Genomic DNA, 115,217 nt, shown 5'->3' with positions numbered 1-115,217 from the left:
CTGGCCCTGAGCACCATCATAGGCCTCCTGTTTTCCACACTATCGTTTGAAATCTTACCAGGGAGGTATGGAACTCAGAACCAAACTTGACCCATAAAATCTGTGAATGAGACCTCCATCGTTGTTTCAATCAAAGGGCTTGCAGCTGGGTGGGGAAGCAGTACTGAGTTCTAGGGTTGCCATATTTTGAAGAACAAAAAAGAGGACACATTTGCCGACTTCTGCTTTTAACTGTGGGTCGCTATGATGACTCTACCCATGGAAAAGAGGACCTGTCCCAGAAAAAGAGGGCATATTGCAACCCCACACTGCAATTTATATCTCAAATATACACACTCCAAGCTAAGGTTTTCCTTGCAGGGCACAGAGCAGCTTCAGGGAGAAGGGACAATTTAAACTGAGAAAAATGTGCAGTGGGAAAGCTTAAGCCTTCTGTCTGCCTTGCTTCTCCTTTGACTCTATTCCCTCCTTCCTGTGGCTGCTTTGGTTGGTTGGTTGGTTTAGAACAGGCATGGCCAAAATTGGCCCTCCAGCTGTTTTGGGACTACAATTCCCATCATCCCTGACCACTGGTCCTGTTAGCTAGGGATGGTGGGAGTTGTGGTCCCAAAACAGCTGGAGGGCCAAGTTTGGCCATGCCTGGTTTAGAAGAAGCTTCATGATGTCACAAATGTCCCACTTCAACACAGGTCTCTCACTTCAGCTCTAGTTTGGCTCATTAACCACATGGAAATGGCAAGAGCATCACACAGGTCACTGAAGAAGTGCTCCTAATCCCCATGAAACTGTCTTATACAGAGGTCTCCCTAGCTTAAGTACTGTCCACAATGGTGGACAGTGTCAATCCTTACATATTTGGATGCTTAAGTGATGTCATTTGGGACAAAATTTGATTCGCAGTAGACATACATCTACAAGCTTGGAAAACCACATTCTTTGATTTCCCTTTGCTCCCCCAGTCTGGGTTATGTGTGAAGTCTGGGGGCATGAGTGAGCTTTATTGTGAATTTAGGGGTGGGTGGGGTCAGGGAGATGCATCGAATTGACTCCAGCTTCTGCATCCACAGATGGGCATTCACATTCACCAGAGGCTTCCAGCCAGAGCATAACAATGACAAGGGGGACCTGCAGTCAAACGTGCAGCTACTTCAGTACTATTTACCTGAGCAACCCCATGCCTTTTTTTTTTGAGGGGAGGAATGTTTCACCCCCATCCACTTTTTACCTCTGAAAATTCCAGACATCGTCTCCCATTGGACCAAGGAAAATCTATACAGCGTTGTGGTGAACCTTGGAGATTTAAAACAGAGGAGAAAAATAATTAACAGAACAAGTTTTTCTAATTATTGAAAAATTCCAAGGCAGGAAATAAGCGCTGTGCATTGTAATACTGAGATCATTCATAATGGGAGCAAACTACTAAGTGGAATGGTAAATTAACTGTGTCCATAAACTATAAAATTGATTTTCAGCTTTATCTCCCCCCTCAGTATGCTGCAGTCCAAAGGCAAAGTACTATTGCCTCTGCTAGAAGGGATCATTTGAATGCTACCCTCACCCCTATACAGGAGGTCACACCAAGATAATTGGCTTCGTCTGACCTTTAAAATGGATGTGCTCAGCAATTACAGGAACAGGAGAAAATCCAGTATCTTAAAAAAATATAGTGGAGATGGCCATGAACATTCTGAAATGTTTCCAGCTGTGGTGCATTAAATACTAACCTTTTTCAGAAAAGAATTGTTTTAGAAATGATTTTCCCCATTTTTTTTCTTAATGCTCTTTGAGAAAATGCCTTCCCCAAGCAGGTATTGTTGACACAGGGGGCAAGTGCAGAAGGGATTATGAGCCATGTATTTTTCGCATGCTCTGTCTCCTCTTACTTGAAATATAAGCTACCTCCTTGAAACCGAATTAGACATTCGGGGGGAAAGTAACTTGTAGCTTTCATCAAGTAAATTGTTTTGCTGAAATCTGTTTCTGGGCAGGTAACTTTACTTACAGTTGGAGTAAGGAGGAGCTGGCAGTCCTGAGCCTTTCTGGATCCAGTACCATTGTCTCTCAAGACAGACGGATGCCAACAACTTTGTCCAACTGGGGAATGAAAAAGAATCTGGGATGCATCACAGCTGGGCTGCCTAGACTTATCTCCAGTTAAAAATAGCCTTTCATAAAAATGGCAGAACATTCATCATCATCAATCCACCAAGGCCCTATGGCCTCATCCAAATGGAAACTTCCCACACAGTAGGTTGTAGGGAGCAACCAGGAAGACATGGACCATATTTATTTATCTCTTGCAATTATTTATAAATCCTGCCAAGGTGGCTTACATATTACATATTTTAAAAATAGCAACATATGAAAAACACATATACTTTTTTTGGAGGGACAGCTATTTTAGGCCACCAATAGAGCAATCCTAACCATAACTACTCAAAAGTAATTGGCTTTTGAATTCAATGGAGCTTACTCCCAGGCAGGTGCAATTAGGGTTGCTGTAACATTGTGAACAAGGGCAGCCAGTGATGAAGAACAATATGGTTATGAGCTCTGCAGACAAACATATGGAGTGCTTTAGAAGGATGCTAAAATCAAGTCAAACTGCATTCTTGGGCCACAAAATAAGGGCAATCTAGGTAGAACTCAAGGGACGCGGGTGGCGCTGTGGGTTAAACCACAGAGCCTAGGACTTGCCAATCAGAAGGTTGGCAGTTCAAATCCCCGCGACGGGGTGAGCTCCCGTTGCTCGGTCCCTGCTCCTGCCAACCTAGCAGTTAGAAAGCACATCAAAGTGCAAGTAGATAAATAGGTAAGAAGGTAAACGGCATTTCCGTGTGGTGCTCTGTTTCGCCAGAAGCGGCTTAATCATGCTGGCCACATGACCCAGAAGCTGTACGCCGGCTCCCTCAGCCAATAAAGCGAGATTAGCGCCGCAACCCCAGAGTCGGTCACAACTGGACCTAATGGTCAGGGGCCCCTTTACCTTTACCTTAGGTAGAACTCAGGCAGGTTTTTGCTGGTATGGAAGTGACTTCCAGTATGTGATGAGCTGCTCCACAGTGCTATTTCTCTAGAAAAAGAGGTACCAGCACCATGAACATCTCTCTTGTTCTCTTCTAATGGCGATGGCGCCCAACTGAGAGGTGTCAGAACTGAGTTCTGGTGAGTTCCGGCTGGAAAAAAAAAGTCCTGGTGCTCCTTCACATTTACTTTTTGAAATCTAAAGAGATCTTTTGATAGCAGACAAGGATTGAGCACTGGGGCAAAAGGTGATGGAGTCCCAAATGTAAAAAAGAAAGATAGATGTAATACAGTTTCCTTGATGTTCACATTTCACTGCGAAGGACGACATGAAGGAGAGATACCTATCTCTGTTCTCCCCCCACAAAAAATCCACATCTCACAATTGACTTTCCCTTTGTAGTGAATATGTTTTGGGGTTCAATTTTAGAGGGACAACCCTTCAGTAGGAAAGTATGTGAACAATGCCTGATTGCAGGACTGAAGAAACAAAATTCACTGAAAGCTTTGTGCCTTAAGAATCATCACTCTTACAACCTTAGAGATCCTGGAAAACAGTGCAGGAAAGTGTGCATTTAAAAACTCCAAGAATGTTGAAGGAATCTCAAGGGGAAACATTGTTTTTGCATTTCAAGCTCATTTGTTCTCATTTAGCTGTGAGCGTATTAAGCTTGTAGCTTTTACAGAAGGCACATCACATACTTTTCTGCATACTTCCTACTATACACATCATCCTTCATTTACTTTTGCTGTGTTCCTTATCTCAGTAATTAAATTATGCAACTCATTTGAGTGTCTTGGACAACAGACAGTGTGAAAGATGGCATCTAAAGTAGGGGAATATTACTATACTATTGTGGGCACATACGCCCCAGAGTAAATTGCTTATTTGGAACTTTCTGTGTGGGGCTTAATGTCACCCATGTGTTGAGGCCAAGCCTAACTTTATGGGACTGATCCTAGAATTGGTCGTCCTACCATTCTGTGTATGTCACCATGAGGATATGGTGGTGCTATTATTGAAGGAACGGATGCATTTAATGCGGACATGAGACTGGGGGTCCTCCAGACCAGTGAAGATTTTTGCAGGTGTATTTTCTGCAAAAGCAGTGCATTCATGGTGGATTTATACCAGACTGCCCCCTCATCATTCCATTCTATGAGTTGTTCTGTGATGCTCCCCCAATGTTATCACACTGTTGCCATCTTGAAGGGCACTCTTGCACTGTAGAGCAGGGGTCAGCAAGCTTTTTCAGCAGGGGGTCGGTCCACTGTCCCTCAGACCTTGTGGGGGGCCAGACTATATTTTCGGGGGGGGGGATGAACCAATTCCTATGCCCCACAAATAACCCAGAGATGCATTTTAAATAAAAGGACACATTCAACTCATGTAAAAACACACTGATTCCTGGAACGTCCGCGGGCCAGATTTAGAAGGCAATTGGGCCGGATCCAGCCCCCGGGCCTTAGTTTGCCTACCCATGCTGTAGAGCAACAAAAGTGGAGCAAACCATTAAACCTGAACAGTCATGCTATAAAAAGTTGCAAGATTTCAGCAGCAAGCTACATGGCATACACTGATTGGAAAGGAACAGCATAGCCACCCCAAAATGTTTGCAGGCACAAACAGTATTGAAAGCAGCACAAATCATCATGAATGCACAATTAAAGGGACATATTGAGGGGCCCTGGATGTAGCTAAGGTAAAGGAACACCATGATTTTTCCAAAACCATTAACCAGAATTATATTTTATTTATGCAACAGGAGACCTTTTCTGTCTCATAAATGGTCTTAACAACACCAGCTTAACTAACAATGTTGGGCAAACCTCAGGTTTGTTTAGTTTGCTTCAGCTTTATTTAATTTGCTCTGAAACCTTGAGCCAAATTGAATCAGACACTCAGTTTCCACTTCTGTGACAGAGTCAACCAACCACAAGAAGAAAAAGCAAGTTGGATATAAGTAACATCCCTGTAACATCTTATGAATCTGTGGAGAGAATTACCAATAACCAAGTTACAAGTCAGTCGTAATGGCCTCAGTAAGAGACGGTAAGGCATGATTAAATCTCTCTGGCATCCATCTGATAAGTGCATTGAGCTGTGATTTAAATCCCAGTGATTTGGTGCTAAATCTTTTCCTGGATTGCACCAGGTGCTTTTGAAAGTTATGTGGTACTCGGCTTCAGGTCTGAAAGCTACCATTTCAAAAATGGTCGCTAAATTTGGTTTGGTTAGGTTATTGGTTTTCCAACAACAAAGTTGAGCTCAAAGCACGTCACAGCCATAACAAAGCAGGGGGAAATTACATCATGCCCCCATCAATATAACACTATTATTAAGATTTTTGAAATGTAAGGCATCCTAGTGCTGCAGCAATAAAACTGCTAGCACATTTGCAAAGCTAAAATGGGTCAGATATGGTTTCAGATTGGATGAGTGACGGTGTGTTGAAATTCCTGCATTGCAGGGGGCTGGACTAGATAACTTTCAGGGTCTCTTCCAGTTCTACAAGTCTATGATTCTATAATAGTAAAACCTGAAATCATTTCAGATGTCCTCCTTGCTCTGCTCCTGCAGCTCTCAGACACACCTCACGATGACAGTTGTGTCACAGCTCATCCACATTCACGAACAGAAAAGGTCACCTGAATCAAGTCCATGCCTACAAAAGGATATTGTACTGGAGGGGAGGGGAAGAGTACCTCCAACAACCTTGTTTGTAGGGCAGAAAAACTGGAAGCTACCCACCCAAGGTGTTCAGCAGTACTCTGTTTCTGGCCTGGACTGCTAACCCCTCTCTTGGGCCCAGTGCTCACATTGTCCATTATGCCGGCATCACCTAACATTCTGCAGTCTAATATGGCTTTGAACATCAGTTACATTTACTGTTTAGCTTGTTTTCCCTTCTCTCAGCCAAGCAGCTGCAGTACTTCCCATCAAGCTGTGTTCAGGTTGCTGCATTGTCCCGTATTATTCCTTTGTTGTTGATGGCTCTTTGGTGCCAGTATTCTATTTTCTACAATTTAAATTTGTTTTTAACTTTTAATTAACTTCCAAACAGTTCTTTGCTTAATTTTGCCTGTATTCGTTTTCCTAAACCGCCATAGCTTTCAAAATATTTTCACAAAATCCATTCCATTTATAGTTTTGGGATATATTACCATGCAAATATGTGCATTTCATGCTCAGCTCCCTCGATAAAACATAACTTGATTTTCTACTTCCTTGCTAATTTGTTTTCCTGTGCGGACACTATTAACTTTCACGGAGCACAGGAAAACAGCAGGTTTTCTTTCTTAATCTCATAAAACATTGACCTAATAAAAACCACATTTCCTATTATTGTCTGAGCATGTTATTCAGTGCTGTTTCTACGGGGCTGGCAGCCGACTTTATGTTCTTTTTTCAAGACTTGATGCCCGATTACATTTTTATAGTGTTCTGGAACCACTTCAGGAAGCTGGTGAGGAAAAGAAATTACATAAATGCAAACATGAGGTGTCCACCATGGTTGCCATGCACAACCTTGAAGAAAATGGCCGCCCAGAAGTTGTTGCTCCAACTCCCATCAGCCCCAGGCAGAATAGCCAATGGGAAGCGATGATGAGAGCCAGAATCCAATGAAAGTGGAAGAGCCACAGGTTCGTCACCCCTGCTTTAAAGCATTTGGCATGGGGGGGCAGGGAATCTCTGGGATTCAAGACCATTATTGCCAGTTAAAGTACTGAGGTAAATAAATAGTTTGACCTAGTAAAATGCAGCTTCTTGTGTTCCTAAACTCTGTTTAATTCCATTGTGCTCATAATCTCACCTCATCAATTTGTCTCTGTTGCTTATTTGAAACTTGACAAGATATGCCCAAAATAGCTAACTTTAATATTATGAAACTCAACACAAATTAGAGTAAACTCTGCCAAAGCAAAAGGCAAAAGAGATAGGTACAAAGAAACAGATGAAGGGGAAATTATTCCAAGTATATAGGGAAATAATATTAAATTGAACGAATTGATAGCATTTAGGAATCTGCCACCGAAGTGATTCCTGGCTGCTCATTGATAGCCATGCCACAGTGGAACAGGCTGATAGTGCCATTTCATGCTGCTTACTCAGACGTAAGTGCCACTGTGATCAATGGTTCCGACTCCTAGATAAATGGGCTTTAGTTTGCAGACTAAGTGGCTAACAATGTTCTGAACTGCTGTGTAAAGATAGGTATGTAAATGTTATAAAGCTGTTTTTAAAAATCAGTGCTACACACCATATTTCAATTATGCTTACAGTTCTAATCACACTTTAACGCAAGAGGTTCTGTCTTTTCAGATACAGAAATGAGTTAAACAATGTTTTAAAAATTGTCGCTGAATCACTGCAATTCTTTTTTTAAAAAGTGACAATCAACATGCACTCAACACAGACATTTACAGCACATTGGAAGCTACCAGTGGTTTCTTTGTGATGGTAATCGCTGGTCTCAAGTACCATCACATTTTTCTTTTTTCTATTTTTGTTGCCATTGGCAGCCATTTTGTGCTGGGACCCACAGCTCTTTTATCAAGATATGAACCCTATTTGTAAAGCACCTTAATAGGGAACTGTTGCTTTTGCCATGTCTTCATGTCCTGAACCCCTGGCCTACCTGGCAGCAGGTCAGCACACCAATCCAAAGTTCAAGGTCTGCAGGTCACTCCACACAAACAAACTCCAAAGGTCAGTAAACACAGTCTAGGGTTGATCGAAGGAGCCAAGTCCAAAGTCCAGCACTCAGAATACAGCTCAGAGTCTAACCCAAAGCACAGTCCCATAGAGGTTGAGGAGCAGCCAAGCCAAGGTTCATCAGCACAGACAGTTAAACAGACACAGCATTTCAGCTCTGCTTCCCTTTTGTACTTTGTATGCTGATTGCAGCATCTGGGCTTGATGAAACATGTAACCCTCACCTGTCCTCAGCCTACTTCAGCTGAGGAATCACACACCTCCTTCCAGAGCTAGCGAGCCCCACCTGGCCAGCTAGGAAGCTGGGCTGTGGGCCCTTTGCCTGCCTCGGCCTCCTAGAGTGTTCCTCATGCCTCAGAGTCTGCCGTGTTCAGGAAGACAGGGGCTCCTCTGGCTCTGGTGATGGGTCCTGCTGCTCTGGTTCCTGTGCAGTGACCCCCATCCCTTCACTATCCTCTGTTGCCCCATATTTTCTACGCCTCTTGTTCTCCATCCTTAGCTTGCCCCAGTGTGTCCTAGTCCCAGCTACACCCCTCACTCGGATCCTCTTCCTCCTCCCTGTTGTCCTGCCAGTTCATGACACCCCACAATAAATAATGGCTTCGGCAGTGTCAGCCTAAACAGGGCCCAAATGGCACTCCCCTCCTCCACTAACTTCAACACCTTAAACAAGCCTTGCTGTCACCATTTATACACCAATTCCTGCTTTCACCTTTCCTGTTCCACCATCATGGTGTCCCCTGAAGTGGGTTGCTTCACCCTGCTGAACAACCTGACACAGTGTGAAGGCCAGTAAGGAAACTTGAGTTTTAAATATTCCTGGAGGTCAGGGCTATGGATCTAGTGAACATGAAGTGCAACCTCATTCTTAAAACAGCCATCGTGTTGGCATTTGGAAGGAAGGACAAGAATGGCCGCTCCACAGTGGCTAAAGAGAATATCAAAAGAGGGCACAGATTTACAAGTGCTAATTTATATGTATAAATGCATATTTAGAAATACATTTCTATATTTTTACCTCAGAAGACAATGACCACGATGTGTACTCACATAGCTCTCTGTCTAAGGGCTGCCTGTTGATGGGCAACTTTAAGGCCTCTTTGATCTCCCTTCTTTATCTTTAATCTGAACTTGAATGTAGTAGTAGTAGTGGTGGTGGTGGTAGTAGTAGTAGTAGCTGTAGTAGTTATTTAGACTTGTTAGAAGTCTGTTACTCAGTGCTATTTTCCTAGAAAAACAGGTGCTGGAACTCACCATGAACAGCTCCCTCGTTTTCTTAGAATGGCAATGGTGCCCACCTGAGAAGTGCTGGAAGTGAGTTCCAGTGAGTTCTGGTTGGAAAAAAATCCTGACTATACCCTTAAAAAACATACAAAACACCTACCATTCATATAAAATTATAAATGCACGCACACACACAAAACAGCCACAGGAAGCTTTGGCAGAACACTAATTCCAGCAACATCCCCTCAGTCCATCAAGAGCCTACAGGAAAAATGAAGTCTTTACCTGGTGCTGAAAAGATGTCCTTGAAGCCACCAGGTGGACAAAGAGCTTTATGGGTCAGTACATTGAACTGCCAAAAGTTCTATGCAAGAAAAGAAATGCACATTTGACAGCTTCTAATACAAAGGGCACTATGGGGGGTGATGACATTCATTATAAGGATATATCCTCTGCTATAAAACACATACCCAGCATCTTACGTTATTCCTTCAGTCATGAATGCTTCATCTTTCCAAATGTATCCATTACACTTCGTGATATTTGGAAGAATAATATATCCCTTGCTGAGACAGACATACTTCTTGATGTTCATTTGATCCCTATAAATATTGCTCAAGGGGAGCTTTCACGAACCTCCAACCATTTTATTTTGCTATTGGAACTTGCCATTAAAACAGCATGATCTCTTTCTTTTTCTTTCTTGTATTATCTCATTTGTAAGGTATAAGCAAACAGCTCTTTTGTTCTGTTAAAGAAATCTTTCATATTCTTAACATTTTAGGTTAAAATATGCACTCCTTGGGAGATGATTGGACTAAAGACAAGCATATACAGTAGAATAAAAAGAAGTGGAGAGTGAAAAAAATGCCATTATTCTCAATACAAACAAATGCTGAATAGTTGCTTCAGACCAACCAGTAGATGTTGCCTAAATATACATGAATAGTCTACTCTTTCAGAATAGAAGCACACAAATGAATACTTGTTCTTATACTGGAAAAGTAATTTTTCAGGACTCAGATGCTCACAATCCATGGAAATGTTTCCATGAGGTTGAGTTCAGAGAGGCAGATATGCAAGCAGGTAGGGAGGAGTGGATCAAGGAATCTGTTTCCCCAATCAAACTGGTCAGTAAATTGCAGGTTACTTTCAGAAGTGATGCGAATCACACCCATTTCCTTTCAATTTGCACTTTTAGAAATCTGTTCATGTAACATATATTGTGGGAGGCATTGCTTTTAAAGATAAAACGATAGCTTGGAAAATGTGGCCCATGAATTGGTGGATTTTTATTAACTCTGCCCAGGTACCCAGCCCTACCCACCTTTCTTGGTTCAACTGACCAAATTGTGAAAAGATCTAGCATCCATCTGTGGCGCTTGTGTAAACCTCTCGTTTTTCAGTTTTGATCGCTCTGGTGGTTGTTAGGATACCTCTTCTTCCCCATGCAGCACACCTGGAACAAAACAGTGGTATAACCAAGATATCATAGAAGAGGTCAGTATTACACCTTAACAGGAAACCTCCTCAAGCGATGGAGGCGTTGGGCTGTTCACAGAGGTCCTGCCCCCAACATTCAACAGCCTTACCCAACAGATCCCCACATTTCTTGTGTTGAATGGGAAGGCCTGAAGGGAGCTTTTCCTTCAATATGTATGGAAACTTCTGCATGATCAAGGACCATACTTTATCAGGATCCCCAATTATGTGGAGGGTTCTACTTGTATTCAAGCAAACATGAGTAAGCACCCTCTTTAGACCTTCTCCACACATCATGAGGAAGGTCAGGGCAATATGCACCAGGCAGGACTTATGTCTGTGCCCATGCTCCCATTCACTGTTTAAATAATCACATGTTCAGGCAAATGCTAGACAAGAACTTTATTGTCTTGTTACAACAAGAACAGTAACAGGAAACCTCTGAATCTACCCAGGTACACCTAGGTCTCGGGCCACTTACTAACTCAGCTATATAATGACACTAAACTGTGTGTGGATATGCTTTCTGCAGACCCAACTCCTCTCAAAACGGTCAAGCAAGTCATGCCCAGATCTCACTGACTTTAATATTACTTGAACAGAACTATTCTGGAATAAGTGGACTACAACCTCATATTCTGGATACAACCTTACTTTACGCATGAGAATTGAGTCTCTCCTGTATGGCTCTTTTCTTAAGATGAAATAATTATGGAAAGACAGTTGTAGCTCCTCAAACAACGGTGCCTCAACCAAACATTTTATTATATTCAGACTGAATATACACACTAAAATGTGTATTTCATTTTTAAGGCACAGTAAAACCACCTTCTGAACCAGTGGCTCACACTTGTCTTGTAGCTAAAAGCAACACATACAAAGCTGAATTTCGGAAAAGGTGTATAGTCATGTTGAAATTATTTCCTATGTCAAATTTAGAGATCTGAACAATAAAAAGCTAACCGGATTGAGATATCATGAGAAAAAGAAACCTAATTGAAACACATGAAAGAGAATTAGCATCCTTTAATAAAGCTGAGCATCGGAGAGTTTGCTGAAGCAGAATTTTTCAAAGTAATGGCAATATAAATATTGAATAAAACAGAAAAATCAGGACAGTTGGCTGTCTTAAAAGATACATACACCCAGCAGGATATGTTTGAAAAATGTGCAACCAAAAGGATCCTTCAAGATAGATGAAACCAAATGTAAATAAATGAGACCTCCACAGAACTGAGGAATAAAAAATGCAGGTTTAACAAGAAACGCTAACGTTGTGACCCTCTGGATGTGATGCGACTGCAACTCCCATCAGCACCAGGCAGAATGACCAATTGCCAGAGATGATGGGAGTCAACATCCCACAACATCTGGAGGGCTGCAGGTTATCCACACCTTGCTTAATGGATCAAATAGCTGTGCTGGAAGAATTGACTCAGTGGGCAATGAACAAACCTTTAGTAGCACTTAGAGATGTTGACATTTCTCACATGCTGCAGCAAATTTCATGCTTTTCTTCTTCAAAGCTTCTATAAAGTTCAGCCAAAAACAAAGGAAAAAGGGGAGGCATGTTCTCCTTGTCATATTGTCCCCTTCTCCTGATTTGGGTACAGCTATATAAGGGGGCAAAGCAGAGAAAACCTTATTCCAAAGGATGCAACACATGCTTACCCCAAACGTTACGCTAAATGAGTAAGTTGCTGAGAAGTACCAATAATGTACACTTCTCCCAACAACCTCTAGAGTCTTACCTTCGGATCTACACAGAATGTGCTAGGTAAAGCCCTGTTAAGCTATATGGAGAAGGAAGATGATGCATAGAAATGCACAACTCAGTCAGCCCAGTGCCAGATTCATAATTTGTGAAAGCATCTTGGGCACTGGAGAAGGGGTACGATTTGTGGCATCTGCACTAAAGATAAATTCCTGGTGTCTGGCATGTTAATGGCTTGCTGCTGCTCAGCCAGGCCTCTTAGTTCACCACCGTTTCCTCCTGCCAATCATTCACTCCAAGCTGAAAGGCAAGGAGATGATTTGCCTTCTTAGAATTGATTTACTTCCACTGAGCTCACGCAAGCTGCATGGGCCTATCAGATTCTGAGGTCAAATGGGTCTATAGGAGAGGACAAAACTGTCCAAACTCACCTTGCCTCTTACCTTTGCGGAGAGTCAACTGGGCAATCAAGTCACAGCGGGCCTAACAGGGGCATTTCGGTCAATAAGCCTTTGAAGAAAACCAAACTGCTGAAGGAAAACTCTCAATAAACTTATAACCAAATCCCACACACAAAAAAGGAAAAGAGAATACAAAAGGCTTTTATTCAAAAGTGTTCATCCGCACTGAGTTACGCTCACAGGACGCAACAAAGAGGTTTGCCATGATTTCAGTCAAATGGCAAAATGGTCAGAAGGTGGCAATTTTCTGCGTTCTGCCAAACCTAACAATGCAAAGCCCTGGAATGTTTTCCTTGGTTACCAAGGTAACAGAACCACAGCATATGGAACAGAGGGCTCAAGAGCGACTTAGTGTAGCAGGCTAAAAAAAGATGTACTTGGCTGATCGATACAGCTTCACACAGTGGTTTCCAAGGGATGCTGGTTTTGGTTAGGTGTGTTAAATAAAAATCGCACCTTTTATCGATGACATGTTGCACTTCCACACACTCCAGTGAGACACTCCCTGTGCGTAGTATATTTTCTCGGTTCCAGGTGGGAGAAAGGAGTGTTTCGTTTTAATTGCATACTGCACTGAGACATGCAGACACATACACACCCTGCTTCCTGAGATCAGGCAGACGCCTTCACTGTACTCTTTTGGTTAAAAGCATTTAGACAATCCTACCCACAAATGTAGGGATGCGGGTGGCGCTGTGGGTTAAACCACAGAGCCTAGGGCTTGCTGATCAGAAGGTCGGCGGTTCGAATCCCCGCGACGGGGTGAGCTCCCATTGCTCGGTCTCTGCTCCTGCCAACCTAGCAGTTCAAAAGCCTGTCAAAGTGCAAGTAGATAAATAGGTACCGCTCCAGCAGGAAGGAAAACGGCGTTTCCGTGTGCTGCTCTGGTTTGCCAGAAGCAGCTTAGTCATGCTGGCCACATGACCTGGAAGCTGTATGCCGGCTCCCTCGGCCAATAAAGCGAGATGAGCGTGCAACCCCAGAGTCGGTCATGACTGGACCTAATGGTCAGGGGTCCCTTTACCTTTACCCAGAAATGTATAATGTTGATGTATGTTTCAATCTGCTTGTAGTTTATTGCTGATCTTATTGAGGGTTTGAAATGTTTTAATTAGCTGTTTTTACTGATAATTTTATTGTTTTATTCTCTTTGTAAACCACTTTGAGGCGTTTTTGTTTTACCATCAAGTAGCGCATAGATTTTATGAAATAACTATACTACCCACTCCAAGAATAATATGGAGGATTTTGCTGAATTGCACAGATTTCTCAACCTCCAGTATCGGGTCTCCATTTCAGCCCATTACACAGCTATGTGCAAACGCAATACTCCTCATTGGGCCTTGGAGCTGGAAATTAACAGAACCAATGTGAAATGGCAAGTGTCTAGCCGTCACAGTTGAGGTGAAAACAGGTAAGTTCACAGCTTGAGTCATAACATAATGCAGGATGTTGTCAGTTGACCCACACCTTCCTGTTCCAATGTTTGGTGTTACCATAAATTGGGAAGAAGGTAGCTTGGGATCTACTGATTGATCTCTAGGTGACTCAAAAATAGACTGGTGAGGATTTTGAGTCCCAGTTCTGGCTTTTCACTCCAGCTGCCAGCAGTGGTCCTTCCGCCCTCCAGTTGTCACCATGGGGGGTTCTGCAGAATCATCTTGCCAAGAGAGAAGAAGCAAGCTGTGTACACATTACTGCTTGAAATGCAGCTAGGTCTTTCTTTTTCTCAGATCGAAGAAGTATTTCCTTAAGGAACAACATGGAGTGTAGCTAACATTGTGTGTACCCCGCTTCCATACCGGGAACATATTGGACGCAGAGTAAATGGGATTATGTACACAATTACAATTGTATTTTCTATGCTGTTATAACTCTCTCCCCCATCCCATCCCACAATGCCTATTGTTGCAGTAATCTTATGCAAACTGCTTTATGAGGCTTGCCTGAAAGGCAATATATAGAAACTATAAAGAAAAGAAAATAAATCATACTACTGAAATGGCAAAAACAAATCTTCTTTGGGGGTGGAGGGCAGACTAGCCAAATGATATTTGTGCAGGAAGACAGTGCGCTCAGTTCAGCTCTGAAACTGGAACCAAATGGCTGGGTTCAGAAGCCTTTCAATCTAAGGGCATGGTTTTTATACCTAGCTCCTTTGGTGAATCTCATGGTTCTAGTGGAAAAACAAAGTAGATTCCACAAGACTGAAATCTGTTCACCCCTTATTCTACCTTTCAAGAGCTCCAAACTTTAAATGCATGCAAGGGTGCCAGCTTGAATACGGGAGCGGAGCGGGTAAGCAATTGATCGAGCAAAAGGATTTAGGTGCTTAATAATATGCTTAGCTTCCACTGATCTCAATGGGATCTGGACTTGGAGAACACCTCCTGGATTTATTGTTTCTAGAGCTTAAAAATGCCACAATAATCAGACAGGAATTAAATTACTTCCAGCAAAGTGTGCTCATAATGAATTCATTGTATTTGACTTTGGTCTATAGAAAACTGCTATTCCTGTTCCAACAAAAAAGGGGGAATGCCACTGGGTTGATAGGTTTTTAATGAAAAGACAGCTAATGCTACGAACTCAATCCAGTGTTCCCGCTCCTTGGGAGAGGGGAGCTGCCCACAGAGGCAATAAGCAGAGTCTCCAATGTACAGAGCAGCATATGAGAAGGGCGAGTATGATGAGATTATCCCTGAAATTCTGTTGTCAGTCAGTAGATAATTTTGACACATACATGCGTTCAAAATTCTAATTCCAAAATGGCACCGTTGAGGACAATTAGGTCATTGTGACACTTTCTTTTTTTTTGTCTTTGATTTGGAAGGTAAACCCACTCACAAAATAAAAACACAGACTAATAAAAACCAACCACTTTTTAATATTTCAGAAATACAGTCTATGAGAAAGGAAATAATAAATATTCAATACTAAATAATAATGGTAAGAAAGATCATTTTGCTAAGATGAAGTCAACCACACTTTGGGGGATCCTCCCCCCAAGAAACTGTCCTTCAGTCCATCAAAAGACCTGGAGTGAAGAGCCATCGTTCAGATTTCATAAAATGCAGTACAGCCAGTTTGGTGCAGCTTAGGATCATTTTTTTTGGAATAGACACATTTTGCTTTCTTTAGTGGCAGAAGCAGCTAGCTAACAATTCACAGCGTGGTCAACCTAAGAGTAATCTTCAGGCATCAGCAAGACCAACAGCTGGCAATACACTGGGAACGGGCATCGCTGGGAAGCGCCACGGGAGTGCCTGTCAATTGCATTTGGCACTCCTCCTACAAAATCCCCTCCGCTTTCGTCCAAGGAAAGTGAACCACTTAGGAGTGCTTCCTTTTCTTTATCGCTTCTGCTTTGACAGCCAAGCTCTTTGCACATATGGTGAGGACCACAATGAGGACCCCAACCAGGAACGTCACCACCGGCCAAAGGAAGCAGTGCAAAAGAACCGACTCGTCGTGTGTGCGTCGTAACAGTACGTCGTCCGGTCTGCAATAGGAAAGGCAGAATTACAGGGGGAAGGAAGCGAGGAAAGCAGGGCAGAAAAACCAAGACATCCAGAGTAGATTTTTAAAGGGGTGAGGCCTGCAGTGGAAATTGGTAAACATTATCTCCAGTGCTTCAACCCGCAGAACGATCCAATCAGCGGGATTCCACCCTGTAAATAAAAGTCAAACAATAAAAAGAAGAGGAACTACAATAAGTTCTAAAAATTACCACCATGGTGCATGGCAAATATTAACTGGAAAGAGAAATTCTAGAGTTTTCCACATTTGAAAATGACTCAAGAGAAACATTACACAACAACTTCAGACTGCATAACTTTTTCAATAAGTGCATAGGTGTTGGGATATACAAAAATATTTTTCAAAAATATATTCAAACATCTTTAAATTAAGCCAATAATAGTTAACTATGCAAGTGGAAAAAACTGTGAGATACAGGATACATGGACAACAATTATTATCTCAAATCTTGGATTATGCCATCTGAGTTGATTTATGTGTCTAAGCCTCCGCCTCAAATGACTGGGAGATTGAAAAAAGACTCGCAACCAGCTTGCTGAGTGAACCAAAGGTGGCAACACAAACCCACAGGGAGGCCAGCTCTTCATGCCCAGCCAATAGTGATGGTTAATGGGTTTCCCTAGGGTAGGGCACATTATTGATTTGTATCCCTAGGTTGTAAAAAAGTGCTTTGGAAAAGAACACAACAGAATCTGACTTGTGTCCCTGTGAACACTTAGAGAGCTTCCAGACAGAACGTTTTGCAAGCCTCCAGCAGACTGAGCCCACTAGCCTTCCAGGGGCACTGCCAGTCCCCCAAAACACAGTGTATTTTGTCTCTTTCCCATAAATGCAATGAAGCAGGTGAGTTGGAGCTCCCATGGGGTAATATTTAGACGGCATCACCAATCGGTTTATATGACATATACTACATTTGCAGATATCTACATTAGCACATCCCCTTCATGGATCACTGCCTTGCCGTGGCAAAGGGGCTTGAATAACTCAGAGAAGCTATGAACTATGCCATGCAGGGCACCCAAGATGAACAGGTCATAGTGGAGAGTTTTGACCAAACGTGATCCACCTGGAGGAGGAACCGGCAAGCCACTCCAGTATCCCTGCCAAGAAAACTCCATGGACAAAGACAACAGGCATATAAAAGTTATGACACTCGAAGATGAGCCCCTCAGGTCGGAAGGTGTCCAACATGCTACTGGGGAAGAGCGGAGGACAAGTACAAGTAGATTCAGAGCTGATGAAGCGGCTGGGCTAAAGCCGAAAGGTCGCTCAGTTGCGGATATGCCTGGAAGCAAAAGGAAAGTCCAATGCTGTAAAGAAAAATATTGCATAGGAATCTGGAATGTAAGATAGTGTTCTCGAAGCTACCAGCATGAGTTTGACCAAACTGCGGGAGGCAGGGGAAGACAGGAGTGCCTGGTGTGCTCTGGTCCATGGGGTCCATTTAGTCAGACACGACTAAACGACTAAACAACAACAACATTAGCACATAATTTCTTGGGAGTGTGGGTGCTCTGATGCGCAGGTGAAGCACCCACACCTGTAAAGGTTTATCCATTCACTTCCCTGAAAGCAACCGTTCCATGAACACCTGGACCATTCAGGCAATGGGTCTGTTTCCTGTGAATGGAGAAACTTCTCTGAGAGGAACCTCATGGGCAGTCTTGCACTCCTAGAATTCTGGGCCAGAGTGCCTTTCCCAGTCATCAACATCCTCATGCAGCTTTGCAGATCTCTGTTGATTGCAGCTCACTGGCCCTCTTCTTTTAGCCTGCCCCACCCCTGTAAGACTCCACTCACTTCCTTAATTCTGTTACATAAATGAAATGCATTCAAAGACAGATTGTCTTGCACAGCATGATCTTTTCAGCATGGGGTCCCGGTTTCAATCTGGATTTGGTTGCCACTCCAAAGAAGAGAGATCAAACTACGAGGACAAAGCAAAGCCTAACAGATGCTCTAAAGCAGAACAGTCTCGTAACAGTAAGTCCTCCTCCAGCAAGTAATTATTCCAAGATGGATGACCCCCAGGGTGCAAACTAGTGATCCTCAGATAGTCATCAGTCTATTACATGCTTTCATTTACTGAACCCTAATCAAATATTTGTGTATAGCACTTTCTCCTGGCACAGGATAAAGGGTACAGCTGCCAAGTCACAATGGAAAATAAACAATAAACTTATTTCAGCACAATAGGTGAGGATATATGCACAGCCCCCAAACTGCCATGCTAACTGCTTGCAGTATTAAAAAGGGGGTGGGAGGGAGATAGGCAGAGTCAACACCTGGCAAACAACTTTCCTTGAGCAAACATAATCTCACTCTTCAACTGAGATGCTTAGTAGGGAGTACAGGGAGACCCACACTGGTTCCCAGCCAATTACAGCAAAGTTACAGCAATTTGGGCTGTTTGGGTTTAGGGAAAAAGGTGAGTGTGGGATCAGAGAGGTATACAGAGCCATGTGTGGCATGGAGAGACTCCTCCATCTCTTGTAAAATAGAAGCTGGGGTCATCTAAGAAAGCTGACTTGGAAGATTCAGGACAAAGTGAAGTACTTATTCACACAGCACATGGTTAAGACGATGAAATTTGCTCCAAGATGTAGCTATGGTCAACAATTCAGGTGGCATTTAAAGAGGATTAGATGAATTTGTGGTGGTTAAGTCTACTAATGGCTACTAGGCATGATGTCTGTGTTTGAACTACCTTCAGCCTCAGAAGCTGTTTGCCTCTAACACCCATTGCTGAGGAGTTGCTGAGGAGAGCACTCTTTCCTCATGTCTTGCTTATGGGCTTCCCATAGGTATCTGGTCCACAACGGTTAGGAACAGGTGGCTGCACTGCGGCCGCATCCACACCATACTTTTAAAGTGCTATGATACCAGCTTTGAATATTCACAGCTTCTCCCAAAGAATTAAGGGAGCTGTAGTTTATTAAGGGGCCTGAGAGAAGAAGAAGAAGAAGAAGAAGAAGAAGAAGAAGAAGAAGAAGAAGAAGAAGAAGAAGAGGAGGAGGAGGAGTTTGGATTTGATATCCCGCTTTATCACTACCCGAAGGAGTCTCAAAGCGGCTAACATTCTCCTCTCCCTTCCTCCCCCACAACAAACACTCTATGAGGTGAGTGGGGCTGAGAGACTTCAAAGAAGTGTGACTGGCCCAAGGTCACCCAGCAGCTGCATGTGGAGGAGTGGGGAAGCGAACCCAGTTCACCAGATTATGAGTCCACTGCTCTTAACCACTACACCACACTGGCTCTCCAGTGTGGTCCCTGTTCTCCTCACAGAGCTACAAGACTTCAGAGTTCATGACTATTAAGCCACTCTGGGAACTGTAGTTCTGTGAGGGGAATAGGCAGTGCTCTTTTTCTAGAGAAAAAGGTGCCGGAACTCACCATGAACACCTTCCTTCTTCTCTAAGATGGCAATGGCACCCACCTAAGAGGTGCTGCCGGAACTGAGATCCGGTGAGTTCCGGCTGAAAAAAAGCCCCAGGAATAGGGATCTCCTAGCAGCTCTCAGCCCCCTTAATAAACTAAACTAATTCTTTAGGAGAAGCCATGATTGCATAAAGTAGTGTCACAGTGCTTTAAATGTATGGTGCGGATGTGGCCTGGGCAGGTCTTGGGTTTGATCCAGCGCATTAATTCTTGTGGTCTCAAGCTAGCCCACACAGTTGTCCTAGTGCTCCAGGAGGCATCATCTCTCAAAGCTTGTGAACCTGTGGCTTTTGACAGTGGTCCAAAAATTGTATTTTGCTGTGCAATCTGACATTATCAATGATGGTAAAGCTGAGAGTACAAGCTGGGACATCTAACACGGGTTTCGCACGTGCAGGATGTTACGTGTAAAGTTTAAAACAGTGATGTAACATTACTGGTTTAAATATCTGCCTTGCAGCACTCTGTAAACAGATTTCCTTATTAGTGAAATTTTGGGAATCCCTCCCTCCCCATAAAAAGGTAAAAAAATTGCTAGTAGCCAGGTCACCAGGGACAAGTTAAATGGCTTTATAAACCCCACATCAAGGCAGGGGTGTGTGTGTGAGAGAGCCTGTGACAACCTGACAGGCGTTGCTGGAGTCCATCAGCCCTGCCCAATGGTCACAGATGATGGGTGCTGGAGTTCAGCAAAATTTGGAGGACTACAAATTCTCTATCTGTACTCTACATTATAAAGTCTAACTCAGGGGTGGGGAGCATCAGGACTGGGGGTGAATGTAACCCTCCAGGCCTCTGGCCATCAGGATTTTTCACCCATACCTTGTCACACCCCACCTCTGGCCCTCCTTCATGCCCTCCTTGGGTGTTTTTGCCTAGCTGAAATGTATCCTTTAACTCTGCCCATGACTCTGGCTTGGCTGGAAGAATGATGGAGAGGAATGGATGTCTGTAGAAAGGTACAGAGGTGAAATTAACATTCACTGCTCTGCCCACTTTTGCCTCTGGCCCCACCCACGAGTGGCAGATGGCCCTCAGGAGGGAATGCTCAGCTAGACTGGTGACTAGGAGTGGCCGCCAAGATCACATAACACCGGTCTTGAAATACCTACATTGGCTCCCAGTACATTTCCAAGCACAATTCAAAGTGTTGGTGCTGACCTTTAAAGCCCTAAACAGCCTTGGCCGAGTATACCTGAAGGAGCATCTCCACCCCCATCGTTCAACCCGGACACTGAGGTCCAGCTCCAAGGGCCTTCTGGCGGTTCCCTCACTGCGAGAAGTGAGGTGACAGGGAACCAGGCAGAGGGCCTTCTCGGAAGTGGCGCCCACCCTGTGGAACGCCCTTCCAGCAGATGACAAAGAAATAAACAACTATCTGACGTTTAGAAGACATCTGAAGGCAGCCCTGTTTAGGGAAGTTTTTAGTATTTTTAATCTTTTGTTGAAAGCCGCCCAGAGGGGCTGGGGAATTATATTATTATTATTATTATTATTATTATTATTATTATTATTATTATTATTTATTATTATTATTTGGCCCTCAGGCTGAGAGTCCTCAGCTCTCAACAAAATAGAAAACACAACGATAAAGGAGGCTTTCCCCCATCAATCTTTGCAATGTTGTTTTCCATCTGTTAAACTGCATGCCTAGCCTGGCCCTGCCTACAAGTCAAACCTTCCAAACCCCATTTCTGTCTCTAGCAAGAAAGGACATCAGTTACACCGAATGGCTTTGTAGGGGTGTCCACTGGGCTGCTGCTAATGCATTTTTAGTGATGAACTTCCTTCTCCCTTCTTTTTACAAGCTCCAGCATGATCACTAAAGGGAAACATGGCTGGAGGCAAAATGCTAAAACGCCCGAGCTTTGCCAATGCGTTTGCCAATAAAATTTAAGTTCATTAAAATAAAATACAAACATTTCAAGAGAAAACAAACCTGGAGTGCCATGCAATCAATTACAGCTTTGCTGATGGTGAAAGTAATTAAGGCTGGTGCAGTGAGTCAGCACAACCTAACAGGTGCTGCTTATTGTTGGCATTCTCTTTCAGCATTGTTCCCCTCTCTGCTCCTGGTCTTTAGAGATGAGCAACATCTGAAAGGGCTCTTGATGCTCATTTTTTGCCACCCTCTTGGGGAAGTGGACTGATAAACACTGCCAAAGAAGCAGTGTGCTGTACTGGGTATTGAAACGGAAACAGAATGAAACTGAAGCTAAATTACAAAGGCAGAAATCATGGTGTCCAGCAGTTCTTCTGACCTAGGAATGATGGTTTTCAAGGGTGTTTTGTCCATGGAGTTTTCTTGGCAGGGATACTGGAGTGGCTTGCCAGTTCCTGCTCCAGGTGGATCACGTTTAGTCAAAAGTCTCCACTATGACCTGTCCATCTTGGGTGGCTCTGCACGGCATAGCTCATAGCTTCTCTGAGTTATTCAAGCCCCTTCGCCACGACAAGGCAGTGATCCATGAAGGACTGCAAGAAGATCAAACCTATCCATTCTGAAGGAAATCAGCCCTGAGTGCTCACTGGAAGGGCAGATCCTGAAGCTGAGGCTCCAATACTTTGGCCACCTCATGAGAAGAGAAGACTCCCTGGAAAAGACCCTGATGCTGGGAAAGATTGATGGCACAAGGAGAAGGGGACGCCAGAGGAGGAGATGGTTGGTGTTCTTGAAGCTACCAACATGAGTCTGACCAAACTGCGGGAGGCAGTGGAAGACAGGAGTGCCTGGCGTCCTCTGGTCCATGGGGTCACAAAGACTCGGACACGACTGAACGACTAAACAACAACAAAGGGTGTTTAGCCTTCCCAATTAAGTTCTGGTTTACAGGCTTCTGTTGCTGTTGAACCGAATGGATATGACTGTAGTTACTAAGCAGAATAACTTTCCACCAACTGCTGATAAACTGACTCCCAACTTTTCAAGTCATGCTCAAAATTCAGCTCCTATTTATTTATGTAATTGTGGCAATATACTACTGTAATGAAGTGGGCATGGGGCTGCTTGATGAAGGTTTGGAAGCTTCTGCTGCCAAAGAAATTCAATTCAATTTACGCTAGTTACTGCTGTTCTTCAGTGTCTGCACTGGTTTCCAGGCCAATTCAAGGTGCTGTTCATGAGATATAAAAGAGACCAGCTTTAACCCTCTGTCTCACTTCAGCCTCATTGGACTGGTTACCTAACTTGCTTCCTAACTAGGGAATGCCAAGTTAGAAATAGAAGGAGAGGAAGACAGCTCCAATATTAACAAAGAGCAGCCCTCAAGGTCACCATGTAATGTTGCAAAGGAGCGTAGGACAGGAAGACTGCATGTAGGCTGTCTTTTAGTGATGGGATGAATAGCTGCAAAGCCAGCCCATCAAATCCAGCCTACAGAAAATGGGCTGCTATTCAAATGGACAAAAAGCCCTTCTCCCACACAAAATGCAATTTGTAATATTTATCTGTTTATATCCCAAAGGAGGGATCCAACTTGGAGGAGATCCAACAGACAAAAAATCCCAAGCAAATTAAAGCACCAATTGCGGAATATCACAATCTCAGTTTGTTTTGGGTCAAGATGAAATAGGAGGGACTTTTTTTTCTTATGCAGCATGCATAAGATTCCCTTTTCTTATTGCAGTCTACATATATAGAACCCATTTTACTCAGGATAGTGTTTGGACCATACCCAACACTGCATCTCCTCTGGTGCAACAGACTTCTGTGCACACCAGGAAGCTTATTGTTCCTCTCCTGGGCCTCCAGTCCCCTCACATGCTCTCAAAATCACCTCTGGAGGGTTGGGGGAACCCTCCAGAACAGTGTCTAGGGGGCACATGAGAGGAGAAGAAGTCCCATTGCACCAGCAGAACTCAACCGGTGCCACATTAGATAACAATCCCTAAAAAAAACCATTTCCTGGGAATGCTTTGTAGGCGACAATCAGGAGTTGCATGCATCCTTAGGTCCGGGACTGACATTGCGCAGCCATGCCAGTTGTTGGATTGTGCTGGACAGGAAAGACTACAGGAAGCCTTCTTAGAATGACATTCATCATCATCATCATCATCTCCACCAGAAGCAATGGATACCATGAGCTCCCTCCAGGCTATGATTAGATGGGTCCCCCTTCCTGTTGAACCTCAAGTGCCTGTCAAAGATCTTTCTTTTTCAGCAGGCATTTTAAGGAAGATTTCTGCTTTTACAATTGAAAAGCGTACGCTTTCTACAATTTTTATGTTCACTGCTTAGAAACTATTGGAATTAAGTGTTCTATAACTACCTTAAATAAAGTAGGAATTAAAAATAAAATAAAATACTGGAAGCCAGCTTGTAAATTTTTAGCTGAATAGTAGGGCCTGTACTACAAAATAATAATAATAATTCTAACTTCAAATGTTTATTAATTAGTGACCAGCAAGACTGTGGCCCTATTTGGGCATTCAGTTTACCCCTGTGTCAGAGAATACACAAAAGGCAGCAGAGACTTGTTGCTAAGCCCCACCCCCTTTAGCACATCACATTTCGCACCATTTACAGCCCTCCTTGAGTATGAGAGGTTGGAAGAGGGGAGCTGCCTCTCGACTTGTGAAGAACCTGATTTTTCCAGGGTTTTCTAAACCGCCGGAGGAACTCCATGAGCAGAAGAAGCTGCCACATCAGATCTCTGGCCTCAGACTTACAGAAGTCTATAAACAGGGAACTCAGCTACATTAGTAAAACAAACAAACAAACCAGCTATTTGAATGAATGCATTATAAACATACAACACCAGAGACAAGCATGGCACCAGAGACCACAAAACCTTTCTAGAGCATTTTTACACAAGTTTTTAAAAAAACTTTTGTTATAACGATTTAATTTTTCAGACTTTGGTTATAAATAACAGGGGGTTTTTTCCTTGCATGTAGATTCACCCTGGGTGAAAACAACATGCTCCTGTTCCTTAAAGGTAAAGGGACCCCTGACCATTAGGTCCAGTCATGGCCGACTCTGGGGTTGCGGTGCTCATCTCGCTTTATTGGCTGAGGGAGCCGGCGTACAGCTTCCGGTCCTTACACACAAGTAAATTGAATGCCCAAACAGGGTGTCAAATTTGCTATACAGTGGTACCTCAGGTTAAGAACTTAATTTGTTCTGGAGGTCCATTCTTAACCTGAAACTGTTCTTAACCTGAGATACCACTTTAGCTAATGGGGCCTCGCGCCACGGCCATGCGATTTCTGTTCGCATCCTAAAGCAAAGTTCTTAACCCAAGGTTCTATTTCTGGGTTAGCAGAGTCTGTAACCTGAAGCGTCTGTAACCTGAGGTACCACTGTACAGTTATATCTTAGCTTGAACCCTGGAATTTCTTTTCCAGTCAGACCCGAGCACTGTTGAGATGTATATAAACTAGCAGGTATCTTGCGCAACCCAGCTGAAGAAAGCAAATGGCTGATAGTTAAATTGGGGGGGCGGGGGGGAGAACATACTTGCAGCAGCTCCTCAGGTGCACCAGATACACAGACTTCTGGAGTTGACACAGCTGGCATTAACTTTTCCAGGTGTGTGCCTTGCCTGGCAGAGCAGTTGAAGCAACATTGGGACCATGCCTCCCCAGGCTTATATACCCCCATCTGACGGGTTTGTGCACACAAGCTGAGACTTCTGCTGCATAGAAGTCGCTGCTGTGCTTCCGTCTTCAAGCCCCTCCTGGTTCTAGGGTATTTGACCAGCCTGTCCCTCACCTGAATGCAAAAACAGCGCGTATGCATTCTTCCTCTTCCCCCGCTTCCGGCAGGTCCTAAGCCCCGATCTCCGTCTCTGACTGCTCAGACCCTGATTCCCTTCGCCTTGGCTCGTGCCTCGCGTGTGGCACCCAACCCCAAACTTGCCAGAGCCCTGCTGGGACTCCGCTACATGGGCAAAGAAAAAATGCTTTATATGCGTTGTTTATGCATTCTAACACTTGTGACACCAGATGGCGCTGTGGAGTTCCGTTTTCGCCCACCCGATTTCTCATACAAAGTTTGCAACGCATTTAACTGAAACGCTTCTTTGATGCGTCTAGATCCAACCCTGGACCCTGACAGCAGATGAGCCAAGATACTCACCTGAGGTGTTGATTAAAGTAGCACGTGAAAGGCTGAGAGCCAACTTCATCTTCCCAGTAAACCTGCCAGAGCTTTACATTTTCAGTGTTCTTCTGGTTTTCTCTTTTGCAGGGAGGGATATACGAACACTGTTGAAATAAATGACATTAAGATGGCATCATTTTCGCTTGCAACAAGTAAAGACTTCAATTCTCTTTGGACATCCCTCAACAGTTTTTATAATTAAAACGAAAGCATATGTTTCAGGACTGGGCAAAAAGACAAGCAGGAGGTTTAACTGAATACTGTTGCTGTTTAACAATTGTTACTGAATGCTCAGAAGACACTGATGTTGGGAAAGATGGAGGGCACAAGGAGAAGGGGGCGACAGAGGACGAGATGGTTGGATAGTGTTTTCGAGGTTACCAGCATGAGTTTGACCAAACTGCGGGAGGTAGTGGAGGACAGAGGTGCCTGGCGTGCTCTGGTCCATGGGGTCACGAAGAGTCGGACACAGCTAAATGACTAAACAACAACAAAACTGAATGCTCAATGGTCTAACTCAAAGTGGGTGGGTCTAACCTCTAATTTTAGACAAGTTACATAAAAGGAATGCATGCATAACAGAATAAATCTGTCACTCTGCACGTTTAAAAAACAGAGGATTACTTGCTGTTTTATCTCTAATCAAAATCTATGACTTTGAAACTGGAAATAAAAGAAAATACAGATATATGCGTGTACAAAATCCTTATGCAGTGTTATAATTTAGTGAGCAATGTGATGAAGTCAGCCACTGGCACACAACAGGCATGGAGGTATTACTCGATTCAGAGGCAAGCAAAGAAGATTAAGGTGCAGTGAAGTGCAAGGAGATTAAAGCTCCCACCCAGCTCGGTTTATCATGAGGATGGTGTTTAGTTCATTGCTAACCATAAATATTAAGGATATCTTGGCTGCTGCTGCTGCCTCTTCCAGAGCACCAGAAATAATAACTAAGTGAATTATGGGTAGCACAGGCTACACTTCAAAAACAGAATTCAGAGATCTGTCCCCGTAGAGGTGGATCCCAGGGAGAGTGAGACTGAAGTTTCTGAGCACAAACATTATAAACCAATCTCAATGTCATACTCTTTTCCAAGCAGGCAGCTGGTTAGAACTCCACCTGTTCTCCAGGCCTACTGCTTGGTGCTCTCCATCTTTATACATAGAGTACCAACAAAGTGTTTCAAAGGATTGATTATTCATCAACATGGGCACAGATTCCCACCGCAGGCACTCAAGTTCACTTGAAGACCCTTAGACCAAATCCATCTAGCCTACCATGTCTTGTTTGACATTCCATGGCCTCAGACAGATGCCTTTCCCAGCTAGAAACCAAATATACTTATTAGTTGCAGGTGGTGTCAATTGAACTTGCAATCTCCTTCATGCAGATCACAAGCTCTGATGATGATGATGATCTATGGCCCTTGTCCCTCACGCACATCCTTCTCTCACCCCTGGGCTCTAACAAGCAACCTGCAGCTTGCCAGAGACAGACAGACAGACAAATTCTGAACTGGGTCTTTGTTAATGAAATCAGTGGCAAGAAAGGCATAAGGTTCAAACACAGTTACTCTTGTCCCAAGTCTCTTAAGCTGTCAGTCTTCGGGATGGATTAAAAATATAGACTGCTACTTAAGGAACCAGAGGAAGGCCACAATGATGTAATTTAATTAATTTCTCTTCAAAACAAGATCCACAAAGCAGATGGGCTGAGGCTGTTTTAAGCCAACAGAATATATATATAGTTATAACTACAGATAGATACAGTTATATTTTAGGCTTTACTCCACCTTACCTGGCCTAATCCTTTAAGAACCAAAACAAGTTGAGGGCTGTATCAAGGTATTCTGATTTCCTCCAAGATGACAACTGTTATGGATCCAGCAGTCACACTCTTGGGGGAGAGAGTTTTGTTTCCTTCGCATTTGTGGCACTTGCTAGTGCAGGAATAGACTTACTGGGTATTATGAATCTAAATCAGACTGTGATACTATAGAAACTGGAAAAAAATATTTTTACAGCTCCAAGAAGTGTTTGGGGAAGATTTCAAATGGCAGCTAATTTGGTTTTATTGTGTAGGAAGTACTCATGAGACGAAAGTACACATTCTGCCCCTCCCCATAGCTATTGGTTTAGCAGATGGCAGATAACCCTACTGAGAAGTAAAACAGGAGGGGGGCAGAAGAGTCATCTTTTAACATGGGTGGGGGGATGCACCAACAATTAACTTATTCATTGTACGGTAGGTTTTTTTTTGAATAATTACAACGCATCTGGTTGCACAACATAGAATACATCATCAAAGGCATGTCCAGGGAAACACGATGCAGATTCACAGATGCATGTACATCACTTGACTTCCGTGTGCAAATGTGTTGCCACAGATCTAAGAGCACGGATTGAGCTTTCGTATCACCCAATCCCAGTGTCAGCCTCAAAGGAAACACTTTTCAATGGTGCCTGCTCCATCAGAGGCAAGTCGTCAAGTGTCAAACGATGACAAATGAAGTGGTGAATGATCAAATAATGTGCATGTATGCCTAACAAGCTAGCTAGCTGATAGGAATGATCACCTTCCTTATATATCGGGAAAGTGATACGCTTTTTCCATCCAGAGGGTGGTTGTTTATAGTGGTAAATAAGCTAGCCAGGATAGGCGAATCTTGTATTCTAATCTAGATTTCATCAATTTTTCCATGGGTTCCTCTGATGAATTCTCACGAGAATCCATAACTGCCTTAGCCAGAACTTTCTTAGCCACTTTGCCCTGACCCTCAAACCAGCCGAGGTGTGTTGATTATGTGTAATTGGTAATTGTAGACGTTGGAGGACACAAGTTCTGCAACAATTCCCTGGAAGACATCAACAGGATTTGGATTTTTGTTTTAATGGAGAGATCTACTCAAGCTGGCCCAAAATTGGCATATCAGATATACGGCAGAAGCACTGATTGAGCAGAATCACATCATTGCAAAACAAAAGTGTGCACCTTATCCTGATTGTTCACTTTTATAAGCCATCCTGGATTTTATTTTACTAGAAGAAGGATATAAATGATTTAAATAGATCTCTTGCAGACAAGTGGTTAAACGACAGGAAGTGCATTGAACTGTCACGTTTTCACAACAGAGAGAAGTAAGCACTGAGATCCCCAAGGATCTGTATTAGAACTGGCACTGTTTAACTTGACATACATTATCTGGGGTGAGCATGACCTCAGAAGTCATTGGTGAGGGACTTGGCAAGACACTTTTGTGGCGATCACACAGGGTCTCTGGACGTTTAATGATCTATTGATCCCTGTGCCACCACTGTGCTCGCTTTCCTGCTGCCACCAACCTGTTACTCTCAGGTACACACTGAGTCCAGACAGTTGTTAAAATTGAACCAAATAAACAAGTTTATTTTATAAGTATTAACAAGTTTATGGTTTCTCAGATAATATTCTTGTCAGTTTCTTAACTTTAGTTTCTTTACCGGCCTATACCTTCCTAATACCTTCTGACTGATTATCTCAACTGTTTGACTGACTCCTCTTAACAGATTCTCTCACTCTCTCACATCAGACTATCCCAACCCACAGACTTATCCTCTCCTTCTCTAACTCCAGACTGACTTCTTAACAACTCTAACTCCTCCCCTTGGGTTCCTATTGGTTAGTCATTTTACAATTAGTTAACCCTTTCCTTATGAACCCAGTATGATGTCACAGCCCTAGGAGGGCAAACGCCACAACTATGTCAAAAGCTTTTTTTGAAATCCAAAGAAATAGTGTTTACCAAATCACCTCAACCCTAATACAAAAGGTGTGGAGTGGGGGGACTGAACCGACCAAAGATTGGTCTTTTTAGTTGCAAATCAATATGGTTTGATTCTTGCAGCCACTAGCTGGTATACACTCTTGTTCAGGAAATGCATGATTTACATGGATTCATCCTGATACCTTTTATGCTTTTAAAGTTTTGAAAAATACCCGTAGGAACTCACTATTGTTATCCCACTAAACCGTTCTTTTAACGTCTCTGTTGGCATACCACCCCACATATGTTACTACCCAGTTCAAAAGAGATTGATTATGCAACGTATGAGGACTTTTGGATATGGCTGGGTGGTTTTTTTAGGGATCCGTAAAATAATCAAAATGTATCTCCTCTATGCAATTCTTCCAGCGTTTGTTTAGTTAAAATTATGCCCGAAGAATTTACTTACCTAAACAAATATACCCTCTATTATGTACTTAGTCTCATCCAATTAATTAAAAACACCGCAAACCAAAAGGGCAAACATTTCTACAAGCGTATTAGAAACATCCAGTAGTCCATGCTAAAAAGATATTTTCAAGTTCATACATACGACATACTTACTCTTGGCTATTCACAACCACCCTTCCTGTAGCAACACACAAAATTATTGCAGTCCATTTCTGAGCCTCTTTGATACTATTCTGTACATTTCAGGATCAACTGACACAACTACTGACACTGGTATGGGAAGACCTGGCCTTTCTGATGTTGCTGAACTAACAACTGCCCTCAACCCTAGCAACCATAGCCATTGGCCAGCAACATCTGGAGGGCCAAAGTTCCCCCACACCTGCCCTATATCTGGGCCTTAACCCAAGGGGGCTCATGTTAAATGGGAATCGTGGGCCCCAGTTGTGACTGGGTGTCTTTTATATATTTCTTACTTAACTATGAACAATGTTCTTAAAGAGACAGTGGATTCCTCTGCCCTTAGGCTGTCTCTTACAACTTTCAACACTGACATATGTCCTTATTAGTATAATTCGGAACCTTGCATTCCTTCGTTTTGATGTGCAACATCAAAACGGGATTGCTAAGCAGATAAAAATTAGGTTATCTCAAGGTGCTTAAACACCTGCAGCATAAAAGAATGAAACTCTACAGATCATCAAAAGGACAATGGTTCAAAAGGTTTTCAGGATTGTTAAAAAAACAAAAATACTTGAACTGTTCCATGCAGCTAGGGACTTAAACCCCTAATACCCAGCAATGTTTTCATCAGCTGGAAACGCCAGAGCAGCCCTAAGTATAGAAGTGAGTGTGTAATCATAGGACAGCTGCAGTAAAAGTAACAACAGCAATGAAAGATGTCAGAATCACAGAACTGGAAGGGACCATGAGGGTCATCTAGTCCAACCACCTGCAATGCAGCAATCTTTTGTTCAACGTGGGGCTTGAACCCACAACATTGAGATCAAGAGTCGTCTTGATTTACTGAGAGAGGCAACCCTGCTCAGTACTCCTTTCATTAGATTTGGAACTAGCTAAAGCACACCACGGGGCGCAGGTGGGCTGTGGGTTAAACCACAGAGCCTAGGACTTGCCAATCAGAAGGTCGGCGGTTCGAATCCCCGCAACAGGGAGAGCTCCCGTTGTTCAGTCCCAGCTCCTGCCAACTTAGCGGTTCAAAAGCACGTCAAAGTGCAAGTAGATAAATAGGTACTGCTCTGGCGGGAAGGTAAACGGCGTTTCCGTGTGCTGCTCTGGTTCACCAGAAGCGGCTTAGTCATGCTGGCCACATGACCCGGAAGCTGTACGCCGGCTCCCTCGGCCGATAAAGCGAGATGAGCGCCGCAACCCCAGAGTCTGCCACAACTGGACCTAATGGTCAGGGGTCCCTTTACCTTTACCCTTTAAAGCACAGCACACAAAACACAACAGAGACAGGTCCTCTCTAGTGGTCGGCCAGTTTTTTTGATATATATATATTTTACAACTAATACTGAAGGTCTTGGAGCTTCCCAATGCCTCACTCAGCTAACAAAACAGACAAGGTCAGTCTGTGTATGTTATATTTCTGCTGATATTGTCACGGCTGCTTTTAATTTAAATTACCATTTATTGTAATCTTTGGGGTGATTTTGTTTTATTTATCATTCGCTGATATTTTGTTGACAATCATTTTGTAATATTATAAACAAAACAAATCCTTGAATTTCCTTAATTGTTCCTTTCCGATCGTATTCTGAATTGTTATGGAATGGCAATGTATTTTGGGGTTGTATATTTTGACATTTCTATGGGTTATAAACTGCCTTGGGTACAATAATAGAGAAAGGCGTGAGACAGTTAAAAAACGAAATGGAATGAAAAAGAAATTGGGAAAATTGGAATATCTCCGGCAGAAAAGCATGCAGCTGTGTCTAGGGACAAACAAAGTTGAAATGGGTTCATAAACCAGGATGACAAGAAGGTCCCTAGCTTTCACTTTCCAGGTGATCAACCACCTTTTATATCCCTCAATTATACAATATTTTACCGTGTTCCTTCTTTGAACTCCTGCTTCTCTCTCTTTCTCCCCGCAACTCCACTCCAAATTCCTCTTGCCTCTCATAGCTAATAGACACACACATAAATAACTTCAGTAAAGTTTTAATCTTGGTTGCATAGTTATTCTCAATTTCTTCCTTTAGCTTAACATTTTGTTGCTTGATGATTAAGCACCAAAAAGCAACTCTTCAGGAGTTTCGGTACAAACAATAAGTAACCCTCACAACACCCCTGTGAGTTAATTAAAAGCTACTGCGGCCATAGAACAGACCGGAAGAGCCTGAAAGACAGCACACTAATAAAATTGCCATTTCAGGTCTGGGGAAGATGTTCAAAGTCGCGCACTCCCAAATTTGGCAGTATACTCCCAACGAGTCCCCCTAGAGCACAACATGAATAAGCAGTCGATGAGAAGGGTCTCTTGTGTCCTCACAGGTTAGCCTATTCTGTTCTGAATCCTTTTCGGAGCTGTTTTAGGTAGCACTTATTTCTAAAAAAAACAACGCTGCAGATATACTCAGACCTCAAAGTCCATATCCACAACCTCAGGTGCGATGGGACCAGTAGTGAAGGAAACACTCTCTATACAAGGACCGATATATGTACATTATGGCGAGATGTGGGTGGCGCTCTGGTCTAAACCACTGAGCCTCTTGGGCTTGCCAATCAGAAGGTCAGCGGTTTGAATCCCTGCGACAGAGTGAACTCCCGTTGCTCTGTCCCAGTTCCTACCAACCTAGCAGTTCGAAAGCACGCCAGTGCAAGTAAATAGGTACCGCTGCGGCAGGAAGGTCAACAGTGTTTCTGTGCGCTTTGGTTTCTGTCACGGTGTTTCATTGCACCAGAAGTGGTTTAGTCATGCTGGTCACATGAGCCGGAAAGCTGTCTGTAGACAAACGCCGGCTCCCTCGGCCTGAAAGCGAGATGAGCGCCGCAACCTCAGAGTCGCCTTTGACTGGACTCAACTATCCAAGAGTCCTTTACCTTTTATCTGTATGTACATTAGCCCTAGCAACGAAAGCAGATTCTGAGACAAAGCCTGGCGAGTTGTGGCTCAAGTTCAATGCACAAAAAGGAAGACAGGTAAGCAAATGTATTTATTTATTTTTATTTTGTAAATAAGTAAAATACTATGTCACATGTCTTCAATAGCCCAAAAGGAGAATATGAGCAACCCATGTCAAATAATTCATCTACTGCCCACCAGGAACCTGTAGGCTTCCCATTTGTGCTGAGTGGGGATACTGGAGGCTAACAGAGAAGGGATAAGGCAAGTGGCAATGGAGGAAACAAACCTTTTCTGTTCTGATATCCCACCTGGAGTTCTGCACGCCACAATTTAAGGAGGATTGTTAAGAAGGATGTTGACATGGGCAAAGGAGGGCAATGCCACATGCAGCCTTCTGGATCCCATCAATGGTAACAAGTTACTCAGCCTTGTAAATAAGCCCACAAAAGTTACTAGCTTGGGGCGGGGGGGGGGCAAAGCCTCCCTCTGCTGCAGCCAGCATGGAAATGCAAACCAAGTAGTCTTCTAGCAAGTAGACTTGCAGAGGAGAAACAGAGCAATCCGTTCCACTTCCACCAACCGGTCCAGTTTCCATGCTTGTCATGAAGAAAGGGACTTTCCTTCCTCACGGCTAGCCTAGAAACCAAGTGGACTGGGTGGAAAGATCCATCTTGCTCCCTCCATCTTGCTCACTCACCTGCATGGGATTCCTGATCACCAATGGCTACCAGGCAAGTTGTTAATTATAAGGCAGCATTTACTTAATTGCTCCTTAAATTCTGAATACAGTCATACCTTGGGTTACAGCCACTTCAGGTTGCGTTTTTTCGGGTTATGGACCGCCGAAACCCGGAAGCACCGGAACGGGTTATGTGGAACGGGTTGCGCATGCGCAGAAGCGCTAAATTGTGCTTTGCACATGCACAGAAGCACTGAATCGCAACCCGCGCATGCGCAGACACAGGTTGCGAACGTGCATCCCGCACGGATCACGTTCGCAACCCGAGTGTCCGTTGTACATTTTTCTTGATCCTGGAAAGGAGATTTATATACAGATGTAGGCATGGCTAATATGGATGGTGATGTGCACATTGTGGTGCATATTTGAGCCTCCTTTAAAAAGGGTGGGTGTGTCTTCTGCCTGCAACTAGAGTGGGATTAGGCAACATTGACTCCTTTCACCTGTAGTAAAGCAAGTAAATTGGAAAAAATCTACTTTAATTGCTTTCTTTTCTGTTCCTGGGTCACCGTGAGCTATCATAGAAGCCATCCTGAAAACCTAATACTTCACAAAGCAATCAGAGTTAGTGCTTTATCCATTCTAAACAGCAGGCAACCAGAAAGGCACGCACATTTGAATTAATAGCAATGCTCAGAAGGCACCTTCCACCAAGAAATGGTGTCTATTTCCAAAGTAAATATTATGGTGTCTCTAATTTTGTTTAAAGGCATTAATTCTCACTGTAGCACAAATAGACATTTTAGTAATGTTCAATTAATTAAAATAATAGCTTGTCCATTTTTGTTTTTGTATTCCAAGCAGAATGAGGTGGGGGGACTGGACGGGATATCTATGGGTCACTTGCCTCCCAAATCTTGTATTGTTGTTAGAGACTCAATGCTTTTGCAAGTGAGTGCCCATGAACTGAGAACTTAAGGGGGGAAATTGGGGGGAAAGCTTGTTCATGGATGATAATGACTACCAACTCTGATGGCTATTTTATACCTCCATTTTTGGAGGTGGTTTGACCTAAAAACCCTCCCCTACACTACACTCTTGCCAATTCTGCCCCTCCAGCCTTGCTGCTCCATTTCCCCCTCTCCTTTGGTTTCCCACTTGCCTTCTTCATCTTCCACATCCAGTTGGGAAAGAAGCAAAATTTGGTTGCCATGCAACCAAAGGACGCAACCTCTGTTGCATCCACATTGTGCCTTCTTCGTTTTCCCCCCTCAACCAAGAAAGATGCTTCTTATTCTCTACCTCCACCCTCATTAGCAACAAACAAAACAAAAACACAGCAGCAACGGCTTTGAAGGGTACAAGGCACCTGAACAGAGTGAGAAACGCACAGAGGAGTAAAACAGCTCTACTAGAATCCAGACAATAAGAACATGTAAAATGAAGATCAGCTATCCTCGAGCAAGCAATGGAATGAGAATTCTACAGAAGCATGGCAGACTGATGAAAATACATACAGTGGTACCTCGGGTTAAGTACTTAATTCGTTCCGGAGGTCCGTTCTTAACCTGAAACTGTTCTTAACCTGAAGCACCACTTTAGCTAATGGGGCCTCCTGCTGCCACTGCGCCGCCGGAGCACAATTTCTGTTCTCATCCTGAAGCAAAGTTCTTAACCCGAGGTAATATTTCTGGGTTTGCGGAGTCTGTAACCTGAAGCGCATGTAACCTGAGGTACCACTGTACATGGTGGGAAACTTCAGGCCTGGGGGCTGAACATGTCCTGCCAGGCCTCTCTATCTGGTCATCAGAATCCAACCCAGGCCCCATCCCTCACTGTTCCAGCTTTGTACTCTGAGTGCTTTTACCCATCTGACAGCGTAAGAAACTCAGATAAGCAAGGTGCCAAATGGCACCTTAAACCTAGGTTACGGTCCCCACAACATAATGTCTATTAGCCAGAGGGTTGGACTAGATGGCCCTTGGGATCAGTTCCAACGCTGCAGCTGTATGATTCTGTGATCTCAACCAAATTGCTTGACTGTAGCTCGCTCTTACAGCAACTCACTTGTCCCAGTATGCAAGAAGGAGAAATCCACACAGGGGAAGTGGTATTAGCTATGGACTAAGGCAGTGGTTTTTTAAACTGTGGTCATCAACCTGTCACCCAGAAATCTCCATGCGGCCACAATTGGACCTGTGCCAGTAGCAAAATGAGCCTGGCGCCTGCCTAGTTTCGAACACTGGTCTGGAATGTGTCCCTGAACACCCTGAAATAAGGCCTTTTGCTTGCCTAGGTAGAGGATAGAGAGGGGTGGGTGAGCGTGTGGGTAGAAGCTACCCTACTGCAGAAAGGTAACATTTACATGCATTGCTCCACCAACTTCTGCCCCCGGCCCCACTTAACCACTTGTATGTGGTCCTTGGCATGTTGTGGCCCATGGGCTGAAAACTTACACATGCTCCTCTAAGGTGTGATGATCTGAAATGTTCCAGGCTGTAAAAACAAGAGAGGCCGAGCTCTGCCAATAGACAAATACATCTTCAAAGCCTGCTGGTAAATGGGAGGCCTCTGTGAGGCGAGGAAAGTTAGACACAGAGTAGTTAACTAGAGTTTACCGGTAGACAAAAGTTTTACAAGCAGTTTATTCTCTCAGAATCCCCTAGCTCTGAAGTCACCCTCTCCCGATACAAGAAACACTAACTCATGGGCAATGAGAAGCTCAACTAGTTGCAGGTCCCCTTTACCCCATTTCATGAGTCTTGAAGATAAAGTCTGAAGCATCAAAGTAGGGAGCTATAGAAACAACAGATATTGAGGAAACTAAGCCTCGATTGTGCTTCCTGTTCTACTTGGAGATGCCTCCAGTTCCAGTTAATGACCACTGTTTTTCACTCTCTCTCTTATTTCTGCAGTTTATTTATTGAATTCATTTTCTCCCCTTTCTTCTCATCTCTTTGTCCATTTCAGTTCACTAGGCTTCCCCTCAGGTGTGTGTTGGCAAGAGCACATGCTGAGCAATGTTCAGCAACTCCCCAGCCCTCAGCCTCAAGACAGCCAGCACCCCTCAGCTTGGCCTAGTCTACCAGCTTGCTGCTGATCTTAGACCCATTTGCACCTGAAGTTAAAAAGGCAGAGTGGTAACCCGGCTTTAAAAGTGGAGCTCACTTTTTAAAAGTGACATACAAGCAACATAAAAATAGCCGTGCTGGGTCAAACTAAAGATCCGTCTACTTCAGCAAGCTGCTTCTCAAAGTATCCAATCAGATACCTCGACTGGGGGAAATAAGTGAGTTGGCAGTCTCTCTAGAAACTTCTGCCCATCTTCATGTTGCTTCATGGTAGGTCCAGCCCTGTAACCACAGCTAAGCTTTGCTGCACCACTGAACAACTGGTTTTCTCTTTCCTCCTCTGCCCTGCACTGCAATTTTTTTTTGACTTTTAATGCTCAAAAGTCCTAACAGCCATTTATATCCAAACTTGATTCTGCTCAGCAGTTTCTTTTCATTCAGAACATCACGCTTATGAACAGCCTGGTGCTGTAAGACACCACAATCAATCACAATACACTCTTCCCAGCATTTAAATAAGGAACTTTCAGATTTGAGCCAAATATAAGGGACAAAAGAACCCACCCAAAACTTCACAGCATCTTTTTAAATGATAATGGGGCACCTTCTTTGTATCACTTTGAGGATGCATGTGAAACATGGTTGTCGCAGGACAACAGCCATTCTAAGCGGCTCTTCCAGAGCCACCCAAACAATAAGATGAAGCCGTCACGAGAGGACTAGCATCTTTCTACTAGATTCTCACACCACACCTTTCCCTGTTCATTCTCCAACACTGGCAGGTCGCTCTCATCAGTATAGACAATAAGTCAGATGGAACAATGGTTTGACTTGGAATGAGGCAGCTTCTGATGTTCCTAAGCACAATAGGTGTTTTTTCCATTTTCTGAACCTGCTTAAAATATGTCTGTGCCACAAGGGAGCGCAGCAATGATGTAAGTAAACGAGGGCAAGAAGGAGGAGAGGAAAGGGAGGGGATGATGGTAGATGCAAGCAGGCACCAAGGTCAAAGCTAAAGAACAAGAGAAAACAAAAGGGATGATGACAAATCCAGTCAAGACTTTGGATTTCTTGTGCGTGTTTTTTTTATTTACAGCTCAACTACCCCAAGGGACAATATGTTTCTTATTCTACATCATATCTGGTCCTACCTTTAAGCAGAGTGAGGTAGCTACCTCAGGCAGCAGATACTGGGACAAGTAACATGCTCCTGCCCCTGGAGCCATTTCTCTTGAGCATCCTTGGCCCTTTCTATCCTCCTAAGCTGGTGACTTGGCAGTGGCAATGTTTGCTTGTTGCTGGCATGAGTTGGTGTCATGACCCTAGAGACCAGCAGTGACCAAGCCACTGAGTCAGAAGCTATAGTGCCACCAGTTGAGGAGCTGGACCAGGTTACTAGCTCTGAACAAGAGGCTGGCAGACAGGCACCTGCCGAACCCGATCCCACAGCACTGTAGAAGCAGAGCCAGGACGCTCGTAGGCACTTCTCTGGGCCCAAGGAACTGACTGCCTCCCAGAAAGTGCACCAGGTGAGAGCCCATGCAGCAAAGGAGAAGCATCAGTCTTCGGGTTAGAGGGCTGGCCTTTCAAGAACTGCAGTTCTTCAACAAAAAGGGCAGAGCACCGAAGAGGTGGAATTGACAGCAGACACTCAGAAGGGTCTCAATTCACCTCCAGCCTTCAATGGAGAAAGTTGCTCACTAAGAGCTCTCCTTGGTGCTGAAAGAACTCAACCTGCCTTGTTTAGTGATCTCTTCCTGGGGAGCAGAACAAAACAGTTGGCCAGCCATCTTGCCTAATCGCCTTCTCGCAAAGCATCACAGATAACACTCTTGGGAAAGGCCCCTGACCAAGGAAAGGGGTCACGCACTTCCAGCGGACATTGCACATGTGCTCAGATTGCCCACTCAGCTGATGCATACTGGTGCTACCATTGCTACATTATAGCCATTGTTTGAGCAGGCAGTGAGCAGGAACCAGTGAGTATGCTGTTACAGGACAGGTGCTGTGCATGCAGCATGCCCTGCATTGCATACCCTAAATTTGCCAGCTGTCCCCAAGTGCAGTGGAGGACACTGTCCCAATGCCAGGGTTGATAGGAAGTTTCAGTTGTCAGTCTGGTCAGGCTGTATGCATGGAATGAAAAGATAGCACTATCTTGTCCTTATTTTCCTAGTAGTGACTGCCTCTGCTTCACTGCTCTTAAAAATCGCAGCAACTACCTTGGATGTTTCCAAGACCTACCGGTGGACCTGATCCTGCATTTTGAGAATTATTAGAGGCAAATCAGATCACAGGTGAAGACGAATAGCCAGAGTTAGCTTATAAGAGCAGCCGTATTAGGAAAGTGGACACACCTTCACTGCCCATCTAACGGGCTTACTGTAGCATGAACCTTCAAAACCAATAGCCCATTTAATCTGATGCTTCAGGTGGATACAGGAGGAGATAGCTATCCATTTATTTTAGAGGTTGCCTCAGGAGTAGCCATGATTCTGCCACCCACCTTTTTATTGCTTTAGCCACCATAATTTTTTAAAAAGCAAGAGCAATTCATTTGCCATCTACAACTTTTACAATGAATAATGGACAGAGAGCTTTCGCCACCCGAGGAAAAGAAAGAAACCAGTCACACTTTTAAATTGCCACTACTAATGAAAAAGATGGTGCAAGTAAGAATCTCAAGGCATTATCTGGATTTCATTAGCGCACATAAATTGCAGGGTGTTCTTTGTCTCTTACAAAATAGAGCCTCATTGCTGTGTGGGTTTTTTAAAATAAAACTCATGTTAACCCCCCCCCCCCGCACACTGGGTTTACAGGCCTGATGAGAACAACTGTAAGTGTACCCCCAGAAAATGTGAGATGGAAATTTGGACACATGCCACATATAGGAAACTTTGTCAGGCCACTGTTACAGGTTGCAGCTGCCTTTTGGGTATACGTTCAAGCATCTGGGAGTTTGCAGCTGGATGCAGTGACTCAAAGAGTCCAACTGAACCTACCTACTTGAACTGCAAGTGGATAAAAGTGCAACAAAAAAAAAATACAATAGTAGCACCACCCTATATTTGGATATTCAAGTGCTCAAGGTGCTTCATGTACGCTGCCCATGTTTGCACATAGAGCAAAGCCAAACCGTGAGGAGATCACACCCATTTTGCTCCTCCCTGGTCCTTTTAACTCAGTGCAGCACACCAGCCAAGCCAAGGTTGGGCTTAGCGTGTCATCCAGGCATGGGGTTGTAGTTAAGATTTGTTCTTGGCTAGAGCTTGTGGTTAGTAAGGAGAGAGTTTAACTGCAAGCCCAGCTTCAAACGACACACTAAGAGCCAAACCTTGGCTTACCTCTGTGTAGTGTGTGATTTAAAAATTGGGGGGGGGGGGAGAGTAAAGCAGGTGATCTACACGCCAAACCCTGCAAGGCAAATCTGTATAAACATCTCTCATATTTCAGATGGGAAGTGGTTCCCCAACGGCTACCTAGGGAGCTCGGGGCAGAGATGAAATCTGAACTGGGGACTTTCTGTTTTCAGCTTAATCCCTTTATTGCAACTGGGGCCGGGGGGGCGGGGATACAAATACATTTAAGTGAGATATCTGTATCTCAGTGGACATGGCCCAAGCCTGTCACGGTTGCCTCCACTACTTCTAATAGATTCCAGTGCCTCAGGCAACGATCAATCAATTTTTGGCTCCTTCCCTGAAATTAATTAGAAATCTCCTTTCCTTTTAAATCAGGTTCTGCCCAGATTCCCCTCCAAAACCAGGGCTACTTTAATGCCAAACCCTTAGCAGGCACATCCACTGCCAGGAAGAGGTGAAAGAACAAGAACAGAAATGATTTATGGGGGGAAATTTGAACATTCACACTATACAAAGAGAACAGTGGACAATTTACTTCACCCAGTTTTCCAGTCTGTGAAATAGGAACACCAACACCTTACTTCACAAGGTTTTAAGTAGCAGTAGTAATATTCCTCCTGTGGCAAATAGAAGCTCCAGGTGGGGGGACAATTTGCATCAGGACCATGGTGCTGCAAGGAGGATTCAAACCTGCAGGCTCATGTGTCCCAGGTCCGATCACACACACACTCCACCCCTACAGCTATTTACAGTTTTAAAAAGATACAAGCAATGCCAATGAACGTGTTTAACATCACTTGTGGTTTAAACCCTAAGGAGCTCAGGGTGGCGAATATACCCTCTCCTTGACATTTATCCCCACAACAACAACCCTGTGAGGGAGGCTATGCGGTAAGAAAGAACAGGTGTCCCAAGGTCACCCAGCGAGCTTTGCCACACAATAGGGATTTGAGGCAGAGCCTCTCTTGCACTCTAACCACTATAACATGCTAGTATTGGGCAACCTTCGTTACCGTGAGGTGTAATGAGAAGGCAAAACAGTTCTGTAAGTAAAAGCGCTCTGCACGCTCTCAGGAACCCCGTTATACCACCTGCTCCAGCAGAGATCCCAATCAGGAAAGGGGGGAGGAGGCGCAGTGGGGAAAGACATCCCCACCAGCGCAAAATGTCATCGGCGCAAACTTTCCAAAGCTGCGCTCGCTGCGCCTCTGGCTACTCTGAAAAGAACCGGAGCCCCGGCTTCCTATTGGAGCGGGCGACTTCTAGAGCGTGGGCGGCCCAATGGGCAGGAGGTCCTGCATTCTATGGAACGGACAGGATGTTCTGGGCTACGGGGCTCTGGACTCGGGTCCCCGGCCAGTTGGACAGATCCGTGGCAAGCTCCTCTGGCACTGACGAAGCCGCAAGAGTTGCCAGCTGTCTCGAGTCCCGGAACATCCCCGGAGCCTCCTGACCCTCTTTCTTGGTCCGAGAGTCGATCGTTGCCCGCAGAGTCCAGTGGAGACACCTGGGGACGCACGGAGGCGCAACAGGCTGCCCCTGCTTACACTCGCCCAACTCCAGGACGAGGGCACCAATCCCGCCTGCGGATCTTTCTGCGGATCCCCTGGCGGATCGGGCAGGCGAGTAACGGGGCTTCCTTTCTCAAACCCCCAACGCGCCCCAGTTCAAATCACTCCTGTTCGCCCCCCTCCCCAACCTTTCCTCCGAGGTCCCAAGATTTCAGCGGGTTGCCCTCTGCACATGCCCAGAGGGCGCTCCCGCTGGCGAGGAGCGCTTGCCGAGGAGGGTTCCGGGGCTGCGCCTCCTCCGGGCTTACCTTGGGGTTGGCCAGCAGCTCGTGCTCGTCCTGGTGCAGCAGCGCCCGGGCGTCGGACTCGGAGTTGTTGACGTAGATCTGGAGGCAGGGGTAGAGCGCAGTGCCCTTGCAGTCGGCGCCGCACGTGAAAGTGCACTCGAAGAGCTCGCCGACCTGCTGCACCGACACCACCGTGCAGTTGGCCGCTTTGCCCTGCAGGTCCTGCAGGGCCGGGTTGAGCCAGCAGAAGCCCAGGATGAAGAGAGACACGATGCCCGTGGCGATGAGGAACAAGCCCAGCCGGATGCTCTTGTCCTCGGCTTCGGTGTACTCGTAAGACACCCGGATCTTCGCCATCGGGATCGCGGGAGGCGGCGAGCGAACCAAACGGAAAGGCGGGCGGAGGAGCAGCAGGAGGAGAGGGGCGGGAAGAGGAAAAGCAGCAGAATCGGCGAGGGGTTTGGGTTTTGCTTCTGGCTCCTTCCCGTCCAGAGCGGGGAAGCCCCGCAAGACCCGCTCCGTCCCGACGCCTCCCGTTCGATCCCAGCTGCGGGACTAGCCCTGGCCGGGCTCCAGCCCAGGGGGAGGCGCCTGGGGCCAGCGAGCAGGCAGGGAGGCTCCCCTCGCGGCGCGCCAAACAGGCCTTGCAAGGCGGGAAAAAGACCCGGGCGCGCTGCGCTGCGCTTCCCTACTCCCGAGGACAGGGGGCTTCCCCGGAGTCTGGCGGCTCGCGGCTCGCCTCCCACCGACTGGATCCGAGCTGGCTGGGAGCCTGGCGACATCTGCCACGAGGTAAGCGCCTTACGGCGGAGGAGGGAGCCCGAGCCGCCGCGCTGCCCTTGCTCAATCTCTTCCCTCCCTCCCAGCCGCTCCGGGGGGGGGGTGTAGGGCGGGGAGGGGGGCTCGCCATTGACAATCGGAGAGAGGGACCCAGGCAGGCAGGCAGGCGGCACCTCCTCCTCCTCTTCTTCTTCCCTCCCTTCCCCCCCCCCCGCTCCCTCATCTCCAGTGAAAGCGGACAGGGACAGCTCGGCCCAGGATTATCTCTTGTTTTAAGTCCCGGAAGTGGAGCTTGATTACTCGCCCCGATTAAGGGCGTCCGCAGGGAGGCAAGTCTTGAATGGGGGCAGCGCCACGTGCAGCTCATTCAAGCGCCTCCAAGCGTGGAGGGCGGGGAGGGACGCGCGGGAGTCGCGCTGGAACGGGAGCGAGCACGTGGCTCGCAGCGGGCGCTCGCCGCCCCCTCCAGGCCGGCTTGCTCCTCTCCATTTTTTTATGAAGGGGTTTTAACCGCTTTAATCTCCTGGAAGAGACCGAGAAATCTCATTCAGTAATTTCTCGTTCTCCTCCCCCCCCCCACCCTCCGTGCCCTTCACGCCCGGCCGGCCCAGCTGGCCAACCATCAAGCTCGCAGCAGCAACAGCAGCGACGGAAACCACATGCGCATCCCGCGTAAAAGTTTCCAAACCGGAGCCGATGCTTTACATGTGCACTGGAATGATTTGAAATAAAGGAGTGCCCGTTATAAAATATGATGGTGGTGATTTCCTGGCAAGAAAACTTTAGTATTACTATTATTTCAAAGTGTCGCCATCTCTTGGAATAAGGGTTTGCCTTACAGGGCAGCTGGGCGGTGCCCCGTGCATATTCCGCGCTCTTCTTCCGATCGTTCAAATGGCAAATCCCGGGGCAAGATTAGCTCAAACTGCACAGTCCACCTGGGCAGCGACGGGGAAACCTCGTTTTTTCTTCCCTGAGCAATGGATAGTATCTCTCTCGAGAACGTCCCCTATCTACGCCCTGGGCTTTAGGGCATAGCTGTCAACCTTCCCTTTTTTGCGGGAAATTCCCTTATTCCAGCGCCGTTTCCCGCTGCTTCCCACTGCTATCCCGGATTGTTAGATATCCCGTAGACTGTCCCCGGGACAGGTGAGGCTGCTGATCCCTTATTTTCAAATCTGAAAGTTGACAGCTATGCTTTAGGGCTACAGAGCAGCAACAGCCATGGGATAAAACAACCAAAATGTCCTTACAATGAAGGGAAGCTAAAGCAACAAACAAACACAGCAGTACCATCCCAAGAGTCTGCTCAAAAACAAAAAAGCCAAATATACAAAAACCCAGTGGCAGGAATTGCTACTAGCAGTAATGAAACAGAGGGAAAACAGATTCTGGGAACTGGTGGCCTGGGTTTAATGGAAGAGAGTTCATCACAGGAAGCCTCAATTCCTGCCTCTGAGTGGGTTAAATATTTCTCCAATCCAAGCCAGGGCCAGCCCTAGATGTTTTGCTGCCTGAGGCAAACCAGATAATGACACACATTGGTTGGTTCACAGGCAGGGCTCTGCCTCTCTAGTGGTTGCTTTTCCCCTTTGCTTCCCTGAGGGATAGGGCTGCCATATTTCAAAAAGTGAAAATCTGGACAGAAAAGTTGTTGGGCTTTTTTTTTTGCAAAATCTCTCTCTCTCAAAAAAAGGAGGAAGTTTTTGAGCTATTTTTAAGGGAAATTGCCAAAAAAAAAAAGACACTGCTGACATGGCTTTTCCTGGACTTTTCAGCAATTTCTGCCAGGACACTGCTTCTGAAGGCCAATTGCCAGCTATGTCCGGGAAATTCCAGGCATATGGCAACCCTACTGTGGGAGATAGACCCAGCAAAGGGGCTTGGTTCACAGCAGCTTCATCTATCTCCCTCAGGTGTAGATCTGCCAGCCTTCCCAACTGTCCAGAGTCTGCTACCCAAGGCAGTCACCGCCTTTCGCCTCATCAGGCCTACAACAGAAGAGGGAACAGTAGAGGGGTCAGGCAAACACCCTGTGGCAAGATAAGGGAACTCCAACAACCACAACACATTCCCCATCAAGTGCTCAGTGGGGAGAGGGTCTTCCCTGTGGTGGCACCCCCAGATTTGGGATCCAGATTTCCTGGCAGCAGTGGGAGGGCACCGAGTTAAGCAGTGCTTTGAACTGTAGGTGGCTGCATACAAACCGTACATTTAAAGCACACCCCTTGCCTGAAAAACCTGGGAATCTATAGTTAAGGGTGCTGGGAATTGCAACTCTGTGGAGGGTAAACTATAGTTCCTAGTCTGGCACTCTAACCCACTCCTCCATACTGGAGACCATTGCCTCTGAAAAAGTCCACCATGCTTTTATTGGGCAGTGGGAGCGGGGAGACCAGAGGCATAATCTGGATGGGCACTGCTAATCCAGTAGATGTTCCTATTTGCACACAAACCTGAGCTAAATCCAACTTGCATCTCTTAAGAAGATCTGATGGATGGAGAAGCAGAGGCAGAGCTGGACTGGCCTTGGTATGTAACTTACACACACACACACACACACACACACACACACACACACACACTGCTGCATGATACAGAACGCTGCTTCCCGCTCAGCAGCCCATCAGCATTCTTCATCCTTAACAACAGAAGCCATGACACTTAATTTCTCACCACGAGAGCCCAACAGTACACTACAGGCAGTCAATAACCACTTTATCACTTGAGCTGGCCGCTATATTATAGATTCCCCCTTTCTGTGAACTCAGCTGACTACTGCAGTTCCTTCAGAATGCAACTTCGCTTCCTGAACTGTAGTTCAGGAACACATGTGCGGGTGTGTTTTAAATCTAAAAGTCAACAGTGTCAGGAATCAACGTGGAGCGACCAGGTCATAAGGAAGCATGAGTTCAGAGTGGATTTTTACAGGCCAGAGTTCAGCACTAGATGTGGAGTGTGGAAGTATTCAAAGAAAAGCATATAACTAGGCCTGCAACCCAGGGCTAAGGACCAAAGGAGATGTCTTTGCATTGAAGATGCAACACAGATTGCAGACACTGGAGGCTCAGCCATGTAGAGGGAATTTAACCCTTCCCTCCTCTGAATCTGCTCTTTGTCAGGATGGGGGAAGAGATGCGGTGAGGCAATCCCCCAGACATTTAATAAGTTTCATATGAAGATATATGGCAGAAAATGTCAAGGTACTGTAACCTATGGCATGGAAGTTTCCTTCTTTTCCCCAGTGTTCCATTTTTAGGTTTTGTTTAATGATTTGGTTTTCATGCCACCCCCAAAAAGTCAATAAATGAACCTACAATTCTCCCTTTCACCTGCTATTCACACAAGCAACTGCGTAACAAATTTATTATAGCCTGAGATTTCATCTTATGGCCATATTAAATAACATTTCTCACCTTTAAGATGCCACTAGACTCCGATGTTTCCAGAGAAAAGTAATCTTTCTATCTGTACATGACATGTGCACCCCTACAACTTGTGCAATGCAGTCGAGGAAGCATATACAGTACATAGTATTATGAGGAAGGTTCATAATTCAAGAAAATTGTCATCAGAACATGACAATATGCAGTTACTGGAAGCTTGCAAAGATAAACTCATTGAGACAATCTCTCTCTCAAAACTTTCTGAATGAATCTGTAGAGATTTGCACTAACATCTGGTTAATGCAAGATTTAGCCATTTTTGCAGTTCTTGTTCAAAAGAACAGTGTTTTAGTACAGTATAAAACAAACTGGCATAGCTAAACTTTTGCAAAAGGAGAAGCTCTGCTGTATAACCATTGCTAGAAAGCTGGGCAAGGCAACCCCATGGTCATATTAAAGACCACCACATCAACCTTGGACCTTTACATCCATGGAGCTAGCTAGCATCCTATGCTTCCTCTGCAGCATCAGAAGAAGAAAATAGCTCAAGAAGGGGAAAAAGAGGGATCAGTCAAATGAACTCATTCATGTACCTGCTGGTTATGTACCCCGCACACCTCTTCATAAATCACCCCCAACCTCCCTCATAGCAATGCAAGGCTAATCACATCAACAGTAAATGGGGCAAGGAGAGGAGATAATGACAGACATTAAGCTGCAAGGACTTTCAAGCTTTCTCCTTGCTAGTGCTCCAATGGCAAAGCCACAGCTTGAGTGAAAATCCAGATGGCGGTCCCATCCTGAAGACGTTCAAAGAGAAGGAGTCGGGGATGGTGAAGTTCCCTATCTGCTAAACATTGGAAAAGAGAGGCAGCTGAAAAAACAATCACAAGTTTTAATTGAGTGAGTTTGGAGGCAGAGTAATGCTGCCATGTCCCTTGGGATGGGCATAGGAACCTTGCTACTTGTCTATCTTAACTCAGTATGGCCAACTCTTGACTGGCTTGGCTCTCAGCTGTCTCTTTTAAATGGAAGATGCGAAGAATTGAAACTGGGATCACTAAACTATGGCTGGAGCTTATGTATTCTGGTGATGAATCACGACTGGCAAAATAGTTCGGGCCCTACATTTTAAGGGCAGCGACACTGGGGATTTAGCAGGAATCCTCATCACCCAGCTAGTGTTTAACTTCAGATGTTTTCAAATACAGTGGTACCTCGGGTTACATACGCTTCAGGTTACATACGCTTCAGGTTACAGACTCCGCTAACCCAGAAATAGTGCTTCAGGTTAAGAACTTTGCTTCAGGATGAGAACAGAAATTGTGCTCCAGTGGCGCGGCGGCAGCAGGAGGCCCCATTAGCTAAAGTGGTGCTTCAGGTTAAGAACAGTTTCAGGTTAAGAACGGACCTCCGGAACGAATTAAGTACTTAACCCGAGGTACCACTGTATGTTAAGCAGGGGTAGACATAGTGCTCTCCAGATGTTGAACTACAATTCACATCAACTCTTTTGACTGTTGGCCATGCTGGCTGTGACTGATGAAAGTCAGGAAGGCACCATGTCAGCTACCCCAAATGTAGAGCAACTCTAAGCATGTGTACTCAGAAGTTACACTGTGTTCAGTGGGGGTTTGCTCCTCTGTATGTTTAGGATTCCAACCTGAGTCTGTACTAATGAACTGCTATTGAAAGGATGAATCGTAAGCTGGCTAGATTGCATTCACATTGAACATCTCAAGCTTTTCAACGATGTAACATACCGTATTTTTCGCCCTATAGGACGCACTTTTTCCCCTCCAAAAATGAAGGGGAAATGTGTGTGTGTCCTATGGGGCGAATGCAGGCTTTCACTGAACCCTGGAGAGTGAGAGGGGTCAGTGCGCTAATTATATCAGTTTTCTCAGTGGTTTGCTAAGGTTAGCACCGTGTTAAATCCTGTGTGATAAGAGGTAATATTTTAAAAATGAAAACACAAAACAAAACCCAAAGGCTAACATTTGCTTTATGAATATGTCTAGTTTAGGGAACGTTTAAGATGATGCCTAAAAGTTTCTCAAACTAAAAATTCAAGGCTTTCAAGCTCATGGAAAGCACACCTGTGTTTGAAGAAGTAAATCATGAGTAGAATCAAGAGAAGGAAGGGAAGCAATGCAGTTATGCCCACAGATAATTTAAAGCAGTCTAAACAAATCTGAAAGCGGGGAATGCAGTACAGTTAAATATCATGAATGACACACGCACATTTCTTTATTTCAATATAAAGAAATTTGCATAAACTACAAGATGGGAAGTAACGAGTTGGCGATGGCAACAATACATAAATGGTGCCTGTCAAAGCTGACCTGATTACAGACTGATAGCGATTATAAAGGAACTTGAAGATAAACCAAAACCTGTGTGATAGATGATGGCGTATGTCCAACCGGGGGAAAAGATAAATTTACTTGTGTATATAAAAAACAGAAAAATCTTTGTATGTTGAGAACCAGAGAAAGATAAATGAGTTTAAAGGAATGTAGAAGCCTGCAGCTAAAGAGCTAGTTCTGACTAGCATTTGCCTCAGTTTTGTATATCTTCTCATTATTTTGATTACTAAACAATGCCAGGAGTTATTTAAAAAAACCTTGTCTGGAATGCAGCCTCACGCCAAATGATTTTAGCATCTCTCCCAAATAGGTGGCTCCGTGGAGTTCTTCCGAATGCTACATTTTAATCACTTTCTAAATTTTAATCACTTGCTTCATTTAAAAGTTTTACAATGTATTTATATATGTTTTCAGCCCCAGTGCTGGTTACAACAATATAATATACACCTATTAACACAGAATAGCTACAATGATAAAGAAAAGGAAAACCCACCAACTACTTTATAGGAGTGGGTAAAAATGAAGTAATGGGACGGAAGCTAATTGGAGAAAACATTACCTTGTTGTTGTTTTTTCCTACCAGCTCGCATTAATATCCAAATGTACCTTGCAGATAGGTATGAGAGTTCCTTGTTTTACTATACCTGGACACAGCAAGTAATCAAAAGTGAAGATTCTCAGCACTCTGTTGACACACAGCGTCTTCCTTCCTTCCAAACCAATTACAAGTGTTGCTTTTGGTTACAATCCAGAGAAATCGCAGGGACTTGCATCAAATTAATTCCAGAGGGACTTGGTGTATGCAGTTTCCATAAAAGCAATCCAGGCACAATTTACATTATTAAGGCCTTTTAATAATTCGAAAACAAAATCCCCTTGAAATGAAAAAGTTTAAAGCCAGGATAACGTGCCACATGTTTCATTTTAGCCACAGTCGTAATATTTAGTTTGAAGAATTATTAAATAAAGGAAGACTGATAGTCAAATTTACATTTAAATTTTAGTCCATGTAAATATACATTAAAGGGTATGTAGTTCAGCTTATGGGAACAGTACCAAAGCTAATTTAAACACTGGTTCTCGGTTTACATCTTTTTAGTATTTTTTTTATTTAGAAATCGGCTCCAATCTCAGCAGTATCAAATTAAATAGACTTTTAGGAATAAGAAAATACTAAAAATGCTGAAAGCTATCTGCTGAGATCAGGAGGATGTAGTCACCAAACCAGAACATTTAAGAGTATAGTTACTAAAATAAATGGAATTGCTTGCTTCAGAACCAGCCGTTTTCATTTAAAGTTAGTGCCTTCCATAAGTGAAAAATACTGTGAATAAATCACCACACACAAAGGACACACGAGTAGCATATAAACATTTGAAACGACTGCTGGTCCCACATGCATATGACCCACTCTTAAAAGCATTATCATGTTTAAAATACACAAAAATGAAGGATTTTTTCCTCATTCAGATTTTTCCTATGGGGGTGGATGGGAGATAAAGATAATTTGAATCAAGAAGCCATAAGGATAATCCGTTAGAATGTGCACAAACTTTCCAATTTATCTAATCCATGGGTCCCTAATACATCTGGGCCAGTGGGTACATTTGAAGTTTTCAAAAGGTTTTAGTAGCCCCATTGGGAAATGGCTGCCTTAAGGGGCTTTGCCAGTCACAAAATGGCTGCCGGGGCCTTGAGGGGGCACACCTAGCCACGGTTCGTTGGGGGTGTCCCCTTGCTAGCTTGTACTCTCTGTGCATTTCTTCGGTGTTGGGAGACAGGTTGGCCGGCCGTAAGAAGGGGAAGCCAAACGGAAGACTTCCCCCAAAGATTCCAAAGGGTTGGCGAACCAAGAGTTGCAGAACACCAAATGGGAAGGAAAAACAAGTGGAACTGCCCCCCAAGAAGAGGGAAACAAGCCTACAGGTGCCCAGAGCACAGGGTCAGCTTTGAACACAGACCCCCCCCCCGAAGGAGGACGAAAATATGCAAGACCTCTCTCCAGAGAGGGTGGAAACCCAAAATTCAAACAGGCCCCCCCTGGTGGGGGGCACACACCCTCACCTTCGGGGAAAGGAAAAAACAAAACACACAAATTCTGTTCCTTTTCCTTATCCTTGGTACCCAGTTAGGCCTCTCCTTCCCACCTTATTTTCTTACACAACTACTTCCAAAATGCTATCTCACCTTCCATTCTGGTGGCTGCGATCAGGAATAGAGGAAGCTTCCTTCCTCTCAGGTGGCATTCTCAGCCTGGAACCACAGAGAACCGGAAGAGGAACTAGGGAGGGGCAACACTCTTCAAACTTCCTCTCCCAACCCTCTACAGTGCTCCAGGCAAAAATGGTAACTCTTGGCAAAGACAGCCCTGAGCATAGCTGTCAACCTTCCCTTTTTTGGCGGGAAATTCCTTTATTTCAGCGCTGCTTCCCACTGCTATCCTGGATTGTTAGATATCCCGTAGACTGTCCCTGGAACAGGTGAAGCTGCTGATCCCTTATTTTCGAGGCTGCTGATCCCTTATTTTCAAATCTGAAAGTTGACAGCTATGGCCCTGAGGGAAGTGGAGGAATGTAGAGGCTCTGTGGGCTTCATGTGGGGAACATCCGCTCTAGTCCAACGCTTGCTCCGTAACACAAGAACATCCACTCAGCAGGTTCATCTAGAAAGCAGCAAGTTACAGAAGCAGAGCAAGTGTGTTGTGGGAAGACACTCAACAGACGAGAGCAGAGTCCCACAATGCACAGCAGCCAACCCCTCCCCTAAACTATTCTTTCAACCTAAGGACAAATGCCTTCCTGACTGCACAGAACTTGTCCAGAGAGAGACTCAGTCAGTCATTGTTATCCCATCAAAATCAAGGACATCAGTAAAAGCTAACAAGTGCCCTTGTTTTTGATGGGACTTAAGCAGAACCGTTTGTGCTCTTGCCGTGGTGTCAAACACCAGGACAAGCAATCACTCACAAAGAAAATCAGGTGCCCCTCCAAGCTATCCAATGTTCTATGCAGTACTTTGACCCATTATTAGCCCTTAAGAGGCCACATAGAAAACTAGACATGGCTGAGGCAGAACTCCTCCCCCCCCAAAGAGAAAATGTTGTTATTCATTTCTTCCTTTTTGCCCTCAATTTCATTCCCTTGTTTTCATTCATTCTGCTTACTTCCTGCAAATCAACCTCGTTATTAACTTATTCCTTCCAGATCTGGTTTTGTGCCTTCATGAATTCCATTTCTGCTCCTTCTTCCCTCCTCCAACTTCATTTTCATTTGCTCACCAATATATTGAAGAGGTGCTACTTACTGCCTATGCTGTTTTTTCCAGCTGTGGTGTTTTGGGCAGCAGGCAGGGCAGATCGTCAAGTCTTCAGCTGCTGATGGTATAGCAAAACAATCTGTGCACCTGGCTGTTAACCAGAAGGTTGGTGGTCCAAGCCTACCCAGGGATGGCTGTGGGCAGGATTCCTGCTTTGCAGGGGGTGGGACTAGATGATGCCTGCAGCCCCTTCCAACACTACAATTCTATGAGTGGGGCTACTGATAGCACGTCCAAAAACTGAAGCATCCTCAGAGATGATACAACAGACTTTAAAATAAGAATGAAAGTCACCCCCAATATAACAAAGGGCACATGAGCAAACCCAATGGAATTAAACAGCTGTGTAAAACAGAAAAAAGGGGGTAAATCGGAAAAGTATTTTTTAAAGCTACTGAATTGTTGGAAGGTTCCCCATAGGCCCCATAGGCCACTTAAAACCTCCTGGTGGACCATATAGCCCACGGGTTTAGTTACCCCTGACTTAAATACCTTGCAAAACTATATTCTACAATTTTTAAACTGTTAATAGAATATTTGTGAATTCAACCTAAATTTGCTCATGGCCACTTCAGACCATTCTTTGGGTGATGAGCACACATCATAAAAGTTGTACTGCTGAAACTAAGCAGGTCTAACACTTGATTAGAAACTGCCTGGGAACTATTTGCAAGTAGTTCCAAGTTCCTTATTTACTATAAATAAATGTACCCAGCACCTTCTTTAACCTAATTGGCTCTGCTCCCTCTATTGTGGTGTCAGCATCTTTTCTTTTTTAAAAAAACGAAACACAATTTGGTAGTGCCCATTTATGTATTCTGCAGGATAGGGATATGATGGACATTAAGTAAAAAGCAGCATTCTAAAATCTAAAAAATCTGTACCCTGCCAATAAATGAGGTTTACGTATAGAAAGGAAAGTAAGTGCATATAGGACTAATTTGGAAACAAAACTTTCCCAACGTTGAGAAAGATATGTTGTTTTTCAACTTACCTTGTGAATTGTAATGCAAGCAAAATTTCAGCATCAAAATTGGCCAACAGTAGTATTTATAGGACTGCACAAATCACTATGGAATTGCTGTCGTTTATCTGTCAATATGAATTTGATGTAGGCAGGAGTTCAGCAACTCGCTGACTTCAGTTCAAGTCCTGCTATTATTACTGGGACTGTTCTGGAGCAAGTAGATAATGCCCAGTTTCACCCTTCTGTAACCAGAACGATGACATGAGAGCTATATTTAAAAACACAGTAATGTGTCCATTTAGGTTTATCTAAAAGGGAATACTTGACTTTTACCTAGTTGTTCCTCAATTTGGCATAAAGGATCATTAAAATGGCATTAAATTACAGCTCTCTTTCAAAAGAAATTAAGAGGCAGATATTTAATCCTGTGGCAGTCTTCTATTTTTCTCGTCCACAAGCATTTTGTTCATAATATTAAATTCAATGTTAAATAGATCAAATGTGTGAATGTGAAGGGCACAATGGTTTTATGAACCACTACTACCTATTCTCAGCTCCGTAACAATGATAGTCTAAAGTAGAATTCTGTTCTTGGCAGCATGTAATGCTTTATTATATTAGCATCCAGCATCAACATCCTGTTCTTGCTTTATTCATTTCCAAGTTTCGATCATGTACAATACTGTGAATTAGGCCACAATAAAGTGCATCTAAAGTTATACTTAGAAGTATTTTAAAACAGGCCCTTTGAAACAGCAACATTATTTATTAGGGCACATTGCAGGAGAGTAGTTCATGCCTAGCAATCATCCCAAACTATAATGCAACAGGAACATTTGAACGCATGGGGTCCAGCATAAAATGAGAGAGATCATTTTGACACCACAAAATGTGCCAGTGCTGACGTTACATTTGTGTGTGTGTGTGTGTGTGTGTGTGTGTGTGTGTGTGTTTTGTGGAGACTTCTATGGTAATGCTCTATGTTTCACAAATTAATAGATTGTGGAGAATATTTCCAATCCCATCCCTTTTAAAGGTCTTTGTAAATAACACAAATGTATCGAATAACTGAGAAACAAAACCAAGCAACTAAGCAGTATTTGTCACGGTGTAAGTTACCAGCATTAACTGGCTGAGGAAGCACTTTGTTTTAAATAAGAAGAAGATGATAAGTTGTCATTTTATATTTTTATGTCTGTCATTAACCCAAAATACATATAAAAATGTAGAATTTATATTTGCTGTACACCTGATACAGAAAACATAGCAATGTTACTAGCAGCTGATTTCCCAAAGTCGCTTGAGAAAAGAGCTAACAAATTTATTTTGCGCTATATAGAAAAAAGTTTTAAACTAAACATTTCTCTCGACATTATTTTGCTGTCTTTTCCCACTTTGGTAACTTCAGATAAGTTGTAACAACTTATAATATCCGATTGCAATATAATTCACAGTTAACTGAATTATGTGTTAAGAAAAAAGGATACACACTATCCCCTTTTCCCCTTTGCCTAGAGAATAGTTACAGTGCCTTTCACAAATTAAATGCTTTTCATGTTGGTTTATTTAGATTTGAACCTCCAGGGGAAAAAATAGCCATTAAATGAAATGTACCTTCTCTGCTCAAAAAGTTTAAACAACATACTCATGACAAAAAGAAAGTTATTTCAATGTGAATTTTTGGACCATCTTCCATGATTGCCCATCTTACCCCATTGCTAAAAATACATTGTTCTATTATTACGTCAGCCTGTTCTGACATTAACAAGGTTTGATCACGAATTCAGACCTACAGTGGAAACGTATGCGACTCTTATTCAATGAAGCTCCAGCAGCGAAAAGACTCTTCCTTTTAAGTGCCACAAACACTTTATAGCTTAGTATGTTTTAATACTTCAACTTTTTTTTCCATATTTTTCTCATCGTTGAAGAAGTGATATCACAATCTCAAATCAAAGTCAACACTGCAGTGAGGAGAGCTTTTCTACTTTATTACAAAGAGAAGAAGCCTTTATGTGGTCAGAAAATACAAGATTGATCTTTTTTTTTTTCTCTTCCTATGAAACGCTGCTGTTCAAACAGCCAGAGTGAATTGTCTCAGTTCACTTCGTTAAGTCCCATCACATTCACTTGGGTATGGATGTCCTTGGCTGCTGAAATCTGGCCCTTTAGTGCACAGGGCGACAAAGACGTCCCCTGACCAGCAGTTCCAGAATGTCCCGTTTTCATATATTGCATCCATGCACACCTCCTAAAAATGAGGTACAGCAGGGCAAACATTTTCCAAAATAGATGTCATATATATAATATATACACATTCGTACATACATACCTTTATTCATGTGATGTCCAAAAATTTAAAAAAAATGTACACATTTATTACAAAATCGTAACAAAGACTGGACAGTGTTTTGCTCATTCTGGAAAGATGAAGCTCAGTAACACACAACCCTGGAAATGAACCAAAGGTTGTGGCAATATCTTTCTTCTAAACAGTCAGATATTCTTGCATTAAGTTGGCGAAAACTGCCTTTTCAAAAACTGAAGGGGAAGTAAAATGAAGGAAGCAGACCTTGCTCATCTTTCCAAATGAAATACGAGAAGGATCTTCACATAAAAATGCACAAACATATTTTTTTTATTACCAAGAGTGCTACAATGAACAATGCAAATTTTATTGTCTATTTCTTGTTTCTTTTTTTCCTTTTTTTACAATTTGGAAACTAAGTGGTAAACTTTTGTCAGTGTACTTGCTTGTCTTTACAGACCCAAGCTTGTCTGCTGGCAAAAAAAAAAAGTAAAAAAAAAATATTTAAATCCGACCCTGCTCAAACTAAAGAAAAACAAATTATAAATTTAGTTGTTGGGCAGCACATAATTAGTAAGGCAGGACTTCAAATGGTGACCCTTTTGCATGAGCCAATTGCCAGATCCTCATAAGGAATTAAAACCAGGATGCCTGAGCCACATCAGTTTTGCAGTTATGTTGAGTATTGTGCTGAGACAGCCATACCCCAAGACAAGGGAAGTCTTTAGAAGGCTTGCTGAGCAGGGTTGTAGTTGAAGGTGGATGGCAGATGAGGCCTTTCTTCTAGCTTGTCATATTCCAGATGAAACTCCTAGAAACCAAATAAAAAAGACGATCACTTCATTATCAGCAGATGGCCCACTAAATTCTATAAGGTCATGTGTAACCCAAAGAAAAATGCTGCTTCAGGGGGAAATAAAATCTGCTAGATTTTCTCTTGACCAAAGAAGCTAATCTTCTCTTGGCCTTGTCTCCTTTTATATTATGATGGTGAGGGGGAAATAAATATTCTGCAGCAGCAGCAGCCTTCACTTTTGAAATTGGCTTTACAAAAACTCTCCAGTAGCTACTTTAAAACTTATGGCAGAACCCAACATAATGCCAATGAACTTCCACTCCTGCAGAAAGACTTAGGGCTTCCTGTCTCCCTACAACCCCAAAATCTGCTCTGGAGGATCATGGTAAAACACTACATACAAACTTTAAAGTGTTTTCCCAAAATTTTCCATCTACTATTCCCCCCATTTTACTTTTTTTCTTCTTTGCCACATTCTGCAGATGTGCAGAATGCATAACATATTCTAAATTTTGGGAAGTGCTGGACTATAAATTACATTTCCCCTACAAGCTCTTTTATAAGGAGGCAGGGGAAGGCATTCTTGAGCAGCAGCTTGTGAAGTGAAAATGATGTACTGTAGTTTTAAATTCTACTAAAGGATATATCTGGAATGTAAAGCCAGTCAGTCACCTAGTCACCTGTAAAGGTAAAGGTACCCCTGCCCGTACGGGCCAGTCGTGTCCGACTCTAGGGTTGTGCGCTTATCTCACTTAAGAGGCCGGGAGCCAGCGCTGTCCGCAGACACTTCCGGGTCACGTGGCCAGCGTGACGAAGCTGCTTTGGCGAGCCAGCACCAGTGCCGCACACGGAAACGCCGTTTACCTTCCCGCTATAAAGCGGTACCTATTTATCTACTTGCACTTAGGGGTGCTTTCGAACTGCTAGGTGGGCAGGAGCTGGGACCGAAAGACGGGAGCTCACCCCACCGCGGGGATTCGAACCGCCGACCATACGATCGGCAAGTCCTAGGCACTGAGGTTTTACCCACAGCGCCACCCGCGTCCCTAGTCACCTGTAGCTGCTAAGAACTACCTCCAGGTGATAGGCAGACATCTATTTATTTTCATTTCTCTACATATTCTGCCCCTTTCCACTTCAGTGATCTCAGGGCAGATTATAAATAACGAAAGAAAAATGTTTGCCAGCAATATCGCCTTGCAGCTCAACTGCAGTGGCGTGTGTGGGAGCTCCAAACTGGCTCCAAATGGATTGGCTCCAAATTGTCCCATGTGTGAGCAGAAGGCACTTTTGCTCACATGCAGGAATTTCCCATTTCTCCCGTGATGCAATGCACTGACCCTCAGGAGCATCTTTCTGGGGGCTGTGATGGACTGCAGATGAGAGATGGGGGGGAAATCCATGTACAGAAAGATCTGGATGCTTAAAACATAAATAACATAGGCCCATGAGGAATAAAGCAAGGGAGTACTATTCATAGTCAGAGGGTTGCCAAATAAAAGGTTCTGTTCTTCATGGCCGCTTAACTTACCTATGAAAGGATGGGTACAAAGAGCAAGACTTCTGCAAAAGATCTTACATGGGGGGGGGGAATTAGAGCAGGAAGGCCTTTACTTATGCCTCAACACGTTCAGAGCTCTATAGGTAAAACACACATATTGAAGTGTGTACTCAGTGTAGATTTTTAAGCTCTGGCAGTTCTTTGGATCAGAGTTCTCTGAATGAAAGAGCTTTCCTGTCCATCTCAATATCTGGGACAGATCTGCATGTTATGTGTACTAATGGTAATGGTTTGCGCTTGCCAGCATGATTAGGAATACCCATTAAGCTTAAGATTTTTAAGGCAAGATGGCATCCAAACACACCATTCGTCTTTCTGTGATGAAGGCTAACGAGAAAAAGTCCAATGTTTCCTGGTGATCTGAAATAGCTATACAGTATTTTCTCATCCATTTCTTTTAAACAATGGTTTATTTACCTACAATTTGTATCGCAGCACACGTTCAGGATAGATAACATTCAGTTCAGTTCCAAATTACAAAAACAACATTTTTCAAAGATACAAAGTCACACTCAAACTCCTTCTCGTGTCCACAGGGAGCAAGACCAACTCCTAGCCATTCAAGCTTCCTGCTATGTTGGCTAGGACATGCCTCTCTCTCCCATCTTGTGTGTAAGCAATTATTCCAAGATTTAAGTTGTTTCTTCTCCTGTCTTTAGATTGTGAGCTGTCTGGAGAGAAATGTCCTCATTTATACAAAATATCTATTACTGACCCTGTACTCAGTCAACAAATACTACATGTAATGTAATCCACATGCGATTTCCTTCCTCCTTTCGCAGGTATGGCTTGATTTTAAGATGCACCTCCTAAGAATCCCCCCCCCTGCTGCCCAATTTGAATAGCTGCAGTTGAGAAAGAAAAATGCTCCTTTGCATCCCAAGTTTGACTTCAAGTCGGGTATACAGAAAAAGGGAAGTAGGATATGAGTCACAGTGCCCAGAGTGTCCCTGGTTACCTCTTAGCAACAGATTCTGGATGCTGCAGATGATACCCTGCTTGAGCCTAAGTAGTGGTTCACCACTGCTGATATATAGATTTGTGACAAAATAAACTGCATTTTACCACTCCATTTACATTTCAAGCAAGATTCACAGAAAGGTACAAATAAGGCCTCCTCCTAAGGTGAACGAACTATTGTTTTAAGAGCCATTTCTAGAATGTGAAATCAAAACCCCACAGGCTTTCTACGAAGCTGGTTGATGGATGTCATCCTTACATAATTATCCCCATGACAATAGTCTTAATATGTTTCAATCACTTACGCAACGAGGGGACAATCAGAGGCTGAAGGAAGTTGAAAAGAAGGAACACAGTTCTGACTTAACTAGGGGATCTTGATATACTTCTGGGTTCATCTTCTGATAAGCGTTTGTGTAAATATATATATATATATATATATATATATATATAGCCATTCTCTGAGGCATTCCGAAGATGGGCAACAGTCAGCGAACTGAGAGGGAACCCAGGAAATGAACGCTGGTATGCTACTGCCTCTGCCCCAACAGAGTCTCCTTCCACATAATCAGAATTTCTGGTGTAGAACAACCCACCCTAAATGTGCACAGCCTTGAATACCACCACCACCACCCCGCTTTTTTTACAAATACTAGTGAGAATGTGCACAAAGTAAACATTTTATGTGCAACTTTTAAATGTTTCTCTGAAGAAGAAAAATACCTTAGCTACTTTTCTCCAGTTAAGACAGTCAAAGAAGTAGTATGTTCCCCTCTCATATGTATTGGTTTTCATTGTTGGCTCCATGCCTGGTGCCCTGGTAATCCATACTCTTTCTTCTTTGTGGTATCTCCAATCTCGGTTGAATCTATTATTATCCAATCAGGAAGGAAGAGATTCCGTTAGCTTGGCTAATTTCCACTGATTTAATCTTCTTTAAAACTCAAAATATATCTACGCCAACATGGCTGCTCAACATCTTTAACATGCTACAATAATCTAGCCGCTATCAAAGTTAGTACCTTAAGCAAAAAACTGAACATATTGTCCTATATGCAATGGTAATATTAGGAAGTATTAATGAAATATTTTTGCCTAGCATGAAGTAGGCAATACAAGATAACTAAATTGCAAGACAATTTATGAGAGCTTAGATTACGGTTTTAGTTAATGGCTTCAATCTAGAGGATAAAACGGTGCACACACACATCCCCCCCCCCACTAAGAACTCCCAGTATTCTCCTTCTAATGAGTGATGGATGTCTATCATCTGGCAGAGATTAGAGATTAGGTTCTCCACCATGCAAGCACAAGTGCGGGAAATATATAAGCAGAAACCTGTTTCCTTTCAAGTGTCATTCTTGCTAGCATGGAATTCCCTAACATGTGGCATATAAAATAACTTGCATTTGAAACAGCAATTTAAATTTTTTTAAATAACCAGAATAATTGTCTCCTTTGTATCCTAATACAAAATTCACTGAAATCTGAACATACAGCTCTACTGCTGCTAATAGCTGTAATACATCTCCTCCATTCATGTAATAGAGATAAAACAGTAGATCTTCCCCATAGCGGCCAAGCTTTATTGCAGCCAACTGTAAAGGAAAAAAAAGAGATGAACACTTTTTAAAGAAAGGAGTTTGCATAAAGGCACTAAATCCAATCAAACTTTTATTGACCTATAGTTAAGGGTGCTATTATGAGACAAATTACTCTGGTAGAATTCCAGCTGGCTTCAACGAAGCAGGAAGAGTGTAACTAGATTGTGAACCTATCTCCAAGCATGTTGCCAACACTTTTTCTAGCATGTATAATAAAACAATCCATTTCCCCCTCTAGCGTCTATTTCAATTTACCTATTTAGCAGTTGCAGAGCTAATGTTGTAGAAAATATCTGGTCTTATAATTTTCTTGTCCTTCACATATTCATAGTCCTTACTACTAATTTGTTTACGTAACAAGTCTCTGTTAAAATAGTTTTCCTGAACTGTATTATCCTGGGAGAAGTAAAGAATTTAATCTGCCTAGAAATCAAGTTTTTTGCTGAAATTATAGACAACTCAAAGAAACTTGCATTATGCATTTCAACAGGCAAACTTTTTGTTTATATAAAGGGACAAGACGGTATTGCTCACCTTATCCCTAATGTGAATGTTCGTTAAATATTCAGATGGAACATGGAAGTCTAGATAAAGGAATGAAAAGCGATTTAATTCTGATCCCATGACACTGACTCTCACTTAGAAATTTTAATCACACATACACCACACACACACGAACATCAACCCTACCTATATCTTGAGGTCGACAAGGTGAAGAAGCCCAAGGTGATGCAAATTTGGGATAAAGATTTCTGCACAGAAAAAAAAGTGACTGAATTGGTATCAAGATCCATCTTTCTCCCAACATTTGTGTTATTTTTTCACAGAACTACTTTATGCACACACACAGGCTAAAATTCATACATTATCTAGACAACACAGTAGCCATTGAAACCAATTTGGTATGGCTTGGCTCCATTGCGCAACGGTAATGTATGAAATCGCAAAACACGTGGGCTGCTTGATCTTCTTGGGTACTTCCCATACCAATACTTCATCTCAGGCCTGAGGAGGAGTATACCACTGCTTCTTTTCTCTTCCTGAAGGAACTACACCATTCCTCAGGTTTCTCATACTCCACAGAGTGGGAAACAACTGTTCAGATACCAGCAGAGCTATGATCTTTCTTTTGAGGTCACAGCTTACCCTGTTTTCTAGTGGAATGGAGGGAATGTAAATGAAGGAAATTTTCCAGCTGAAACTGTCAACAGGTTCTAAAATTCACCACATACGGCCTTAGAACCATTACAATTTAACTACCTTCAAGCTTACTCAATTACCTTTCTGCTCTGAACATGGGATGTGTGGAGAAAGAGTGCACTAGGGAACTTGTTCTTCGCATACACTCACACGCAGCAAAGGAACTGGAAGCAGCAGAGCCCTCACATGCTATTACCAAACATTTTTTATTTTTTGCTAAAGCCCAACACACAACACAAAACGAGAGTCCTGATCAAAGTAGCGGCACAGGCCCAATAAAGAGGGGCATGGGACGAGATTGTGTTGGGGGACCAGATCTTTCTCTTCTCCCACCCCTACCCCAGTCAATCACATGACGCCGTGATGTATTCCCCACCCAGTGTTTTCAGAAGAGGGTGCTGTAGCCACTGATTAGCTGGCTAACAGCAACCTCCTTTGAAAACGTGCTTTCAGTGCCTTCAGCTGATTGGTGCAGGGACTTTGCAGAGACTCCATGTAACTGACCACCAGCTGATTGTCAGTTAAGAGAGCTCCTCAAGTCTCTGCAAAGGGGAAAAATGCTCCTAAAAATGTAGTGCCAGGGGCAGGGGAGGTGTCTATCATGCTCCCTGGGGCAGCCACCCTCCAAAAAAATAAAACATACATTTAATAAACACTTTCAGCCATTCTCATGAGCCTACTCTACTAATATCACGTGTACATCCTTAGTTGCACACTTTTCTATGGAAAGCCCAATAAATAAAATAAAATGGCTATTCCTCACCTAGCAATAAGGGCAGCAAACTATGGTAATGCAAGTAGTCTGGCACATTGTCTGCTGCTCAGACAACAAATAACTCAAGAAAACAACTCAAGAAAACAAAGTCTTTCTAGGGTGTGTGTGTATTATAAATGGTAATGATTCTGGCTGTACACCTAATATGACCTATTATATTTTCTTATTAATATTGGTTGATGCAGTTGGTTGGTTACTGCAGATATTAGAAATTATATTATTGTGCCTTATTGTTTTATTATTATTATCAAGTTTTTAAAATTAAATAGTAGATAAATTTTATGGCATAAATAAATTATTATGATTATCATTATCATTATTATTATTATTAATTGTATGCTTTTTCCTTTTGGATACTGCTTTGATATTCTCAAAAAAGTGTTATGTAAGTATTTTAAACAAAAAAATGTGCACAAGAACATACACTATTCACAAATGCAAATCAATATCTTGTTTTGTTTTAATTGATTTGATATGAAGGATTTTTCCAATTCACACTCTTGAAAACAGAAGGAAATCAAAAGAGGATCTTGATTTATTGGAAGCTTGCAGAGCAGAACTCAACATCTTGAAACAAATTGTATTATTTATTTATTTTTTATTTTGCTTTCCAATATTACATTTTCAGTTAGCAAAATATATTTTTTAAAGTTTTGATTTTTCAAGGCGGCTAGCTGAAGTCATTAGTTTGAACAACAAATGGTGCGGAAACAGAGAACAACTTACTCAGGAGAGTTGAGATTGAGACCTAGAGTTGTCAAGTCACTTCCTAATGCGAGATGTACCATGCCGGGGTCTGTCTCTGCTGCCCTGATGAATGTTAACAAACCAATCATTCCAAACTGGTCTGTTACCATCCCTTGAGGAATGTTGGTAACCCGACCTAGGCAAACAACACCACGAGATTAATCCCAAAATGCCCAGAACCAAAAAACATTTAAAAGCTTTTGCGAGAAAATTTAACGGAAAACAGGGGCAGGAGGAGAGAAAGAGATTGAGCATACCATCAGGTAACACCTGGATCCCTTTTTTCTGCTGGTTATTGTTTTGCGTTGTTGAACTTTTATCTCCAGGAAATTTAGGTCCATCTGCACTAGAAGATGTCTTGCCTGATGTATTCAAATTCTATTCAGAGAAAATGTAGCAAGAAATTTAGCATGAGAAAAGACATAGAAGGACAAGTAACCCACAGAGTCCCTTTAGAGGTATACAGAGATACGTGCTTGTGTACCATTTTTTCTTCCCAATAACAACTGTTTCCTTGTGTTAGAGGTTGATCCTGAACCTCCCATGAGCTTTGAGTGCAGCACTGTAAGGGAGGACAACAGCCTTAAAACCATGGGCTCAGAAGATTGGCTGTGTGCATATTCAAGGCGTCCACAGTCCAACCCTTTGGAATAGAGCCTTCAATTAAAGCTGCAAATTGTTTTCCTTTTTTAAGTATTCGTCAAGCTGATTTCACCATATGTCATTTTTTGCTATGAGGTCTTTGCAGGTCTCCTTTTCGTTCCCCATGTTTTATAGCGTCTATATCGGGGTGGAGAACACGAGCAATCCCTGCTGGCCATTTTGCTGGCTGGGAGAGGATGCCAACATGTCAATCACCTGGTGTTCTAAGTGCGCTCCCGATTCTTTGAACACAAGGTAGGCTGCAAAGTCGCATGACTGGGAACGCCATGGTGCAACCTATCATGGAAAAGGTTTGCTAGTTACCGCTGATTAGCACCGACCACAAGCTTTGCTTGCCATGGAACAGTCAGGAGTATACTTGAAGGCTCCCTCTTGCTCCTTTGCAGCTGAATCTTTGCCTGCCCAGCATAATAAATGATTTAAGGTGTAGGGCAGGTGGGCATAGTTGGGGGACATGGCTGGCTTTGCAGGCCAAATTAAGAGCTGTGCTGGGCCTAATCTGGCTTGCAGGCTCCCCACTGCTGATATGTATAAAGCCGTTCAGTGCCATGAACTGGGAAATTTGAATGGGGCATCATCAATGTGCTCACACCACCCAACTCTATTTCTCCTTTACATAAAATTTAGGGAAGTAGTGGAATGCAAAATTAGTACCACGGTACAGTAGTAGACTCTGAGGGTCCATAAACTGATGCTCAACACTAACAATAAAGAAGTTCTGCCAAAGAGGTTGATGTTCAACCTGTTCTGGATGAGGCTAATTCTGCCTAGATCAATGGGTTCAAAATAATTGTTTCTTTTTTAAAAAACCAGGAGACACTTACAGATTTACTGTCATCATTACTCGATGTTGGATCTTTGTAGTTAGAGCCTGGTAAAGCTGGGAAATCTTCATTGTGTATTGAGAAGTCCTGGGTTTGCTCACTTGCTGGTTTTGTTACCATTCCAACTGTGTTGAAGATAAGTGTACCAAATTAGATATTATATTTCTGTGCTGCTATTGATTTTTCTCACTTCCATCAGCAAAATTTTCTACCTCAACAGATAATGAAAGAAGAAATTAAAAAACAGGGAAAATATGTTCTTTCAATGCAGCAGTTTGCAGAAACTATTATAAATGTAGGTCTATTGAACCAATTCTTCATAAAAGATTTGCTTGTCATTTTTAAGTTAACATTCTTACAATTAACAATGTCAAGGTATGGGAGGGGGGCAACAGGGTGCTTTAAGAAATAAAACAAACAGCATTTAACACAGTATTATTAAAGAAAGCAGTTCTAAATTGCTTGGGCACTCTTCCTCATCTAACATACTAAGATAATTGGTAACACAAAACGTCATTGCAATGGTTTATGGTGACTAAGTGCAGGAGAAAAACTGCAAGCACTTAGACTGGTAGATCTGCAGATACCCTCTAGACACAATCCTTCAACCCTTATTTCACACACACAAAAATAGGCCAAGCTATTCAAGATGGGAATGTGAAACTGGGCTAAAGAGATGAATTCTTTGCTACAACAATGGAAAGTACATCAGAAATAACTGTTTGACTCACATATAGATAAAAAAATACGAAGTAGCAGTTGGAAGTAGAATAGGGAGGAAAATTTATAGCACAAATGATCTGGCAATTCTCTTGCTTCCCTTAATTATTCTCAGATTACGAAATCAAAGTTCTCTCTTGATTTTAGGAACTCTGCCTCTTTTGGGCTTCTGGGTGAGTTGGTATAGGATTGCAGCCTAAATATGTTTTAATTATGTTTCTATTGGAATCTTGCAATTTCCTTTTGCCCAAGAAATGACATTAACTATAGAACAGTGTCAAGTATCAAGTTCAACAAACCTGTTTTCAAATATCCATTGTGCCTTGTGATAAAAGCAAACTAGGCTGCTGAAGTACCAGTTTTAAGTGACACACACTCACCATAGGGTGCCCTTCCAGCTAGAGGGTTTATTAGTGGAGTTGGATTCCCACTTCCTTCCCTTCTGTTTCTGTCTGCTAGTGCCGGAAAATCTGAAAGGTCCAGTCCCGTCACATTTTCACTGCCATCTAAAAGTAAGTGCAGGTAACTTAAAATTCTTCTCAAAAATTGTCTCCCATAAAAACGGCACTGCAGAGTGAATACCGTATTTTTCACCCCATAGGACGCACCTAGGTTTTTGGGGGGAAAATAAAGGGGGGAAATTATTTTCCCCCCAGGTGTGGGGCTGAGACGGGGGAAGCCCGAGCTTCCCCCAACCCCAGAACAGGCTGCTATCCACAAGCCGTGGGAGAGCTGTGCGAAGTCGCGCAGCTCTCCCACGGCTAGCATAGAGCTGCGCGAAGCCCGAAGCTTGGGGCGTGCTGAGCTCAGCGCGCCCCAGGCTTCTGGGTGCCGGCAAGCTCTCCGCTAGCCATGGGAGAGCTGCGTCTCCCACGGCTAGCCGATAGCTTCCTGAAGCCTGGAGAGCGAGAGGGGTCGGTGCGCACCGACTCCCCTCGCTCTCCAGGCTTCAGCGAAAGCCTGCATTCACCCCATAGGACGCACACACATTTCCCCTTCATTTTTGGAGGGGAAAAGTGCGTCCTATAGGGCGAAAAATACGGTAATTACTAACTCTCAAGCACCAGGGTGATATTTATATCACTTTCTTGCCCCTACAACAAAAGGAAAGAAATATCCCAAAATGGAGAGATCAAGTTAGAGGAGGGTCTCGCACTGTAAATATGACCAGGAGCTTAACGCAAGCTAGTAAAAATAAAATGCTAATTCTTGAATGGACACAGAAAACAATTAAAAGCAAAAGTAACAGTCCTAAAACCATGTTGTGGCTATAGCTAGCTGGCAAAAAAAGATGAAAAAAACAACATTACCAACAACATACTGGAACAGGTTCAATATAACAGTGGTTTACCACTGGGACTACAGGTGATCCAGCTCTGGCATCACTATATAATTTTAATTTAACTAGTAGTTGTCTAGTGTTAAATTACCCAGTTAATGATCCAACAGTAGTTCAAAACATCCTACATGATAGAGGGTTTAAAGAGGGGAATTATGCCTGATGTCTAGCCAGCAGCATAAGCAGCTGAGTCCCAGGAAAACCAATGGATAGTTGTGTGTCAAATACTACCATCACAATTTATGACATTCCCACTGCAGTGAGAAAGTCCAGTGGCTGGGAATGGGGAGAAGGCCGTCATTCCAGCATTGTGGTATCTGCTTCTCCTGAGATCCCCAGGGCTCAGCTGGAAGAAGGTTGCAAACCCAGAATAGAAATTTGGTGGCGCTGGGCTATGATTACATGCAAGACATTTAACACACGTTATTTAAGTGTCTTTGTAAATAAAATAATTTAGTTTGCCTTCTAATTTATATGACTCAGAACTTAAGTCATTTACAATTTAAGAACATTTATTGAAAAATATCATGAATGTCTACACAAATGTTGTAATTTGGGGGGGAACCCTAAAATTGTATACAAAATGTGCTTCCAGCAAAGTCTCTCAAGTGTGCAATTTTAAGTGGGCTTACCTGTTCCATTAAAAATGTTACTTGATAAAGAATTATTCATTCCAAACGCCTGATTCCTGTTCATTCCAAATCCAGACATACTATAAAAAACAAACAAATAAAAGTAGAGTAGTGGAACAGATTTAAAATCATCTGTGGAGGATGAGAGTAAATGATACATAACTAACACCTAACTAACTGTTCTCATATGACTCCCCAACACACACAGCTCTGCAAAACAAACATTAATTTGAACAGATTTAATGTTAAGTTTAAAAAGAAAGCTCAAAATTTAAAACAAAAATCTTTATTATGCTGCTTCAATCTCAAAAATGCTTTGGTCGTTTTTCAGATCTGGATGACTACATTGGCTAAAATAGGTAAAGAGCTAACTGGCTCCTGCTGGAAACCTAAATAGATCCTTACAGGGTTTTTTTTAAAAGGATCAGGGATTTTAAGTTGACAGCCCTTTGAGCTCTTAAAAGAAGCAATCCTCAGTCCAGCTAGGATCCCATGGAATGCTGATAAAGGCAATCCATGTGAAGAGGAACAAAAAACCTAAACCCGCCGATAGAATATAATGGCACACCATTGTATTCAATGCTGGTCAAAATGTTAGAATGAGACTGTTTCCACTTTTCCATGAATATTTAACTTAATAAAAACTTAAAGTGGAAACTTGCACCAAAAGAGGTCAAAAAATGAGCATTTTAGCGGGTTCAATGAAGCATCTTTATGCATATCCTACATTTGTTTAAGCAGGGTGTGCATTCCAAGGTTGCTTTGTCTCGAACAAATCTTTTCATGGAAAATGTTAGGACAAGGTGTAAAGTGCAGCTCTGAGGAAATGCAGAAGTAAGCATCCGAGCAAGCTCTCAAAACAAGAGAGGAAATTCAAAACCTCCCCAGGAAGTAGAGATCACGTATAATACTGAAAACAATCAGTATATGATAAAAAAAGAAAGAAAAAAAGGGCTCTTAGTTGTTTCAGATTTGAAACATACTCATGAAAGTATAAAACTATTTTAATACTCAGTCTCTCTTCCTGTTTCTCCCTTTCACCAGCTGTTTGGTGTTTTTTTCTATTTAGCCACTTCTTCATTTATACTTCAAGCGGTCGGTCCACCTGACTTTGGGGGTGAGTGCCGAGAAAGAACAGCCATGAGTATAAGATGAAGGCTATTAACGTGTTCGCCGTAATTTAATAACGCAACAATAAGCTTGTTTTAGTATGTTATTTGGAAATGGGCATCTGACGGTCAGATTCAAGATTCTTCAAGTGAAAAGAATGGAACTGCTAATGAATTATCAGTCACATTCTAACTGACACACCTGGCCTTCCATTTTTAAAAATGCATTGTTTGGCATAATTGGTATTGTTCACTGTCAGAAAACTGGAATGATGACTGAACAGGTTTCTGTTTTAACAGTTCTTATTTAAAATAAACACGCTGCAGGAGCATATACAGTTCTTTGTTAGCTATTGCCCTAGTAGTTTAGCCTTGGTAAAATCTATGTCTAACACTCATATTCTTAAAGCACAGTAATACCAATATTGCACCTTTTCCAGGCTAAAAATGTTCAAAAAATGGATATTACATTGACCAACACACCCAGCGAGGGAAAAGATTTCTCTATGAAGCAACTGCACAAACACAGAAGTCTTCACTGTACAAAAATTGTTGAGAACTGAAGCCAGTTAAATTATTAAGAGGTTTTAAAAGAAACCTTGGCTAAATTTGATAAAGTACTGATATGACCTCCCTTAGATATGGGAACTTGCTTATTAGCAATTGTATTTATTTCCTTATATGAAGATCTACATTACCTATACTGCAACTTAAATACTAAATATATAACATTATTTTACTTCGTATTACCACTTTCGAGTTATTCTGTCTGGAATTATAAATACATGATACCAGTGTACTAAATGTTATTTTTGGTCTACAAGCATCCAAGACTGAATCTCAGCAGGTTAACATGGGTGACTAGAAGGTGTTCCATTTCAAGTTTGCTTTCTTTTTCTAGTCCTTTTAAAAAAGCTTGGATCAGGAAGAGTAGGTGATAAGCACTATTCTCAGGCACAGGCAAACTCGGCCCTCCAGATGTTTTCGGACTACAGCTCCCATCATCCCTGACCACTGGTCCTGTTAGCTAGGGATGATGGGAGTTGTAGTCCCAAAACATCTGGAGGGTCGAGTTTGCCTATGCCTGCACTATCTTATCCAGAGAAGCCAGTTATATTGGTGTAGGGGCTTGATCTGTTTCAGTGGCGCTGTTCTGGATGGAAGGAAGGGCAGCTTGTGGGACATGGGTTTATGTCAGAAGAAGAGAAGCTCCATTACATACATGAAGTTCATGTATTCATATCGCTCCTTGAGCTGGGAGAGTTGACACATTTAACACAAAGCTTGGCAATACGAGCTAACTAATCCTAATGCATCGCAAGTCAGCTTTGGCTGCTGTTCCACTTGAACAGTAAGACACCCATGCTCACAATGGCTCTTCCTCATCCTCTCTTGTCCCTCATGCACCCTCAACCTCAGCTGGGGGGTAGGGAGTTGGCAACACACTGGAGCAGATTTTGGGTGGGGTGGGGGAAAGTCCTGCTGTGCCAATGGAACGCCACTGGTGTAGCATTCAATACAATCCTAAATAATTATGTTTTGATACATTTGATAAAAAAAAAGTTTTGATTTTAGTTTGTAGGGCTGCAAAAACTGGTGAAAGCATTTCAAAAGAAACCCAGCCAGATGGGCAGGGTATAAATTATTATTATTATTACCCATTCACTTTCCCACAAAAATTGACCTAATTTAACTCATAACCCAGCTTTGAAAATTCAGATCATTTGCTTAGCTCATAGCAGCAAATTGGTTCCTAATACTGAATCCGCCTTACCTGTTCACAGTAAAAGGTTGTCGAGAGGGTTGTTGCTTTGGCATACAGATTATGCTGGGTGAGCTTCGATTAGGGCTGCCTAATCCCGAACTACTCATGCTGTTTGTCCTGCTGGGAATTCCAATGCCCTGACCGACCTGGGAGTGGTTCATCATATTCCTAGGATTCATAGGCAATATACCCCTGGAAAAGAAGATCCAACAGATACAATGATGTTCAGCAGAATATCGTTATTCTGAAGCAGTCAAAGCAAACCGTTCTTTTCAGAATTGCTTCTAAACAAACTGGCTATTAGAAACATACGCATATAAAGAGCTGCCTGTATTGTCTACCTTGACTGGCAGTGGCTCCCAAAGTTTTTCCCTAGCTCGGTTAGTTTCAGATTTTTTAAAAAGGGTGAGCAAGTTTAGGACATTTCACATATATAGTGTCTTATTTTAACAAGCTGCACAGCAGAATGTGAATATTATTTTCCAAAGGCTGGGATCAATATTGCATTACAAGCTTTCCTCCAGTACCCTCAAAACACAAGCCGTAATCTAGAAAATTAAAACATTGTTCTTTTTAATGTATGTGCACTGCAAAATAATTTAAAGTAAAAACATATGCTACATATTTTAGGAACCCCTGCAGAAATAAGTGCTGTCAATAAATACCTGCTTGGAGATGGAGGCGTGTGAAGTGACATTGTTGGTACCCCTGTTGTTGGCGTTACGTGGCTCGGTAACTGAGTGCCTTGCGATAAGCTGCGATTTAACTGAGGGGTATTGTTGCTCATTCCCCTCATTGGAAGGCCTAGTGCACCTATTGGAAAAAAGTCAGAGGAGTGGCAATGTAGAGAATTAAGGAAGACAAGTATGGTTTTCGCAAAAATGGGTATTCATTCTGATTTGACAGCCAAATGTGCTGGGTAGTTTTTTAAAAAAACAAAAATGCACACAATAGGCTATCTTTTTATGAAATCAGTTCCAAATTCAGTGGGTGCAGTTTCCAAACTTTTTTTTTTTAGTTGGGTAAAGGGAACTTCATTTTGGAGATAAATTACTTACATATATATTAATATAAAGTTTTTCCTGAAATGTTAATATGTTTGATTGACAAAACATTTTTTAAGTGAGATTTTCAAGCAGCAGCTATGTTTTTAGAACTTATTTTTAATTTGAAGGGCACCATAAGCCTCCTAAGCAAATATTGGCTCCAAACAAATTTCACTAACAGAAACTGTTCCATTTGCTTTAAAACATCCGGATTTTTAAAAAGTGTATACCAGAAGTCTTCATTTCCAGTATTTCTTGGTGGACTGCAATGTCACTTACATTGATTGTAAGCTCCATTGGCTTTCTTCAGGCTGTGTTAATTATGACAGGAAGAAACCTAGTCTCTCCCCAGACTTGTATGTTTCCTCTCCCACTGCAGCGCCATGAAATCAGAAGCTGTTGCTTCCCATTTAGATTAACCAGATTAGCATCTCACCTGAATCCTAAAAAGCAGTTAATCTTAACTATGGTTTATTGGGGGTGGGGACTCAGCTTCATAAACTACGGTTTGAAGTTATCCACAGTCTGTTTGAAACACAGCAAGATTAACCAGAATTTGTTAAGGTGACAAGTGGCAGTTAATCAAAAAGAGACCTGACCACTTCACAGCTATGCAAGAAGAATGAATGCCAAAGGAAACTAGGCATCAAAACATAGTCACTAAGTGCCTATGATTGAAATCCTTCACCAGCTCACTAGACAATGGCCTGGTTTTCACATTATAGTTATAGAACCACAGAACTGTGCAGGCTTCTGGAGAGGAGCTCAAAGCGTCTTCGCTCCTCCCTGTTGTTTTCATTCTCTCTTCCTTCCTTTTAAAAAACCCTTATATGCCAAGTTAAATCAAGGTTTGGCTTATTGTGTCATTCGAACCCAAAGTCATGTATAAGCTCTCCCCTTGCTAACTACAAACTACAGTCAAGGTTCATTCTCCTCTTTTGCAACACATCTGTGAATATGGACACAATGAGTATGATATGAAGTTTTATTTGGCGTCTAGGCCGTCTGAAGTACCACAAACTTCTGCAGAGAAGTTTCTATATTCCAAAAACCAAACCACCTAAAGGTATAACAAAAAAGACTATATACCTATATGTTAAAAAGGGATAAATATGGGCTTTTGTTTTACCCAACTTTGTTGATATACAAGCCCCCAACTTTAAACTCATTTGCTCTTGTTAAACGTAATGTATTAAATATTCAAGTGGCAAACCTACTGATTTGCCACTGATCCATTGCATGTGACACATTTGTTTGAAAATATAGAAACATTTTTTCATGTGCAGTATGCAAACTGGGACTACTCAAATTAAAAAAGAGCAAGAAGGAAGATCAGAATGGAAAAAATATGTACTGTCATCAGTTTTACAACACGCTATGTGTTGTGAAAGAAGCTGTTAATATTGGTTTGCCTAAGAGCAATCAACAGTTCTTTTACATGCATCACTTGGTATGTCTTTATTTTGGAGTGGCTTATAGGTTGTTTTAATCTTCATCGTCATAAAATATATTTAACTGATTCCTATGTGTCTGCATAACTTGGAATTTTGAATATGGTAAGTGCTGTTTATCTCAACATGCTGTGGCTCTTTTTGGGGTCTGCTGCTGGGTTTGATTTCATTTTGGGCTACTGCTGTAAATCACGGTTTCAGAGATAGATCTACATAATATTAAAAAGCACTTGGAAAAGGAGAAGGCATGCCCTTGGTACAACTTTTCACTTTCCATTTTCAGTCAACAAAGAAATAGGCTTCTTAAAGAGTAGACTATATTTACATTGCAATGCCTTCTATATGAAAAAATAAGTGGAAAATCAAAGTGAAAACCACACCTTGGAACATTCATTATGCCCAAGAAATAACGTTTGGGTCATTACTTTCAAAATTCTGCACTATTTATATTAATGTAGAAAATGCTGATTAATTGGTACAATATTAAAGTCAATTAAAAGGCAGTGCATGTGTCTTTTGTTTTGCCACGGGGAGCTCTAGCAAAGATCTTAAAAGGTTTGCACCTAGCCATTTCCCTGAATGAGCATTGCCAATATCCCTGACAGCAGAGACCCATTCATCCATGTGAGTCTGGCTCCTCAGGCCTCCAACAGTTTGGGCTAGGGCTGTGATTAGCCTTTGTTCTGCACTGGGAGCTATGGCTTCATGTGCCAAAACCAACATTACCACCTGAATTGTCTAGCCAGGCTTCCTACTGTTTGCTACTCCTGCTTGCTCTTCACAGGGAAAATTTGTGCCACAAATACCACCATGCCTTCCTGCTCATGAATACGGGTATGAAAAGAAATAAGACATCAGACTATCAACATGATTGGTATTTTTTTTAAAAAAATGTGGAATCCTAAAACACCTTAGTTATGAGGAATTAGATGTTAGTAATCATGAGAGCAATTCTGTCTGTATTATATCAGAACTGGCTATTATGAAGCGGGAGAAGTATTAGCACATTGTTGCACCACGGGGAGAATTTCTTGTGGGCAGTTAAGAGATTTCTACATTTGCTTGCTGAAATGAAGATAAATTTCTAGACAGTCTTGTAAGGTAAAGGAGTTGCTTTTGTCTACTTTCACTTTTAATTCCTGTTGGCAGTTTATCCAGACTTGGAAATAATCCTGACCTACTGAATTATTTCCAGATATCCGCTAAACTAATAAATTCAGCCCAGCTGTTTTTCATTTTAGAGTCAAGGAGAGGTTGCCCACCCCAAAAGTCATGAAAAATCAGCTGTATTGAATAGCTATATAACCTGATTTGCACTTCACATCAAACCATAGTTAAAACAGACTATTGTTTAATGTGATCGAGCAATGTGCTTGTTGTACAATGCTGAAATTGCAAGCACTTCCTTCTTCTCTCACTCTTGCCACACTGCCAGGAAGCAAGTTGTAGTATGGTCCTGTATGTTTCTGAAACAAACCACATGATTCTGTTTCCTCCCAACAAACCACAAGTGGTAAGCCAAGCTGGTTTCTGATCATGGTTTGTTGACAGAGAAATAAACCACGAGGCCAGATTCAGATAATACAAGCTACATGCCCTATTTCCAGGCAAGACAGCAGCAACAAGAGCGGAAAAGATGGAATTTCAGCAGCATGCACCAGGACCATGCTTGTTCACATTAGACCATAGTTTATTTTAACTATGGTTTAATGTGGTGTGTGAACTAGGCCTATGAGAGAAAAAATCCACTGCCCCATAGAGGATATTCAGCCTCTTGTAACCTAGGAAAACCTCCCTATTAGACAGGCTGCTGTTAGCTAAAAATTGGAAATCCTAAGAAATTCCAACGGTAGAAGAATGGCAGGTGAAGATGTTGGACTTTTGGGAGCTAGCCGACCTGACTGGAAGAATCCGCGACCAGAAAGAAGAGGAATATCAAGAAGACTGGAATTGAAGGACTATTTAACTAAATATTGTAATATAAATAACTAGAAGTCACTTGAAAGTACCAAACAGGCCGAGGATTAAAATAAGATTCAATTGTAAGTAAGTTGGATTTAGAATATTAAGAAAAGAGAAGAAGATAGTTCATAGTTGGAAATAATTTTAGTTGTAGAATGATATTGGAGAGCTGTTATACACAGCTACAATGAAATTCAGAAGGGAGGGATTCGAGGAAGTCAATTAACAAGGTAAGATAATTTGGGTTTTTCAAGTGATATGTGTCAAAGAAAATGTTTTTCTTTTTTAGTAATGTGTTTTCTCTTGTGTGTTTTCTCCCCCCCCCCCATGTTACGTTTGTTATAACTGTGAAAAACTTCATTAAAAAAATTGGGGGGGGGGATAGACAGAAGGTAGGCCAATAGAAATGTATGTTGCACTCCATTGACCTTTCAGGAGTTGGTTAAAAAAACAACAAGAATCTAAAGATACACTGAAATCACGGTGGTAGGCAAGGAAAAAGCAACATTAAGCCAGCATGTTTGCAAAACAACTTATACAAGCCTGTACGTTCACATATAACTTAGAACAGAATACTTACTTTGATGCCCGTATAAACTTGCCCCAAACTGAGACAGCTGACCTGATGTTGAAGGTGATGCCAGCATCTAAAATGGTAAATAAAGAGTCGGTCAAGGATAGAATAACAAAGAATTTCTACAATATTAAACTCTTTAAGAAAATTAATGAAGGCAGTTGTGAAATCATCTACTGCAGGCAAGTTTTAACCACAATTCATGTGTTTGGGGCAAGCATGTACAGGTTTAAAGTAGGGAGCTAAAGGCAGTGTGGGATGCGGGTGGCGCTGTGGGTTAAACCACAGAGCCTAGGGCTTGCCGATCAGAAGGTCGGTGGTTCGAATCCCCGCAACGGGGTGAGCTCCTATTGCTCGGTCCCTGCTCCTGCCAACCTAGCAGTTTGAAAGCACGTCAAAGTGCAAGTAGATAAATAGGTAAATGGCAGAAAGGTAAATAGCGTTTCCGTGCGCTGCTCTGGCTCGCCAGAAGCGGCTTAGTCATGCTGGCCACATGACCCGGAAGATGTACGCCGGCTCCCTCGGCCAATGAAGCGAGATGAGCGCCGCAACTCCAGAGTTGGTCACGACTGGACCTAATGGTCAGGGGTCCCTTTACCTTTACTAAAAGCAGTGTGCAGAGAAGGCCCTGCTCCCAACCTCCCAGTGAACTCTGGCACCCTTCGATCTTTCTTTGTGTGTTGGGTGCATTGGTCTCAAGTGGGGTTCTAAGTGTGCTCATATGAAGATGTGCAAAAGTAATAACACAGGGTCCTTGGCTAAGAAGAGGCTTCTAAGCATGTTCAGCTTAGAATCGCCCTTCTTTAAATCTTGCATTTAATACCAGAAGTTCGGAAGCAGAACCAGCAGTCACTGGGAGTGGAGCCCTGTGTGCATGTGCCCTCCCCACTTTATACCCACAAGCTTTTGCCTAAATAGGACTATTGTTAGTTACATTTTGCTATACGGAGCTGCCGTACAAGGACTCAGTTTTAGTAAACTGAGATTAGGAAGGTTCTCTAAGCTAGTGAACACCACTAACAGAACAGATAATGGAACATATAGGAAGTATCTGAAGTTACGAAGGCAGCACTTGTGCTTCTGCACAGAAGCTCCCAAGTGCCCCTCTCCTACGAAATATGCTCTAAAAGATTGAGGTTGAGAAAGTCTGAGAAGCTCCCAAGGCACCACAGGGAGTTGCAGGAGGAAGGGGGAGGTTGGAAAGCTCCAAAAACACAGATGCAAACAGGAATGCACATGGGGAAAATTCTGGAAATAGTGAGATGAGCAATAGTACCCAAAGAAAAAAATACTAATAAACTATTCAGGCTCTAATTCAAACTAATCACATTTAATAAAACAATTTGACATGAAAGGGAGGAAATTTCTCAATGTGACACTCAGAATGCAAAGCTATCCATGATTTATTAATACTCTCAATTCACCATAAATTTCTAACATCCAAAATTATTATTCAAAACTCACAGAAAAAAATGGTTCTATGACATATGTGCAGTAATGTGCACATTTTCTGCATTCTGACTTGTTATCAGCACAATAAACCTAACAGAGATTATCTGACTCACTAAGTATCATTGACCTAGTTCTCAGTCTGAGCTGTTTCGCTCAGACTGCAGGTGGAAGTTTACATCATTAGTTGCTCCTGTACATAAAGCATCTCTCTACATAGATAACTGTATGACAGGGTGTTCTAGTTTAGCTTTCCAGATTTATTTATTTATTCAAAACAGAGGGGTATTCAGTCATATGAACTTTCTTCCACCTCTGGTCTGAAGTGGTACTGCCCAACAATAGGCTTGCCACCTCACCGAAAACTAGCCTACTGAGAACTTTGTCACCAGTAGGCAGGTCACCACGAAGTAACTAAGCAGGAAAGCTTTTTGGAAACTGGAAAAGTGATTTTATTTTTCCTCTCTCAGGCCACTGATGTATAAGAAATGCCTCAAGAATGTTTGAAGCATGGGGAATAGGACAAAGAACCGGGAAGCGGGGGGAGATTGGATGGACTTATTATCAAGGATGATCAACCACACAGCCATATGCCAATGAAAAGCTCCATGAGCATAAATAGCATTTCTATCTCTCTGAAAAACTGAATACTGGAATGTTTGGAGTGATCCCTAGTTTGCATTTAGTGCAAAAGAGCCACTGGACTATGAATAGGTGCATTATAGAAGCTTTCAGGAATGACTGGAGGCAAAATGGGGCCTCCATATTTATAGGCAGTAGAGCAATAAACTTCATATTCTGAATAACTGGAGAAGATTATTTCCTTCATGTCCTGTGTGATAGCTTCAGAAGGCACTCAGGTCTGGCACAAGAACAACCTACCCATTTTATAGTTCCTAGTTAGCTGAAGGGCACGCATTGCCACATTGTGTGACACAAACATGGAGCTTGCAAACACCCAAGTACCATGTGTGCACCTAAACATGATATCAAATATTTTCCAGTTGTTTATTCAAGAGATTTTGCCTACTGTGCCTGCTTTTGTTGTGTTTTCTTTCATATTACTATTTTATTGTGAATTTTAATCTGCAAAAGCTCCCTTGAGTAATACATATATATTGGAAAGTTGGAGCAAAAACGCTTACCTAAATAAATAAGGTGGTGCCTAGAAATCTGATTATAGCACTAAATATGTTAAATGCTAGCCACGAATGCCAATTTTTCCACTTAATGGTTAGATCTACACTTGAGGACTTGAGCTTTCCAATCTATTGCAAGGGTGAACACTTATGCACATTCTGTGCAGCATGTATGGTAATTCAAGCCAATTAACTCTGGTATCCCTGATTACAAAATCATGTATTTTTAACCAATTTAAAAAATGGAAAAAATAAGTTACTGTTAATAAAAACTTACATCTTTTTCTGATCGATGTGGGAACATCGAAGGCTGGCCGTAGTACATGTTTTCATCGTGGTAGTCACTGTCGACTCCCTCTACAAACTTCTTTCTTGAAGCACCAAACATGCTGTTTGTCACCTACATTATAAGAATATGGCATTAATCTCTGGAACAAAAGTAAAGCAATTCCTGAATTTAATGATGCTTAAAAACACACATACATACTCCAATTCTAACAATTTGCTAAACTATAGTTTACTGTAATACTCCTCTACCACCGGCAAGAGGAAGCATTTGCTTCTATTTGTTTGTTGAAAACCAAAGTTACTCATTATATTTGAATCTCTCATTTGGGGAATGAACCGAACTTAAACCAGGATTTGTTTCCCTAAGTCACAGTTAAAGTTAACCACGGTTCTGATTTTGGCTAAAATGATCACCAGTTAGCTGAAAACAGAAACGAAAGTTTCCAATCTTCTTGTGGCTGTGACAAAGAAGGGAGCAGGAAACACAGAAGCCATAGTTTAGTGTTACATCTGAACCAAATCATACTCATTTTTATGTAGCACCTCCAGCTCCACAAAACAAAATGTGCTAAACCCAGCACTATGTATAGCTTCTCTCAAAGCAAAATTCTACAGTGCAGAAGAGCAAACCAGTTCCCTAGCTATTGATGGTTAACAGTTTGATGCATACATGCCTACTCAGAAGTTCAATGGGAGTTACTCCCAAGTGGATATATGACTGCAGTCTACACCACTCATTTGTACACACTACTATTAAATAAACAATTGCCTTGTGTTCCTAAAAATGCACAAATTACTTTACTACTTGTATGCCCTCACAATAATACCATGAAGTAGGCAACTATTATACCTACTTTGTTAAAGGGCAGTGGAAGCTGAGAAACGCGTACAGTACAAATCTCTGCTTAGTCGTAATATTCTTAATTCTTTACCAACAGGGCTGTGTGTTTGGGGTACTGTAGCAATGAAGGGCCCAGACAGCAATAAAACAAAGTCATATATGATGATGTCCTCCTTAGGCCAGCTTCTTTTATATCCAGCCACTAATATTCAGTGAAAGTTATTGCGCTCTCTGTCTCTCTCTCTGTCTCTCTCTCTCCCTTTACAGATTGAAAGCAATTTTCGTACGTTAGGAACACAGACTGTATTATTTATATCTTGGTATATATGTTTGGTATATTAAAAGAACAGTTTAGTCAGACAATAATTCGAAATTGAAGTTACTTTTTATTTTTTTTGTTACAAATCGAGCTACAAACTGCTGAACTGTAAGGAACCTGAGCTATAAGGAACCTCTGGTTTCGCTAGTTTATGAGGAGCAGGCAAAAACCGATAAAAACAGAAGAAACAAAACAACATTAGTAAAACAAAGAAAATTATTATGTATCCTATAGTACAGTGTCAAGCAGACATAAAACACTTATTTCCATAAAAACAGCTGAGAAAAAGTGGGGACCAGGGAACAAAGATTCAATAAATATACCGTACAGGTAATTTAAGTACACTTTCAGCTCTTTTTTGTTGCCCTGTACTATGCTCCAGTCCTTTGAGGTCTAGTCAAGGACAGAAACAGATGCACCAACTATGCCAACAAGAGGAAGCCCACAAGCAAAGAAGGCACTGAAACCTTCCTCCTCCTCCTCCTCCTCCTCCTCCTCCTCCTCCTGTGACAATGGCAGTGCCCCTAGAGGCACAAATGCATCTTGCTCTTAAGGTTGATAGTAGTAGTCTCTGTTTACAACTCAGGGCTTGTTTGTCCTCAGTGCACAGGAGCTGCAATGATCTGACACTGTACATAGTCTTACAGAAAGCCTTTGTGTTACATAGCTTTTAGAAACCATTTCAGGGGAGTAAATATATGAACACCTTGGCTTAAACATGTTTTTTCCCATCATTCTAAAATAAAATATTCCACAATCCATTTTTTTCCTGAAAACAAACAAGAAAGCCTTTTTTGGGGTGAGTAGGATGGAATCCACAGTTCCCCCTTCACTCCTCTAATTTTTATTTCACGCAAAAGTAAATTCCAGGTTTTCCCAATACACTTAGGTAGCGCTCTCACTTCACAATTGGCTCACAAATCACCTACAAAATGGAATGCAGTATTTAACAGGCTAAGGGGATTATCTCCTCTTTTACTCTAGCTGAGCAAAGTGATGATGAGCTGAGAAATTGTTGGTGGCAGCTGCTGCTCCTAGCAAGGGTGAAGAAGAGTAGAGTCAACCAAGGTAATCTTGCATGCAGTGAAGCCAGAGAGACTGTTCTTTGCCAACTTACTCCCTTCTCATTATAACACTACCCTACTATTACTACCATTGCATTGCCCTCACTAAAAATAAAAAAGGCAGAATTGCTTTGTAGTTATCAATACTTGCACTTAAAGTTACAAACTGCCAGAAAGACATAAATCAGTAACCATAGCAGATTTAAGTTTGATCTTGTTCCTCAGAAAAGTTTGTGCTGTGCCTTTGATGCAGGAAGGAAGGAGGCACAAGCAAGCCTCACCTGCGATATACTGCCAGGTGAAGGAAACATCATGCTCTGGCCCTCAAACTGGTTCTGGGCGGCATATCGATACATCACCCAGTTGGTTAGAGTACGGTGCTAATAATGCCAAGACTGCAGGTTTGATTCCCATATGGGGCAGCTGCATAGTCCCGCATTGCAAGGGGTTGGGCTAAGATGATCCTCAGGGTCCCTTCCAACTCTATGATCCGATAATGCCAAGGTAGAGTAGAGTCAACCAAGGTAATCTTGCATGCAGTGAAGCCAGAGAGACTGTTCTTTGCCAACTTACTCCCTTCTCATTATAACACTACCCTACTATTACTACCATTGCATTGCCCCTAGTAAACATAAGGAACTTTCATGGAAAGTTTCCCCATTTGCACATCAACTATAGAAACAATGATAGTCCACCCATCTTCTGAGCGGAGTTGCCATATTCAGCCAAAGGAAAATATAATTTCCTCCTTTTTGGAGCAGGGAGTGGAGCAATAATAGCATTGTCATTTCACACATGTTACGCTAATGCTTGCTCTCTTTGAAGAATCTTCCATTAGGCCCGATTTTTACCTTCCTAGCCTCAGTCTCAAAGATCAAAGTACTTTCTTCCTCCAGTGATAATTAGTTCTAGCCTCCCAGTTTTCCTATACTGTATTCTTCTATGGCTGTTTTTAAAGTATTTAAATTGTAAGATTTTCTGAAATTCAAAGAACTATAAATCTTTTCTCATTCCACCAAAACTAAGAAATTGTAGTAATTCCTCACCCGTACCATCTACTGATGGCTACTTCTTAACAAGCACAGCTTTTGAAATAGGTATTATTAGCAATAACTTATACTGGAGTCTATTCACAAGTATAAACGAGATATATGAACCTACTTCTGGAATTCTTGGAAAAACTAGGTCTGTCCCACAAGCCAGTGTGGTTTAGGCACTCTCATTTTTATTTTCATCACGAGAATTGCCTCCATGTGCACTCCCACAAGGGAAGAAAGAGTGAAACCTGAAGCATCTCTAAGTGGCAAGGGAAAACATTAACTTGAGTACCCTTCCCCACCCAAGACAAGGGATTTGCATTCCCAAGTATAGGCATACAAATAGCCACATGGCTGTGGTAACAGCAGCTAAGAGAAAGATGTTGTCATAATGGGGTAGTTAGTATATGATCTGTTCAACAGTAGTTTACATCTTGTCTGAGAAGTAATAAAAGGGCAGAACAGATTTTGTAAGAATAACAAGCTCTTTAAGGGAAGGCAAAAATCATATTCAGATTTTAGATATCTAGTGTTTAAGGTTACAAACTGTAAGACTCCTCTTTGAAGACATTTAATTCAAATCATGTCTGATTAATTATAGATTGGAGCTGGGAGGGCAGGCAGGAATTCTGTACATTTCCTCCAAACAGCTTAACATTTGCTTCTGACACCAAACAATTTGGCATTCTTGCTCTCCCTCAAGTTTGCTCAGGGTACTGTCCTTAGTACATGATGCAGACTCTTAGGAATTTGAAATATTTTTCCTCCGAGGGAGAGTCTTCTCATCAAAACTTTGCTCTCTTATACTTATAAAAGGGAGGTCTACCACCTACAACTCTCTGAAGACATTTCCCTGAATAACTCTTTAATCAAAGATATTAGGACATAGCTTTAAAATATTCCAATAGTGGTGGCATACGGTGCACCACTTCCGAAAGAGATCAAAGGAGACATGCAGGTACATATGGAAGCGATTTCCCTCAAGTATGCAGAACTCATGAGGTTTTGAACTTGCTGGGATTCAATGCAGCTCTGTGGCAATCATTCCAGCACAACAAGCTTTTCAACTTGCCAGATGGAACATCTCCCCCCCCCGCCCCCCTCCCATATTGTCCTTCTGGTTCTCCCAGCCCCACCAGAGCCCAATTTGGGTGATACACAGGGGACGGGGAAGAGAGAAATCCCTGCTGCACTAGCAAAAGTCTTCACTGAATTCTGCTCTAAGTCTTCAATCCTAGGCATGCTTATCAGGAAGTAAGCAAGCACAGTGGGATTTACTCCTGTGTAAACAATACATAGGACTGTTAAGGTCAAGAGGGTTCTTAAGGCTGAACAGGTTTTCCATCACAATATGTTAGCACAAATACCAGGCAGTTATCCCAATCTCAAAGAAGGAACACATGTGCATCAATCAGAGCTTCGTGTGGAAAGCCCCTTCCAAAAACCTTAAAATCCAGCTGTTCAACTGCTTGGCTGGAACAGGATGGAAAAGCAAGGAGCTGAAAACAATTGCCTACTCCTACTTCCAAACAGCTGAGCAGTGCTTTTCCCTGAAGAGTTATGTGCATGCAGTCTCAAATGTTGGATCAGTGAGAGGAACTGAATAAACACTTTAATATTAAGGTTCAAATAAATACATTGAATAAACATACCTTTTAACAAATGGCCCAATGGGCACTCAAGGTGGCTTCAAAAATGCCAATGGCATAATGTACAAAAATGTACACAGGGTGCACTTCAGTTATGACTAACTGAAACGGTAATTCAACCACAACAAAGTGTTACCAACTCAGTTTAAAAGCAGCAATTTGCCTTATTAGAACTATAATATTGGAAGTAAACTTCCCATTTGGGCATTTCCCCCCTCCCAAGTATTCCAAAATGTTTTCATAAGAAAAACACTCATCTTACAAACCCTCCACAATACTGAATTGCCATTATATGCAAAGTTCAACAAAAAATAAATTAAAATAAAAGATTGCAAAATTGCCTACAAACATCCAGGTTACTTTTCCATCCTTGACTGGATCAAATATTTATCAGTGAAAAACTTTATTTATTATCTGTTTACAAACATTACTAGAAAATCTTTCCTAGAAAACCTAACACACACTAAGAAAATATCTACCTACCTAAAAACTGTACTTTTGCCCATTAACTTTTTTGTGTCTGTTGAAGCAAGCAAGCTTTGATGGACACTTCCTGTAAATGAAGTAGATTAAGTTATTAGAAAAGTTGAGGGAATCAACAACTTTAGCAAACACAATAGGTTTTATTTCACTATAAAATGAAAAATCATATTGTAAAGTCAAAGGCTAATTTATATGTTACTTACAGAACTGAAAGGATCTTCAAAAGCATTGACCTTGCCATTATGAAATGTGGTACAACATAAACAATATATGAATTATTTAATGGCAAGGTATTATTGCTAATGTTAATTAATGTTTTACAGGATTAAAAAAGGGCTATCAAAAATTAGCTACAAGTCTTCTACTTATATGCTTCTTATTTACTTACTGGGAACATACCAAATATATTGACCAGGTCAAGGGTCCACCGAGTCCAGAACACTGTATCCAACCAAGTGCCAATACAAATCTCAAGCATGGATGGAAGTGGTATTCTGGGTTTGTTTTTGTTTTTTAGTGTGCCAGGTGGTACCCAAAACAACAACCACCCGGCCACTGAAATATTGCCAGTTAATATGGGCATCAGTGTTAGCAACTGAGATATGAAAGCTAGGAACTAAATGGCACCTTAAACCTAGGTTATAGGTGACACAAAGGATTGTCTAGGCGCACTTTTTTATAACAAGAATACAAAGTCGAAAATGAATAAACTGCAGCCTGCTCCCCATAAACTGGTAAAATCACATAGTCTAGTCCTCATCTGAAGGCTGCAAAAAAAAAAAAAGCCATACTTCCCCTGCCCGCCCCCCTAATATTCTTATGAGGGTCCCTTCTTCAGTCTTCAGAATGGCTGGCAGTGAGGAGGCAGAAAAAGGTTCCTTCCAGCAGTGGCAGTTTTAATCTGAAATCTTAGGCGCAGTACTGTGTCCAGAGCTCAGAAGCTGCTCGCATTAATGAAATTCCCTGTTGCAAAATGCGCCTAGAACAATGAATTTGTCTCATCTTAGTATGTTCGGCAGTGTAAGTTAGAACTAGAATTAATGGGAGGAGTAGAGAAAGACTGGGGAAACGAAGAAAACGTGAGAGGAAGTGGAATATACAAGAAACCAAGAAAGGAGAGGAAGGGAAGTCCGTCAATGATTGTATTTTTTAATGTAATATATTATGTAATATGTAATTCTTTTTTCCTTTTTTATAGTATATAGTATATAGTATATATAGTCTATATATATAGTATATATATATAGTATATAGTATAACATCTAGATCAAGGGAAGTAATAGTGCCACTGTATTCTGCTCTGGTCAGACCTCACCTGGAGTACTGTGTCCAGTTCTGGGCACCACAGTCCAAGAAGGACACTGACAAACTGGAACGTGTCAGAGGAGAGCAACCAAAATGGTCAAAGGCCTGGAAACAATGCCTTATGAGGAACGGCTAAGGGAGCTGGGCATGTTTAGCCTGGAGAAGAGGAGGTTAAGGGGTGATATGATAGCCATGTTCAAATATATAAAAGGATGTCACATAGAGGAGGGAGAAAGGTTATTTTCTGCTGCTCCAGAGAAGCGGACACGGAGCAATGGATCCAAACTACAAGAAAGAAGATTCCACCTAAACATTAGGAAGAACTTCCTGACAGTAAGAGCTGTTCAACAGTGGAATTTGCTGCCAAGGAGTGTGGTGGAGTCTCCTTCTTTGGAGGTCCTTAAGTAGAGGCTTGACAACCATATGTCAGGAGTGCTCTGATGGTGTTTCCTGCTTGGCAGGGGGTTGGACTCGATGGCCCTTGTGGTCTCTTCCAATTCTATGATTCTATGATTCTATGATTCTATACTTTTGGGGGGTTTTCTTCTGTTGAAATGAATCAGAAACGCAGTAATAATAATAAATGTCTAATCTCCTTTTAAAGCCATCCAAGTTGGTCACCATCACTGCCTCCCATGGAAGCAAATTCCATGGCATAGTTTAACTATGCACTGTGTGGAGTAGTTCTTTCTTTTGTCTCCTTCACACAACACATAAATAAACAGTGGAACTCATTTCCACAGTAGTCACTTCTGTTTATAAATCAACTAAAAGGCACACCGATACTGTCAAGTTGCTTTTTGTGAACTGGAAAGTATTACGTTGATGTAAATGTTACTGAAACACATTAAAATGTTAGGCAGTATTAGTTTCCCACTCATTGTTTTTTCCTTTGCCTCCCTAAATTTTGAAGACTGTGGATACAGAAGAGTGTTACATGACCGCTTGTTTGCCTCAAAAGCTTCTCCTCGACAGGGCCAGTCCATAAGAATAAAATGTTAAGGTGAAATGTACTCTTAATGCAACAATTCAAGGGAATTACTACTTTCTCTAGCACATGAAAAGAACTCTGACTCAGTACAGTTGCTAAAGGGCTGAGCCTTCCTTTATGATAAGCAAGTGACCCAGATTCACTTCATTTAATCTGTCCTTCTCTAACAGCATACAGAGGGCATAACACATCATAGTCAGCCCAGGAATATGGATCTTAACAGCATACAGAGAGAAGCCACAAACAATGTGTAAAATCTAACTGAAAAAAGGGCATGCTTTGATGCTATGCATGCATCTTCACTTAGACGGATGCCCCATTAAATTCAAAGGGCCTTATTCTCTGTTAAGTGCGCATAGGGATTGAGGCCTCAATAGCAGTTACTTTATACACTAAAGTGTATGAGCTTTAAACTAAAAAAGTTGTTAAACTGCAGTCTTTCATTTCAAGCCGTTTGTGCAGAACTGTTTAAGGGTGCTAAAGGAGTTTCATCAATGTTGCTATCCTTAAAGGCCAAGCGCAGCTCCATCCTCAATCCCCTTCTTATTGCAATACAATCATACCTTGGATTGAAGTAGCTTCAGGATAAGTATTTTCGGGTTGCGTGCTGCAGCGACCCAGAAGTAATGGAGCGCGTTACTTCTGGGTTTCGCTGCTCGCGCATGTGCAGATGGTCAAAATGACGGCATGTGCAGAAGCGGTGAATCACGACCCGTGCACGCGCAGACGTGGGTTGCATTCGCTTCTGGATGCGAACAGGGCTCCGGAACAGATCCCGTTCACATCCAGAGCACTGTATACATACATATGATGCATGGTGGGGCTCCCTCAGCTGTAACAGCAGGAATTTGCTTAAAGCAGCAGCTCCATATATAGCCCCAGTCCAATACTACAAAAATAAGAAATACAAAAGGGGGCGGGAGGAGAATTCAAACCATCTCTTACATTTAAGAATTCTTTGTTCTTTCTATGGCTACTGCAGAGACAAAAACTGCCATTCATTATATGGCTTCCTTAACCCCACTGTTTAAGGACAGGAAACGAGAAGTGGGGTCGTTCACTAATTTAGCAGCACCTGCATTTTGAAGGGGAAGGAGAAAGAGTGAGACATTGGCACTGCATGGATTTGCCCCCACATCTTTTTTTCCCCACCATACCCATGCGGGAGGTAACTGCTGGGAATGATGGGCTATGACAGTCAAAGCAGCCAGCTACAGAAAGAATGACAAGCAAAACATGGATTGCAAACTACAGATTGTGCCCAAGCCAGATAAAAACTAATGAAAAAAGGAAACAAAAGACTTGACTCCATTACAGTTTAATGACTGCTTTTTCAATTAATTAGAAACTTTTATTATTGAAGACTGTTTTTATGTTGTACCGTTTGTAAACGGCCTTTTAAGACCGCATACTGAGATAAAGAATAAATTATAGAGAAATATTACAGTAACTCAAGTTTATTTTAAAAACCTCTCCTTAGCTTGATAGTACATCTCTCAAAAAAGTCAAAAGGTACACAAACCACAGTACAAAATACAGCAAAGCTATAACGTTATGTAAGTTCTGTTCTATCATTGCTTATTTTCTCTAATGAGTCCTGGTAACTATTAAAACTGAGCCACCTACACAACAGACACAGCGGTTCCATCACTTATTTCTGATCATTTTCCCACACCCAGGAATTATAGATGGTGTATATTTGCATTTATAAACACAGAATATGCAAAAATGGGGGTATTAAAATATAGCAAAACAAGTATTAGAAACTGAGATATGAAAACTAGGAGCTAAGTCGCACCTTAAACAGAGGTTATGGGCCAACAATGGAATGTCTAGTCTCGCTTTTTCATAACCAGAATACACAGCTGAAAATGAATGAACTGCAGCTAGAATATTATGTTCATTTTCCACATAGTCTAGTCCTGCCCCTGCCCACTCCCCTAATATTCCTAACAGGATCTCTTCTCCAGTCTTCAAAGAGTAGCAGCTGGAAGTGGGAAGGCAGAAAAAGGTCCTCCTTTCCTTCCATTCTGCAGTTTTAATCTGAAATCTTAGGTGCAGTACTGTACCCAGAGCTCAGAAGCTGCTTCCACTAATGAAACTCCCTGTCACAAAGTGCACCTAAAACAACGGGAGTTTCGAACACTGAGCAAAACACTGCCGAGCATAGAATAGAATCATAGAATCATAGAGTTGGAAGAGACCACAAGGGCCATCGAGTCCAACCCCCTGCCAAGCAGGAAACACCATCAGAGCACTCCTGACATATGGTTGTCAAGCCTCTGCTTAAGGACCTCCAAAGAAGGAGACTCCACCACACTCCTTGGCAGCAAATTCCACTGTCGAACAGCTCTCACTGTCAGGAAGTTCTTCCTAATGTTTAGGTGGAATCTTCTTTCTTGTAGTTTGGATCCATTGCTCCGTGTCCGCTTCTCTGGAGCAGCAGAAAACAACCTTTCTCCCTCCTCTATGTGACATCCTTTTATTTATTTATATATATATAGCATGGCTACCTAGGAAATTTTTATTCTGAAACCCAGGAATTTGAAAGATTTTAATCGCAGTGCAGGGTTCAAATAAGAAAGTGAAATATTTTTCCAACCCTGGAAATGCAAAACTGAGCAATACAATTCAGAGTTCAATGACAACATCTTTTCCTATCTTTAAACTCTGGGTATCTCGTGTCCCCCATCCATCAGGAACAAAAGAATCTCTGTATTCAAGACCATAGCCTTCTCTCAGCAAAATTACCTATGTGATCTAACATTAGCATTTGTTTTTGTGAACCAACTGCCTTTTAAATTGCTCCCTACTGGATCCAGCATCCTGCATCCCATTTCCCACAGTTGCCAGGCAGATGCTTTTGGCAAACTCCCAAGCAGGACATAAAGACCACAGTCCTCTCAATTAACACAGAAGAATGCACTAATGGATGGGGATAGGATGATAAGGCACCATTTTTAGCCAGCTAGGAAAAGCCTGGGCCATGAGCTTACGCAGCTCCAACTCTCGTCTCTACTTCCATGCAGGCAGGGGTGAAAGAGTTAAAACTAGTATGGACATGCCACATACAGAAATGAAGCACTGCTTAACACAAGAAGATTCCTGAAGTCTCTCACATATAACTGAACACTTGAATGAACACGTACAATTTTTGTACACAACATCGGGCTTTGTTTAGAAAAGTTGTTGAGCTTTGTTGAGCCCCCACTCAAAGAGGCTTTTAAGCTTCTTCTTCTTTTTTTAATGAAAATCACCAAAAAAATCAACACTTCCAATATAGACTGCCATACACCCGGGTTTTTAATCGGCCATAGGAAATTCTGCCTCGACGAATTTCGACAAACTGGCTGTTTTCGACGGACGGATCCCAGATATGTCCAGGAAATTCTGGACGCATGGCAGCCTTATGTGGCTTATACTGTACAAAGGAAAGAAGGGGCACACTGCCACACTCCACCCCCTCCAATGTATCACTTTCCCCCTTCCAAGAGTAGAGGACACTCCTTGTTTCAGAACGTGACCACCCAACTCATGGAGGGCTGAAAAGAATAAAAAGGTGATGCACTTTAGTGGGATGGAGTTTGGCAGAATGCCCCTCCTCTTCCTTGCACAATGACAAAAGCCTGAAATATACAGTGTTTGCAGAAATCTATGCAACTTGTTCACGTACAAACCCCTTTAAAAAAAAGTATTTAGACCCAGAATATGGCAAAATATTCTATGCTAGAGATGGTATTTGAATGTGTTATTTTGACAACTTTGTATTATGTTAGGCTGCATCAAGTGGAAGTGGAAGGATCAGACAATTATTTCATTTATTTGAAAATGAACTTTTCACACCCAGGTAACCTTTCTGAATTGGCTTTTCACATCCAGGATGGCAACAAGAGGAAATCAATTACATTCCAGAGGAAGGCATTTACTCCTACCTGGGCAGGTTAGAATATGCGAACCAAATCAAATAAATGAAATAAAGAAAGGAGTAGTATTTACTCAACTCACATGCAGCACATATGAAAAACAATATTCAATATTTTTATTTTTTAATTTTCCACCCTGAGATGACCCAAGGTGGCTTAAGTATGTTGCAAAGTCATTGGTTACAATAGGTGATCCGTGAGAAAGAATTTTAACACGGATTTCTGATCAGCTTTTGGAATAGCTAAACTCATTTGAAAAGCTGCCTATGTGGCAAGCAAGCTTAAAATAATCAGCCTAGAAGGAGTATTTGTGGCTTGCCATTGCCTTTGCTGTCTACTTGCCACTCAGGGGGCCAATGCGAAGACAAACTAGTGAAAATTATATTGTTATTCTGACACAATTAATAATGTAATGTAATATAGCAATGCCAACAGAACATTAGGACATCAAAATGTGTTAAATTATAAAAAGGCGTGGATGGGAAACTGCTTTCTGGATTTCTCTCCCATTACTACAAAATCTGGATGAATCAATTTGTGCTGTTACTAAATTAAATACAAATAATATAGCAGATTTCAGAATAAACATTTTAACTGATGCTGCAGCAAACTTATGATACAATTTCTACCGCGGCTCCCTACACCAATAAAAGAAATGAAGTGGAGTACAACTAACATTCAATTCAAATTCTGATGAAAATAGAATTTTAGGACTGCCATTTAATAGAACAGTCTGCATCAACAACAATTTTGTCTGGTTCATTAACAAGAGATATTCTTTCCTTGTTAAACATGCCAAAGATTCATCCTAACACTGCTTTTTAAATTCATTTTTTGCATGACTATCTTATCATATGTACATTCCCCAAAGAGAGAAACCTACAGAAGACTCTTAAGGTGGTAGCCTCCTACACTTGAAACAAGCCTTTGAGGGTCTTCAAAAAACAGCACAAAGTGAGTTCTTCACTTACTGTACCTTTGCAGGCAGAAACACCTGCAAATCCCAGTGCAAGTTCAGAAGTGGACCTGAGCTCTCCTCAAAGTCATCTGTGAATGCCAGAGGATGTGGGCTGGGGCAGGGTACATAATGTTAGTTATGACCCCCTTCACTTTTTTCCCTAAACTAAAAAAAACCAAATGCTGTAGCTCTTTCCTTAGAGGATAGTTGCTCCACACACACACACACACACCCCCTAATAATTCTGGTGGCCCTTCTCTGCACCTTTTCTAGCTCTATAATATTCTTTTCAAGTTGCAGCAACTAGACCTGTCTACAGTATTCCAACTGTGGTTGCAACATATGTTTTTATAAAGGAATTGCAATATTGCCAGTTTTATTTTCCACCCCTTTCCTAATGATCCTCAGCCATACACTTTGTCTTTTTCACAAATGCTGAAAAAGAGGGTCAACTGTTTCCTTGAGCTATGACAAGACCAGGATCCCGTTCCTTGTAAGTGAAGGCCCCATCACTTACACTTTACACTTATTTAAATACCATTTAAATACCATTTAAATACTAAGTCACCCAGTTTGGAGTGAACCTTTCGGAATGCCTTGAAATCCCTTTTATTTTATCACCCCAAATGACTTGGTGTCACCAGCAAAGCTGTCTACCACCCTGCTCACCTCCAGGTAATTTATCAACAAGTTAAAGAACAGGGGTCCCAATACAAATCCTTGAGGACATCACTTTTTACATCTCTCCATTGTGAGAAGTGTCCATTTCTCCTTTCTCTCTGCTTGCTGTTCTTTAGCCATTTGTCAATCCATAAAGAGGCCTGTTAAATAATTTTCACCCCACTTTATATATTGTATTAATCTCACGTAGATCATTTATATATAAGATCAAAGCAAGGATGCATATACAGAAAGGATCCAGGCATTTCCACGAAAAGGCACATTCACTATAGAGTACTAATATTCAAAAGAAATACTGTTAACTCAGTAATGTGTTCACTGAACACCTGGCGTTTCTACCAGCGGCTTCTCAAATTACAATTAAACAAGCTATATTGTGTCAGTTCCTTTTGACTACAACATAATGGGTCACAGAAGGTACAGTAGACATCTGAGGAAATAGATGTGGCAATAGATTCAATGAAACAGTGTCACCTTTCCTTCCACCTCTCTCTCCACTGAGATATATTAATAAAAGTATGAGATTTCTGTTAATAAGGCCACAAAAGTTGCTGGCCTTCAAAAAAGGTCTGCCAGCTCTCAGCAGGCTGAGAACTCTGTCCTGCAGCCTAATCCATTTTAATGCCGGACACAGAGGAGTCGACTTCTCTCCTCCAGCTCACTACTTTCTGAGCTGAGCATGATGGAGGGATCAGGCACTTCTTCCCTCCTCCACCAATCTGCTCACTCAGCTGAATGGATTCCTGGTTACCTATGGCTTCCAAGTTAGTGATTAAAGACAAGTCTGAGCTAGTGGACTGCAAAGTTATAAAGCAAAACAAGCTCTAGGAGGGATTCTCTCTAAAATAAAATGAAAAGGGAGCATTGAATGCTAGCAAGCAATGCATTCTGAGCTACGATGGAACCCTATGTTATGGGGGACAGAAATCACATTACAGTGGTACCTCGGGTTACATATGCTTCAGGTTACATACGCTTCAGGTTACAGACTCTGCTAGCCCAGAAATAGTGCTTCAGGTTAAGAACTTTGCTTCAGGATGAGAACAGAAATCGTGCTCCGGCGGCGCGGCAGCAGCAGGAGGCCCCATTGCTAAAGTGGTGCTTCAGGTTAAGAACAGTTTCAGGTTAAGTACGGACCTCCAGAACGAATTAAGTACTTAACCCGAGGTACCACTGCATTAACCAGTCAGCAAAATAGTTCATCTGGTTAGTACAGATGTTGGTTGATGACAGACATCTCCATCTTCAGCTTTCTTATGCAGGTCAGCAGAAGAGCTTATTTATTGCCTTTTATCTCCTACCTTTTGCTCTAAGGACATTGTTCACACACACATCAGTTAATGCCTGCAACGACCCTGCAAGGTAGGTGAAGAGGTTGCGGTCTCCCAGGTCCTAGTCCAACACCCTAACCACTAAACCACCCTGGCTTCCTACTGTCCTTCTGCTATGGGGCAGTTCTGTAAATTGAATCAGTAAATCAATATGGGGAAAGCAAAATGTACCTTAGAGAAGGATCTGAAATATTTTCCTTGAAGCTTAGATATATTTTATTCTGGATGCTATCAACTGCTGTGAGATTTAAAATATGAAGCGGCATAGAAATAAAAATAAAAATAAATTCTATTGGGGAGGGGATGGTGCCTAGACATTCCATGATGGCGACAGTAACCGAGGTTTAAGCTGGAATTTGGCAATTAGCTTACACATCTGAGTTTCTAAGACTGATAGAAACATGGGAAGCTGCCTTACACCATATAAGATCACTGGCCCATCCAGCCCAGTATTGTCTATGCCTGGTTTTAGGCAGGAGTCTTTACTAGCCCTACTTGGAGATGCTGGGGATTGAATCTGTGTCCTTCTGCAAAGCTGATGCTCTACCATTGAACGCTGCCCAAAGTTCAAAGAAATCAGCATCTGAAGACACACTTAAATCCTGGTTTCCCTGAACAAACCAGTTAGAATTAATTGTCGCTTGCAAAGTTCAGACATAATGGGAAGCTGCAGGTTATTTGAAACAGAAAGTGGAAGCTCTTTATCTCTACGCTCACATGCAAAGGAAGGGAAATGGGAAGGAAGAGAACCTGAGGCTTACCAAAGTTTATTCTCATAATCCAAAATCATTGCTTACTATTGTATGAGCTATTTGGTAAACCTCACTGATAAGCAATTGCCCTCAACATGTTTGCTTTTCCAAAGATACTCAATAAAGCTACTTACTTGGCATAGTTTTTATGTATCTTAAGATACTTTTTTCTTGCTTTAAAGCATGTTTACCTTACTCTTCTGCTGAAGAGGCTCCTTGAGGGGCCCACATAAGATCAAACCAAATAGCAAGGTAGCCCCTGCCTGCAGACTCACAATCATTCTAAAACATGTGACACAAAAGGAAAAAGTGATGAGGAGGAAAGAGGAAAAACAAGCTAACTTGGGTACAAATAGTTTTTCATAGTTCTTCTAATGACCAGCTGAAATCGGAGTTCAGGGAGAGAAGCTAATGGAGTGTCTATCCTTTCCATCACTTCCTCTGCTGCAAGCAGATTTGTCCCCATCAATGATAAAATACTTTGCACTGTTCTGGTAAGGATGTTGAGAGTTGTACCACAAAGCCTGCAGTCCTATACCTAATTATTTAATAGCAAGCTCAAATGAACTCCACAAGTTTTACTTCTGAGTAGACATTTACCAGACTGCAAAATCAACTGAATGGGAAACGCATTTTAGCTTTCATCATATATCTATTTTCTGATAACACTGTCTATGTTCATGTAAACAGTTACTTCAGCCTAAAGAATGAACTGTAGAGTTTAATATTAACTTCAATATTATTCACTTTGAAAAGATGGGCAACAGTAAGTCCTTAACTTTTGTCCCAAGGATGAGTGATTACTCTATAGTAAGCCTAGCTGTGTTAAGTGGGGCGTGCTTCCAGATAGTGGGACCAGATTCCAGCATCAGTTATGCTACTGTGAACAGTATCTCAGATTTTAGAAGGATAGTTGATCCAGTAGAAGTTTTCATTGATGGAAAGGAGGTGATTTCACTTCCCTATGCAGTGCCCTTTGTTCTCTAAATCTGCTCCAGAGGCTTGGATGACTTTTTCAAACAGTGTGATAGGTAACAGTTTTCAAAAAATGGATTTATATACCCTCAGCTATACACAGAACCACAGAATAGAATTATAAATTGTAGAGTTGGAAGGGCCATGAGGGTCATCTACACACACACATACCCTGCAATGCAGGAATCATGAAATACTTTCTTGGAAGTTTTTTTGTTGTTTAATGTCAATATAACTCTTGCAATTCTATTTCGGAAGTTAAGCTATGGCTAAATTATCACCGATATGCACTTTTTACAGAAATGCAGTGAGTTACTTGGAAGTACTTCTTATCAGTGTTAACTGCAACCAAAAAACAAGCAGATGTCACTTTGAGCTACATAATGCTGCCATGCAATTTTAACCCTTCAACACTTTTATTTTTTAACGGTAACAATCTGATATTGGGGTCCAAAGATCCCATTAAAGTTCTAGCTAGAAATGAAGGTTATAATTGATTTCATTATGAGAGTGTTAATGCTTACGTCCAGAAAAGGCCAACTAGGAGTAGGATTAGTCCCAAAGGGCAGAAGAGGGGAAATTTTTTCGGCCCAAGTGCCTTCACAGCAACCTTCTGAGAGTCACGTGCAAGTGGTAGGCGGAGCCAGGGGCAAAAGTGGACCGAGCAATAAAAGTAAAATATACCTCTGTACAGTAAGTTAGTTTCTATATACGCTCGCATACACTTCTCTATCCTCCGTCCAGGCAAGCAACAGGCAGTAACAAGAGTTCAAGGAAGCATTCCAACTAGGAAAAAACATTCAAGGGGTGTGTGAAGCATGGCTGTTGAGAGATGTGCATGGGAAGTGAGGGTGTGTTTCCTAGGGAAAAGTTCCAAGCACAGGGAGGCCTGAGATTCAACATCACTGCCCTAGGCAAAATTTACTCCTGGAGTTCAACAGACTCCTGCAATGCTTTGTATTGGGGTTTCTCTGTTTTCTGATACAGGACTGTACAGATCTAATTCCCTCCACCACCAGCAGCCCCCCCCAAAACCCTTTAGTACCCGTTAAGTGGTGTTACCAAAAAAAAGAGAAAGGGAATTTATTATACAGATGGAATGCTGTTTTCTCTATCCTATTTTGAGAAGTTGATGGGAATAGAACAGAACCCAGTTACCTTTGGCATTTCAGAGCTTCCCTTTCCCATTCATTTCAAAAGCAGTAAAGCAGCTTAGTAAGTTAAATGTAAATTATAAGAAATTGTAAATGGCAGTGGGAGGTGAAACACCACAGGACAATTGGTCCCACAATTGTGAAGAGAACGTGGAATATATGATGGTTCATGTTTGCTCAAAAGTATTTCCAAAAGCCGCTGGAGTGCACAACACCAGTAAGGTAGCTAGGGTTCATAACAACCCACACTAAGGTAAGAGGTTTAAGAGTTATTTATCGTTGTAATTAACAATAATTTTGTTCTTTGCTTTTCATTGTTAAAATTTAATTAAAAATTGTTAATAAAAAAGTAGAGCTTATTTGTCATAATCTGGCACACACTTAACTCAAACTTGTCTTATCAGTGGAACTTAATGAGTGTAGCAGTGCTATTTGAAAGCCATTTTAAAATACGTATTTTTGAAAGATTAATTATAATTAAATTATTTTGTAGTTTTCAAGTTTAAGTCACTGCCTACAATTATAACACTAGTTTACCTTCAGATATTTCAAAGTGTTTTCAAGAGTTTTGGGTATTTTCCTTAGAAATCTTAACAATCATGAAACATTGCAGCTAAACAATATGTGCACTTATGACAATTAAAGTAAAATGGGGTTTCAAAAACATGCAACTGTTTTAAACTGATGGGGCTAACTGATTCCATTTTGAATAGATGTCTGGAACAAGACAATGGAAAAAACAGAAATGTCCCTACTGTCCACACAACAAAGAATTAAAATGTAATTTACTTTCCTAATAAAGTAAATAGAAGACAGCAATACAGAAAATTCAACCTAGGAGAAATTCTTCTCCAAGCCATCCTGTCAACAGGAGTTTTGCAGAAGCTAATTACCAGTAATTAATCTTTGTCTCTTAACATTTAGAAATAAGGGAAACCCTTGCCAATAGTAAACAGAAGACAACTTTTTAAAAACAACATTTTATTTAATATGTATCTCAAGTTATGGACACTTTACAAATTTGTGTGTATTTTTTATAAACAAAACTATAAGCATACATTTTAGAAAGATAACTTTCCAATAAAGCTAGACCTTTCAAAAAGGAAGCCAACTTCAATACACGTACCTAAATTTATCAGCACTTCCAGTATAAAATCTACTTCTGTGTTTTTAAGTGGTTACCTCCCAGTTTCATTTTCTATAATCTCACGGACATTCGAGAGCCGCCTCATTCTCATCCAAACCAATTTTCTGGAGAGCCAACTTTTAACCTCCAAACTAACCAAACTTTTTTTAAAAAAACAAAAACATTAGTGCTGATACACAAGTGCAGCAGGATTAATATCTTATGAATTTCTCTTGCTGTCAGAAGGTGTTAGATATATTCTGTTAGTATCTAAACTCCTTACTTCCTCCTAGATGAATGAGAATGGAACAGTATCACTGTAATGGGGAAAAATATGAAGGACTTCAGAAGACGAGATAGAATACATACAGACATCATCTTAGATTCCAAAGAATATAGAAATTATATTTGTGATATTCCATGAAGCAGTTCCACATTACCGTAGTTCTACATTCTATTTTTTATATATATTTTAAAAAGTTTGTGTCATTTCAGTGATCTACACAATAGCCCAGAGACCAAGTACCGGTACTCAATGTTGTACTTCTAGCTATCTTTTAAGACAATTGCAATATAGAGAGAATACCCGAAAAGCCAAAGGTTTCTTAAAACTTTGTTCTAAAGATGGAAACTCCTTATCTATTTCAACTTTTAAAATTTAACCTTAAAGCAGTTTGCCTCTTTTTAGCAGTGCAAACAGCTGAAATAGAAATATCAAAGAGTGGAAAGATGTTGAACAGAAGCACGGGAAGAAAATCAGCTTCCATGCTGAAAAGCAATGATCTGGCACAAAAGACCAGGAAGTCGGTTGCATGAACTCTGTAAGACTATCCTCTCTCTTCCTGCAGTGTGGTTGGGAGCAGACTTCTTACAACATTGTTTTGAAAAACAATAACAACAGGAGTGGTTTTAACATACAGTTGTGACACAAGACCATCTATTCCACGCCACCCTAGGCATCCTCAACTTTGGAAACTAGAATGTGGCTCAGGAATAAATTTTTAATGGATGAAGAAAGGGCAAGGAGGCAAATTAAATTTACTTTATTGACACATTCTAAAAAGAAGCAGCATTCTTGTGAGTTTGGCATTGTCTGCTTCGATGGTAGCTTTGGTGCTCTACTATTGCTAAACTATAAAACAGAAATCTTTACAAGGGTTCAACAACCGGGTGAGAGCTCCTACATTAGAATAATTACAAACCTGAGTAAGTTTCATGTTGGTACTCTCTAAGCTTAGAGGGTCTCAGAATGGTGTTGGGCAGACTGAAGGTGCTGGTGGTCTATCAAGCCCCCTGTTGCCCAAATGCACCCCTGACTAAGCTGGCCAAAATTGTATCTCGCATGGTGTTGGAGGACTTCAGTATCCATGCAGAAACTGATGTTAGGCCTGCTCAGCACTTTAGTCTTCATGACAAACATGGGGCTGCCTCAGTCATCAGTCCAACAAAATGAGCAGTGCACACCCTCAATGTAGTTTTTACTCCAAGTGATGAGCAGTGAAATAAAGTTGTGACAGGGCGCAATGCAGTTCCTTGTCCTAGTTGGATCATTACCTGGTGAAGATTAGACTAATTACTGCTATTCCCTCACAAGGTCATGGGCCTTTTTGAATGGTCTATCCTCAGGGATTGATGGAATATGAGTGGTTCCTGAATCTGAACTGGGGATCTTTCAGAAGAGAAAGCTGATAATCTTGTCAATGCCCCAGTTTCACTATGAAATAGTGAGCTGAAATGAGTGGTTGACATGATCACTACCAAGTGTCCTCACTGCCGTTGTGGAGCCCCAGTGGTTCTTTTGTATTCTGAAGATCTTCGTACCATGAAGCAAACTAGATGAAGACTAAAGCGCAAATGCTGCAAGTTTGACTCTGAAGCAGACTGAACACTTGTCAGTGGGCATAATCTTGTCTACCATGGTGCAGTACAGCTGCAAAGAAGGCTCATATCACAGCTTGGATTGCTTCTTCTAATAGCAAGCTGGCAAAATTATTTCACAGTCTGGAGGTTACTGACTCCCATTCTAGGGGTGGGAACTTTGGTGCATTCAAGGACCTGCTGTGACCAACTGGCTACACAATTTGAGGATAGGGTTGCTTGACTTCCGAGTGACCTTGACTCTTCAATTATTGTAGTTCCAGATGAAGTATCCAAAACCAGAGTGTGCTGTGGGATTGGTTTCAGCTTGTTCAGGCAACTGATGTGGACAAAGTGCTGGCAGTAATACATCCAACCATATGCCCTCCTAACCCTGTCCCCAACTGGCTTATTAAATCTAAGGCTTGACTGCTTAGCTCCAAAGCACGGTTAACACTTCCCATGGTGCAGCCTCTCCTTTAAAACCCCAGCTCTGGAGACCCCTAGGACTGGAACAATTACAGTGGCACCTCAAGTTACAAACGCCTCAGGTTACAAATGCTTCAGGCTACAAACTCCACTAACCTGGAAGAGTTACCTCGAGTTGAGAACTTTGCCCCAGGATGAGAGCGGAAATCGTGTGCCAGTGGCACAGTGGCAGCAAGAGGCCCCATTAGCGAAAGCACGCCTCTAGTTAAGAACAGTTTCAGGTTAATAACGGACCTCCGGAATGAATTAAGTTCGTAACTAGAGGTACCACTGTACTAACCCTTCTTGGGGGAGGTGGCAGACAGGATTGTAGTGGGACAGCTGCAGGCATTCTTGGATGACACAAATTCTTTAGATCAGTTCCAATCTGGCTTTAGGCCAAGCCATGGGATTGAGTCTGTCTTGGTCGCCCTGATAGATTACCTTTCCAGAGAGTGGAACAAGGGGAATGTGATCTTACTCCTGCTTCTTGAGCTCTCTGAGGGTTTTGGTACCATAGACCATAGTATCTTCCCAGACTGGTTCTATGGAATGGGAACTGGAAGCACTGAATTGTCATTGTTCCTGTCCAACCTTCAGGACAGAGTCCAAAGAACAGAGCTAAAAGAGTACTTTTGGGGGCCTCAAGCAGTTACACTATGACACTACTCTAATCCCAGTGCTACTTAATATTTACCTGATGCCACTGGGAACAGTCATACACTCCACTTCTCCACTCCACTTCTCCATAACACCTGAATCAACAAAGCTAGGCAGGCCCTGGACCAACACCTGGTGAAGTGGTGGGATGGATAAAGGAAAGTAAACTGAAATTGAATCTTGGCAAGACCGAGGCACTGTGGGTGAGTGGCTCCTATGTCCAGAAAATTAGTCCTAGAAGGGTTTACTCTTCCCCCCGCAGGAGAAAGTACATAGCTTGATTGTTCTTCTGGATCCAGCTTTGTGACATGAAATCCAGCTAGCCTCGACAGCTGTAAGCACCTTTTACCAGCTGCAAATGGTACAACAGCTACAGCAATTCCTGGAATGGGAGACCTCGACCACAATAGTTCAGGCATTGGTACTACATCATTAGATTACTGCAATGCACTCTATGTAGGGCTTCCCTGTGGCAACACTCACAGTTTGGAACCAGTGTTAGAAAGTGAGATATAAAAGCTAGGAGCCAAATTGCTAGAAAAATAAGCCATATTCAAGTTACTGATGTGGGTGATTTCCACATTATTATGATGTGGTTAAATGCTTCTTCGTGAGCAATGTGGACTCATGAAACTAGAATAGTGTGTTCAACCTGGAGTAGAATCAGAAGGTTTAGCAAACCTTGCAGCAGAAGGCTGACACTATGACTGTTCTATGCAACTCCATAAGCTGTCCCTTACAGGCACTGGACTTAAAAGGAAGCAGCTGTAAATGTTATCAAGACTAGGAATAGAAGAGGAATGGATTCCAAGGCAGACTCACTTGATCAATCTGGGCTGATCATAACTGTACATGTAGTTCAGCCTCATTTATCTTATATACAATCAACTACCAAAAGCTTTCAACGTAACTGTAGGGGAAGATATAAAAGTGATCTTGAGCTGTAAACATGAGAGGGGAGATGCTCAGGTGGTGTTGCATACATTTCTTGCTGGTGGTGCAGCCAATATCAAATCAAATGATACAAACACACTCATAATGATGGTCTATGCTCTCACTTAAACCTTCAAAAGGCAGATTGGTTCAAGCAGATCTTCAACAGGTTCATCAGCATAAGGAAGATCACGCACAAAATTTGAATTCCAGCCTCTCTCAAACATGTTCTAACAAGTACTGCAAACACACGCTACTTTACAGAGCCTCAAAACAAGTTCTCTTCAGGAAAGTTCTTAGGATTGATATGCTTGACCTATTTTCAACTCTTGGAAATAACAAAACCTTGAATTCTGATACAGAAAGGGATGCTACAACTTTCATCCAACCCATGGTCCACTCTGGAAAGAAGATAACTGTAGACAGTCATGTAAGGCTCTACAATCAGCTTGCCACCAAAACAACTCAGATCATCTGAATCCTTATGGCCGAAGTCTTCAACTATTTTCAAACCCAGGCTCCACCTTTATCCAGACATCCATCTGAGGATCCATTTCTTAATTTCTTTATCATTTGTAGTAGTGCTGCTGTTGTAAAAGGTAAAAGTAGTGCTGCTGTTGTAACCTGCTTTTGATCAGACTATGTCCAGCAATGAGTCCCAACCCACCAGCTGAATACTATATGTCTAAACTGTCTGATCAAAGGAGTAATTTTTGCTGCATATGATTTGTGCCGTCTGAAACAAAACAAAAAGAAAATGTGTACAGTCCACCATTTGTACAGTCCACTGGCCCACTGATAAACTCTTCCAGACTAGTTTTCATGGTTAAAAAAACCTGCAAGCTACTATTTTATACAGGCAGAACAAATAACCTAGCAGTACAGCCCTTAGTCCATTGTAAAGATCAGGGACACAAAGAATGAAATAACCCAATATATCTATACACTACTTCCCAATGCTTGTTTCCTTTCCTCTTCACTCTGCACATGTATTTTCTTGGCTGAAAAATGGTACAACTGTACGAAAGCAGGTAAATTTTAGGTTTTATTCTATAAAAGCACCCTCTCACACCACATGGGAAGAGAAGCTAAGAAATGTGGTAGATTGCAAAGAACAACCAAACCACTTTAAGTTATTGGGGTAATGTGTAATGAGTAAAACAGTGGTTCTTATATTTTGCACTATTTTCAATACAGGATACAAACAACTGTTGTGCAAACTGCTCCAGTAACTTATTTCCAGGTAAACACTTTGCTCATAAAATTTAAACTAAAAAGTTTAGTATCTCCCAAAGGTATATGTACTAGATAGTATTTCCTTCTTTGACACAATCCGCCAAAAAAATTCAGTGGGAATGTGGCCAGCTTCACCTTTAAAGTGTGCCTGTTCCAACTAGAGTTGTAGCTAAGCTTATTCTGGTACTTCAAGAACATGAAATATATTGGGTGATATCCACTGTTAGTCATACTCAGAATTGACTCACCAAAATTCAATCCTACTGATTTCAGTGGAACTCCTGAGCATGCTAGTTTGGTATCACCTATTATGTATAACAGCTGATAAAAGTGGTTAAGTATGGTAAATTTGTGAAAATATAACTTGCCTTTGTTTTATTGAAACAACAAGTACCCAAAGATGGAGATGTAAGTTGTTACAACCCCTGGTACATCTATATATATGACAATTAGGAAACTAAAAAAGAAAGGATAATAGAAAAGATCAACATTGTAACAAACAAAAAATAAGTTATGTTATCTGAGCCTAGAAGCATTTTCACACGTAAACATAAAAAAAAAAAATTCTGGAAAAAAGGCTCAATGATACAAACACCACCACAATGTAATTAAGAAGTTGCAATAAATTTGAATATCAAATACACTTTATAATTCTATCCACTGTTACTTCACACAGCAAGCATCAACGTAACTGAGTAAATGATGATTAATTCTATTCCAATCCCAGTAAATATATTTTTTCTTAAAACAACAGTATAACTTATTCTATTTATCTAAACAGTATTTGTGTCTGAAACACCAATTGCTTCCTATTCTGAATTTTTACAGCAAGCCTCAAGGTCTTCAGAAAATGGAAGGTTTGAATGAAATGAAAGCGGCTTCTCAGCTCTTTTCACATATTTATGAATCTAGTCTAGTCCAACGCTCTGCAATGCAGGAATCTCATCTAAAGCATCCATCACAGATGGCCATCCTAACTCTGCTTTAAAACCTCCAACTTCCAAGGGGCTCCCAATCCACTGTCAAGCAGCTCTTACTGTCAGAAGGTTCTTTTTGATGCTTAGTCTGAATCTCCTCTCTTGTAACTTCTTGTCAGCATCCTTCTTAAATTCTGGTGGCCAAAACGGGACACAGTACTACAGGTGTGGGCTGGCCAAGGCAGAATACTGCGAGACCATTACTTCCCTTGAACAGGCAGGACACTAGACTTTTGTTGGTACAGCCTAGACTAAAGGTAAAGGTACCCCTCCCCGTACGGGCCAGTCTTGACAGACTCTGGGGTTGTGCGCCCATCTCACTTAAGAGGCCGGGGGCCAGCGCTGTCCGGAGACACTTCCGGGTCACGTGGCCAGCGTGACAAAGCTGCATCTGGTGAGCCAGCGCAGCACACGGAACGCCGTTTACCTTCCCGCTGGTAAGCGGTCCCTATTTATCTACTTGCACCCGGGGGTGCTTTCGAACTGCTAGGTTGGCAGGCGCTGGGACCAAGCAGCGGGAGCGCACCCCGCCGCGGGGATTTGAACCGCTGACCTTTCGATCGGCAAGCTCTAGGCGCTGAGGCTTTTACCCACAACGCCACCCGCGTCCCTACAGCCTAGACTAGCATTGGCTTTTTTTTGCTGCTGCATCACACTCATGTTTAGCTCTTGTTTAGCTTGTGGCCTAACTAATATTCCTCAATCCTTTTCACATGTACTACTGGCAAGCCAAGTTTCCACCATCTTATATTTGTACAGCTGGTTCTTCCTGCCTAAGTGTAGAACCATGCATTTATCCCTACTGAAATTCATTTTGTTAGTTTTGGTCCAGTTCTCCAATCTATTAAGGTCATCTTGAATCCTTGATTAAGTATTCTACACCCTCCCAGAATGGTGTCTTCTGCAAGTTTGCTGAGCATCCCCTCAATTCCTTCATCCAAGTAATTTATAAAGATGTAGAACAATGGGCCCAGGACAGAACCCTGAAGTACCCCACTTTTCACTTTTATCCAGGATGACATGAAACCATTAGTGAGCAGTCTTTGGGTTTGGTCAGTCAACCAGCTACCAATCCATCTAACAGTAACTTTGTCCAGCCCCCATTTTACCAGCTTCTCTGCAAGAATATCATGGAGGACTCTGTCGAAAGTCTTACTGAAAGAAAGATACACTACATCTACAACATTACCCTGGTCCTTCAAGCTTGTAACTCTTTCCAAAAAGAGAATTGAGATTTGCCTGTCATGACTTGTTTCTGAGAAACCCATGCTTGCGTCTTAGTAATCACAACTTTTCTAAGTGCTCATAGACCATTTAATTATCTGTTCTAGGACCTTGCCTAGTGCAGATGTCAAACTGACCAGTCAGTAGTTACATAGGTCTACTTTTTCCCCCTTTATGGAGATGCAGACAACATTTGCCTGCCTCCAATCTGCAGGGACCACACCTGTCTCCAAGAATTCTCAACGATTATAGACAGGCTCTGAGATTACATCCGCAAGCTCCTTTAGTACCCTTGGATACAGCCCATCATGTCCTGGAGATTTGAATTCATTTAAAGTAGTTAGGTGTTCCCTTACCACCTCTTTTCCTATATTGGGTTGAAGCTCTCTCCTTGCATCATTTATTATGTTATCACCAGGTTGGGCACTACTTTCCTTTTAAGTGAAGACAAAGGTAAAGTACATGTTGAGTAGTTCCACCTTCTCTCTGCCACCGAAGAGCATTTCTCCATGCAGAAGACCTAATACTTTCTTTCTTTCTTTCTTTCTTTCTTTCTTTCTTTCTTTCTTTCTCTTTTGCTTTTTCAAACATGGTTGAAGAAAGCTTTAAAAATTATTTTTAACCTCTCTTGAAGGCCTGAGCTAATTTCTGAGCTTTGGTCTGCTTGACCTTCTCCCGGCATTTGTTGGCTGCTCATGTATATTCTTACTTTGTGATTTCCCCTTTCTTCCATTTCTTATACATGCCGTTGTTACATCTCAGCTGATCTGTAGCCACACTAGTTTCTTTAGATGCCTCCCACTTTCCTTTCTTGTTGGAACTGTCTGCATTTGGGCCTTCAATATATCTCCTTTAAGTAACTCCCATTCCTCTTGGACTCCCTTCTCTTTGAATATTTCTGACCATGGGATCTCACCCAGAAGTTACTTAAGCATTTTGAAATCTGCCTTCTTAAAGTCCAGGGTGCATGTCCAACTACACTCAGCTTTCCCTTACCTCTATCATGAAACCTAAGAGGACATGATCACTTCCTCTCAAGGTTCCCAGTACTTCCACTTTGTCAACCAGTTCCTCCATTAGGTTCAAGACACATGATCCCCTTGTTGCTTCTTCAAGCTTCTGGGAAATGAAATTGTCAGCGAAGAAAGTGAGGAATTTGTTGGACTTTACATTCTTGGCTGAGATTGAGTTCCAACAGATTTCAGGGTAGCTGAAGTATCCCATGATTATCTCTCCTTTTTGAATGTTCGGTAATGTGCTCTAGGAAGGCAATGTTCATATTTTAAGTTCCAATATCATCTTTATACTATTATTCTAGGAAGATGAGAGTGTTTTCATATCAGATTGATTTCATTAATGAAATCCAAATACACATTCCTAATTAATTTATTTCAAATAAGAACAAATATATTTCAAATCCTAATGGGCTTGAACAGTGTTAGAAAGTGGGATAGAAAAGCTAGGAGTCAAATGGCTTTTGGGACCTAGGTTGTGGGAGTCAAAACAGAATGTCTAGTCACCATGGGGGGGTGTCGGCAACCCTATTTATTTTGATAAGCATGAACTAATACGTAATTCACGTAAGTGACACATTGTTGATATCAGTTTTTAGCAGAAATTGTTAATACATGTTTAATTTGGTGTTGACAATAAAAATATTGGTACCATACTTCATTTTTTCCAAACACTCTACTCTTTATTGTTAAACTCTTTGACATATTGTCTAACCTTAACATATACTTTGAGGTTTAAAGCACATGCATTTCAGTAATCCTTGAATATCAGCCAGGTGCAAAAAATAGCACCCAGACTTTTTTAGGTTCTCGCAAATGGAGAATCTTTAGATGCAAAATTCACCTGGCGCCCTGCTAATTTTGAACCCTGGACTTAAAGCTTTCCAAGATACTAAAAACTAATGTCTCTTGTTAAATTTTACTATACACACTCTACACTACTCTCTCCCTGGTACCTAGAGAGTCCATTCCTTTTATTCTTGTGCAACTTAACAATGCTAACCAATTTCAAGGTCACATGAAATATAAAAACCTGCCATCTTCAAAATTACCTTTTAATGTACAGTGATAACACAGGGCTGTCCATTTTCTGTACCTCTAACAGAAACTGGATGTGCAGGCATGAGCAGGTGACAACATCTACCTCTATACTATGAAAAGGTGTATCTGCATATTGCATACCAAAAGCACACTAGTAGGCCAGGCAGAGGTTCATTTGGCTACCTGGCAGCATTATAAACAGATTCTGTTTTTACATACTTTAGTTCAAAAGAGCCTCCTAGCATTTGTATACTTCATAACCCAAATAACTGCTTTAAAAATCATCAATTATTGTCCCTCTGCCAAGACAAGGAAATTGTATGAGCTATGGACAGAGGCTCTCCAACTCAGTTGCATTCAAGGCCTACAGATTTATTTAGTTTGAGGATGAATATTTTTTTAAATGAAAACAGAATTCTAATATACAATTTTATCCAGAGAAGAGGCCCAACCCTTAAATCAACTCCTCACAACCCAGAACTGTTTGAAGGAAGCATGTAGCTTATAATCACCTGGCAGAACACAGTCAGATAGTTTCTGATCAGAAAGTCTGTCCTGTTATTTGTAAATACCAAACGGCACACAATTTCCATAGAAAGATGGGATATAAATTATTGTAATAAATAAAATCACAGGAAGCCCCAAAGTTGATTTTAGAACCAAGGGTGGTATCCAAACAAGTGTGGCTTAACCACACCCATTCAAAACTATGGCTACCTTAAGCTCATTTATTTCAGTGGATCTAGTCAGAGTATGGCTTAGTTAGATACAACCCTGAATACATAAAGTTAAATTGGATGTTCTGTAATGTTTTTAAATCTAAATGAATAAATTTACTAGTTTAGCTTTTCAATAACCTAATTTGAGAATACTTAATATACAAAAGTATTACCAGTCAAATGTAAACAAGTTTTTAACGGTATGTGTATGCTAAAAGGGCAAGTTTAAATGGCAGGCATATCTGAGTCCCAACACACAAGACTTGTGGACGTCAGAGCTTTGCATTGTCCACTACTCGGAAATAAATAGGAGAAGCTTTTTATCACAAGGAACCTGCAGGGAGGCCAAATCCTATGCAAAATTTTTAATTAGGTTGCAAATCTTTCTGCTACCTGTAAAAGTACAATTTTGACTTTTAAAGCTAGTTCAAATGTGCCAAGAAGTTTAATGATGTCACAGACTACTTGTTAAGCATTTCAGTTTCATCACTAAAACAGTTCAATAACAGTATCAACTATGATCAATACCCGAGGCTGCAAGTCTATATCCACTCACCTGGGAGTAACACCACTGAACTCAATGGGGCTCATTGCTGAGCAGGCATATATAGTGTATTTCACACATAATTGCTAAAAACAGAAGCAAGCAATAAGCTAAAGTGATAAATTAAAAATGCTCAGGTGAACATACATATAGAAACGGGTAGAATCTCCATAATATTCACTACCCTCTTTGACATTCTAATACTATTTCTTCATTCTATGAAGACATCTCATTATACAAACAACTGTTATCGTCTTCACCCTCATAACATTTCATGTCTAGTGTGTCACAATGTGCTGAGATACCTTAACAAACCAGGAAGTGCAGGAAAGTTTCAGAGGACAAAGACTGCCTCAAGTACTATATACTGTCTACACAGAAAGCAACTCCATGTGAAAGTAACATGTAAACAACATGTTACTTAAGTAGTACATAAATAATATTTGATTATTGTGCAAGCATCTACTGTATATACATGTTCTGGGAAACTGCAGTCAATCAGTACATGGAGTTTTATTGCCTGTAAATATTACATTACTAGTCCAAATTATTATCTAATATATTGGTCTATCTAATATATTGGTTATTTATTTCATCATAAATAACCATTACATGTTCATCTTAAGTTGCCTTAAACAGCCTTTTAAAAAAGAGAAAGAAACTCACACTTGCATTACTCTGAAACTACTGCAAATAATTTTATGAAGGACTTAAGAAATAAAGAAACAGTGATGGTCACAGTGTGGTAACTTTGTGAATATCTATTTTGAATCCTTGAAAGAAACTTGATTTTATATCATTAATTTTTGTGTTTCAGATACTCTAGTGAACATGGAATGCACTTCTCTGCATGTTTATTCAGAAATAAGTGTAACTGAATTAAAGCGGGTTTACTTCCAGGTACATGTACATAGAATTGCAGTTTTAATAAGCTAAGAGGAAAGTATCTCCATGGCAAATTGTAGAACCTAGTAATGTGCCACTTTAAGTGGCACACTTACATGGAAGTAAGCACCACTGAAACAGTGGAACTAGTTCTGAGTAAACATGCACGGGACTGCTCTGCAAATGAAGTAACTGCCATAACTTATGATTTCCAAGTAATGTATAATTGGATCCAGAGTTCCCTTGAGTGGGACAGAGCTCACAAGATGCCCTCTTGCTTTCTGTGAATTCTTTCCTTCTCCTGGAAAGTCTGTTCCAGAGGGCTGAGAGACCCTTCTGAACAGTGGGTGAAGTGGTGTGGGAGTCTGCACTGAGAATCAGCCTCCTCCCACCCACCTGCTCCCCAGTTCCATCAGCAGGAGCCTCCAATGGATTGCAGTCCCTTCCATTTATAAAAAGGCCAGCTCTGAATCCAACTCTATGCATAACGATGGACAATATCAATCATTATGTTATATATTAGTAATTCCAGAAAATGTCACCTACTCCATGCAACTTTTAGTTACTCGAGTTTAACAGGTAAGTTGTTTGTACTCAAGGTTACAGTCTTTAAACAGTTCAAAATTTTGTGCAGTGAATCCATACACAAGCCATACACCCATTCCTTCATCACCATGGAAAACTAACTTTACGGTATAAAAATATCCACCAGAGACATCAGAAGACCTCTGCTTCAGTTACATGAGTATCTGACAACTTTTCAGGGAGCATCATTGAAGTACAACTTTTTGAGCTTAAGAACTACTCCTGATAATTACTAACCATTTTCTGCAGTTACTTTAGTACATAAATCTAGACGTCATGTCTTGCTTAAAATGAGAAGAAACCTTGAAGGCAGTGGTTTTCAACCAGTGTGCCATGGCTCCCTGGGGTGCCTTGAATGATAGTCAGGGGTGCTGCACATAGGCAACACTGGCCTCTGTCCCTCTTTCCTTTCTTCCCTCCTCTGATGCCCTCTTGCGCCTCTGCCTCCAAAAGACTTACACAACTGTTTGTTACAGCACCCCTGGCTACAAGCTCCTCAGGTGAATGGTGCCTCTGGGGCTGGCCAGGGGGTGCTTCCCAAGTCCTGCAGGGCAGTGTGAGAAGGCACCTCTCTTTGGGGCAGGGGGCAGCTCAGAGAACAGGGGCGGCAGCTGCAGCTGCCCAGGACTCCCAAGGAGAGGAGATAGGAGGCTGAGGGAACACTCCACAAGGGAGCATGTTTGAAAAGGGGTGAGGGGCTGCTGACTCTGCAGGCAAAGGGTGACATAACTGGGCTCCTAAGACCCACAGAAAGAATGCAGCTGGGTCAAAGGAGCTGTGGACTCAAAAAGGTTGAAAACCTTTACTCTAAGGCATAACTAATGGTGATGGTTGGAAAAATTTCCAGTGCTTTTTCTGTGGAAAATTTCCCATTTAAGGAGTCCATCAGCAAAAATGTATGGATCCCAGTTGCAAAAAAATATTAGGCAAGTTTTTGCTCACTGAATACAAGTAAAATAAACAGTCTGTAATTAGATCAAACTTTATGACATCAGAAAAATTACTGATGAAATTATCCTCACTTGCACACATAAAAATTCCAGAAAAATATTCTATTCAATTTCTTTCTGAGAAAGCCACATCACTAATATTTTATCAACAGGAAGAAGAAAGTCATGATCTGTAACAATTTTCTGAAGTCACTGAAGTAGAAGTTCACCCTCACAAACAACTATCAGAGTAGCTTTTAGAACTTACACTACATGGACTTTGGTAGAATCTATGCATATCTCATTAAGAGCTGAATACCCATTTCTGATTATTATTTTGAAAAAGGTATTACCTGCTTGACATTTTACATCATACTGTATTAGAAATCTATTGGTGGTCATAAGTTATACAATCTTCATTATCCAGCCTTATCAGTAACATTTGCTCTTTAACTTTCCCTTAAAAATGATTTTTCTTAAAACTATGGTATTTAAAAGATTTCCCTGCACACATTCATGACATCTTTAAGATCAAAGCTGAAAATTTATATTTCAGGAACACCAATGTTTGTTGTTGTCTTTCACCAAATAGTAAATGAAGTGAACAGTGTTTTTAGAAATGATTTGTGCTTTATGATCAGATGTATTATTTTGTGTATCATATCGAAACAGCTTCTATGTAGTCTTTTAATGTTGATTACTCTGTGTGTGTGTGTGTACAGATTAAATTAATTACCAGCAGCAAAAGAAGACTGACTTTCCACTCCCCTCCCCAAATATTTCACAAGTAATTAATGCTCAGTATTACTCCCACCGTAAGTTTTTTTGAAAAACAAACTGTAAATTAGGATTGAAACAATACACAAATTCCAAGTAGAAAGCTCAGCAGACTCACAAAACTGTTTCTGAATCTTACAGCCTATACCTAAAATCTAGGTGCCAGCAGGCCACACAGGACCAAAACAACCAGCTGCCTGGGATGCTTACAACTCCCCTATAAACTTTACAAGAGCATGTTAAGGAATGCCACATCACATATATTAATTCAAGAACCACAATGCAATTGTAAGAATCACCATGATATTTGCTTAAAAAGCAGGGGCTAGGCAGGGGAAGCTTCAATGCACCCACTGTGTTCTAACATGATCAGTTTTGCAAGTTGCAGTTTGCCAGGGCTGAAAGATGTGCTACATGCAAGGCCTCAACTTCGAACTTTTTTTTTTTTTTTAAAGGCAGCCGGGTATCAAAACTCCTTAATGGCCCAAACCATCTCAGTCTCATCAAAAACCTCACTCCTGCTCAGTAAACGTTGACAGGATCGGCCACATTATCACACACAGCTTCAACGCGAACAAAGGGCAGCCTTGCCACTTCCTCCAGGGAGCTGCTTCTCCACCCCACCCCCCCAAATGCAATGTTACTATTTACACACACACACAAACAAACACGTTATCAGTTTACCGCGGGGGAACTGTAGTGCACGCTCCCGAGCGAGCAAAACAAAAACAAGCCCATCCACGCAAGAAAGACCTCGTCCTGGAAGAGAGAGCGCAACCGCTCGCTCGCAAGTTTGTTCTGCAAACCTCGTCGGGGGCCGGAAGGAGGCTCTTCGCAGCCGCTGGGTCGTACGGCTGCAGCAAAAGACACCCCCCCCCCACCCAGCAAATGCAAAGGGACCCCCCTCCTCCATCCCGGGCCTTCCATTCTAATAAACAGGCCGTCGAGGCCGCTTGGGAGGAGAGAAAGACGCGAGGCGGCGGGAAGGGGCAGAGAGCTCTGCTTTGTCGCTTCCTTACCCGGAGCTTCAGGCATCGGGGGGGACGCGGCGCTGGCACCCGGGTGGCCTAAAGGGCAGCAGCAGCGCGGGAAAGAGGGAGAAGAGCGGAGGCGGCCGCGACTAGGCCGAGCGGCGGCTGGGCGGGAGGCGCAGGCAGGACCCGAGTCGGCCGGCGGCGGCGGCGGCGGGAACGGAAGCAGCGGGCCCAGGGGAGGAGCGGCCGGGCAGAAGCAGGACGCGGCCCTGACGGGCCTCCGCGGTGCCGCCTCCCGCGGCGGGGCTTCCCACCCACCCCCTCCTTGCTCCGGGCCGGGCCTCGGGGCTGCCTGCTCAGAGCCTGCGCGTCGCCTCGCTCGCCCTCCTCCTCCTCCTCTTCCCCTCACGCATCTCTTCTCACCCCCCTCCCTGCTCCTCTCCCTCAGAGAGAGAGAGAGAGACAAAAGCAAACGGAAACCGAGCGGGATGAAGCGGGCCTCGGCCAGCCCGAAGCGGGCCGGAGCCGTCGGGAAGGCCTCCCCCGGCGCCCGCCAGCTCCCCCGGGAGCTGCCTAGCTGGGCCGCGGCGGGGGGGGGAGGCGGCGGGGGGAAGGAGAATCGGGCCGAACTCACCGCATGAATTTTCTTGTCCCGAGGATCCAAGATGGCTGAGCACCCTGCACGGAGGATGCTGGGGGAGCGACCTTTACCCTCTGACCCCGCCGCTGCCGTCGTGACCTCGCCGTCGCCGCCGCCGCCCGGCAGCAACCGCGGGACCAGCGCTCGGTGCCGGCCTGCAGGCGCCTGCCGTCCGCCAGAGCCTCTGAGGGGGGCGAAACGCGGCCTGGCTTCTTCGGGCGGGCGCGGAGGAGTCTCGCGGCGCGGAGCCCGGTCGGCGGGAGGCGCTTGCGGGCCTGAAGAGGAGGAGGATGGCGGCGACGCCAGGCCCAGCTGTGGAGAGAGCGGCCTTGTGGGAGAAGAAGAGCTCCCGAGACATCCGGGGGAAGCGGGGCGGGCGGGCGGGCGGGCGGGGGAGCCGATATTTACACGCTGGGAGGGAGGGAACCTTTTACACACGTCCTTTGGAGAGCGAGTTGTGGCGCGGGGGTCGCAAGAGCCCCTTCATCTGAGCCTGGAGGGGAGGAAGAGGCTCCTTTCTCCTCCCCACCACTGAGGCCAGGATAGTCCTCGGTTTATTCCTATTCCAAAAGCTACGCTCAGCCCCCACCCCACCCCAGGTGATGGAATTCCTATACGAAACTAGGGATTTGAATGCACCTTGTCACGTGGGATGGCCTTCCACGCGAGTTCTGTGTGGCACCTAGACAGGGCTTCCCCGTGTGTGGTGTCTTTTGGGTAAGGATTTGGCCACTTGGGAAGCAGGCCTAAGAGTAGTACCCGTTTCTTCATTGAGGAACGCCTCAGAAGTTTCCAGGAAAGGGATAAGACACTTCTCTTAATGAAGGGGGAATGGTTTAAAGACAGGGTTTCTCAAATTAGCGTCTCCAGCTGTTTTTGGACTACAACTCCCGTTATTGTTGTATAATTCCTTCATTATTATTAAAATTTGTAGACCGCCATTCATCCATAGATCTCGGGGCAGTTCACAATTTAAAGTATTAGCACAAACATGGTACAAAAGCAGAACCAGTGGTCAGGGATGATGGGAGTTGCGGTCGGAAAACAGCTGAAGACCCAAGTTTGGGAAACCCTGGTCTAAGATATAAGGCCTAGGATAACTTGCGACACAGAAAAGCGAGTGGTGAGCAGCGGCCACATGGGAGAAGGGGTAAGGACAAAGTGGGGTTAGAATCAACATTTTTCAACTACCATAGCCGCCCCCCCACCCCCGAAATAATTTATGGCCCGTTTCCACATGATACTATAAAAACCAAAAGCAGTGTGCCTATGAGGCATTGTACTCCCCTGCCATTGTTATGTCCTTTGCCCCTGTGCATAAAGTGATAGCGTTTGAGTGCAGCACCGCCTGGTCTGTGGAACTGGTGTGCTAGCACCTGGTGCCCCAGGTTATATGAGGCACCAGATACGTGTAACACCGGGTGGGTAAGTTCTTGGTCATCTACCAACATGTTTAAATTGACATACACACACCCTTGTTCCCCCTTACAGAGAAAAGGCGGAGCAAAGAATGGTAGCCAGTAACATCTCTTAGAGGATAAAGTTCTCTCATTTTCCCATGTGGGAAAATATATAGGAAAGTTCCAATAACATAATTTTGAAATGGAGACATTAACAAATCATCTTTTCCCACAAACCTGGCTGAAAGTTCATGTGTGCAGCACTTTGGTGCCAGTATGAAGGTAAATCTTATTCATTGAAAAAGATTGGGGCAGAGGTAATCTTTTGTAATCCCTTTACTCCCCACAACATATGCTTAGTTTGTTGTCCTGAACTACCATTTATAGTATTTTCCATCTCTTGTTCTGTATGAACTTTTAAAGAGTAATATATCAAAAATGGTCTCAATGGTTTGTTTTTTAAAAAACAAAACAATTACGTGAAATCCATATTTATAAAGAAAGAGCAGGAGCGTATTTAATTTTCACATTTCAGGGCATAAATTAACTACTGGAGGATCTAATACAGGTGACAAGGTGCAAAATACAAAACTTAAATCTGTTCATGCAGAAGATCTAAACATACTTTGAAAGAAGTCCTGTTGAGTTCAGTGAGATCATGTACCCGCTAAAAAGTTTGTTTAGGTTTGTGTCTAGATTTGTGATTTATTTGAGTTTGAGTGGTATAATTATGTTTACATCAGAACCTTTGTATCTGATTAAAAGCCATGTCATACATACAGATAGCACCTGCATGTAGGAAATTCCCTGAAGGCCTCAGCCAGGTGCTGAATTGCAGTTTCATCTTCTCTTGCTGTGGAACACATGATCTGCCAATAAATGCTATCAATGTAGGAAATATGTGATTTTTGAAGTAGCTCTGGTGCATAGTGATACAGGGAAACTCCACTACAGCCCTAGACATTTGGGGAAGTTCTCCAACTGTTGCCTTCCCATCCAGAAATGAGAATGATACTCATTTCTTACAATGACAATTGTGAAACAAATCTAACATGACTTTTGTAGAATATTATTGCACTAAAGGCGTGTGATTTAGGTAGAATTTTGCAGGCCATCTGGATTTGTCCGTCCATCCAGAACTGTTGAACCATGTATATGTATGTGGTGTCCCTACTTCAGCATTATATAACTTTTGTAAAACTTGTCATGACAATAGCAGTGTGTGGTTATTCCAGCTAATGACTTGCAAGAGTTCCTAGGTCCATAGGCAGAGTTAATTTTATAATACAGCAAAGCCACATTTTATGCTGATCTAGACATTTATCTAGCAGGTAGACTGAATGTAGGCACTACCAACCATACCCACAATTGCTGCCATTAAAGAATAACTTTCTGTTCATGACTTAACACCTTGGTATAATCAGATAGTGTTTAATATTTCCACTATGCATATACGGTAATTCATAGTAGCCCAGTATGAGCTGTCAGGTTGAAGGGTGCCATGGCAACACTTAATTGATTTTATTTTTCAGTAGGGTGTTATGGGATGGTTTGTGTAGGATTTGGAAATTTGGCAATAACAGTTTCACTATTTAAAGAACCCAGAAATAGCAGAGTGTCTTAATGTAACTAGCTCAGCACATTTTCTGCATTTAAGTAGGATTTACCTACGCCATTGGAAATATTTTTGTTTACTTCCTTTCAAACATGTAGAACTGAGAGGTTGTAGTTCAGTGGCATGCTTTGCATGGAGAAGGTCCTAGGTTCAATCTCTGACATCTCCAACTTTTGTAGAATAGGTAAGGTGATTTATTAATGTTTTAAAATATTACTTTATTCCCATTGAATAGAGCAGGATTTATTTAAAGCGTTTTCCATTGCTCTTCAGCTGAATGGACTCCCAAAAGAGACTTACACAGCATAACAAAATGGTGGCAGTGATGACCACAAACCTGGAAGCCTTTAAAAGAGGGATAGACAAATTTATGAAGGATATTCATATTGATGACTACTAGACATGGTGGTCATGTTCTACCACCACTGTTGGAGGCAGCATACTTCTGAACATCAGGTGCTAGAAACCACAACAGAGGAGAAGGCTGTTGCACTAAGATCC

The 115,217-nt window shown here is 42.2% G+C and overlaps 2 protein-coding genes and 1 long non-coding RNA gene across 12 annotated transcripts; all 3 read right to left on the bottom strand.

Annotated features, from left to right (window-relative positions):
* Positions 1-1,179: 1,179 nt before the first annotated feature.
* Positions 1,180-4,601, bottom strand: LOC128422247 (uncharacterized). The gene is made up of 3 exons (XR_008332456.1): positions 2,987-4,601; positions 2,003-2,094; positions 1,180-1,290 (listed from the first exon to the last, which is right to left on the bottom strand). It is a non-coding gene; the product is annotated as an uncharacterized LOC128422247 (long non-coding RNA).
* Positions 4,602-15,489: 10,888 nt separating this feature from the next.
* On the bottom strand, positions 15,490-42,893 carry KCNMB4 (potassium calcium-activated channel subfamily M regulatory beta subunit 4). The gene is made up of 3 exons (XM_053405957.1): positions 41,943-42,893; positions 25,680-25,807; positions 15,490-16,124 (listed from the first exon to the last, which is right to left on the bottom strand). Exons 1-3 carry the CDS (start codon positions 42,276-42,278, stop codon positions 15,956-15,958), a joined length of 633 nt encoding a protein of 210 aa, XP_053261932.1. The 5' UTR covers positions 42,279-42,893; the 3' UTR covers positions 15,490-15,955.
* An 11,815-nt stretch (positions 42,894-54,708) lies between these two features.
* CNOT2 (CCR4-NOT transcription complex subunit 2) lies at positions 54,709-112,044 on the bottom strand. Of its 10 annotated transcripts, none has more exons than XM_053404531.1 (17): positions 111,696-111,789; positions 83,044-83,113; positions 77,640-77,762; positions 74,781-74,847; positions 70,407-70,554; positions 69,751-69,933; positions 66,868-66,947; positions 65,277-65,402; positions 64,177-64,301; positions 62,947-63,067; positions 62,669-62,825; positions 60,658-60,719; positions 60,502-60,551; positions 59,861-59,961; positions 59,087-59,231; positions 57,183-57,264; positions 54,709-55,857 (listed from the first exon to the last, which is right to left on the bottom strand). In XM_053404531.1, the coding sequence occupies exons 3-17, from the start codon at positions 77,748-77,750 to the stop codon at positions 55,838-55,840; spliced, it is 1,578 nt and encodes a 525-aa protein (XP_053260506.1). In that variant the 5' UTR covers positions 77,751-77,762; positions 83,044-83,113; positions 111,696-111,789; the 3' UTR covers positions 54,709-55,837. The 10 variants fall into 10 exon arrangements, 7 of the variants coding, with proteins under 7 accessions (XP_053260506.1, XP_053260507.1, XP_053260511.1 ...); XM_053404532.1 differs by lacking the exon at positions 111,696-111,789 and adding an exon at positions 111,107-111,368; XM_053404536.1 differs by lacking the exon at positions 83,044-83,113 and having other exon boundaries at positions 111,696-112,044.
* Positions 112,045-115,217: the final 3,173 nt, after the last annotated feature.

This window comes from Podarcis raffonei, chromosome 10, assembly GCF_027172205.1.
Source record: "Podarcis raffonei isolate rPodRaf1 chromosome 10, rPodRaf1.pri, whole genome shotgun sequence".
NCBI lineage: Eukaryota > Metazoa > Chordata > Lepidosauria > Squamata > Lacertidae > Podarcis > Podarcis raffonei.
Note: the sequence above shows the minus strand (reverse complement) of the source record. Positions and strands in the feature narration are given on the sequence as shown.

Bases quoted from the DNA above. Each gene is read 5' to 3' on its own strand.
- KCNMB4 (XM_053405957.1), bottom strand. From the start codon at position 42,278: ATGGCGAAGATCCGGGTGTCTTACGAGTACACCGAAGCCGAGGACAAG. The intron at 25,808-41,942 runs GTAAGCCCGGAG...TTATTTCAACAG, and splicing joins AGCTGCTGGCCAACCCCAAG to TGTTCGTATATCCCTCCCTG. The intron at 16,125-25,679 runs GTGAGTATCTTG...TTCCTATTGCAG, and splicing joins TACTTTAATCAACACCTCAG to ACCGGACGACGTACTGTTAC.
- CNOT2 (XM_053404536.1), bottom strand. From the start codon at position 77,750: ATGTTTGGTGCTTCAAGAAAGAAGTTTGTAGAGGGAGTCGACAGTGAC. The intron at 64,302-65,276 runs GTGAGTGTGTGT...TCTTCAACACAG, and splicing joins AGCTGGAAGGGCACCCTATG to TTGGAATGGTAACAAAACCA. The intron at 59,232-59,860 runs GTATGTTCAGAT...GGATAATAATAG, and splicing joins CTATTAGCAGCAGTAGAGCT to ATTCAACCGAGATTGGAGAT.